The 114,840-nt window shown below is 46.0% G+C and overlaps 2 protein-coding genes and 2 long non-coding RNA genes across 7 annotated transcripts; 3 read left to right on the forward strand and 1 right to left on the reverse strand.

The window, feature by feature from the left end:
• Window positions 1-11,310: 11,310 nt before the first annotated feature.
• On the reverse strand, window positions 11,311-30,216 carry LOC146767413 (uncharacterized). Of its 2 annotated transcripts, XR_014955783.1 has the most exons (6): window positions 30,077-30,216; window positions 29,415-29,462; window positions 28,777-28,984; window positions 21,169-22,566; window positions 20,306-20,438; window positions 11,311-19,607 (listed from the first exon to the last, which is right to left on the reverse strand). It is a non-coding gene; the product is annotated as an uncharacterized LOC146767413 (long non-coding RNA). The 2 variants fall into 2 exon arrangements; XR_014955782.1 differs by having other exon boundaries at window positions 21,169-28,984.
• Window positions 19,603-41,870, forward strand: LOC146767414 (uncharacterized). Of its 2 annotated transcripts, none has more exons than XR_014955780.1 (3): window positions 19,603-30,592; window positions 30,734-32,545; window positions 32,706-41,870. It is a non-coding gene; the product is annotated as an uncharacterized LOC146767414 (long non-coding RNA). The 2 variants fall into 2 exon arrangements; XR_014955781.1 differs by having other exon boundaries at window positions 21,363-30,592; window positions 30,734-31,146; window positions 32,374-41,870.
• A 2,557-nt stretch (window positions 41,871-44,427) lies between these two features.
• On the forward strand, window positions 44,428-67,624 carry EXOC3L4 (exocyst complex component 3 like 4). 2 transcript variants are annotated; one of them, XM_021541350.3, is made up of 12 exons: window positions 44,428-45,496; window positions 47,028-47,418; window positions 50,359-51,010; window positions 53,539-53,656; window positions 54,648-54,773; window positions 56,038-56,138; window positions 57,518-57,613; window positions 59,602-59,716; window positions 61,680-61,802; window positions 62,084-62,236; window positions 63,584-63,705; window positions 65,858-67,624. In XM_021541350.3, exons 2-12 carry the CDS (start codon window positions 47,085-47,087, stop codon window positions 66,018-66,020), a joined length of 2,103 nt encoding a protein of 700 aa, XP_021397025.3. In that variant the 5' UTR covers window positions 44,428-45,496; window positions 47,028-47,084; the 3' UTR covers window positions 66,021-67,624. The 2 variants fall into 2 exon arrangements, with proteins under 2 accessions (XP_021397025.3, XP_077640075.2); XM_077783949.2 differs by lacking the exon at window positions 63,584-63,705 and having other exon boundaries at window positions 44,430-45,496.
• Window positions 67,625-81,462: 13,838 nt separating this feature from the next.
• Window positions 81,463-99,063, forward strand: TNFAIP2 (TNF alpha induced protein 2). Its single transcript, XM_021528930.4, has 12 exons — window positions 81,463-81,620; window positions 87,244-87,595; window positions 89,207-89,834; window positions 91,092-91,206; window positions 92,417-92,542; window positions 93,236-93,336; window positions 93,426-93,524; window positions 93,705-93,828; window positions 94,792-94,914; window positions 95,776-95,931; window positions 97,210-97,331; window positions 97,726-99,063. The coding sequence occupies exons 2-12, from the start codon at window positions 87,256-87,258 to the stop codon at window positions 97,865-97,867; spliced, it is 2,076 nt and encodes a 691-aa protein (XP_021384605.3). The 5' UTR covers window positions 81,463-81,620; window positions 87,244-87,255; the 3' UTR covers window positions 97,868-99,063.
• The last annotated feature ends 15,777 nt before the right edge of the window (window positions 99,064-114,840 follow it).

Consider the following 114,840-nt stretch of genomic DNA (forward strand, 5'->3'; position numbering starts at 1 on the left):
GTTAAAGTGACACCCCTATTATTTTTCCCTTTTCAATCCAAGCTAAAAAGCAGCAATTTATATGCCTAGCATTTCAGAAATGTTAAAAATTACAAAAGACTACCAAATAATGCCCACACAATGTGACACTGTACACTGCTGCTTAGAAAATTGGACAAGAATCATACATGATGTAAGAATATGAGTTTAACAACAGTGTTTTCACTTGCAGCTCCTGGTGACTGTTAACAGTTTACATAAAACATACTGGTGAAGATGGCATGATTTACAGATTACATCTCCAAACTAATGGGTAGAAATATACATATAGTTGCCAGAAACTGTTACTCTTCAGTTCTTGACTCTTCTCCTTTTGACATTTGCTTTTGTGTTGCATTTCTGGTGCTGACACTGAACTTTATACACAAAGAGTGAAATAGCTCAAATATTCTACGTTCCTATCAGCAGTCTCCTGATGTTGCTCCACACCCATCTCTCCTCTCCAGGACACAGCTGCCTCTGTTGGACATGAGCAGCTGAGAGTGCTGAGGAGCCAGACCTGCGGCTGCAGTGATGGTCAGCCAAGCCCTGCTGCTGGCAATAACCTTGCTGCCTGCCCTGAGCAGATACCAGTGCTCAGCCCTCCCTGCATGCCACCAAACCTACACCCCCGAGCTGAATTATTTGCCTTTGTCTGCCCACACGTACCTCACCATGGGCTACAGCTTCCTCACAGGGGAAAGCAGAGAGGCAGGCACAGATCTCTTCTCTCTGGTGAGCAGTGACAGGACCCGAGGGAACAGCCTGAAGCTGTGTCAGGGGAGGTTTGGGTTGGATTTTAGGAAAAGGTTCACCCAAAGGATGGTTGGGCACTGGAACTGGTGGCCCAGGAAAGTGGTCACGGCCCCAAGCCTCACAGTTTGAGAAGATTTTGGGCAACCCTCTGAGGGACATGGTGTGATCCTTGGGCTGCTCTGTGCAGAACCAGGAGCTGGACTCTATGATCCTTATGAGTCCCTTCCAACTCTGGCTGTTCTGAGACTCTGTGCTTAATACTGGGATTTGCATTGTATGGCACTCAGACCCACCACTGCCCAGCATCCTGTGTGGTGCCACCAGCTCCTCAATTCCTCTGCTCAGTGATGACTCTCTGATCTGCAAACTCCAGCAATGTCAGGTTGTTTTCTGAACTTGGATCTCGTTTTAGCAATTTTGTATCTTCTTAAATAATCACTGAGCCATGCAATTTAGCCTGCAGCCTGTAGCATCATGAAAATTAATTTTTATTATCAGTCACTCAAAAAGGAACTTCTTTTGCAGAAGAACATGTTTCAAGACATCTAACAATCTCCACTTTCTTCAACACAATTTTTCCAACTGGAGGGAAAAAAAAGTACCCAGCCCAGCTTCCAGAAACACACTGCTCACCATAGAAACTATAAAGTAAAACAATCCTACTAGTGATTACAGCCCAATGGAGCATTTTGGTTAATAAGTTATTTGAGTAAGAGGAATATTTGCAAAACATCACTGCTAATCCTGCCGCTTGCTGTATGTGGAAGGGCTCCAGCTGATTGCAGTGGCACTCCACCCATGTGGAGAGGGGAGCAGAGCAAGGGACACAATGAGCTCTTGCCTTTTTCACCAAAATAACCTCTCAGGAGCCATATTTCAATGTAAAATAATCAGGAATATACATGGCACTGTTTCTCAGTAGCAGTTTAATTTTCCCCCCCCTCTCTCCATCCCAGCAGCTGTTCAGGATTTGCTTTCACATCATCTCTACTGGATGCCCATCACTGCCTGTGGGGTACCAAGGCTGGGTGTGAGTCATGAGGTAATGAGCCTCTTGTGCTGCCCAAAATCAATGTATCCTGCTCTTTCCATGAACAGTCCTGGGAAAACCTCTGTCCTTCTTGGCACAGGGAAAATTCTAGGAGTGGTCCAAGGAAGGTTTATGAGCCTGACTCTCCTCTGCAATCTGACTCTGCTCCTACTTGTGTCAGCTCATCTGGCTGGCAGTGCCATCAAACTCATGCCAGAGAGTCTTGTGTGCACAGATGAGTGAAATGGTAACACTGGGCTTGAGCTCAGCTTAACTCTACCACTAAGAGTATGTCCTTTGGATTTCTCTTCCTGAAGTCTTATTAATTCCATTTAGCATAGGTTGATTTATATCTACCCATCCTCTGCTTCCCATGAGAAGTAACCAGCTAGGTTTTAAAGGCAAGCATCTAAATAAATTATTAGGCTACATCAGGATTTTCATCTTGGAAGAAGGAAAGACATTAATTCTCCATACAAGTTCTTTTGAAAATCATGCCCTTTTTTGATTCATTGTTTTTGAAAGCCTTTCTGAGCCAGAAAATGCAGACCTCTTTGGGATATTCATTTTGAAAGTTGAACAAAGCATAGAAGCATCATTTAGGAAGTCCATTCAGCACTCCAAAAGATGAACAACCCAAATATGCAACTGCATATATTATCTTCCTTCTGACTGAGTGACAGCAGCCTCTCCATCACACAGACAAAAAGCACATGAATACCTCAACAGGGACCAGGGCTCAGGAATGTGAATGTTCAAGATAACAAGTGCCTGTGTCAAGAAATTGGAACAACTTTTGCTAAATACATTCCAAATTGAGGACACCTGTATCTGTGCAGATATTTGCAAAAACTGGGTGGTCTAGGCACAAGGACCTCTAAGCTATAGGACTGTCAACTCCAGGTGTTAGAAAGTTCTACAAATTTGGCTTAAAAGTGCAAGATTTAAAACAAGGTGATCTGGGGTCCCTAACTGGTTTTTACAACAGGGGAACAGGAGTGGTACATCATATTCAGCCATTACTGCACAGACAGCTGAGAACCACCTTTAAAAAATTCCCAAACTACAATTCTCTGGTAGTCTCATGACTCCAGTTGCTAGATTTCAGAGAGATAATGTGATCTAGAGAGCAAAAAACCTTAGTTGGTGATATTGCCTTGGAAATTCATGTTCTGTCACCATTTCAGGCTGACTCTGATTCTGGGGCAGTCCCCGAGTGCCTCTGTGCTAAACCAACACAGGGACCAGCCTGTGCATCCTGCAGACTCACCAGAGGGCTCACAGCAGCTCCCCGGGAGGCACAGGGGAAGATGCAGTGCCTGGGAACTTATTGGACTCATTGCAGCCAGCCTCATACACACCAGGAAGCTCAAGTTGTGCTACAGGAAATCCTGAGGAAAGAGGTGGTTCTGCTCCAGCCTCTCCCAATGACTTACACTGGTGTCAAGGGGTGTTTGCTTCTGCTCAGCTCTTGCAGCCAGGAGCCTTCTTGGGGCTGCCTCAGCCTTTCCCACTTACAAGGGGCAGCCCTGCAGGGAAAGGAATGCCAGGGCCTCCCCTCCACCAGGTCAGCTAGAAAACAAAGCTCAGGGGCTGGCGTCTGGAGACATTTGGGGACAAGGGGAAGTGAGACTCCAGGATTTCAACCCTTGCTCTAGTGAGTCCTCACTGCAAAACATATTTTAATTCACATTTGCCTGCCAGCTGGCTGCCCTGAGCAGCAGCATACGGGCCTTTCTTTTCTTTTTGCAGATGAGCAGTTGTTTGTTGTTGCGTGCAAAGTGAGGCAGTTTTTTGCTTTTTAAGGTATAGAAAATAAACTGCAGCCTTGCAACTCCCTAGTGCTTTACAGAGCAATCAGAGGCAGGAAATGTGGCCAAATCCCTCAGGCAGACAAGAAAACTCCTGAGGCTTCCTCACATTCCAGTGTGTGCACCAAGCAGCTGAGCCCCTAGGTCTGAAAGCGATGGCTTTATCCTGATGCTGCCTCCTGGGGACAACACTGAGCCACTCAGGCAGGATGAGGAGTATGCCAGTGACCTTTTTCAACTCAGAAAAACTGCAGAATAATTTAGATTGGGAGGCATCTATAGACTACTTGGTCCAACCTAGCTCCAAGCATGGCTACCTTTGGTGGTAGAGCAGGCTGCTCATGGCTGTGTCCCATTGAATCTTGAACACCTTAAAGGACAGAATTATCACATGAATATGTCTTTTTTTTCCTTATGCCCCATCCCTTTCTACAATATGTGATTGTTACCTTGAGCCTTTTCACTGCACACACCTGAGATGAGTTTGCCTCTTCTCCATAACTATCCACTGCTGATTAGACAAGACAAGACAAGACAGAAGGGAGCTTTCTTTAGCCTTCTGTGGGTTGGAAAGGTCAGCTTAACAAAAAGATTAACCATTGCCCCAGCCTGGTGCTTGGAATGTCTTGGCTTACTGACTTATCCAGCACCAACCTCCCTGACACTGTTGGCAGGTAGGCAGAGGAACGTGGCTCCAAAGTGTCCAGCTCTGAGGGCAACCCCTTTGTGTTTCTACAGGAGGTCAGCTTCTCACTGCTGCCATCTGGACTCTTTGAAGTAGATTTTTTCCATGTAGTGATCACCTGCCATGAAGACTGTGCTTGAAAAATGCAGGTGTTTCTTTGATACCTAAATAGAAATTTAAAAAAAATTGTGCTGGATCTGATAAGAACGGAGGACATGGTCTTTGAGGTCTCTGTGCTTAACCTCTCCAGCCATAAACTGGACAATGTAAGACTTTTTGTCTTTCCTTTAGATCTGTCTTCTGTGGGGACATTTTCAAGGTCTTTGTGTATGGGCTGTCTTTCCTGAGTCCATACAATGTTCAGCAAACGGCAACTCTTATTCTATTTGGGTCTTGTGTGACATAAACCATAGAAAGAAAACAGGTGAGACTTTCTCTCCTTGGTTGTTGCTGTAGCTGTGCTGCAAGTGACTCACAAATCAATACACTTCACTTCCACCACAATTTTCATGCGTAAGGGAGGTGTTTCCACAGCACAGATGTGGAGGAAGCCATGGTGACAGAGTGTGTGGGAGGGGGGCTCTACAGGTGCCTCAGCTGCTCCCTGTCACACCAGCCACACTGTGCACTGGCATTACTAAGTGGTGGATGACAATAGCTATTGCTATTTTCTCCTGTTGGGACAAGTACCCCCTTGTTTAAAAAGCCACACCTCTGTGCACACCTACACAATACTCCAAATCATTGCAATATGTGGACTGCGATGATATGAATAACATAAATATTCCTTTGTACTTGTTAAAAGATTTAAGCTCTCCCCTCCACCCACCCTACCCTGTGTGCCTCCATATATCTGATAATATGGAATTATAAAACAGTGCTATTATTCCTGTGGGGTTTGGTTATTTAACATTGTACTGAGCAAAGTTATCAGAGCAATCCCGACGGACCAAAATAACTCTTTGTTTATGATGTGGTGTTTGCAAAATGGGAGCCAAAAATAGCTATTGGCTGGTTGGCTTGAAACATTGCTGACCTTTTAGCACACCCAGCAGAATCCACCAGTGCAGAAATCCCTGCACTCTGGGTGTGCATCAAACCACCCTCTACTCATCTCTCCAGCCTCTGACTCCTGCTAACCTGGGTCACTGGTGTCCAGTCCCGTTTGCTGTCAGTCCCCTTGTGGCATGTGCTGAAGGAAGAGATATCTCACCTCCACCCAGGAGCTGGAACACTCTCCAGGCTTCCAGGTGGGGAGAGGTCTGTAGGAGTGCCCCACCACCTGTCCCACTTCTGTGACAGCTTTAGGGAACCCAGAGCCAATCACAACCCTAAATGTGTTCTGAACAGTTTCCCCCTCTGCACATCTGGACCTGGATTCCAGATGGAAGTCAGGAGACCATTCCTGATTGTTCTCAGTAAGGGTGTCCAGCTTTCTGCCCTGTATGCCACCTTTTCCTCCCTAGTTTCCACTTGTCCATCCAGCTCTAGACTTTGCTGGCCAATGCACTGATAAACACTTAACACCCCTGAAAAGGCAAACTGTGTTCATTAAAGGTGTCAGTCAAAGTCTCATGAAACCCTGATCTCTGCAAATCTTTTATTCCTGTATAACCATCTCTCCTACTATTCTGTCTTCCCTATAGTTGAAGACCCTCCTGTAATTGTCCTAGGGTGACTCAAAATTTGCCCTAAACCAGGACAATGAACAAAGGCCATTTTATCCTCTGTCTCACTCTGAATCTACAGTCCCACACCAAAAGGCAAGGAATCAATCTGGAAATTCCTGCACAGATCTGACGCCCTCTTCTCAGCCACGCAGATGACAGTGACAGAGTTGCCTCCTGCTTGTCTCTATTCCTTCTCACAGTGCCTTCTGTCCATTATTACTCCTTCTCACCATTCTCCCCCTTCTTAGCTGAGAGAAAAATCCCAGGGCACACAGGAATGAAGGCACCTTATAAATCAGGGACCCAACTGAATGTGCAGAGACATCAGGAGCAAGTAAAGGCATTACCCAGGGGTAAAGGGAGATGTGCTCTTTTTCCAGGGGTCTGTTCCTGCCTTGACCCATGGAACCACCAGTGGGAAAGTCCAAGAGACAGGGAAGGCTCTGTTGGGCTGAGAGAGTCACACACAGAAGAGAAGCCTTGCAGCTCCAGTTTTTCTCTAACCACTCCTCCTTGACTTGACACAAGGCACAGCACTTGGTTTGCAGGATACAAAGCAATGTAAGACATCATCACAAGGCGTGAAGCGAAAAATCTCTTTGCTGGCTCTGTTTGAAGAAACATCTGCTCCTGCTGGCTCCTGAGGGAAGCTCCAGACTGGACCCAGAGCTCTGGTGATGTGCAGAAATGATTGTGAGGAACTGAGACTACAACACTGCTTTGAGGCAGCCTTCCCTGCAGTGCACAGAGCTTGTGGAATGGAGAGGCTTGAAGAAATCACCTGTGAAATACATGAAAGCTTTTCCTGTGCAAACAGTGAATATTTGAAAGGTCACTCACTTGGCTTCATTTAGGGGTATTTTTTACAGAGTAATACCATCTTGATACAAGACACCCAGCAAATTTCAAATTACTTCTGCCATTCTTTCACAAAATGGGCAAAACTTTATGCTTTCTTCTGCTTTATTCTCAGAAACTTCTACTTTAGCCTAAATATTTTCAGGCATGCTGTAAATATATTTTGACCTGTGTTAGTCAGAATGCTCTTAATGTTATATTTTAGCCCAAACAGGAAAAGACTGCAAACTAAACAAGAAGGAAAAAAAGGGTCTTAGAAGCATCAGGCAAGCAGCTTGAATGAAGCATACCCTTAGCAGGACAGCCCAGAGCAGAAGGTAGGTGGGCCTTTCCAAAGACAATGCTCTCAGCAAACATATTGCTTAACCTCCTGTAGGAGTGTAACAGCAAGAAGGAGGAACCTGAAGTTATTAATAAATTCTACATATTTGGCTATTATATACTTTTCTTGTATTCTGCAAGAAATGCATAGGTATTGGTAAGACACTGAAAAATATCTTACTGTGTACCTGCTGGGAAGGACTAGTCCTACTTTTAAATAATTTTCCAGTGGGGCTGGGATCAGACTGGTTGTATAAGGGATGCTATATGTCAGCACCAACCCCACCAGCCTACCTCAAATTTATTTTTATATAAAATAGACAAAACCCTTGGAAAGAGAAGATGAAAGCAGAAATAGATCAGCATCTAACCTGTGAAACTCAATCAGTTTCAAACCTGGTTTGATCTACATTTCTGCTCTGGATCACTGTGCAAAGTTATTACTCCCCACTTGACCATCCTGATGATATCAGCTGGGGTTTCACTTGTAGAATATAAGCAGTAATGGGCAGCAGACAGATATTCAATAAGGACTGGGTCTTCTATTAACCCTTTCAGAGGTTATGACAAAGTCTTGCTTTGCTGCTTGATCACAAGATGTTTTCAGGAATTGTCTGCAAGGAAATCTGGCTCAGGCAACATTGATCTCAGATTTGACCTGCTTGCCTTTTGTTACTTCAGAGCCTTATTTTACCATTCTTTGAAGACAAGTGTATTTTCCCTGTAACAATTCCATCTTGGAGAGGGTTAGCACACAAAGGCCAGATTATTGGAGAATCAGGAGCAAAGCCCCTTGAGACACCTGTGCAAATTGCAGCTGAGGCAGATGGTATTTAAACAGAACGTGTGGGCACAATTAGGGGGAGAGGAGAAGCCACAGAGGACCTGGAAGGCAGACTGACAATATCTTGTAGCCTTGACAACACCTTCTCCTGATTGCCCACATCAAATTCAGAGGATGGGGCATGGAGAGGATGGGGCAAAGATGGCACTAATCAAGTGCCATCTTTGACGACCTTCTTAATTTCTGCCATTCTGCTCTGAAGGGCTCCTGCCTTTCTCCCAGATGATGGAGAAATGTTGTGTACTCACCCAAAGGAGCACTGAGCAGGTTAATTACCACAACAAATAACTCTGAACCTCCAAGTTGCTCCATTAGATATACAGGACACACAAAATAAAGTTTTCAGATGTACCTGTGGGCAGGGAGGACTTTCTTCCACCTTGTTTGCTCACTGCCTGATCCATGGTGATATGCCAGGTGACATGAGGCTATTCTTTTTGAAGTCAGTGGAAAAAACAGAGGTTTCTAGAGGAAAAACTATTTAATTTTTTGAGATTCTGAATATTTAAAATTAAGATAAAGCATCTCACTGCATAAGATATGAAGAAAACTACATGGAAAACTTGTGGCATTAGGGTAATGAGGGATTTCCACAAAAATGAAAAGAACATAGAAATATTTTCTCTCTACCCTCTCTGGAATAATCACATTGGGTATTGCATGGAAAAGCATTCATTTAGATGACAGAGAGATGATGTTTCTAATTTGATGTCACTACATTTCAGAATAAAACTTTCTGTGACATCTGCCAACTTACCTAAAATGTAATGCTTCAGTATTTTACCTATGAAAGTGTTTCTAAGGTTTGTCAGCTAAAGAAAGCTGACAAAAAGTGAAAAAAACAACCTGAACTCTAATGTAAGCAATTCTTATTACCCTGGTATTGTCGGAGGAGTAAATAAAAAGGAATATCTACTGCAAGGGTAATAACCATTTGAGCGGAAAATGAGTAAATATGGAGCTGAAAAATCTGAAAAAAAAAAAAATCCAGTTATTTTCAAAATCCTCCTCAACTTGCACAAATCAATTGTAGAGGATATGAACTCAGCTCCCTTTTGCAGGCTGTAGTCCCTGCAGGACCAAGCAGCCACTGCTCTTTACCTCTGCTCTGGTACTTCTGGTCCAGAACCTTCTGGCCAGCACAAGGATAAACCTCTTGCATGAGATTTCCCCAGACATTTGTCTGTCTTCCTTCAGTGACATTTGCCCATATCTGCTCCTTTTCCTCCATAAGCAGCACTTTCTCAGCAGCATGGATGAGCATTTTGCATTTCACAAGTCTGGAAATCTTGGTTGGACATCTGAGCTCGGATCTTCATTGACACTTTGGCCTCACCTGCAGCTCAGTTTTACATGTGCCTTGCAGTGGCTGGGGGATGCTCTGAGCACACCTGTACTCTTCACCCCCTCAATACTTTAATGTTGCACAGCCAGCTTCAAACAAAGCCTGTGAACATTCTCTAAGAGCCAATATGGCTGTTAACAATTCTTTTTCTCTCCCATTATGGACTATTGACACAGCTGTTCTCTTTCATCACTCAGACTATGGAGAAGAAGCATAATTTCCACATGAAAAGAAGGTTAATAAAATTTTCACTTCTCCTCACAAAACTGCTCTCCCATGTTAATAATTTGCAGGAACAGATTTAAACAAGTGTCAGTGCTTGTAACATCTGGGCCTTGGGAAACAGAGGGATGCCTCCACAGGCAGCTGGCAAGGTGATGGGCAGGACAGCATGGGAGCGGGGCAGGGGAGGAAAGTCTGGGAATATCTGCTCAGGGCCTGGCAGTGCACAGCTTTTTGTGGCTTAAAATGCAGAGGTGAACTAAGGGGTCATGCTCAGTCCCTGTGTCCAGCTTCACTTGACATGGGAGATCAGCTTCTCCCTGGCAGGAGTGCCCTGGGGCAGTCTCAGGGGACAGGGTGAGGATGTGAGCCATGCCAGAAGTGGATGCTTGGCAGGCAGGAGAAGCTGCCCAGACCCACCAGGCAGCTCAGGATCACTGCAGTGAGGCCAGGCCACAGCTCTGTTCCTGCAGGAGGACGATCCAAGAGCCTCCATGCATCCCACTCTGCCTTCACCCTCACAGCAGCTCCCTGGCACAGAGCATCCCTTCAGTTCCAGAACCTGCCCTGCCACACTCAGTGCAACATCTGTGTCTCTGTCCCCAGACTGGGGTAACGCGCTGGATCCCCCGGCAGCGGGAGCAGGGCCAAATTCACACCACTTTCTTGATATATTATCAGACTTTGTATTTTTAAAATATGAGAATAATATTTCTTTTTGCCTGTGTCGTGAGCGTTCTGGGTGGGTTTGCAGCACTGCTTCTGGGAGAGCATCCAACGTCCTCTGCCGTGTTTGGAAAGGGTGGCTCCCGCCAGCCCTGCCGTTGATGACATTGGCAGCTGCTGCAGATTTGGCCCACGGACCTTGTTCTCCTCGCTGATTTTCATCCCATCTCTCATGGTTTTTTCCACCCGACCTCCTCCCTCCAGGACAAAGATAATCGTCTCCCTGGCTGCTCCTTGCAGTTGCCCTCGCTGTCCCCAGCAGCTGGTGCCACGTGTCCCCAGCACAGCCACCACGGCCCTGCTTTCCAGCGCTGCCACCAGCCGAGGGACGCAGGCAGCTCGCTCCTGCTGCCATCCCTCCCCAGCCGGGAGTCTCCTGCTTTTAGCGGCTTTTTGCACGGCTGTGAAGGCAAAGCACAGCCCCTCCCCAGCCCAGGACTGGCTCGGGAATGCCACATCCCTCTGGCTACAACGGTGTGGAGATGCCCATGGGCTGGAGGCTCACAGCAACCAGAGCAGTCCCTCGAGCAGCGGCTCGGCAGGGACACACCGTCCCCGAGGCCCTGGGACACACCATTCCTGAGTCTCTGGGACACACCGTCCCCGAGGCCCTGGGACACACCATCCCTGAGGCTCTGGGACACACCATCCCTGAGGCCCTGGGACACAGCATCCCTGAGGCTCTGGGACACACCATCCCTGAGGCTTGGGCACACACCATCCCTGAGGCTCTGGGACACATCATCCCTGTGCCCTGGGACACACCATCCCTGAGGCTCTGGGACACACCATCTCTGTGCCCTGGGACACACCATCCCTGAGGCTCTGGGACACACCATCTCTGTGCCCTGGGACACACCATCCCTGAGTCCCTGGGACACATCGTCCCTGAGGCTCTGGGACACACCATCTCTGTGCCCTGGGACACACCATCCCTGAGTCCCTGGGACACATCGTCCCTGAGGCTCTGGGACACCATCCCTGAGGCTCTGGGATGAGGCAGAGTGCAAACTCTGGTGGAGAACCTGCAGCCTGCCCCGTAGCAGCAGGGAAGGATGGAGATGTGCTCCCTGCAGGTACAGTGCAGGGAGGAAAACCAGGAAAAGCTGGTTAGCTCCTACACCAATGGCTCTGCAAGCCCCCTGTGAGAGCATGAACATGCTGCCTTCCCAAGGGGCTGGAGTTGTGTCCAGGCAAGCACACACAGGGTGTCCAGGCCAGCTCTGACCATGTCCATGCTGAAGTGGCAGAAGTGTCCTTGCAGCCTGGTTGCTCACGGGGCTCGCAGCCATCCCTGTCAGACCTGTCTCCACTGAGTCAGACAGATCTTGAAGGGACCCACCCAGCCCTTCTCCCCACCCTGAGCTCTACCAATACACAAAATTTGAGAGCCAGGTTTTGTGAGCAGGAGAGACGAGAAGAGAAGCCCCTTCACTGTAGAAATAAAATCCAAATTAGTCAGCATAGAAGTAAATTATTTTTTCAGTTCAGACTGCTGCTGCGAAGATGGTTTTTCTCCCTGTTTCTCCAGCCCAGATGTGTCTTCCTGCATGGAGACCAGTGCTTTCTGGGAATCAGCCCTCTCCATCACCTCTAAGGCTGTGCTGTGTGCTATCCCTGTCAGTATCAAGCAAACAGAAAATTCTCTGTCCTGTGTTCTCCCTTATAAAATTGATAGGAGTATAACAGAGGAACAGACAATTCCCTATGAAAAGACCATAAATCTCCTGTCATATCTTTGCTGCACCTCAGCACAGATTTAGCCTGATACCTCCTGGTGACTGAGTCTCCTCATCAGTGTAAGCAGTTTCCTGCATTTGCTGCTGCTGTGAAAGCATTTAATTCTCAGATGTTTGTATTTCCCATTACATCAAACCCAGCTGCTTTCTTTCCCCACTTTGGCACCCACAGCTGAACCAATCTATTGTCCAAGCAGCTGAAGTCAGCATTGCTGTCCCCCTGTTTAAGGGGTAGCCACTTCTTGCCAACTGCTTAGAGCAGCTCAGCACCTCCAGGCTCATTCCCATTTGATGTGCAACAGCTGCAATACTGAAAATCCCAAATCTGTCCTTCAGAATTGTGGAGGAGTCTTGGAAAAGCCAAGATACACTATACTGGGTGTGATTCTAATATGCATTTAAATTTAATTTAAAAATAAATGAAGCTTCTGCATCTAAGATCTGAGATTTTAAGAAAACAGGGAATATTAAAATCACAAAACCTAGCAACGCTGTCATTATTAACAGCCACTTGCTGAGTACACCAAATGGCTGGGCAGCCAAAGGCCAGGTTATGAGATCTGTGTAGCAAAGACATCTCCCTACTCACAAAAACATGTCTTTCATAATTCCTTTTGGTGTGCCAGTTGGAAGAATGCTCTTGTAAGGAAGATACCTGGATTGCTCTACAGCTCAGGATCTGATTTCCAGCTCTGCTGTGGTTTTTATCCTTGGGCTCAAAGAACTGATGTTCAAACTCTCTCTGCTTCAGTTTCCCCATTTGAAAACTAAGGAAGCCACTGATCTCTCAAAATGGCCAATCTGGAACTTTTTTTTATTCAAGTTTCCAAAGAACTTAGAAAAGTCACATAGACAGAACTGTAAATTACAAAGCATTATTTTTTAGATCAACTTTGTCTTGAACCAAACTCTCCTCTTTGACTCATAGTCCTTAATTGACACTGGCACGTTCTTGCCTTCATGCCTTTAATTGCTTCAACATAAATGAATTAAAATGTAAATTAAATGATAGCTTCCGGGGAGATTGCAATTACCATGATTTCATCTTTCATTGCTACATCCCGTGGTACCAACAGGTCTGTGCAACAGGTATTCCAGTTAATAGCAGACAATAAAGATATCTGCAATCACTTACTTCTGTGCTGCAGGTTATTCAGTAAATGTTGTCTTGCACAATTAGTATGTGAATATCTATCCCAAATCTCCAGCTCCATCAGATTGAGATGTGAGAGGGGGAGGTCTTCCTTCAGTAAGAAAAAAAGAGAAAGATGCCCAAAACTTCAGGCAAACCTTTAAGAAACCTTACAAAATGTTTTTCATGCAATAAACAGATGGTTGTTGAGATAGTTAAATGAAACAGAATATTTAAAGTATTCATTTTTAACTGTGCCTTCACCAGGGTCTGCATGAGAATGGATCAGCCTCTCCACTATCCCTGTGTGCTCAGAGCCTTCAAGTTCAGAATGTCTTTAGGCTGAAATTACCAAGTGTTATAAAGAATGTCAGTAATTAACCTGATTATTCCAAATCTGAAGACAGAGATGGGAGAGTCATGTTTGTGCTTGCTTACCTAGAAAAGGAAAACAAATTATTTCTAACAGAGACATGAAGAAAAAATCACCAGAGCATTTCTAACAACTCTGAAATAAGTGCAGTTTATCAACAGCCATCATAAAATCCGTTTGTTTGAAAAGGTAGTGGAAACTCAAGTTGTTTATTGTGAGAAAAGCCCAGAGCTTTTGAGCTTCACTGTCTGATAAGCCCTAGGAAAAGCCACAGCCAGGGCACTGAAAGTGTGTTACTCAGGATCACTCAGGTCCTGAATATCTCCAAGGATAGAGACACCATCATCTCCCTGAGCAAACTCTTCTGGTTTTCAGTCACAGTCAAGGCTGAACTCATGGGAGAGTGGGAAGAAACAGCTGCCTTGTGTTCAAGACATGAAGAATCATAGAATCACAGAACAGTTTGGGTTGGAAGAGATCTTAGAGATCATCTTGTTTCAACCCCTGCCATATCTAGGGACACCTTCCAGTAGGCCAGGTTGCTCCAAGGCCCATCCAGGTTGAACATTTCCAGGGATGGGACATGACAGCTTCTCTGGTTAAACTGTTCCAGGGCCTCACCCCGCTCACTGTAATGAATTTCTTCCTGTTGCAATGTGGCAAGAGGGGTCTTGAAATCTTGCCACCCCCTACAAACATCCTTGCAGCCAGGGAAGTGTGGGGAGTTTTCCCTGTGGGATGTGGGCTGTAGGCACTAAATGCAGGGCATGCAGGCAGCTCCAGCCATGTCCCCAGTGGCTCACTCAGAATAAGCCCTCAGTGTCTCTGGGTGCATGTGGAAAATCAGTACTTGTGCCATGGTGCTACCTACATGTGCTCCAATTTGTCCAGTTCCTGCAATCCGACAAGCTTATTTTTGTAGGGTGCTGAAAACATGGCCCTTGATTACTGCCTTCAGCAGGGAGGGGGATTATCCAGCAGATGAGAGAAGCAGCCTTGCTGCTCTCAGGGATGACACATTGGCCAGCTGAACTCCAGTCAACAGTCCTGCTCTGAGTCACATCTTGTGCCCTCTCCAAAAGCAATAGTGCTGTTTTTTAAATTTATGGAGGAGTTTATACCTTGTACTTTTGTAATCAGTTCTTTTTTTGCTCTTCCCGTGAAATGTTAAGGGAAAAAAAAAAAAAAATGGACTGGCTTTCATCCTGCGGCACGGTCACTGAAAATTCTTACTGCTGCTATGGTATGAAAATGATGTACCTAGTCCTACAAAGATGGGAAAGAAAGCTGCCACAGGGCCTCAGACCTGTCTGTGTCACAGGCACCCCCATGAGAAGCAGAACCAGACTGAGGAGATACAGCCCATCAGAAAAACCTGCCCAGGGCAAAGGAAGGCAGGAAGAAGGGAGATTATCAACCCTTTTCAGATGCCAACTCAGAGCAGAACACCTCCTCTTTCCGGCCTTTGAATGCATTTTGCTTTTCAAGTGTTTTCCCTTCTTCACTGTTGCTTGCTCTTGGCCACTGAGTGACATTAATGTTAGTTTTTCTTAACTCGGACTCTCCTACTTGTGTCCCTGCACAAGAGTGGCTCCACACATGTCCTAGAAAAGTCAGCAATTTTTGTTTACACAGGTTTTTTTTTCCATTCTTTAACTTTTTCAAATTGAAGTCTTGAAAGGTTAGACAGTGGAAAAAGGAAGATTTGGAAAAAATATCTGAACATTGTACTTTCCCTGGCAAGCATATGGAGGAAAAGTTGAGAGGAGGTGGTGATGAGGGTAGGGAGTGGAAAAGAAAAACTTGACTGAAAGAAAAAATAAGAATTTTTTTTATTTTGCAAATTGACAAGTGGAGACAAAATAAATAGTTTCACATTTTCCTGAAACTTCTCATGAAATTGCTATTTCACCAAAAATGAAACTTTCCAGTGAGTCCTCTCCCTTTTGTCACAGTTAAGTATATTTCCATTGGAAAATATATGTGTATCAAATCCAGGATGAAGAACAAACTAATGCTGGAGTACCATGTCCAGGGCACAGGGTGGTAGTACTGGGGAACTGGGATAGAAAAGATGCTTATTATATTTGCAAATAGCTCCAGCATGGAACAGGCAAATCCGTGCTGAATCATAAGTTGGTGTTAAGTAACCCCCTGAAAATCATTAGAAAGTGAAATATTCTGAAAAAAAGTAGATGAAATTCAATTAGGACAAATTTGAACTCTCAGCTACAGGAAGGAACAGGCTTTCCTGCTTATGTGAGATAAGAAGCTACTTTGGTATCAGCTGGGCAGGAAAGGACCTGAAGGTTCCAGTGGGTCACACCTTGACTGCAAATCAACATTGCTGTTGTAAAATGTCAGATAGTGACCTACAGACAGGATTGAAGCTGATAAGCCACATAAAGTAATTCAAGTCTGTTTAACATCAGTAAAATTTTAGCTTCAACTACTGCATTCAGCTGGGAGGCATTTTAAGCTCTTTAATTCACTGGAAGGAGTTCAGAGGAGACAACAGCTGGGGTGAGCAAGGACCCAAAACCACAACTTGACCTTGGGAAGGTCAGAAGAGGTGGATATATTCTTCCTGGAGAAGAGAGGAAGAATTCAAAGGATGTGAAGAAAAAGAATTACATTTTTCCCCATTACAGCTGTGGGTAGGACAAAAATAATGTGCTCAAGTTACAACAGGGGAGATTCAGACAAAACCCAGCAGAGCTTTGGGTTGGTGCAGCTGGAGCTGCTGACCAGAGGCATGTGGGGTCTCTGGATATTTAACAAGAGATTGAACAAGTACTTTAAGAAATAGCACAGCTATGGCACCCAAGATGGCACCTTGTCAGTGCCCTTCCACCCAGTTTTCTGTGGTTTTTAACAGTTCAGCAAGTAATGATTTTTAAAACAGCTCCCAAAAGACTTGGAGCTTCCTGAAGACGCCCAAGCCTTCTCTCTTTCTGCAACCTTTTCCCACTGCTTTGTATTTCCACTGGCTTCAGTGAAATGAGGATTTGCTGGCTGCAACTCTTGGACCACATCAATGACTGCTCACAGTCAAACATTTAATTTACCTCCCAGCCATGCTCAGAGCCTTGGGAGTGAACAGCTATTTTTAAAGCCACCAGTCTGCCACACTGGAACATTTGGTCATCTGTAGAGAGTGTGCTCGAAGAAATAATGACTGCCTTTTTATCCAGAGACTATTACAACTTATGTTTAAAGCACACTAAAAAGCATGTTTCTGTGTATTTCTATGGAAGGTATATTTAAGGCAAATGTCCCTCCAATTCTACTCAATAAGCAAAGAGCAAACAGCAATACTCCACTCCTGACATTTTAAAAGCTCTCTGATCTTCTTTTCTTCCTTTAACAATGGGGCCAATTTTCCTTTCCTGGCTGCCAGCCTGCCCTTACTTTTTATTTCAGCATCTCTTGAAATTACCTTGACCTCACCTTTAAGCACTCCCTTCTCCAGGACACTGAGCTCAGTTGGTGTGGGAGGTGTTGCTGATGGAGGAATGAAAGAGCAGACATCACCATAAGGATGAGAATATTATCAGCACTTGCTCTAATGAGGACCCAGCAACCCCCTGGGGCCACCATTAATATAGATCCTGGGTTTCTCCTCTGCTCTGCCCCTTCCCAGGACTGCAAATCTGTCATGCTTTCTGGCCATGCAATGGACTGGCTGACTGCCCCTGTGTTTGGGAGGGGACAGAGTACAGACCTCATCCACTCTAAGCACCTTTCCAGCCATCATCTTCATGGCACAGCTCAGTCTTTGGATGTTTTGCTGCTGACCTGACAGAGAGAGACACTGATTGCTGCTGCCACACACATCCTCACCAAGGAGAAGGTACCCCGTTTTTCACAGCTGAAAAATAAGCAGTCTTCTCCTCCCACCTAGAGGTTTAAACACACCCACAAAAAAAGAATTAAGAGCCTCCCTTTGATAAAAAATAGAAAAGTCATCTACCAGCCCCAAACCGTGGGTGTGTCTGTGCCAGGGGAATTGTATTCCCAGTTTGTAGGTACAAGTCCAGAGTAGCTCTCCAGGTGCATCAGTTTAATTTCAAGCCAGGTCTAACACAAGTTTGTCACTGCCCAGGACACCTGGGTGATGGACTTTGAGAGCAACCAGCCATGCTCTACCCATAATTGCTTCAGTAAATCACTGCACTGAGCTCATCTCATCAGTAAGCCCTGATAGAGCTAAAAAAAAATAATTGACTTCTGAAAAAAAATGGCATAGCCCTGAAGCTGGTGAAAGACTTCTCCTTTACCATCACTGTGAATGAAAACCTCTGTTTCTCCCTCTGACAGCAAACACCACCGATCCAACCCCACCAGCACAGCTCAGTCCTGCTACAGCAAAAGCTTCCCTCTGAGGCTACCATCCCCACTGGCTCACAGCCTGATTTTTGGGCCATGCCTCTATACTTGAAAGACAAATCAGATTCAAGTAGGCTGCTACTTGCAAGTGCAATCCCCATTCTTAAATACCTCAACTCATCTCAAGTGTCTTATGTTAAAACAAAATAGGACATTCAACACAGAATAAAATGTCTCATGCTAAAAACAGGTAACTGCTATGGAAAAAGCTATTCCTGGTAATTCCAGACCAGCTCTGAGCATACCAGTGGCCTTAGAAAATGGCACATTTGTGAGGTGTCAGGAGACCAGCCCATATCCATGAAACTGAAGAAACTTTGTAGGCCTGGAGGAAAAAGGTTCTGCACCCTGTTAACTCACAGCCAGCGCACTCCTGAAGGCACTCTCCTCAGAGTAATTAGCAATTCCCACCTTGTCAAGGCTCAGACAAGTCAGGTATTCAATTATTGTAACATCCTGGCTCTTCTGAATTACAGCCTAGGGACATTGTCTACTGGCAACTCCTACAGCTGGCTCACCTTCCAGCTGGCTCTAAGGAAGGAGAGCTGGAAAAGCAGCAAAGCCACCTTGCTTCAGCTGGTTCTGCAGCTGTGGTGTGCCAGCAGTGGGAGCAGGAGTAACTGCCTCCTTTCTAGTGGGAAATCCCTGCAGGTGTGGCTGCCACTGATTCGGGGCAACTTTTGGAGCCAAGTCGGCTGCAGAGGGTCTGTATCTGTGCTCCTGTGAGATGTGTGCCAGCAGCCAGCACAGCCATGAAACTACAGACCATGGTGGAAGGGGAGAGAGGATGGAGCCAGAGACCCAGACAGGACTTTCCCAGCTCCACAGTCACTTTGCCATGCCCTCAGCTCTCACGAGGTGCTCAAGGTGCAAACACAAACATTGCCCAACATGCACAGGGGCAGTAGTGCCACAGATAGGAAGAAGGCAGACAACCTTGAGAGACTGGCAGATCCACATAGGATGTGTGGTGTGGGGTAATGTTACACCGTGGGTGACAGCAGAGACATGTTTTGAGGAGATTTGAGCAATGAGACTTCTGTAGGTTGATGAATCATTTCTCTTTCCAGTAGACAGAGGCAACACCCCACTCCTGAGAGCTCAAATTAGGGCTGTGAAAATAGCTGAGGGTTTTTGGCTTTAATCCCAAATCAAAATATTTTAAGAAATCAGAACAACCTGAAAAAAATTGTTATTCTTTTGGGCTAAGTAGGCTGGTTCGAGCCACCCATTCCTCTCCTTCTGTATGGTGATACTGCAGAAATATTTGTGTATAGAAGCACTTATTTTGGTTCACATGAAGAAAAAGAAAAAAAAAAATTAAATAAATAAAGAAAAGAAAGGGCTGTCTTGCCTCTTGCTACAAATAACTTCAGGACACTTCCCTCCCTGAGCTCTTCACAGCAAGTGGTTGGTGTCCTGGAGCTCTTGGCCCGATCAAGATGTTACCACAGTGCAGATCAGTGTCAGGAGCACTCGAGGCAGGGCTCAACTCACAAGTCCACAGAAGGTAATGCAAACCTTGTAGGGCATCCAGAGAGGGGGAGAAATCAAGACTGAGCCCATGCCTTAAAGGAGGCTCTTGCTCACTCATCTGGAGACCAACAGGGTTTGTACTACCGTGACCAGGAGCCATCACAAGGTGATTATACAGGGGCACTGCTGTGAAGAAGTCAGAATTGGGGCACCTGAGGAGGAGAGCTTGTCAGTACTGGGCAGGAAAACAAAATTCTGCTTTACAGAAAACATCCTATTTAAAAATATCAAAAACAGACCAGATTTCAATCAAAAATGTGAGTCAAATTCTCAAGAAAGAATTTTAGGGCATCTGTTTTGATATAAAAGCCAAATTTGAGAACAAAGCCTTTCTGACCTCTTCTCTATCCTCAGGAAGTTCACTCAAGTAATAACAGTAAGATTATCAAAATATAGTCATTAAAAAAAAAACTGTTTCTGCAAAGAAATTATTTTTTCTAGTGGAAAATCATCTATTAGCACTTTTTCCAACTTGGTCTAGAGCTAGGAGTTATTTGGTGTTCTCTGTGATGAACTGGGAACCCATGACAAATGCATACAAATGATCAAGTCCACAGGAAAATATTACATATTACTAGGAAGAGGGAAAAACAGTTACAATTTTAATTTTTTTTATCAGGAGTTCTGGTTATTTTTATGGAGTAATAGGATGCTGGCAACATCAATTTTTTTTTTTTTTTTTACATTATTAAAGCAAAATTCAGAAAACAGTCTTTAACTGGTATTTATTAAAAGTTGCTTTAACCTTCTCCTTTAAAATATAATTGAGTTTTCAAATTGAGGTCTCTCAAAGAGGAAAAAAGCTCTTTAAAAGCTATTTACATTGTTTTCAGAGAAGTGTGATTTCTACCTTGTCAGCAGGCCCTTATGCTCTCAGGCAAGGCTTGCTCCAGTTGGAACTTTGCAGTCCTGTCACTTCAAGATGGAAAAAAGGCAGTTTCTTCCCTTCTCACCATTCCAGTTGTGGCAATGGATGGTTAAAACTAAGGGAACAAAATAATTTTTCTTCTAAAACCCATTAATCTCTGGTGCAGGAGAATGGTGTGAGGAACACAAACAGCTTCATACCTTCCCCTAAAGCAGTGTCCCTCTGCTTTGGTTAAATTTATTGACTTCTCTGGCCATTTTTAACTGCATATCCATCACCTCCTCTTCTCCCAAGCACTGCTGTTCCCCTTAAATACCTTGAATGGTCCCTGCACCTCCTCCCTGGGCACCAAAAGTCCTTCCTGGCCCTTAATTTCCTCACCTGGAACCCACATCCACACTCTGACCTGGCCTCCTTGGTGTTGCTGTGTTTGGGATTGCCCATGGATGCCATAACCATCTGTCCCTCTTTTTAGTCCTTGGGGGACCACTCTGGGGAGGGTGCATCCCACCTGGAGCCATCTCAGCTCCTGGCTCCTCTCCCCTCTCAGGCAGCCTGGCCCTGGCTGCTCCCTAACACAGGGAACACATTAGGAATGCCTTTCTGTCAGGAGACTGCCATATACAGCACCAATACAGTCTGAGCTACAGATAATTTTGAATTGGAGGAGAAAGGAAAAATATTTAGCAAAATTATGTAACTGAAGTTCAAAAATAGCTTATTGCCATCTGGTTGAGCTATTTTGACAACCAAAAAACCCTCAAGTCTTTATAGAGCTAGATATACTGTTTGCAAACTCAGCCAAATTTTTTTACAAAATCTCAAATTTCACATGCTTGATTTACCTCTGGAGCTTTTTTGAACCAGCTTTGCCTGTGCACGAGCCATACCCAGTCATATATCTCCATTCCAAATCTGCCATTAATATTTAAATGCTCTGTTATATTCCTGTAAAAGCAAGTATACAATGTCAGGAGACTGCAGAAAAAAACTTAAAATAGAGTAAAGTACAAAACAAAATAATAATAAAAAAAAAAAAATTAAATGCAACTCTCTCAAACACTGGGGATTAATCCCCAACCTGCTGCCCTGCCTCCATTGGCCATCAGGAGACAGCTATTTTAGCAGCCCAAGCTGTAATGGAAACATCATTCCCAAGCTGTTCCATTTGCTAAAGACAACTGGGAATTGCAGAGAGCCTGAAACAGTGCCCAGACATGACCTTCCTGATGAAACAGAGGACAACTTCGTGCCACCTGCACCCAGCTGAAATGTCAGCATGGAAGGGAGCGTCACCCTTCAATCCCCAGGCCCAGGTGGGGATGGAGTGGTGTGACAGTGTGACAGGAGGTGTGGCTACCCAGCCTGTCCCAGCTCAGCCACACAGCAGCACTGCTGGGGTCTGCTATCCCAGTGCCTGCTGCCCCTACCAGCAAATCCCCAAACTGCCTTCCTACAACTGCAGCTGGATCTCAAAAGTTGTGCCTTGGTGAGAGTGACTTGTGTGGAAACCTTTAGAATTCAACAACAGTTTTGTATTCTCGAGTCGATGGAAGGAAATAAAAATGCTTTCATATGGGTTCCCCTGTCATCTCGCCTGAACCTGGCCCCTGCAGCAGGGATGAGGGGCAGCAGCTTACCTGCTCAGCTCTCAGACTTGCCCCACAGCACAGATAAAATGATTTCCCCAACCCATACACCAGGGAAAGACTCTTTCCCTTCAGCAGTTTTATTTGCATTGCCTTTCAGCCTCATTGCATAAAGTTAATTATCCCTAAGTTGCTGCCTCTGTACCACCTGGCATCACACACCTACTGCCTGCCCTGGTGCTTTGCAGTCCTGAGCTTTCTCACACTTGCCTTTGCTAGGGCCATGGGGTGGTCTCAGCATACACCTCTGTCACCTCTGGAGACATCATCCACCTCCACTGATGCTCACAGGTTCCCAAACCTGGCCTGAGGCGAAGCCTGGGACCCACCCATTTGACTCCAGGAGCCTGACTGAGGTAGCAAGGTCAAGATGACAATTCCAGCTGACAAGAAGTTTTAAAAAAGAACAAGGTTTTATAATGGTATTTCTGACTACAAGCACTAAGCAGCATTTTTTCTTTTATAGGGAATTTTTTATTGAAAAGAGAAAGTCAAGAGGTGAAGAACGACACAGAAGACAGAAGTACATGGTCAGACAGAAGTTCCCCTCCCTCCATCTGTCTCCACATCATGCAGCCTTCACAGTACATCACCCTAAAGGGAGAAGAGAGGAGAATCTGAGTTTCTCAATAACATGTTAAAATTAAACAACCAAGAACTGACAAAGCACATAATGTACTCATTGAACACCACCTTCCCAGCAAATGCTCCACTGCCAGTGGAGATTATTAAAATTCTCGATGAAGTTTCTCCTTTGGTCCAGGACAAAGTTGTCTGTCAAAGGCAGATAGCTTGGTTATCTCTAACTCTCAGAGCTTTCTAGTCCCCTCTGCTTTTAAAGGGCTTGATTTTGTTTCAGGAGAGTTTCCCTCTGGTTTCAGGCCAGATGGAGTGCACATCAGCCCTGTGCTCTATCACCACTGTGTACAGTTCTGTAAGGCACCATCATCTCCTGTGTGTGTAATTAAGACAAAGGAGCAGCAGTTAGCAGGGCAGAGGTTAATGGCAATTCGATTCACAGCACACCACGGGCAGTGCAGTGGAGAAAGGCAGTCACAAACTCATCCATCACCTCCAGCCTGCTCCCAGGGAAGGTGGATGTGCAGAGATGCTGTCTTCCCTCAATTGCTTCAGGATGGGTGCTGAGCAGGGCACCACTGCCACAGTCATGCCTTAGGCTGAGCAGAAGGGGTTCCTTCTCTCATAACCAACTATACAAGGAACCCTGCTCCTACTTTTGAAACCACAGTTTAGTGACTAATAGTAGGCAGGATGATCTCAAGCCATGCTCAAGGCTCAGTGTCCTGTCTCTCCCTCTATTTCCCAGCAGGGAGGATAGATCAGGAAACCCAACATTTAACTTGCAAACTGTCTAGTTTTACTCTACAAGCTGCTCAGAAAGGACAGGTCTCCAGGACTGTCATTCTAATGTAGTTACCAAGGTGATTTCCAGAGAACAATCAACTCAGGAAGGCAGCAGACACCACCTCCAGCCTGCAAACTCATGGAAAGCATTTCTGGAGAGGGGCCCTTTGTACAGCCTTTGTGATGGGGAAGAAAAGTCCTACCACTGGTAAGCTATCAGTGATGAGGGGGGTTTCACCTACGCTTCCCAAAGTAATGACATTTCTGTCACACACAGATTTGTGTGTTTAGCCTGGAGGCATTAGAGTGGCATCTGAGTTGTTCTGGGACATCCCCAGATGTGGGATGTTTGTCAGGTTGCACTATTGGTTCTGGAGAGGTGGCAAAAGAAGTCAAGCTTGAAGCAGGTTTCACATAGTGGGATCAAAGGGTATTTGAGGAGAAATTAGAAGAGCAGGGGGTGCTGACATTTCATTTTCCAGTAAATTGGACATGTGCTGAATTCAGAGATGCACCAGGTCTCTGCATTCCCCTGTTCATCAGATACTGAATATTTCATTTTACTTTGCAGCACCTGATAAGTGTCTCATGAGAGACTGATGAATTCACAACAATTTGTTAAAAGGTAACTGGAAATATTGGTATTACTGAACCATCAGTCAAACTATGGTTGCAGCTTCCCTGTGAGACAACAGTAGCAAGATAATGAGCATGTAAAGCAAATTTATAGGAGTTAATCAAAGATTTCTCATGCAAGAAGGCATCCTATGACATGCTTCAGGATGTCTAGAGACGGGAAACAAGGTAGGGGTGAGCTCACCTCCCAGGCAAATCTGCTTTGAGTTGTCCCAGACTACCTGCAGCTTTGGCTGAGCAGAAACAAGTTGTGGAATGTGAGTGAGACACCAGAGTTGTTCACTTGTGGCAGGTAGTCTGGAAAGAGGCAACAGCCTTCCTGGAAGCTGTGGTCTTATAGGTAAGGAAACTTGTGGACTGAAAAAAAAAAAATTTAGAAGGTGTTCTTGGAGCTAACACTGCCTACATGTCAATGGGAACAGACTTGGCTAACTTCTCATGTGTGGTAGGAAAATAAGACAGCTTGGCTGTTGTTAGGGGTTAGGAGCTGCAGTGGAGTTTCCCAGCTGATCAGCAGGTTTTAGGGGAAAGAGTTTCTAGACAGGGAAAAGAACCTATTTAAGAAAAGATGACTATTCCAGTTTCCTGCTGCAGGCTGCTGCCCTGCACACTGCCCAGTGACCCTGGCACAGGCATGGCCCCACAGCAGGCAGGGACATGACACAGGGCTCACTCAGTTGTCCCAGCTGGGACCTCACCCACAGGCTGCCCAGGAGCCTGGGCTGGGAGCCTCTTCCATTTCCTTCCCACAGGGGAACAGGAGGCCTGCTCCCAAGCCCTGGGCACAGCCCATTTCACTCCAGCACAGCCTCTCCCTGATCCTGTCAGGAGACTGTGGGCAGATGCTCCCTGCCTGCCACCTCCTGGGAAAGCCTTGGGAAGCCTGTCCATGCTCTACTTCAAAGAAACCCTCTACACCCACAAATTGCACGAGAAATGGTCAGTGCCTGTAGAAAAAATGCCTACAAGGAAGGACCTGAGTCTTTGCTGTAGGCTGGTGTCCTCACTGAAGAGTTTATCTCAGGCTCACAAAGACAGTACCTCCTTTGGGCCAAACATTCAGAAGCATGGGAAAGTCCCAGTTTTGATGCCCACCTTAAAGAATAGGGTCACATTGGGGATAGCTTGATACAGAGAGCTGCAGCAAGGCTGGTGGATAGAGCTGTCACAGAGAGCCTTGGTTGCCTCTGGGAGAGAACACATTCAAGAAATATAGGAACGGAAACAAGCTGGACTCATGCCCTGTTCTGATTCTTTGTGTATGAGAAGCTGGAAGTATTTTGTTTTCTGCTTTTCATACTTAAAAAAAAAAAAAGAAATCCAACATCAAGATGTGTTTTGGCAAAGGTCTCCTCAGAAGATCTAGAGAAGTAGAGTGGGAGGTTTTGCAGCTTCTAGTGAAATAGGGAGAGGAGGAGGTGTTGAACTGCAAAGAATTTTTTTCTTCCAACTGTTGGTTGGGAGTGGAGTTAGATAAATGTTAGCTAAATACAGATTGCTTAAAACATTTTGTAGGAGAAGCAATTCAAGTTGAAATTCATCAGCTTTTACTTGCACTGTCATAATACTATTAATTCTCTAGTGAACAAAAAACAAACAGGGGCAGGCAAGACCTAAATTGCTAACATAAAAACAAGAAACAAAACAATTTTTGTACCATCTTCACACAAAGAAGATGACTGAGTGCCTATTTCTCCTTAACTTTGCACATCCTTTGCTACTTCTCTTACCATAAGCATAGGAGAAAGGAGCACATGGGACTTAAACTTCAGCTTGTTGCAGTACAAGATGCCTCACCCTCTTCTCAGTGTACTCACAGTGCACAGGAGCAGGGGGATTGCTGACCTGACAGTGGCAGGGATTTAGGAAGTATAAGTTACAGGCTGGACAAAACTGATTTCTCAGGCCTAGAAATGCAGATGAGGACTTGGGGGCTCTAGGTGGAGAACAAAGCTGACAACTCAGCCTGTCAGAAGGTATATCTTAGATGGAGAAAAAAGTATTCTGATGGCTGTTTATGATCCTTGAACCAGTTAGTGGTACCCTACTGACTGATCCTAAACAGAAATCAGTATGATAAGGAGCAAGCCTGGAGAAACACACTGATTGCAGATTGGTTTCCACTGCAAACCTTCACGAACACCAGCTGGAAACCCAGCTTGAGTCACCAGCAAGGTAGAGAGAGCAGTGACCTGCTCAGCACCAGGGAGCACTGCCAGGAAGAGGTTGCACCACACTGAGGAGCAAGGATGTGATGAACCTCTGGGGCACCCCAGCCAGAGGAAGAGGGGGCACTGCCCTTCCTCCGAGTGACGCCGAGACACAAAGACCAGCAATAGGTGCAAGACCCTTGACATGGACAGTGTTGTTGGAATCATGCAGCAGTACCCAGAAACACAAAGGGTGCAGAGAGAAAATGGAGACAAGTGCTGTCATGTCATCAAAGGCTTTGCTGCAGCGAGGTTCCAATACCAAACCTTCCACAGACAACGTGACTGCATGAGTAAAGACAGATAGCAATGAACTGAACAACAGCAATGGGCATCATCAACAGCAATGGGAATCACTGGCAACTTTTCACTTTTCTCCTCAAGAAAAATTAAAAGTGAAATATGCATTGCCAATAAAACTTTATCATTGTTACAAAGAGCTTGCATAAGTGCACAAGGCAGCTCTGGACAGTACAGCCAGGAACCCAAATGCTTCTCCTGCCCCACAAGTAATTGTGCAAAAAGCAAATAAATAAAATTTCTAAGATGCACAAGAAAACTTGAATTTCAGCCCTCAGACAACTTGTCCACAAGGGATCCAGTCCTCAATAATGTATGCCAGGCACAAGCATGTGAATATTGCAGAGTTTTGTGATTTCCCAAGGAGAGGAGATAAAAAGGCAAAAATTATGTCAAAATACCGTAGGAGAAATCCTCATGAAAATAAACAGACTGCTATGAATTCCATCATTATTAATAGAGAGAAGAAAAAGACTGATGAAAAGTATGTTCCAGATTGAAGCTGCAAAAGATTACCAGAGGAAAAGCTGAACGTTATTGACAGCTTTGCCCAGGAACATGAGATGTCAAGCACAAAGGAGGGTGTGATATCCCTCCCAAACCTCAAGTTGCAACCACAGCAACTCAATCACCACTGACATGGAAATACTCTATCTATGAAGGACAAATAATACTTTAAGTAGACCTTTTAATTCATTATATTGAATAGATATTACTTGAATCAAAATTCATTTTTATCATCATAAAGGTAGAATTGTATATTAATCAAGAACATGTATCACCTTAGAGGATTTCAAAGTGATTGCCAACAAAGTACAGACTTGGAGAGCAACACACCATTATACTCCTGCCATTTTCTCTCAGCAGCTTTGTAAAGAAATCTTTGAAAAAAAGATATATCTCCTCAGCTGAACCTGGGGAATGAATCTACCCCAAGGATGGGGAAATTCAAATTTTTCCACTGATTGTTTTATCTATAGCAACAATCAGAATGAAAGCATGCTGTTGCCTGTTCCAAGGCAATCCTTCTGGCAAGCCAGCACTAAGCAAAGCCCACAACACTGTCAAGAACAGGCTTCCAGTGCAACTTGGGTTTTGTCTTATACTTTCATTGGCCATATTTTCCACACCCTCTAAACAAATGGAAGAACAGCAGCTGTCATGTGACCATTTCATATTGGCTGTCAAAAAGTCTTTGACAGGACAGACAGAGACTCCACATGGCAGATGCTGTCTGACACCAGAGCAGTCACGTGGAAGGCCCATCCAGCCCAATGTCCTGGCCCCAACAGCAGCCAACAAGAGAAGTTTTGGGAAAGAACACAGGTATGGAGCATGCATAGAGTGATTTATTTTCCCCCTCAGGGTGTCCCACTCTTGTTTCCCACCCCAAACACCTATGATTTAAAGTTTCACTGAGCCAGAAAACCACCCTCTCATTTAATTGCCTTCAGTGGATTTTAATTTCCCTTGACTACCTACTCACTTTGTGAGTCCTTGTAAAATTCTGTTATCTACATCCCTTGGCAACGCAATTCACAGATCAACTGTGTGGAAAAATATTAACCTCTTTTACATTTTGAGGCAACCTCCTGTTAATTACACTTGATGGTCTTCAGTTCTCACACTGACAAGAGAAAGGGTATGACCCTCACACATTCAACTCTCCCATTGCCTCCTGTGATTTCATAGATTTCTCCTTTATTCTCCTTTATTCCCCATTTCTCTCTTTCAGGCTGAAGATTTGTGATAAGCTAGAACTACTTAGTTATCTAAATCCAGAGCAACCATCCAGACACCTAGACATATTCAGTGCTACTATTGTGCAACAAGACCAAATCCTTCTCCTTCCCTGTGCTGGAACCAATACTCCCTCCTTGGAAGGAGTTTCTCATGGAAACTGCAGTTCCAGGTTTTGAACAGTGATCTGGGCTTATCTAACAACATTTATGTCCTGAGTGATAAACAGGATGCAACAGCATACCAATAGTCGAGTTTGAAACCAGCCAGCAGCAAGAAAAATCTTAAAATCAGAGGGGAAAAAAAGTCAGTTTGTCCTCAAAGGACCTCCTAGAAACAGGATTCTTGAGATTTTCTGATACATTTACTTAGCTTTGCAGCAGTTTTCCTAAATCTGGTAGCTTCATCCACTGCAGATAGCACTTTTGAGGTTTTTTTCCCCCACTATCAGTAGTGAAATTCCAGTACTAAGCTGCAGCTTTTTAGTAGTAATGCAGTAAGCAGAGGTCAGAGGAAAGGTAAATCCAGCCAACAGCAGTGAAATAGCTTTTACCATGAATGCCTGCTGCTGATGTTCAAAATGAAGTGGTCAGGCACAACAAAAACTGCTCAGATCTTACAGTGCACCGGTCCACATCCAGCTGTACCAGCAGCAGGGGAGCGAAGAATCTTGGGTGTGTCCTACAAAGCTTGGGCAAAAGGGTCTCTGAAGAAACCCTGTTATAGGCAAACCCCACGTGAAAACCAGCCTAGTGTCATCCCTGCAATATAAAAGCAAAGACATCAATAATTTTATAGTGGAACAGGTTGGGAAAATGAAAAACATCTGTCCATTTTAGGACTGCCTGGTAGGGAGAAGCTCTACACCCTACATCTGGCAGGTGAGACTTGTGTCAGGATGACAAGGGGGGTGGGCTGGAGCTCAGCAGGAGCATCAGAACAAAACTGATGTCAAGCAAGATGATCCCTTCAGTATCAGCAAGGCTCCTACATGCTGCCTGAACTTTCTGGGTTCAAGAGCCTTCTTATTACAGCTTTTGGGTTTTGAGATGCCTCAATTCTGTGTCCAATCTCATAACACTCAAGTGTTAGTGATATAGTAATAAAAGGGTCTCAGCTGTTCATATGGCCCAAGAAAAGGCCTAATTTTATCTATCTGTAAAGTGTTAAATATAATCCTAAAACACCCACCTTTTTGCCTTTGAATTGGAGCATTGATGCTACTTTGACTTCTGTCTCCTGGTATAGCAAAGAGAGCCAATTTTTAAAACATTTTCTATTGCAAACTTATATAACTTCACAAAATAATATTGCTAGACAACTTTGTGCAATAGTTTACAGATCTGTAAGCTTTTTAGTAGCAGTCCAAAATTATTGTGTCCCAATATTGCCTGACTTTGGGGGAACCTTGCCAGCTTCTATCAGCCAGGAAATCTGTTCCTCGGTCTCATTCACAGAACATTCTGAGCATCTTTGGCAAAACATTTGGCTTGAGGAAAAGAAGAAGTAGTCACTCTGAAATGAACTCCAAAATAAGTATATAGGCAGCAGTAAGCAAAATTCTACAGCCAATTCATTTTCATGAGGATGAACTGGCACCAAAATGTTCTCAACCTGACATTTCAACATCCTCATGCCTCTAACGCAAAGCAAAATAAAAAGTCTTGTTTTCTCACCCCAAGGTCCTCTGTTCCAGCTGCCCTTTCACACCAGAGCTTTCAGCATCTTTATGCACACCCCTACCCCCAGCATTTAGCTTCAGTTCTCCCTCCCTCTGGCTCCTCTTGCCCTTACAGAAGGTTAGAGAAGGTGCAAGGAGCATCACCCATAAGAAAAGAAGCATCACAACTCACTTCACTCTAACACTATCACAAAGCACAAAATAAAGTCATCAGAGATGCTTCTCTGTTGGCCTCTGTTGCTTTACAAATTCCTGCACACAGCTGTGGTGAAAACAGCAGTGCCACCATCCCCCATAGTTAAGGAGTTTTGTTGGCTCACATATTTCAGCTGTAAACCATCAGCTGATCAGGAGTATTTACTTATCATCAGCACCAGTGAAATAATAACCTTAAGGAGCTTTTAGTGACACACACACACAAAAATTGTGAAGGGATTTCACCTGCTCTATATCACTTCTCACCTTCCAGAAACAATGTGGCTTTAATGACTCCTGCTCAGTGGGGCTGTTTGATGCCCACTGCCAGTTACACTGTTTTTTTTACAGGTGCCCCATGTAAAGTGAAGGATGATTTCTTGCTCAGACAAAATGAGATGTAAAACGTCTTGGCAGAGCTGTTTCACAGGTTACCTGCACAGCAGAAGTGCCTGACAGAACACCCCATCAGCAGCCTGTCTCCATCCCCAAGGTGTGTCACCTCCCTCACCCCCTCCCTCGGCAGTGGTGCAGCCTCGTTACCTGTGGCCTCTTTCTTGCCTTGTGGAAGGAAAAAAAAAAAAAAAAAAAATCACGGAACAGAGTCGAGCTTCCTTTTGTTTGCCTCCCCCAGCATCCCTGAGTCACCGGTGGAGGGTGCGTGGTGCCTGCGGTGACACAGCGAGCCCAGCAGGGCAGCGGGAGCACGGATTGCACACGAACGCGGGGGGAGGCCCCATACAAACAAGGCACGATTGTTTACCTTGCATTACAACGTGATCCTCACAAAAGTGACATAAAGCACGCTCTCCACTCCTCTGTTCCAAGCCCATGTTGTTCTCCAGGTTACCGAATCCGTGCCAGTCTGCCAGCTGTGTCCCATAGCTGGCTGGGACAGAAGTGTCTGCACTTCTGCTGCTGGACCCTTGCTCTGCTGGCCGTGTGTCAGTGCTGCCCAGCAGGTGATGCTGGGGATCACAGGACCGGACCTCCTCACAGAGCCTCTGCTGAGGAGACAGGTACCCGAGGGTTTGCCACCCACTCAAGGTATGAACACAGCCTCATCATCCTGCATTTACAAAGCTTGTCTGGAAACCTTGAAACATGTCTCACGCTTGTTTTAGATACTATCAAAAATAAGTAAAATGTTTATGCGGTATCTACTTTTGGCTTTTGATAGCCTGTTTCTCCAGCACAGATAGAAAAAATAAAGGGAGCTCTATAGGGAAGAGATTGCATTGAGGAATATTTCTAAATCACTCATCAGTGAAGGAAATAAAGGGCCTTAGAGCTTGTCGCTCACTTAAAACAAACAAACAAACAAGATAATTGACTTTACTGGTACTCCTCTAGGCAAAGCATTTATCTAAAATACAATATATTTTTATTGTGCCACTGGGAGCTGGATGCAAATATTTATAAATCTTCCTTTGAGGAGGTTAGAACTCAGCCATTTTAAACAGCTACAAAAGTCTTTAAGCTAGACATCCCTCACATTTAAAAGATGCCTGCAGAGAAGCATAGGACCGCATTGGGAAAACACCACATGTACTCATGGATGAAGCCACCCTCCCCAACAGGAGGCTGAGGCTGAATTACCCTGCAGCAGACCCTCAGTGATGGTATGTGGACGAGGACCCACTGGGTCTGGACCAGCCCTGAAAGGGCAGAGCAGAGCTGGGCATCAGTGGAATCCCCATGGGCAGGCTGGGGGAAGCAGCTCCCCAACCCAGGTGCACTGGATGCTGTGCCAGGCAGGAACACAGGGGCTCAAGGACACTGCAGCCTGGTGGGCTTAGCTGCTGGCCACTGCTAACAGGAACAGAGTTCACTCATTTAAAACTCATTCAGGTGTCTCTGTACTCACCATGCTCTCTTTGGGACTACAAAGCCAGCACACTGTTGGTAACATGCAGGTATGCTAAGGCAGTGGCAGACCCAGGCTGTAAGTGAGGTAAGAAGTGCAAGAAAGTGTTATCTTATATTTTAACAGCTGATATATTGGAAGAACTGGGCAAACTCTGGCCCAGAAAGGGTTTGGATACCCTACGACTTATCTTTTTTGCAATTGTGTTAATTTATCACCAAGGATGGAGCCTGCAGAGGCTGTGGAGAGCACACAGGGCTGGCATGTGACCTGCTTGGTGCTGCTTAGCTGCACTGAACTGAAATCAGTGTCACTGGGGCAGTACAGCTCACTGTTCAGGCCACACAGTAATTAATAGGTGTCTTTTGAAACCATTTTCTCCTGTACATATTCTCTATCTCTTCCAGTACAGGAATTAGAGGCAGAAATTGAAGCCTGCTTCATAGTAAACCCCAGCTTCAAACCAAGCAAAAGCAAGTTGTTCTTCAGAGAGCAGATGGCCTTATGGGACCTCTTATGGGACCTCTTGCTGATGATGTTTTGCGTGCTAAAAGTCTGCATGCATTCAGGAGGAAGCAGGTAAATTCCTGGGAAAGGAACCTACAGAATATTGCTACATGCACACTGTAAACCATGTTTAGGAAACCCTGAGCTGATAATGGTTAGAGGCTGGAGGAGTATTGGATGTATCTATTTTCTTTTTGCTTTTCTCTGCACACTCATTTATGATGCCCTTCAGATACAGGGTGCTGGGCTGGATGGACCTATGGCAGGACCAGTATTGCCAGATTTGTGATCTTTTAAAGCAAGACACCCTGATCCAAGTCATCTTTACACCAGTATGACAGTGTCTGTACATTGGGACAAAAATAAATTACGTGGGACCCATGAAAAGGAAGAGCTGAAGGATGTAGGAATCTAAAACAAGAAGTGAGAAGAGAAGCCAGCTCCCAGGAGCAGCCATGCCATAGAATGCAAAGTTTTCTCTAGATGATAACCTGGCCCTTACCTTTCTTCCCTGGGCCCTGATGAGGAAACTGCAGTTCACCAGCTCCTGGATCAAGATGGTGACAGTCCCCTCACCAGCCCAGAAGGAAAGCCATCTTCAGGGACATAAAAATACAGAAAGAAAAGGAGCAATTCCATTTTGGCCCAGAGTCTCACTACTCTCACTCATCACAGGCAACCGTTTTTCTTTGCACTGGGCATTTTGTACATGTTTGTTTGGAGAACCTGCCCTGGGTGAAGGAGCAGAGGGGCACAGGTGTGTGGAGTCCACCCATACAGCTGATCCTCAGCCATAAACATGAGCAAAATAAAGTATCAGGCTGCTTTCTCTTTTTCTTTTTTTTCCCATCTTTTGAAACTGGCAACAATAAGTATTTTCCAGTTCTTCTGTTCCCTGTGTTGCTGCTGCTTCCACTGAGCTCTCCATACCTCAGCTCTCCAGGGTAGCAGTGCACATGCCCCATTTGGAGGCACTAAAGGAAGAATTGCTTGGCCAGCATCGCTCTGAGGATGTCTGTCCTGCCCAGGGAGGCTCAGCAGGAGCACTGGAACTTCCTGGCCTGTTTCCACGGGCAGGAAAGGCTCAGAAACAGGAGTTTTACTGGGAGTTACTGGTGGGCATGTTCAGCAGCAGCCCAGTGGTCCCACCATGGGCACATTTGAAACACTTTGACCTTTCAGGAAAGTCTAAGAATAACAGTGATTAAGTGTAAACTGGCATGTGGATATGTCCAAATACTGCTGGCCTGAAGGGTGTAATGTAGGAAGCCAGCAAACGTATGTCTTGGTGTCAGAGTAGCACAAGTCTGTCCCTGCACCACAGTGAGTCTCACCAAGGGCACCGAGCATGAGTGAAGCATGAAATCTAGGTGACAATAGGCATTCACAAGGAAGCATCTTCCTGGGGGCTGTTGACATTATTATTCTAGATCAAGAAGCAAATCCTACATGTTAGTTACTTAGCAGATGAAGTTACCATGCCAACTCATATGCTACCTTTTTTTTTTTAATTATTATTATTGCAAGAGTAGGCAGCGCTCCCTTGAGATTTCACAAAAGGGGAGGAAAAATGTCAAAGTGCCAAGAATATAATGGAATTTCTAGCCTCAACTCTATTTTCCATAGATCTGTTTTTCAGCTTACATCCTGTTTCTTCTCATGGCAGCAGCGAGGCTAAGCCAAGAGACTCTGAATGGTAATTTAGTGGCCAGCCCACGATATTGTGGTGCTACACTCCAGTAATCCACAGTTCTCTACCCCCGCTTCACACAATATTCAGGGAACTAATGCAAAGAGCTGGTGCCAAATGATTGCACAGCCTTCCCCCAACCTCTCCTTGACTTCTCTGCATTTCTTTCTTTGTTCACTGTTTCTCTTTGCCTTCCCATCTGTCTTCATTCCTCTGCTGAAAGGATTTTTATTTCTGACAGCTATTTTCCTTTTTTTCCTCTGTTGTCTTTACTTGTTTTCCTTCACAACATGAATTATATTCTTGTCTCTTCCCCCTCCCTCAGTGCTCTCCATCATTTCTAGTGACCCCTAGCAGAGTGTGGTCCCTCCAGGGGAGCAGGTGTGGGCACCAACAGAGGGATGCTGGGAAGCAGAGAATTAGGTGTCCATACCAGTAACAATTTCAAATATGCCCTAGTTCAGCCTGAACATGAGAAAGCCTTTGCCTAACAGACCTGGTGTGTTAAATATTCCTGGAGGCAGAGCAAAAAGTCTCCCTAAATTTAGTGCACTTTTCTATCTGTCTTGGGATCAAAAGCCACTCAATTCCAAGAAGCATGGGTGCTGTAGCCTCTCCCAGGGAAAATCCAGTGATGGAGGATGTATGAAAGGAGAGGGGCTGCAGGGAGGAGGTTGGGGGCAGGATGTGACTGCCAGCTTCCTACATCTCTTTGGGAACCTGCGTAGGATTGGTGTGTTGAGGCACAACAAGACTCCTGAGTGTCTACAAAAAGAAGTGGCTTCAGCTGAGTGCAGCCTCTGCTGGCAGTGCCTGCTGGCACACCCGGAGTCCTTGGCAGCGCGCTCCGCTGGATCAGCGCGGGAGCCACTCGTGCCCGGCGGCTGCTTGTGTCAACATTGCCGGGTGTTTGCTCGACACGCGGCGGCGATGGGGAAGGATTCCTGGCAGGGGCTGTGCAGCTGCTGGGGGAACGTGGGAGGGGTCTGGGAATTTGCCCCTCTTGCAGCAGACGTGGGCAGGGTCACACCAATCAGCACCGTCAGGTCTTGGTCCAGATCTTACATCCCTTATAAAAAGATGTTGAATCCAGGGTTCGCCTTCGCCAAGAGTCAGCTCCAGCCCCAAAGAAGCAGAAGCACTGTACCTGCACTAGTTTCACACCCTATTTTCTTAAGGACCTCTATGTGAAGCAGAAAAACGAGGCACAGACCTTTGTCCCAAGTAATGGTTCTTTCACGACTGGCCTTGCATGGCTTTATCCTGTTTATCTGTCCACAGTCCAGGTCAGTAAAGCTCAAGGATGTGATATAGGTTGTGACTCAGCAGCTGGCTTGTGACCAGAACCAAACAGGATGCATTAATTTGTCCTGGTCTACATCCATGGCCAAGTCCTGCTTTTTATCTTACTGAGAGACCTCGGCCATTGACCATTGTATTCAAATGCTGTCAGGTGCACCGGCCATCCAGAGGTGCTCCTCAGTTGTTGATAGACAACACAGCAGGTAAACATGAATAATTACTGAAGTTCTAACTTTCTACAATGTATTCTGATGCTTGGATTTTCAAGGTCAGGTTTTACACATCTATTTGACTTTTTCTGTTGCCACTGGACTCCACAACATGTGGAAGCCTGACTCAGTGATCTGTAAAAGGACTTTCCAAAAGTGCCCAGTGTCTGGCAGCTGTGCTCCCACCAAAGCTGCTGGGCATGAGGAAAATCCATACTAATTTCATGCCACCTGCTCCTTAAAGATATAAAAAAATTTGGAAATATCAAGCTGAAGCAGAAGCAGTCCTTAGACTTTGGAGAGGCTTTGGATGAGGACTATCCCCATGTATCAGTGCTGCTGAAGGCATGGAGAGACTGGAGGCTGTGATTCAATAAATTACCAGTGCAATTACTGGTTTGCACATAATGACCTGAGTCATGGCTTGTGGGGGAGATCTTTTCCATCTCAGTGCAGTGCCACAGCACCGTGGGTTGTACAAGGTGATGCAGTGTGTAGTAAATCTGAAGCCAAACTGCACTTGCACTGAGTAACTCAGAGCCCACAGCTGCAGCTTGAGTGGAGTGTGAATTGAGTGACAGAATATGATGGTGAAAAAAACAACAAAAGCCTAATAGGGAAGGAACAGAGAAACTAAGTAAGGAAATTAAAAAAGGCTCATTGGTTATATTCTTTTAATCTGATAAAAATCAATAAGATATTAGAGACAAGTGTTTAATAGGTCAAAGAAGAGGAGATGACTGACTTTTCTCTGCAACGTGGTACAAAGATAATCACCACAAAGCCAAGTTTTCTAAACATCAGTCTAACAGGTGAGGCCAGAGAGGCAATTAAAAAGCAGGACACAAAATGTGCCATAGCCACAGAAGCAATACAAATTTGGCTTTGTCGTTTATCCTTTGATGTTTTAGCAGGTTGGGCAAGATATTTGTGCTAGGATTTAAAATGTGATTTACTGTTCCCATTGCTATGTTGCAATAATAGAGAGGGAGGATTTACACACCTTAGTGTCATCATCTCTCATCTTCATTCACACCTTCCAAGAAAATGTGTCTCAGATGGCTGATTAGAAAACAATGCAGAAGAGTCAATGCCCTTGGAATCTGGTTAATTCAAACACATCTATGTTTGCTGTTCTGGAGAACTGCTAGATATGGACAAAAATCCAAATTCTTGCATGACAGAGGACTGAAGCCTAACTCTGAGCAAAGCTCTGTGGTTCCAGCATGCCTGCCAGTCACTGCCCTGAGAGGATGGTGCCAGTATCCCTTTTGGAGCCAACAAAATAGTCCCTGCCTGCAAGACCAGGCAGCCACCTCTGGCTGGGCAACTTTGTACGTATCTGGGTGAGGGTATGGCTGCCAAGGTGTGCTTGCATAATGGGGGACACCAAAGAGGACACCAGGCATCACCGGCCACCTCCTGCTGGCCAGTTCTAACCATAGAATGAAAATAAAAAGTGGAGAGGAGCAGGAAAGATCATGCAAGATTTCATGTCAAACACTTAAAAAGAACCAAAACAAAACAATAAAACAAAACATTGAAAAACTTAAAATTTAGTTGAATCATAAATTGATTTCTCCCTTTCACCCATCAGATTCTTCAGTGTGGCTGCTGGTCTGGGAAATCAAGCAAGAGGGATGTCCCTGGGCATGGTACCAGGCTGGCACAGGCGCTGCAGCTCCCTCTGGGTCTGCCCAGCTCCAAGGTGTCCATCTGCATGGCCAAGGCAGAGCTCTGCAGTGCTGCTCAGTGCGTGGGACGAGTGTTTGAAGCAGCTGGGTGCTCAGGAAGGAGCTGCTGCTTCCCTGCAGGGAGAAAGGAAAAAGTCTCCCTCTGGGAAGGGATGTTGCTGACAGCCACCAGGAGCCAGGAACTCATGTGGGGCTCCATCAAAACAGACAGAGAGCTCAACTCACTCCCCTCTGATGAGCTCAAAATTATTTTTTAAATTATTCTTTCTTTTCTGTGGTGGCAGTGGAAAAGCCATGTGCCACTGGCAGCATTGAGAAGCAGCCAAGAGTCCCAGGCTCTGGGGTGGGGACTCCACCCCTGGGGTGGTATGGGTGCTGTGCCCATAGCACTGTGCTCAGCAGGGACACAGGCAAACTGCAGGGCTGGCTCCAGGACACTGCCCAGGCAGTGGGAACAGAGCTCCCTGGAGAGCCCAGTGGTGGCACAGCTGTGGGGGATGCACTGACACAGCACAGAGAGCTCCGTCCATCTTCCAGCTTTCCAGCTCACACCAGGCTTTCCAGCACACCCTTGGCTCTGCAGAGGAGAGTTTGGCTCAGTCCTAGGAGGGATGGGAACCTGAGTTTTCTGCATACCAAGGCTGTGCTGTGACTTGTAGGGCATGTCATGTCCTCAAAACAGTGTTAGTAGCATTAGGTCAAATTAAACTACATCTGCTGGTGAAAGAGGAGAGAAGTTGGCAGGGTTTGCCCAGCTAAGAGGTGGTGCTGATGATGCCAATGGCTCAATCTCATCTGTGCCACAGTGTGTTTGATGCCGCAGGAACCTCACAAACATTGCCTGGAAGTATTTTCTCTGGGCTTGGGGATAAAGTCATGGCTGCATTGCCTTGAAGTTTGACCCCACCTCAGCAGATGGGTACAGAGTGGTCCGAGGCACTGCTGGGCATGAGGACTAGGAGAGCAGTAGTGTTTGGGCTGTCAGGTCCCTGAGGAATGTGGGTCTCTGCAACCTCTATCTTTTACTCTCGTGCCTCTGCAAGCGCTGGATTTCATCCCTTTTCCACTGAGAAAAGTTGAATCTTAAGTTTGTATTGTGGTTTGCTTCCATTCCTGCAAGATTTGTTAGGCAAAGCCAGACTGACTTTCAGTGACTTTCAGATGCAGAAGCAGAAGATGTCTCATGAACACTATACAGAGAGTAAAAGAAAAAATTATTTTGTGCTTTAATCCTCACCCTGCTGGCACTTGAGCATTGCAGAAGGAAACAAGGAGAGAGAAATGCTACAGGAGGGTGAAATGTTCACCACAAGAGTTGAAATGAAGGGAGATGGGATATCTTGGGGTCTTTTCCTGTGCCCTGAATAGACACACATGTGTGAACACAGCCCTCTCTCTGCAAGCACATGCAGACAGGTTGCAACTACAGCATGCATTTGTGTGATGTAGTGGCACATGGAGGTAGGGAAACACTAAATCTGAGGCTTTTGTTTCCCAAGTTGGAAGAAAGTCGGTTTTGTCTCCCCAGGTCCAACACTGCCTCACTGATTTTTGATGCTGGAGCAGATAGAGGCAATTGAGCAGATAGAGGCAATTAAGCAGATCTTCTGGCTTCAGTGATGCGAGGTTTTTGCAAGAGCACCCTGGGAGCCGGGACACCCACACATCGCGGTGGGAGCTGTGCCCTCCCAGAGGCACGAACCCCGTGCGGAGGGAAGCGCACGCCCGGCAGCTTCTCCTTGTTTCACCCTGGATAAAGCCCAACTTCCCGCTGACATACTCGCAGTCAGCCCAGCACTGCGGAATTACATCTGCTCCACTTGCCTTCTTGTGTTCTCCCCTGGGGAAACGGGATGTATAGGCTTTCTTAAAGGGCCACGCGGCGCAGGCAAACCCATCGGGAGGTGCCGGGTTTGGTGCGGCAGCCTGCGCCACCTGCGGGGCTCCGCGGCGGGGCCGTGGCTGCCGCCGGCTCCCGGAGCCGCTGCGGGGGGAAGGCAGGCACGGCCGGGATGCGGAGGCACGGCCGGCTGCGCGGTCTGCAGCGTGTTTGCCACGGCAGCGATGCCGGAGGAGCCGGGCTGCTGCTGCCCAGCGAGAACAGACGTGTGGGAGCCCGCGGGCGAAGGGTGGCCGTGCAGCGCGGCAAGGGAGGGCAGTGCTGGTGGCCGCGCTCCCCGCAAGCAGCCAGCCCCTGTTTGGCAGCAGGGTGGCCCATGGCCCCAAAAAATCCAGTCCTCACGGGGGTGCCTGCACACGAGTGGGCTTCCCCTGTGCCCCTGCAGCTGGAACTCGATGGAGTGTGGCTGGCACTGGCAGCCTCTCCAGCGGCACGTGTGCTGCCATACGCTGCCCTTGCACCACTTCTGCGGGAGCCACAAGGACGGGGGACACAGTCTGCCAGCACATGCGAGCAATGCTCAGTGTTCCTGTCACTGCTCTAAACCAAACAAGACCCTGCAAAAAAGAAGATCTTGTTTTTTGCAGCAGCACCTGCTATGCTGCTGCAGTTAGGGCTCCATTATAGACCCCCACACCAAAATGTTTTAAAACATAGCTATATAAATCCCCTTGGACTGGGAAAGAAAAACACTGCCAGTGAGTTGGCCCACTTGAAAGGACAAGCAGGATTGACACCTGTCAGGGCCGAGTGCTTTTGGGCTACTCAAATTATACAACTGCATCACTTGACTGCCACGAGGACATGCAGTTTCCCACCTATCTCCTTGGCAGCAGCCCACAGTCCTGCTGTTCCAGGGGATTCTGGCACTGTTTTCTACTGGTCTCCAGTTTTCCATACAGATTATGCATTTATTAAAATAAAGGACAAGTTCCTAGGACTGGTTTACAATAGCGTCGTTAGACAGATTCCAGCCAGCCAGAAGAGGCGCTCAGTGTTTTGCAGCAGCAGGAGCAAGGGTTTGCAAACACTCTAATAACTGGTTAGGAGCTACTGCCTTTGTTGGTTTAATAACCAGCTATGGCTTAACCAGTTCACTCTGAACAAAATGACATCATGATTTCTGCACCAACTGGTTCCACCCACCCCACCATCACACAGAAATGATACTCAGCTCTCTCCATATGATGGGAAAGATTCTGAGGGTCAGACTGATGGACTGCACATGAAATAGTCTGGAGAAAATCAACCAAAAAGAGCGTCTGGACTCTAATGCTCATCCTGAGTGTGGCTGGGTTATAAAAAGCTTCAGCTGCCTCACAGAGATGAGGCCCCTCTGCCATCACTGACCACCCACTCTCATAGGGGCAGCTCCTTAAGTGAATTATCTCTGCAATGATGAGCCCCTGCAAGCATTCATTAGCACAATAGATTTGAGCAGTTTCAGGAGATTTATGAGTTTCGGGTTTATGGAGTCATTGATATGTGAATTAAGCACTGACTGACTGAGAGTAACTCTTCAAAAAGAGTCATTATAATCTCTATAGAAATATAGTGATTACAGTGACAACGTCTTCAATGCAACTTCAAAAACACTCATCTTAAAAAAAATGGTACAGAAGTATATGTTTAAATAAAGCACTAGTTCTCAGTTTTTCCCATCCACCAAAGGTAAAGAAAATTCAGATTTCCAGAGATCAGGCTTCATCCGGTGAGATGTTCAGTAGAAGCTGCTTCTCCCTTCCCTGGGGCATTGCTATGGACACCAAAGCTCACACTGGTGTGGGCAGTAAAAAGGTGTGATACAAGAACCCTTCAGCACTGGAAGAAAGCCAGGGATTCAAAGTGTTATTCAGATAAGAACCAACTTGCACCTTTCCTCCCTCTATCAAACCAAGCCTGGGGTTAATCTGGAGAAAGTTCAGCCAGGAAAAGGCCAAAGAGGTTTCTCCCAAGGCTCCATTGATTTCTCTCAAGGTCCTTGTGCTTTAGAATGTCCTGCAGCAATGTGGCAAACAAATGCTAACTTGGCTTTGATAAAATTTTTGAGCACTGTAGAGTGGAAATTTTGGTGCAGTAAAGCAAAACCCCACAAAGGAGAAGCACAAGCTCCTACTTTATGCAACAATCTCCCCGTCATCTGCAGCAGAGGCAGTGCTGAGCTCTCAGCTCAGTCCTTGGCCTCAATGACACATTTTCAACAGACAGCTAGCTGTGGTGACAGGCACAGCAGGCAGGTGCCTTGGCTCCAGAAGTGGTCTGCTCTTAGTCACCTCATTTAAATGACAGAGTAGTCTAACTTTTCTTGAATTGCTCAGCAGGGCTTTATTCCTGCTCAAAGGCTGCTATCCACTGGGAACATTCAGCCCTAGCCAGCTCCAAGGGGAAATTCTCACTGTTAAGTTCAATGCCCCATCTCCAGGAGATGGGGCTGGTTACCCCTGCTCTTTTGGACATCAAGACTCCATTACCCTGAAGCCAGTGGAGTCACAGCACAGTGAAAAGCTGTGGCAGCAGGCTGGGGTTTTGGCAAAGCATAGGGTGAAGTAAGAGCAGAAGCACAATCACAGATAATCCACTGTCAGTGTCATGCACAAAGAGCTTCTGCTCTTTGAGTTCTGGTTTGGCAGCTCCTGTGATGAGAGGGGTGAGGGCACCCTGCTCAGTAGGACACACTGCTGAAGCCAATGAGCTGTGACATTTCAGTCTCGAGGCTGGGCTGATGGACTCCACCCCGGCCTTGCTGATGCCCACTGCAAACCAATGGGCTACAGAGTGCACAACCTGCACCATCTATTAGCCATTGCCATCCATCTGCTCAGCAGCTCACAGCAATCACAAACAAGCAGAAAGAAATGCTCAACCAGCTGAGCATCCCTAGGAGCAGAGCTGCTGCCAGGCTGGGGGAGCACACAGGTGCCTGCTGGCAAAATGCGCTTGTAGGGCTGTTGCAGCAAGAATCAGGAGAGTGGTGAAGCCTGTCTCCCAGCCCTGCTAGTCCTGTTGGGCTCACATGAGTCCTGGCATGCTTCAGACAGCTGGCATAGCACATGGGGCTGGTGGCTTGCTGAAGGTGTTAAAACAATTTCACTTCAAAAGAAGAAAACCAGTGTGAGAGATCCTGCTTGAACAGGCCTTTTCTAGGAGGAGAGAAAGGAAAACTTTGATGTCTATCCTTCAAAAGCACCTAGGATGGACATCCACAGCAGTGGCAGCCCTCATGGAAAATCCTCCTGGGCTACCTTTCTGCAACAAAATGAGCACTTGTGAGTTTGTTCCCTGGTGTGATATATACTAGTTCAAGTGGTCTCCTCCCATGGCTACACAGGAACAGTGTAGGGAACTATCCTTAGGTCTGGACCACATCCTCCCCCAGATGTGGTAACACTCCTATGTTTTGCAGAAATGCACCTTCCAAGTTCTCCCACTCAAACCTGGGGGCCAGCATCCCTTCTGTAAAAGCCAGCCTCTAAATCACAACCTGCTTTTTTCCTGCAAATGGACTTTTCAGCTTAAGGCTCAAAGCTCCCTCAACCTAAAAGCAGAAATAAAAATATTTCAGGTGAAACAATATCTCTCATTTCCCTGCAAACCACCCCTCAGGAGGAAATGCTGCACAGGCATGTGCAGCCTCTGAGCATGTCTTTGCCTCATCCATCATTGCCAATGCTGTTAAAAATATCAAGCCTCACTGCTGCAATAAATCTCTGCAGCTCTGGGGTCCCCTCCACCCACACAGGGTGAGATTTCAAGTGAAACCTGCAGGAAAGGAGTGGGTCACAGCATGCCTCACCAGGGCTGTGCCATTTGGGTTGCTGAGGCTGTGACAGGGCATGTGGTGCAGCTTTCTGAATATGCACTGAAACAGTATTCTCCTGGAGCAGTATGTTTTTCTCCTGGTCTTTGGAGCTGATGAAAACCTCGGTGCTGTGGAGGGAATTGCAGGACTCCCCCAAACACTCTCTGTGCCCCTCACCTCTGCCAAGGAGCACTGCACCTCTGGAGTCCTACACGGTTCCACAGGTGTTATTGCAGGAAAAGAAATAAGAAAGAGGAAAACAAATATGAGCAAAAGACACAGAGAAGAGATGAGGGATCAGATAAACCCTAAACCAAATATTCCAAAGGGTCAGGAGGCAAAGCAGCAGTTGAAAGCCTCACAGAGGTTTGTGGGTGCAGGTCATTAGGGAGCCCAGTAGGGAGCTGTTAGACAGCAACACCCCTACAGATTTTAACGCATCTACAATTTAACAGAACACATTGCAAAAGCAATAATTGAAGAAAAATGGAAACCAACAGTAAAACCTAGCACATTTTTCATTTCCTATGATCTTCTGTGGATGGACACCTAGAAACAGCATTTCCAGGAACAGGAGCATTCCTTGAGAGATGCTGCTAGGAGAGAGCACCAGAAAGGCTTGTAGGTAAAGAGGTGAGCTAGACTGTGAGATTCAGAGCTCCCTCGGGATTCTGTTTGACCTCCCAGCAGGTCCTGGTGCTAAGCTGTGTCTTGGGGTAGTTGACAGCCCCCAGAGAGGCCCAGATCAGACCCCATCCATGCTGGACCTGCTGCCTGCTCTGGCAGCATGCCAGTCACAGTGTGCCTGTCTGTACAAAACAACACTACGTAAATATTTTGTGGATGAGGCAATTAAAACCTAGCTGGAAAGAGGTTTAATGTGACTTTGTGTCCAAAGGGGCTTTCCACCCCTCAACCTGTGTCTGAATAAATAGCTCATTCCTTTGTTCACACTGTCAGCCTGCCAGGTGGCAGAAGCATTGCCAGGAATGGTTTTCCCCAGTAGAGGAGGGCAGTGTCTGGCTTACACACGACTTTGAAGAACCCAAGGACAGAAAGCTCAGCACTGCACTGCCTGGCTGAGGGAGGCTTCAGGCAGGACTCCCCCTGCACCAAGGGAAAGCCACAAACAATGCTCTGCCCAGCCCCATCTCACCATCACAGCAATTTCACACCAAGCCCATGCTGCCACGCTTCTCTGTTTAATATGAACATAATTATTCCCATCCTACACATTTTCCATCTCCTGGACACACAGTCTCTCCCAGAGGTAGAGGAGGCTGTTAGCCTCCGTTATCTCCCTCTATTCTCCTCGGCACAGCACAAAGTCCAAATGTCATTTATTGCCTCTATCCATCACTAACCCATTTGATGTCCCTTATCACACTGACAGGTGACATGCTGGCAGGCTCCTAAAGCAAAGAAATGCACAGTGCCCATGGCATGGTGGCACCTCCTGATTTACCCCTCTTGCTTTACATCAGGACCTTGGACACCTGGCAGCCCGACTTGTTTCTATCTGGCACTGAAGGAGCCCCAGGGTAAAATCATTTTACACAACAAATCAAGTGACTGTGTTTAATGTTATTTAAACCTTCAAGGCCCCTTTTTTCATGCTCTTTTGCTTTGAGTTCCCTCCGTGGTTCCAATTGCTCTGAGAATGCAGGGATCCAGGACTAACAACCCCATGGAAATAAGTGCCCACAGGGCAAAGTGAGGATGTGAATATATATAAATATTTAACAAGGGGACACATTACTTGCTGTCCCTCACCCACGTCTGGCAATCATTACTGGGACCAAGCCACCCGTGACCTGCAGATACAGGGCAGAAGGAGGTGAAATGCAGCTCTGGGGCTTCTTTTGAACACCCCTACCCAAATAATGTGGGGCTTTAGCCTATCAGGACAGAACTTCATCCTGAAATCCTCCTTCCTTTCATTGCCCCATGCCATCTCAAGGCAACTGCTCCTCCCACCATAGTACTTCTGGTTCGAGGCCTCATCTCCATTTGCAGGGTAATAATTAACCTAGATTTTTTTCCCCCCACCTCTTCTTTTAAATGCTCAGACGTAGTGAAAGTGAAAGAGTGCTGAGTCTTTTCCAGAGATCAAACAAGTGAAGGTGCTGGAGCTCTTGGGCAGGAGCAGACAGGCCTTTTTTTCCACTTTTAACAGCCTTTTTCAGAGGGTAAAGGAGGATGGAGAGCAGCACCATTCCCAGAGGGAGCCCCTTGGCCAGCGCATGGTGAGGGGTGGTGCCCTACTCACTGAGGTGGGTGAGCTGGCCCGGAGCTCCATCCTGCAGAGCTGCTCACCTCCACTGCACCCACGCTGGATTTCCTGCAGCACGGAGCTGCTCTCAGCTTCTGTGGGTCACACCTGTGCTATCCCAGCTTGCTGTGGAGGGATCACTTCTGTCAGTACTGGGGTATGTATTCCTTTCCTTCCTCATGGGCTCACACCTTTTATTCCTTTTCCCCTGGCTCTCTCCTCCATGTCGGTCACACCTTTGGCATTGCTGCCGCTCTGCTCTGTCTGCAGAACCCCCATGCTGAGTCTGAGCTGAGATCTCAGCCTCCTTTCACTGAAATCCCTGGGCAGTGGGGATTTCACTCCTCTCCCTCCCACCCTCTGTCTGGGCTGGGATGGGTGAGCTCCTAAGCAAGGCAATGAATGGTTAAATACTCCCTCCCATGAGAGTGTGTGAGGCAGGATCTGAGCAGCTCAGCAAACCCATTGGAAGATGTCATGCCTGCACTTCACAGCCTGTGAAATAACCATGCCCAAGGGAGCAAAACTCTGACTGAGGAAGGATGAGATCTATCTCCAGAGTCCCAACATGTCTATTGACTGCAATTATTTTTCAATCCCTGGCTTCTGCAGGCTGGACAGACCCAAGACAGGCAGTTCCTGTGTCACCTCAAGCAATAGCTGTTTCTATTCATTTGAACTGTTCACTCGGCTGCCTTAAGCCTGCTCTGGAGAAATGTGGCATTTTCCATCCTCAGGGCACTGCAATGTACAATAGCTCTGTGAATAGGCTGTATCAGCTGGTGGTCTCATGGGAGCCCTTTGCAAGGAAGGGATGGCAAAACCTCTCTCTTCCCTCTTCCCAAACATCTGGGCAGCCCTCAGGATGGGCAGAGGGGAATTTGTCTGCAGCAGGGCAGGAGCTGAGCAAATTCAGAGGCTGTGACTGCAGCCCAGCAGCACTGACAGGAGCACTTCTGCCAAAACCTGGAATCTCCTGCAGCATCCCCTGTGGTTTGTGCAGAGTTTGTTTGACCCTGGAGATACCCATCCTTGGCATACTGGAATGCAGTGCTCTGAGGCAGGATGAGTGTTGTGAACCCTTCCTGCCTTGTACTGCCTCCTGTGCTGTAACCATGACGATTCAGAGTGCAGAGACAGCTGTGGTTTGGTGGAAGGGGCTAGAGCAGAGTTCAGCCACCTGCTGGGAACCACTCACCCCTGGCCCACCTCCAGCAGCAGCAGCTCAGGGTTTGAGCAGGGCAGAAGTAGCAACAAAACCCAAAGATGCCATATTCACATCAGAAAGTGGAAACAACCCAGTGTGATTCAGGAAGATTATTATTCCTGCCTGGCTGGAAATCCACTTAGAAGAATGAAAAGTAAAACCATATCTGCTTACCCACTGAAATGGTATGTTTACACAGGTTTCAACATCTCTGATATCTCATGATTCCTCAGTGCTGGAGAAATAGTTGCCACTGTTTTATGGAGTTAAGTGGAGCTTTCCAGAGCACCAGGTGCAGGCCAGCATCTGCTGTCTGTGGGTAGAGAAATTGTTTCAGCAGCTACAGGCTGCAACATCTTGCTCTGTGCTTTTATTTAGGCACAGGAAAGAATGGGTCAGATTTTCAGTCCAGGACCGACATTGGAGACACAGTAATACCTTGTTAATGACATCTCTAATTCTGCTGTTTTATGCATTTCAGTGATTGCCATCAACCAGTTTGGTAAACCTCCTGTTGAAAGACCAGATAAATAGATATATGGAGTTAGACACCAGGAGTGTGACCTCAGAACCAGCCTCTCCACTGAACAGCCCAGGGGAAGAAAAGATGGAGGTTACTTCTGAACTGAGCAGCTCAGATGTGCAGAGCAGGGACAGTGGGTTCTTTGAAAGAGGTATTAAAACAATGTTAAGCATCCGGAAATCAAAACGAAGTCTGAAAAAAGAGAGAGGGAAGGAAGATACAGGCACTTGGAATGCAAAAAGAATTCTGCAAACACTCAGGAGCTATGAGGAGAACAAACCCACGATCTGCAATAGCGTGGAGAAGGCTGGTGAAATATGTGAGCCTATTGAAGCAAAGCCTCTTTCAGGTAAGACACAAAACCAGCAGCCCCATGTTCCTGGCAGGATAAATGTGACATTAATTTACAGTGTGCAAGGCTTGGGCCCAAGAGAGGTCCTAAAGAACTGGGCACCCCTTGCATGGACTGGCTGGGTGTTACCTGGCCCAGCCTGGGCAAGGCTCTGTCACTGAACATGCTGCTCTGTGGCCTTCTCTGTTAGTTTAGCCATATCAGCAGCCAACCTATCAACCTGTCAGTGTGATATTGCCCATCACACAAATCAGTCATGAAGCTGCTGAGCACAGTTTGGGAACTGCTGGCCTGACAATACTTACAAGGGCAGTGTCCTATTGCCTTCATTGCTGTCCTGGACAATTTCTGCTCCTCAGTTCTCAGACTGATGGTCCTCCAACTGTGCTCTGTAGGGTGCTGCAAGGCCTAGAGGGAAAGAAAGATGGCTTGACTATGATTTGGCTTGGAAGCTCCACTTTGCTTCCTAATCTTAGAGACTGCCTTGCAAAGAGACTTCCACAGATATTTTGCTTTCTTGCATGGACTTTCCACCTGTCCTCACAACAGCAGTGTTGCAAATATTTGATTTTTATCTTCCTCAGGCTGGTTACTCTCATATGTTTTGTCAGAATTTTATAGACAGGTCTCAGAAAAATTATAACAATTCCCTTTAGCACAGCTCTCACCTTCCCCCAGGTGTGAGCAGACTGCAATGAATTTGCTAATGGTTTGAGCACTGCTGTCCTCCACCCTCTCAAGGCAGAGGTGCTACAATGCATTTACCTGGAGATAGACTGAGGTGAAACATGACTTGGCCTTTCCTCAGCCTAAATTTCTAGAAATAAATTCTCGGTGTACTGCATAGGGTGCCACAGTACCCTAGGGATCAGATACATGGGCTGACACTGCCTCACTGCTGTAATGCTCTACTGTGCTGGGAAGTGATTTACTGCTTTACATTTACACATTGTGGGTCTGAGCCAATCTTATAAACTTTGCTAGTCAGATCTCCAAGGGTCAGAGATGAGGAGTGGCAGAAAATGTTACCACAAGCTTTCTGATCTCCTGAAATAAATGAGCTGAGAAATGGCACGAGTAAGGCCCATTCTCTGCCCAGTAGCTTGTGTTTGGCCTGGACTAGAGCAGCTCTGCCAGAAACACGTCCCACCCTGAGATAATATGGCAAGTGGTGGAGATTCCACCATGTGCACTATTAAGCTGCATAATAGTTAATTGCCTTTCAATTGTCTTCCTTCAACCACCAGCTGGCTGATCTTGTATTGCTGAATTAAAGTTCCATTTAGCACCAACATCACCTCCCTGAACAATTAGCCTAGATGGTGATTAAACAGTGTTTCCTCACTTTGATAAACAGAACAGAATGTATTTCTCTAGTCTCTCACTGCAAGCATTTGTGTAAACACAGGTTTTATATTAATTTATCTAGAAGAGACTAAGTTAATTGGTAGAATTTCCCTCCTTTCTGAGTGCAGAAGCAACTGTAGCACCATATAGGCACTCAAAGATCTACGTTTTCTGTGATGCATCAATAGTTCGGCTATTTGGCATATTTCTGTCTTCATGTAGATACTCTTGTGCTACAAAGATTACTTGGTACATATGGCATAAAGCCTGTGTGCAGACAAGCCTAAGGGCAGAAATGATGTGCTATGAACCAGTCCTTCTTTGAGTGCTCTCCAATTTTTCTGTATCATTTTGTATGTGTATGTCGCAGAAGCAGTGGCCACACATGCCCAAGGGATACTCTTTCCCTTCTCTTTAGTTTTTTTCTTTTGCCCAGTGTCAGAGTGGGATCAAAGCATCTGTTAGGGAGATGGAGAGGGTGAGAGCTTCCTGGGGTCTCTCAAAAGCTAACAGTGCTCTTGGATCTTCTCAGCACATGGCAAATACTTCTTATCTTACTGGCAAGTAAGCAGTGGTTCTTGCATGAGAAAGACTTTGCAAAACAAGTGGGAAACTCAGTAGACCTCAGCCACTTTGGGAGGAACAGTATTGTGTGACTTCCCCTCAGCCAACACCAGCCTGTTCTGGCAGTGGGTGCCAAAAGAAAAGGACATGGAGAAACCCATGTGAGACTTGAGTACCAGGAGCACCACAAATCCACAGGTTTAGATGCCCCTACAATGCTCACAACCTCCCCAGACCACTGAGGGACAGCAGTGCTCAGCACTTGGGAAAAAAACATCACTGGTGTGAGGCTGTGCTTGGCACCTGACTGTGGGCTTACAGACAGGAGGCTCTCAGGCCCTGGTATCTCTGAGGACATGCTTGTGAGTAGGCTGGGACACACATAACCACTGAGAGAGATCTGACCCAAGAGTTCAGGACACCCAAAGGGGTTTGTCCTCCCACTGCCTCTGCCAGAACCCTGTGCACCCTTCCCTGCCCTCTTGGGCAGCACACTGAAATGCCCTTTCAGCCAGACATGCCTGAGCTGGGCTACACCACCATGGCAAACACAGCAGCAGAGCTGTGCTGAGCACAGTGGTCTGCAGGGAAACAAGGACACCCATGCTAAAGGAAATCCTGCTGGTAAGGTATATCCTGAACCATTGCTGCTGCCAGTTCCACCTCATCTCCACACCAGCAGAGGGGCAGAGCCAGAGAGGCAGGGTTTTATGCAGCCTCCAGCCATTGCTTGAGGCCTTCCTGCAGAGCCATCAGCAGGTTTTTTGAAATTTCCTGTCTCTGTAACCAGCTGTTTAGGGATGTGGCTCAATTTGCAGCAATTGCTTTCCCACTGTTTTCCTCTCCTGTGTCAAATAGGAGCTGGAGAGATCAGGGAGGCCCAGTGGCAGTCTCAGAGGCACTGCTGATACCTGACTACACTGAACTGCCCCCTGCAAGCCTCCCTGTCAGGCATCTTGTCCTGTTACCAACCTGTCAATAGCCTAATGCCTGCTTTGTCCTAACCCCTTTCCCCTGTTTCTGCAGTAATGGAAATCAATGAACTTATTCAAAAAAGACAACTTTTGGAAGCATTTGCAAGTATCAAGTTAATGGAAGATGAGACTATCTCTGAACGGGATTCTGAGAAATACAGCGATAACCCCCAGGAGCTCGTACGGAAATCCAAGGATGTGGATTTGCTTTACAGCTCCATCACAAATGCAATCAAGTCCATAGTGGAGGGAACACTGGAGGATCCCACTTTACAGCATACCATGCTCACCTCCATGGTGACTTTAATTGCCCTTGAAGAAGCAGCTCATTCCAGCACAGACAGTGCTGCTCGTCCTGGGTCAGATTTGCTTGGGAGGCCCAGAAAGTGGAGGGAGCAATGGAGGGAAGCTATCAATGAGAGTGCAAGAAAAAGAGTCCTGAAGGTACCCATGGCATCAAGGGAAGAAGCAACTTCTTGGCTTGATCTCCACTTACATTTCCTCCAGGAACACCTGAGGGAAGATTTACTGAAAATCAAGTCATCAGTAAAAAAATGCTATCCAGAGGAGTATCAGGTGTGTGACACATATGTGGAAGCTTTTCACAATGCCATTGCCTCACATTTGCAAGAACTCTCTCAAGGACCACTGGATTTCCATGAGCTCTACACTTTGCTTGACTGGGTGGCCAACACCTACCAGAGGTGAGCTGCTGTGTTTGCCACAATGCCTCTGCCTCCTCCAGGGAGCCATGGGGCTGTGAGGTACTCCAAAAACACCAGGCTATTCTCAGTTTTCCAAGCAAGTAAGCAAGATGCAATGACTACAGTGGAACCAGATAGCAAATCTGTTAATAGGTGGGGACAAAGGTCTGTGGATAAAGCACTTGCTGCTTTTTACAGATCTACATCGACCCATTTTCCCCTCCCTCTCTCACTTGTTGCTTCTACATGCCAGGAAGCTCCTCCCTGCATTTGATAAACCTGCTCCTTTCTGCATTTATTTTGCAAGATCCAACAGCTGTTCAGTGACTTTTCCAGGCACAGGCAGGGGCCTGTGGGGGAGATCTTCCTGCTTAATTAAAAATGTGATGCATTTGGAAATGGGCCATGTTAACCCCCATGCATGAGGTCAGAGTCCTCTAAAAGAGGAGTCAAGACATCATTAGGTGTAATTAGACACATGAAAACAAAGGCTCTGTCTCAGATGTGTCTGCTGGTTGAATGGGAGAGGTTTAAGACATAGCTCCTTGCAGTTCAGAGGTCTGGAAAATAAGCATGTGAAAACAGTTCTGTCAAAGCAAAATTGTGTCTGTCCTGGTAGCTGGCCTTCAGGTATAGCCTGAACCAGATGTTCAAGGAAGGGAGAAACACAAACCCATTGGCAGCCCTCAAATAAAACAAGGAAGAAGGCAGGAGCATCAGCATTGAGCCAAACAGTGGGTCAAAATTCTAAGAAAGGAGGCAGTGACAGAGCAGGGCAAGCAGCAGCACACTGTTGCCCAGAACATCTCTAGCCTGGGGCAGCTTTTGGGTAAGAAACATTTCGATTGCAGGTGGTCTTTGTTTTGAACAGCCCTCAAGAGGTTTCTTCTGTGAACTTAATCCAGTTGCTCTTAAAACCCCACCTAGAATTTGGTGATCATAATGATGTATGTAACCCCCTCAGCATCACAAATCCCTGCAGATCTCATCTGAAGGGAAATTCCTGCATGGCCCCACCCTGGCAGGAGAGCAAGGAAAGAAATGAGCTTCAGCAGCCAGATTCTGTACCAAAGAAAAGTGCCCCTGTCATATTTCTCTAAATTGCTGTTGAAAGGGTTTATTGAGAGTTTGCAGTTGTTTTGGGTACTGCTTGCAATCACCTGGCTGTTCTGGGCCGTTTCTATTTGATTTTCCTAGTCAAAAAAACTTAATTGTCTCTTGGAATAAATAATCAAAAAGGAAGAGATTGACTGACACAAACTCATGATTGATGTTACAATTCAAATAAAAAAAAATTAAAAAAAAAAGAGGTGGGAATAATCCCCTTGAATACACAATTGTCCTTTCAGTGGTGGAGAGTTCGTATTTAAATCTGTGTTCTCCTTTAGAATGAGCAGCAGGTTCTGGCAGCAGCTGGGTTGTGCAATGCTCCACGTGTGGAGATGTTCCTTTCTGGGAAATCTGAACCATGACCATGGAAGTATTGACTCCAGGACATCAGCAGGCTGAACTTATTTAATGCTGAGCAGCCACTCTGCAGCAGCCTGACCTTGTACACTACAGTCCTCACTTGTATCTGAACCTAACTGTGGGTGCAGTGCTGGTGTGGCAATGGGAACCCTTTTTGGTGGCTGAGCAAATACTCAGGCTGTGTGTAGGACATTGCAGCCGTGTTCCTCGATTAACAAGAAGACAGCTCAAAACTTAGGCCCCACTTTCATCAAGGGCGTGAATTTTCTTCTTTCTCTTTTCCACTTTCACTGCCCTGCAAAATGCAGTGCCTCAGTCTGTGGCAGGTCGCAGGAGTAGCACGTTCAATTGTGCAGGCTAATAACATTTTTCCTGCCCCAGAGAGAGGAACACAGGCACTCCCTCCCTTCCCCTGCTTCTGTGCTAATCAGCTGGCCTGATTACATGTCAGTCCAGAGGAAAGACAGCAGCAAAGTCTTGTGTCAGCTGAGCCCTTTTGGAGTCAGACTCTGTAGCTGCACATCCACCCACCACTTCCATCTGCAGGGGAACATGGCTCGTGTCCCAGGCATGGGAGTGCCTTCCAGGTCCTGCTCTGCCACCTCCCCTGGATCAGAATAATGCAGTGACAAATCACAGGCCGACATGAGCTGTGATATGACACTGCAGAGGAGGCAGGGAGATGGGCTAACTCCAAAGCAACACGCTACTACAGGAATTACCCTGAAAGGCATTTTGCAAGCCTCTAGTCGAATGAATCAGCTTCACGTTGTTTATTTTAAAAAGTAAATTCTCATAGCACTTTTCATGTCCAAACAACTCAGAAGTCTCATGATTTCTGAAGTGGGCTGGAACCTTAGATCATTTTGGGTTTGAATAATTAGGATTTTGAATAGAAAGGAAAGATTTTCTTGTTAAACCTTGAAAACAAGCAGCACAATTTAAGCTTTAAGTATATTTCTCATGGCTTAGTAATTATGTAGCTCATGCTGCATGAATATTCCATCAGTTTATTCACACTCTGAGGCATTATAATTTTTTCATTTGATTCTTTCCAGTGAACTCTTTCTGGGCCATCCTCAGCTCAAACCAGAGGTTAAGACAGAAAATCTGTCCTTGCTGTTAACACCAGCTGATTGGGATAAACTGAAAAATGACTACATCGCTTCTGCAAAGGTGAGAGTTTTGACTTAGTCCCCACATGCCCCCCAGGGAAGGAACAGGAGCCCCAGCCTCCCAGACAGAGGTCTTGGATGACTACATTGTGGTTTCCAGCCCCACCACGTGCTGAGTCCTACTGGCCCAACACAGTAGCCTCTACTTGAAAGCAAAAAATTCCTGAATACCACCGTGGGGACCCAAGCAGAGCCAACAGGAATGCACCAGTTCCACTCAGTATGGCAGAATCAAGTAATCAATCAAGTATCATTTACTGAAAGGTCCTCACTGGGCTTCAGCAGACTGTACACATTGCAAAGTCAGGGGCAAAGGCATTTTAGCAGCAACTGTCCCTGTGTGGGATCTCCTCCAGCCCAGCTGAGGTGTGCTACTGGCAGACTTTGGGCATCCCCACCAGAGGACACACTCATGGTTTGTGTCTGCTGATGAAGCCAGTTCCCTGTTGTCTTTCTGCAGTCCTTGTCTGGCACTCTGTGTAAGACTTTCCTGGCTCTTTGCTGGGCTCAGACATTTTCTTGCAAATCAATTCTGAATCAGGGCACAGCTCAAGGTGAGCTCAAGGTACTCAGCTGAATGAAATCAGTATTGCTCCACCGTGCTGGGGAAAGATCACTTTGTTTCACCAGCAACAAGATTGATTTATCAGCCAGGACTGAGCAGTGCTGCTGCTTACCTGACTGGCTGTACCCTGGAAAGGACTGGTTTGATCATTAATCCTGACCTGGTGCATTCCATGTGCTGGAGGATTTTGCAATCAAACAAACAGCTGACCCACCGTTTCCCTGCCAGGAAAGCAACTCCCCTTTGATTTGGGAGTACCTTGCACACACAGAGCACAGCTCCCCATTTCTCCTGAGGTCTGGAGCAAGGTCTGTGACTCTGCTCCCCTTTCCACGCCGTGCTGATGGAGCAAAAAGCAGCGAGTGCTGCACTTGTGTTTGCTTCGTTATCCTGAGCTGCATGTTTCCTTTCTATGTTTAACATTTAGGGGAAAATCAAAAGTTATTTTGGAAACATCCTGAAACTAGAGGTCACGGAAAAGTGGGAGAAGGAAGTGCATTTAGAAGAGAAGGAAAACCTCTACCACGCCTCACTCTCTTTAGATATTCAAACGGTATTTAATTAGCTGGGGGAAAGTTGGGGGGGGGGGGGGGGGTGTCTGTGTGGCTCCAGGGAAACTGGATCTTTTCCTTCTGGGGTGGAGGTACCGCCTCCTGCGATAATTTATGTAAGTCACACACTGGCAGAATACATTAGAGCAGAAAATGCCGTTTATTACAACTTTTAGCTCTGCCGCTTGCCTTCTAGCTGCAAATTAAACCTGCTGTCAATTGTGTCAGCAACATAATAGGCAACTGATTTTAAAGTCCCTAAACCTCTTTGATTAGGAAGAAGAAAGAGAATTGGAAAAAAGGTGGAAAGAAAAGGTTTCTTTGAAAAAAACCTTTGGCTTAAAGAGCAACTTTGTCCCAGGGCTATGGAAGCTAGGGAAAGGCTGTAGGCAGTGACAGCCACTCCAATTTAAACAGTACAAAAAACAAAAGCTCCTACTAGCTTTAGGGACTACAGGGTAATAAAGGCAGGAGGGGTTTGGATTAATTCTCATCACTCAATTGGTTGAGTCACTTAATTAAATAATACTAACAGAAAAAGAAAGTGAGAGAGAAAGAAAGAAAATCAAAGAGTTTTGCCTGCTGGTGTGACTTTTTTTTTTTTTCCATAGAGGAATATGACACATTATGTGATCACAGGGAAGGCAGGTCTGAACTGATTTAGCAGATGGATAGGAAGCCATGGGAAGTACCAGAGTAGGACTGCAATACACCTCAGTCCAGAAGTGCAGCTGAGGTTGTGGGAATGGGAATTTTGGAGGAGTTCCATTGCAAACAAGAGTTCAGGGTGATGCCTGACCCTCTGTGCTGCCCTGGTATCACTCCTGAGAAAGGGGCTTGTGTGGGCCCTCAGGGATGGGGCTTATAGTCATCCTTATCATGGGGGTCATACACGGGGACAGCTCAGCTCTCCTTGGGCTTTGGCTTAGGGGAATTCCAGCAATTTCCCCCAAAAGAGATGGATTTCACCAGGACACCCCAGAGTTCCAGTCAACACTGCCTCTAACTCACACTCAGACAGTAGAAGGGCATGAGGCCATTGGGGTAGATAATTACATCACAAATCATTTGGTGCTTCTTGGCCCATTCTGCATTATAATTTTTCAAACTGCCAGAGATTAATGAAAACCTCCTGGCAACAAGTTGGCTGTTTGCCCCTTTGCTAAATGAACTGTTCTTACCAGCCAAAGCTGCATGAGATCCTTGTGAAGGATGTTTCACCAGTGCTTGTCCCACTCACTGGAGTTTCTTCATTCCCTTTACTAGATCATCGGGGAGCACGTGAAGTTATCTGGAGCTATCAGCAGAAGCCTGGAAACAAAAATGCTTGAGTTGTGCATGGCAGAGCTCCTTGAATTCATACCAAGGTCATCACTTATCTGGGCAACACTTTCTTTCTAAATGAGTCCCACACTGGTAACAAAACAGGGGAAAGGTCCAAGCACTGGACCAGACACTGGCACTGAGCAAGCACAAGGCTGCTCCTGGGAGAATTAGAGATCACAATGAGCCCAGTAAATAGCAAGCTGCAAAACAACTTGGAGGGAGGCATAAACAGGCCCAGATAGGACTCTGAAATCAAAAATCTAATGTCAGAGGTCTGGGAAGTAGCTGCTATCTGGAAAGGGATAGGATCACTGCAGTGATCCCATCCACCCAGGACTTTTGACATTGGATACTGGTCACTTGCAGTTCAGTCATAAACAAGCAGTATTTATGGATCCCTCAGACCAAAAGCCTGTTTGCCCAAAACATAATTTAGGTATCCTGTGATGAGTCCTGCTGAGTGGTTTGCTCTGGCATCCCATGGCTATGGGCATAAAAAATGGCTGATGAGACCCTCTCTGCTATACCCTGGCAAAACACACAGCTGGGCTGCCTCCTGAGTCCCTTAAAATTTACCCAGTGCCCAAAGGAAATGGCTGAAATTATGTTTTTGTTTTTTTCTTTGTTCTCCTTTTCTTTTTCTCTGTTCTCTTTTCTATTTTTTTAATTAATTTTTTTCTTTCTTTTTTAATTGTTTAAAAAAAATTCCCCAAAACTGTGTAAAATGAAAGCTGGAGCAGATAGGGCTCTCAGAATAAGGCAACACTGACACTTAAGCTTTTTCTTAAACAATCCTGAGATGCAAGTGGCTGGTGCCAGCTCAAGCAGGTTCCTTTACCCTGACAAAGAATGGGACTAGCAGGCAAAGCCTGCCTGAGCACACAGCCTCCTCCCTTCAGCATGGATGGGGCTGTGAAACAGCTGTCAACCCCATGAAATTGGTGCTACACTAAAAATAACTACCTAACAACCACACTGAGGTTTTGGAGGGGAGGGAAGGTAGGTGTGCTGCCCTATTCCTATACATTTTATCTTACAAAATCAGCCCTGTGTTCTCAAAAGGCACATAATATATTGCCCCAAAAGCCAGTAAAATGAAAGCTCAGACTTATAAACCTGTGTACCACACCTGCAATTAATCCCTCAGCATGATGAAAAGTCAGAGATTTGGCTTCCCAACATCCCTGGCATCTCTCCAAAAGTGCTGTGTACCTGCTCAGGCGAGCACACCCTAAACCCAAAATTATCTGCCATCTACTCCCTCCACTGCACACACTTGTTATGACAACTGGAGAAAACTTGTCTGCATACAGAGGAGACAGGTTGGGCCAGCCACGGGTATCTCCTGACACCACCATGTACACAAATGAGGCATCCTCAGTGCCCCACCATTAGTGTTACCTGGTGTATTTTCCTACAGGTTTGAGCAGGAGTTCATGGCGTGGAGCACTGCCCAGGACAGCCCCATCTTTGTGCCCTATCTTGTTGCCTACATCAACAACTTCCATGACCTGGTGTAAGTCTGCTCCTACCAAGCCAAACTGCTGTGTTTCTGGGGTATGGGGAGTAGCAGGACCTGGAAAGACTAAGCTCTCCTTAAGGTGCCCTGGTGTGTGCTCAGCCTCCAGCCCTTCTAATCTCACGGGAGGATTTCCCCCAAGGGATGCAAATAAAAGCCACAAGGGTGAAGAGACAGAAATATGGATGGAGTCAGTGCTTGCGTGAGAGTTTTGAACTCATTTTCAGAGCATCTTTTTCATCCTCAGGGGTTTTTTTTTCCTTTTGTTGTTGTTGTTGTGGAGGTTAGCAGAATAAACTCAGAAACATGGCCTCAAGGGTGCCTCTGGCACTGGGCTTGAGGAAACTCCATGAAAGCACTCAACCCAAAAATAAATGCTTGCCCTTGCTGCTGGCATCTGGAACTTCCAGGGCTTTGCATGAATTAATTACCTCAAGCCACATATTGGAAAGTGCCTCTGATGAACAGGTATCCTCAAGCTGTCAAAATCTACCACTCACCCCATAAGTAGGATGGTGCCAGTGGGTGCATGTCCCAGGGTCTGGTCCATCAGCCCCGTGCTGAGGTCCAGGGACTCATCAGCATCTGGGGACATACCTGCCATACAGATGTGGTGCTTTTGTTCGTCAACCCGGCAAAACACCACAGGATTAGTGCGTGGGCTCTGCTACCAGAAAGATTGGGGTGTGATTTCCAGCCCCTGCTGCTGCACCGCTCCGGCAGGGATGCATATGCCAAATATTATTGGGGGGATGGAGGGGATTTCGTGCTGTGTCTCGCAGGAGCCGGCGGCTCCAGCCGCAGCGAGCACTACCGCCAGGGAGGCTCTAGATGGCACGGTCTCTCCAGCAATGCTCAGCTCGCCGAGGAAAGGCTTTCCCTGCCTCCTGCCGCCCCTGCGGGACATTGCTGCCCCTTCCCTGCTGGGCAATGGAGAGGGGGTGAAGGGAGACGCCAGCCCCGGGCAGGGAGCTGGAAGTGTTTGGGTGATGGGTTTATTCCTGAGTCAAATTAAACATTCAGCACCCTGGGCTGATGAGCTGTGGAGCAGAGGTAGGTGTCCTAACAGCACGATTTTTTGGGATGCTGGACCCAGTTTTCAGGTGTTCAACTGGAGTTACAGTCCTGAGCTCCAGCCTGGGATGACAGGGATGGTGTTGGGTGTCTTATAGTCCTGCCAGGGCAGCCTCAGACATACAAATCTGGGCAGTGACAGGAACCTGCTGTTCTCTGTGTTTACAGCAGCGGATGTGGCACATCCAAGGATGCTCAGGTATCACTGGTGATGCTTGTCTTTGTGATGGTGCTGCCTCAGTTCCCCTCCTCACCAACGCTGAGCATGTTACAGGGATGGAAAGGGATGGCATGGGACAGGGATGGAAAGTGAAAAGAAATCTAGAAGGTCACAATGCCCCTAAAGCGCACGTACACACACTGGGAATTTCATTAGCCTCTCAGAAGTTTTCTTTCTCATAAGGTGAAATGTTGCAGAAGTATGCACTGTCCTTAGGAAATTCCACAGGTTTCCATCCCCGTAGTTACCATCTCAGTTGCTGCTGATAGACATTGTGTGGAGTGAATCAGACAGGCTCTGAGGGACACAGGATCAGCAGCTTTCCCTTCTCTGGCTTTAATATTTACTTTTCCCCCACAGCCCTCAGTTCTCTCCCAGGTACCTGGAAATAATTCTGCAGAGATGCTGCTTGAGTGAAAAAGAACTGGCCTATGCATGGCTGCACTAGCCCACCTGATGAGGAAATCTGAGGGGGTTTTTAACCACAGTTATTCATCTATGATTAATATTCAGTGTACAGGATTGTGCAAAAAGAGCCATTACTTTGGCTCAGTGTTTCCAAGAGGAAGTAGTAGAAACTCAAGTTTATTTAAAAATAATGTCCAACATGCCAATCCAGATAACATGCTTAGGGCCATGTAATAGTTTACATTTTAACATTAACTCATTGGTGATCTCTGTCTCTCTGTAGGTCAGGGTTGGAAACAGCGTTTAAAGTCAATACTGAGGAACTGCAGAAGATTTTGGCAGCTCTGACAAGGAACTTCACAAATATTTTTTTAACAAAATTAAGAACAAAAACACAGGTAAGAGGATCTTGGCCACATTATTTCCTCATTGTAAGGGTTATGTGCAGCAGCTGAGGGTCATTGCTCTTCCCTTGTCTCACCAACTGAACCTCATTTTGCAGCACATGACATTATTGTCCCTCCAAAATGCATTCAACACCTGTGGAAATCCCCCTTAAAAAGCAACACTTCCAGCATCCTGGGAATTTTTTGCTATGAGCAATGATACTTTTCAAGTTTTAATAGCAATCAAAAGAAAAGGATACTTAGCAGCTTCCAGTCTCTCAGGCAAAGCAGTGGGGAAAATTTTATCTGAAGTGAAGAACTGGAGAAGCCAGCTGAACACCACCAATGGGACACTTTTCCTTCTATCAAATAATTTGGATTTTTCAAAACTTTGACTTACTGATTCATAGACCTGCCATCACAGTCTGTCAGAAACCTCTTCAGATAGGACAGAATTCATTCTGGTAGGGGTAGTTTTTCCAGGCTGTTCCCATGGTGACAAAAGACTGATTGTTCTAGAATGAGAAGGCTAAAGTCTTGTATCAATTGATAAAATTCTGATAAAATTTGACTTCTGTTAAGAGGTCTAAAAGGCAATGTGCTGCAATGAAGTTTGTACTTCTCAGGTGCTGTAGATGAGCCTTTCTGCTCTCAGCCAGTTGGGGTCTACTAGCTACAGCTGGTATTATAGAAAAGATGGGGGAAATCAAGCCTTTGGTCCCACCCCTTTTCACTTATCCTAATTCACTTTCTAAATCCCCAAACATAACTTCCAGAAACCAGGAGAGTCATGGAATTTCTCCAACCTAAGCCAAGCCCTCCTGGCCAAAGGGACTTTCCAATGACTGCAGAACTTGTCTTGGAGCCTAAGCATTAGATGAGGAAAGGCCCTGAGCCAACATATTGAGCAAGGGAGCTGAAATGGCGTGAGAACTGAGAGAGGCCAAGTCAGAGCATTTCTAAACAGCTCTCCAGCAGGCTGGGAGCACAGCAAGGGAGGAGATAATTGGGAAGGAGATTGCCAGGAGTCTAAAGACAGAGATCATGAGAGTGAGGAAGAGAAAAGGGGACATGCCAGAGGAAGGATATTTTGCATTTGACCTGTAGGGTAGGGTCTTCCAGGTGCCAGAAGTCTTTAGCAGATATTGCTGTTTCTATATGAAGATACATTAGCTCTAGGGACCCAACAAAAGAAAATAACCTGTTAAGGATACTTGTTCAGAGTACCTTATGCCCAGGACAGATGGATAACAGTACCATCACTCACATGTCATCCCTAACCATGAGGCATAAAGCTGGAGATTGCTCCCAGCTGCCATTCCCCCACCACCACATCTAAGCCAAGAGCAGAAGAAAAATCCCAGCAAGACTTCATGCAGATGTGCAGAAATACAGACAGCCTACTGGAAGGACTGTGAACACAAAAAGCTTGATTTCCTTATGGAGAAGGCTGTAGAGTGATGGATTACTGGGCTAATTTCCAAGAGATTCAATACCAAGTGAATTTTTGTTTCCATGTAACACTGGCATACATTGTTGCCCACCACCAACTGTTCTAGTCATGCCTGAGAGTTGCTTGTGAATAACAATCTCATCTCTACCTTCCCCAATGCATTGGAGAAACAAATTTATTTACCTAAAGAAATAAAGTTGGTGGATCAGAAGGTGGCACAGAGTAAGGAAATTAGGTATCCCAAATGAGCCTTTAATGCCAAAACATCTCCTGCTCAGGGCATGATGCTCCTCCTCTCTGCACTGGGACACCTACCCAGGAAGGGGAGACATGGGTGTGAATTCCCTGGGGTGGAGAGAGAAACCCAGCCCCAGCCTGCTCCTCGTGTGTCTTCATGCAGAGGGGGTGCACTGTGCTTTCAGTTCAAGCCTGAGATCAGGTGTATAGCTGGGTGCCTTCAGCTAGGGCACCATCAGCTACTCTGAATATACCTGTGACATCAGTGAGTTTGTCTTTTTTCAGCCACTCCTTAAGAAAATCCTGACCAAGAACTGGATTTTGGCAGTGGAAAGGCCGGACTCTCTGGCATCAGCAGTCTCGCAGTTCTCCGCGCACCTGCAGCACATGAGGGAACCCCTGGGACAGGTAGGCAGCCAGTCCCACACCTGGGCACAGGAATGCTGAGGGGCCACACCATCATTTTCAGGCTGTGGTAAGATCTGCAGACTCCTCTGCAACAGTGGTTGCTCTTTATAACTGTGGGGGCTGCAGATATGAGTGAGTGTGTGCTGATGGTGTGCTGCCTTCCTGTACCTCCTCTGTGCCCTCAGGTGCTGCCAAACACCTGGGGGCTTTCCCTAACCTCTCTCACTGCCTTGGCCTTGAACAGACAAAAAACTCCATGAGGTTTGCATCTTTTTAAACAGGAGCTTCTACATGAAGTTCATAAATATGTGGTGAAGGAATATGTCACACAGATCATCAAACCCAGATGGAAAATGAACAGGGAGACACGTCAGCAAGTGAGCAGAAAGATGAGCCTGGAAGCTGCAATCATTCACAGTTCACTCATTGATCAGGTACAGGAGTTATCTCATGGCATCCCCTGGCTGCCCCACTCCCAGAGGTGCAATTTTCCCACTTGGCTTCACAGAGAGCAGGCAGCAGGCTCTTGAGGAGGACAAGCCTCAAGAAATATAGAAGTGCTGAAAAGAGAGTGAGCAGGGTGGTTACTGCAGGTTCATGGTGTGGGTTTCCAGCTGGTGGCCTCTCTGCATTGGAAGCTTGTGCATGTTCAGCCAGCAGCTCTCTGATGGCAGCACCTGGTGTTTTAATGTGTTCCCAGGGAGCTTTGCATAGAGTGGTTCATGTGCTGTAGGATCACACTCATCCTGTGGCAGCTTCTTCCTGGGCCTGCTCCCTCAGGCCATGAGATGCAATTTGTCACCAAAAGATCCCTGCTGTGGATACAGCTCATGGAGTTGAGTCCCAGGAGAAGTTCCATCTGGGTACACAGCCTGTGTACAGCAGGGTGTGAGGAGAAAGTGGTGGCAGTTTGAGTGTTTTGTGACTGGACAGCTGTTACAACCCAACCCTGAAGGTGGGGTAACTGAGGTTCCTGTTAATAGATCCCTTGGGCCAGATGAGAGTGGCACCAACACTGAATGAATGGTGTGAGATATATAGATGTAGAGAGAGAGACAGATGTGTGTGTGTATATATATATGGCTGGTTTATTTAAAAACAATTTGATTACAATGGAAAGGAGGTATGTAGCCATTTTGGTTATTACCTACAGTAATACAGCAATATAAAAGTAAAAAAATATAACTTAAGAAAATAGATAAGGAAAAGGAAGAAAGGATAAAAGCAGATAGCAGAGAGGAAAGGTATCATTACCTGTAGGTCCAGCAACAAGACTTGATTGTTGTAGTTTAGGGGTGTGTTGGTCAAAAACAATGATTGCAGTTGGCTGAGTCATTAACCTTTAACATTTCCATCTCTCACAGCAACAGCCTGGGATTTTCAGGGAAGTCAAAGTTGAATTAATTGGATTTTGTGGAAAGTCAGGCATCCAGGGCACTAAATCCCATCTTAGAATGAGGCACATGAAACTATCAGGCAGTAGGAGGTGAAGTCTCTGGCATCTGCTACTATGCTGGACCACAGCCACAATGCCCTGCTCAGGGTCTGGCTTGCTTGGGTCTCGTGGGCATCGAGAAGTGCAGAATCAGGCCTGACAGAACTCCCAGGGGTGTCTTGCCATTGCCACCCAGCACCCTGCTGCCTGCCTGAGGCAGTCTGTCCTGCTTGCACCAGTCCTGGCTCACTCCAGTACATCCCACTGCCCTGCTCTCCCCGCAGGGAAAAAGGCATTTAGCAGGTGCTGCTGTTCCTGATGTCCCCATGTGATTCTTTGTCCACAGGGCTCCCATGCTGACTGGCTCCTCCCCGTCATAGATCACATTGCCAGTATCATTGGGGAGAAGAAAAAAGACAAAATCAAGGCATATGTCAAGGAGCTATGCCTGGACTATCCAGATATCAGGTACATGAAGTAGCAGATGCCAGAACTGCTGGCTCCATCCCATACAGCACCAGCTCTTCCTGTGCCTGGCCAAGCTCTTCAGCTTCTCTTTGTTGGTGGCCACACATTAGGGATCAGAATGCCAGCAACAGTGGGAATCTTAGGTCATTTTTCTCTCTTTATGGCTGCATTCCTTTTCTTTTTCCCCCCCTGTGTGCTGTATCATATAATGCACACAACTTACCTTCAAAGCCTTTTTATTTTGGAATGGAATGGAATGGAATGGAATGGAATGGAATGGAATGGAACTATTTCAGGCTATTAGGAAGGGATTTACAGTGATAATCCAGTCCAACTTCCTGATCACTTCAGGCCTGACCAAAAGTTAATGTAAATTATTAAAGGTCTGTTAATGTAAATTATCCAAATGCCTCTTGAGCACTAACAGGCTTGGGACATGAACTACCTCTCTAGGAAGCCTGCTTCAGCATCTCATTAAAAAATGCTTTATAACGTGAAGTCTAGAGCTCCCCTGACAGAGTTTTGAACCATTCCCATGCATCCTATCACTGAATTCTATTTTATTGGTCTAAATGAACCTTATTTCACAGTGAAGCTCCAGTTTGCATCTCACTGCATCACCAGTATCAGCCCTGTTTGCCAATTTGCAGGCTCCAGATTTGGAGCAAATAGTTTTTCCTCTGTTCCCAGGCCCAGAGCTCAAAGTCTGGCAGCCATTGACACAGTTCAGCTGCAATTTCTGAAATGGCCTCAACACAACCATTAAATTTTGGAATAAATTACAAATTCTTTCTTTTGTACTTTCCATTTTCTGTTCCAAGGCTGCATCTGGAAAATTTAAAACTCCTGGAAAAGTAAAGAAAGTGACTAGCTCCATGCATAGCTCAGCAGCTGCAAATCAGAAGTTACCTTCTCTTCTGCAGCTCTTCTTTCAACCACTGAGAATGAATATCAGTAGTGTAGATTGCAATAAATTCCATTTCATGAGAGTAATTTCAGAAAAAAAGCCCCAAAGAACACGAAAAGTTTTAGCACTGGATGACATTTATACAATCAAAATAATCTGTAAGATTTAACTAATTGCTAATACTAAAGTGGACCCTCAAACTTTGAGAAAAAAAGATTAAATATATTCACCTCTCCCCAAAACTGAGGTTCAAAATTTTTCATAACTAGATTTAACTTGGGTGGTTCAGATATTCTGCAGGTTTATCTGTGTGGGGGAATTCAAGACGGGGACATACAAAGGAACAATTGTTCCTGAGTAATCTCCTAGGTGAACATACCTATTTTACAAAAAAAAAAAAAAATCCCTACAAACAAAAAAACAAATAAAACCAAACAAATAAATAAACCCCAATAAAGGTTTAATCCCAGTGACCAGATTAAGATGAAAAAGAGGCAGTGCCTGTTCTGGGAAGGATGTGGAAGGTAAATGATGGCTAGTCATCAATGACGGTCATTTGAAAACCATTTTCCAGTCAGAAAAGCCATTTACAAGGCTGTGATTTGTGGTACTTTTTCATCATTAGCCTCAGACCCAAGCCAGGTTTTAAGGCTTGTCCTCTTGGTTTATTTAATTTCTGCTTTTCCATTATTGAGTAACATTATTTTAACAATGAAGTTCGGAAAATGAGGTGGAACCTGCTGGACCTGCATTGTTTCCTGTTCAGATCCCTGTTAATTTTTCCCCTGAGCTCTCAGGGATGTTGCTGAATTTGTATACACTGAGATTACTGGAACAGGGTATGTTTTCAAGTTGGCTTTCCAGCTTTAATCTAATTAGTGCCTATCAGCTTCCTAAATATTAGCACTTCCATTACTCATCTCAAAATAATCATTAGACAAAAGGCCCACAGCCTCTCTGGAAAACACGCAAAGGGCAGCACGGGTGTGGAGAGGAGGAAATTCCCTGCAGCACCAGCAGCAGGAGGCTGTCCTACCAGTGTGGTGTGGCAGGAGCTGCTGCTCTCTGGTTTGGTACCTCCAGAGGCTGCAGACTTCCATCCTGGTGGCTCCTCCAGTGTGGTGAGGGATCAAACCCTGGAACTTTGCTGTAGCCTTGCTCTGTCTCCAGCACAGCTGTTGGTTGCTCACCTCTGGGCTGGTTTTGCTGGCCAGATCTGAGCCAGGTCTTGTTTGGTTTCTGCAGGAAGGAGCACGTCCTGGCCATCCTGGCGCTCCGGGGGCTGGGCCGCGCCAGGAGAGCGGCGATTTTTCGGCAAGTGCACCATACACAGGAGAGCTCTGATGGAGGGAAGGGTGGCACACTCTTCACTGAAATTGATGTTCCAGTAATCTGCAGCTGCTTCTAACACAGGACCAAAGTCAGCATCCTGCCTCCTCCTACACTGCCTCTACACATGATCCAAAATCTGCTAACTCACCTTGCTCCAATGCAAATGCAAATTTTTGACTGCTGTAGAGAAAGGAGTAGTTTCTTGAACCCAAAGCTCAGAACCCAAAGACAAGAAATGCATGAAGACACCAACATCCTGTAAGAACTTCTGGGCAGCAGCTCCAGCCAGGCATGCCGTCCTCTTCATGTTCCATATGGATTCTGTTGCTAGGAGGCTGCTCCACTGTTTGGTACAAGATTAAATATATTTTCAAAGAACAGCAGACAACCAAAAGCAATTCACTCAGAGCTATATTAAGGCCTCAGCCTTATATTAAGCCTTGGATTATGCTCTGCATAATTATACAGCAGCAGAGCAAGAGCCTCCCTCATAATTAGTGTCCATGAGCAACCAAGGGGCAGAGCTTGGGCAGGGATGTGGATAAAACCCAAGTTTTATTTCCTCCCCCACAAACCAGCTGGCTGAGCTGGCATGACACAAGGTCATGACGTTGTGACCCAAGGCCAGAAACCACAACCTGCTTGGGGAGGAAAACACTGGGTAACCAAACCCCATGGCCAGGACACACAGCACATGGAATGCTCTCCCCTCCAGGTGGCCCCCATGGCCCCTGTGGCCTTTCAGCAGATTTTCCTCAGTCAAGGACTGCCTTGCAAAACTCCTGTTGGACTGAAGATGTTCATGCCATCACATCTCCACATGTACAGACACATCTGGATTGGATATGCCATGTGCAGGGAGGTTCCAAGTTCTCCTTGACTTGGGGAAAGTGCCACCATGCTCTAGTCCATTTTATTGTGTTTAAATGCATTTTAAGAAATCTGTTACAGTCTGACTGCAGCATGAAACCAAATGTGAAGTGGACAGACAGAGCTATAGATGAGATCCTCATCTGGTGTTAACCAGCATCATCCCATTGATGGGCATGGATCACCACAGAGTTAACTCCACGAAGGATCCAAAGCGTTACATCCAGCACCTGCAGGGGAGACTGAGAGAAGCATTCAGCAACCTAAAGCTGTAGAAATCTGATTTTATTTAATTCAATTTATCCTTTAAGTTGCCCTTCACAGGATTTAATCTAAACTTTACAGAGATGTGTTTATGACCTACTAAAATGATAAATGTGGACATGGCATAGCCTTGAACATTATTTTTTTCTGGCAGCAGAGCTTATGACATCAGAAGTGAGTCTCTTTTGTTTCCTTTGCTTTGGGTTGCACCAGTATAAATTTCAGCCTGGGTAAGCAGCAAGTGCATGTGACAGGTCAAGGGAAAAGTTCTAATGGATAAAGAAGCACAGAGTGCACCTTTAATTCACAATCATCAAATGAAAATTTTTCTAAGGAAGACCTCCACAGTCAAGATAAGGTGTTTTTCTAAAAAGGGCTTTGAAATATCAGGTATAAATTGAGAGCCTGAAGCAGGAAATCCTGAGCAAAATTTCTATCCTGCATCATTCTTCCATACATCTCATGACAATTCCCACAAACCTTCAGCTTGGTGACTCCCTGTATTTTCTATGGAGAAGGAGAAGTAAAATATCATCTGAGTTCTCATTAGGTTTGCAGAACACATGAACACTTTGGAGCTCCCCTCCCATGTCCTGGGGACATGGTGCAAGCAGGGAGCTCTGTAATGATACCCCCCACCCATGGGTCTGTGAGCTACATTCCCCCTCCCAGCAGCACGGAAGGGCATCAGTGCTGAGGGACTTACATTATTAGAAGGATTGACTGAGTGGGAGAGATACAAAGAGGATTTCAACTTTTGCAAGCTAGGTCTGAGACTTCTAAAACTGCACTCCTGGAGTGCAGGATTTGAGGCACTAAAGCCTCAGCAAGAGATTTTGTGCATCATAAATTTCCCTCTACCGCATATACGTCTCTCATCCAAGCACCTCATGCAAGGCAGCTGTGGTGTTTTCCCAAGTACATTATCTAAATGTATACGGAGGTTTTCAATCTCATTATTTAATGCCTTTCCTCAGGCCCCAGCAACTGCCTTTCCTTGGGCCCCAGCTGCCTGTCCCTGGGTTTAGATAAGGTGCTTGGTTTCCGTTTTCTAATAAAAGCAAACTTGCTTGAAGTCATGGAGGAAAGCTGGGCACAATGGTCTGCCTTTTGTCACAGCCTCTCCTGGGACACTCAGATCCTGCAGCCTGGCATCCTGTGAGTGAGTGGCAGGCGCACAGCCAGCTTCCTCTCCAGCTGCTGGCTCTTGAGCAAACCAGTTTAGGGTTAACCCCGTTATGGCAAGGCCATGGTTCAACCCTGCCCCAACAGCTGTGCAAGTGGAGAGGTGGCTCCAGGGTAGGTAAGGAGCAGGGGTGCCTCTGGGCAGGGGGATGCTCTCTCTGGGCTGAAAAGCAGACCCTGGAGCCAGCTGAGCAAGGAAAAAGGAAGGGATGTGCTTTCCAAAATGAGCTGCTGCTGTCCAGCTGTTTTCTGTGGAAGACTCAGTGTTCATTACAGCCACATTTCACATTCAAAAAAAACCAACCAAACAAACAAACAAACAAACAAAACAAACCAGAAGAAAGGCCTCCCAGGGCTTTTAAATGTGGAATATGTGACTCTTGTAGGAAAGTGCCAAGAAAGTCAATTATTACCCTGTTCATTCCTTCTCATTGTTGTTTCTCTGTGAAGAAAACCACCATCACCCCTATTCCTATCCCAGCACAGAGTTACATTCCCTCCAGGACACACTTCTCACTTTTACCCCAAATGGCCCAAGTTATTATGTGCAGATGCATCTCTGGTAAATAATGCTGTCTCAAAAGCATCAAACTAAATGAAAAAGCCAAACTCTCTCCAGACTTAGATTCTCAGGAATGTTGCATTTGTGGGGAGGGAGGCAGATCTGGTACAGAAGACAGTGCTGTGTGTGTGGTGAAAGATGTTTCCTTTGTTTCAAAGGTCCCTGATGTTTCACAATACTGTTTGTTTCTGGTTTGGGCCAAAAAGCAAAGGCCAGTGACAGCAGTCAGGGTGCATGAGCTGGCATTTGCCATCTGAGACCAGCCATCGGGTGCCACCATTTCACCAATTTTGTTCTGTGAAGTTGTTCTTTCCTGGAAGGAAGATATGGAAAAGAGACTCACTTGAAGTAAGAAAGGAAGAGTAACAAGACATTTCCCAGGAGGCTGTCCCTCAGCTGGGGATCATAATCAATCAGTCAAAATATTCCTGAAAAGAGCCTTTTAGTGCAGCGGCACTATAACATTTAGCTCCCTGTCATATGGTATCTTTCAGAAATTATAGTTGGCTTAAAATATTAAGGATGATCAGTAAGAAGAGGAATTATGTATTGCATCCACTTTACAGGCTGGATGACATGGTCTGACACCACCCCAGCACACACAGCTGGGATGACAAGAGGTGCCAGGGCATTATCATCTCAGGGATGACTGAAAAGCAAAGTTATATTAGTTTTAGGCTTCACTGCTTTAGTAGTTATATATCACTGTTCTCCCAAGCATCAGTGTTTAGCAAACATTTATCTTCTGTATTTTTCATCTTTCTCCATGAAATCTTGTTTTGGTTGGATTTACTGGCCCAAAGCCAGTCATTTTTGTTCTTTGGTACTGGGCAGATAGAGGAATGCTCTGCTCAGCATCACTGTGCATTTCCATTCCTTGAGGACAATTTTATGTAATACTGCTAAAGACACCATGACATTACTACTGGGATTGGCCCACCTTCCCCATAAAACCTGAGCAAGAGAGCAGTCAGGTTGCTGGAGCATTGATTTAAACTATTTGCTGTCACTGTTAAAGCAAAAAGTATTGGGAAAAGGTGAAGGCTAATGTACATTAATGGGTAGAAAAAGAGGGTTAACTTTTAAAAAACTACTAGAACATTCTCTAGTCCCACCCTGAGGACACTGAGCACATGAACTTTGCCTTCCTGCCTTCATCCCTATCATACAGAGCACTGCAAATAGCCTCTAACAGTCTTCCAGTGTAGTGCTCTCAATTTGTATTTGTAATGTATGTGTCATATGACACCATTAGAATACATTTTCCCAGAAAAGAATATGTACGGCAGAGAAAACTGTGGGAAAAGGCTGTTGTAGTATTTTTGCCATCTTCATACTACCTGAAAATCTGGAATTGTCAGTGTAAGGCTTTCCTGCAAGCTGCACAGAGATTGTAGCTCTTTCTAAACAAGGCAGAAAGAGTGAATGGCAGATTAAAGGTGAGCATCTAAGTCCCAAGACATTTGACCAGGCATAGTTTATGTTTGGCCAGGCATGAAATTGTGCTTGGCAGCACAAGTAGGCCCATTGCCCGAGCTCCCTAATGAGTGTAGGACTGGGGACATGCCATGGCTTCACTAGGGGATGCAGGATTATGCCTCAGTTCCCAGGACTGTGGGGAGACTGGCATCAGGAGAGACAGAACTGCTTTTGTGTAAACAGTGCAGAAGTGCAGAAAAAAGCAAATCAAGCCAGAAGGCAGAAAGGAGGCTGCACTCAGCCCCAGGGAAGGGGATGGCAAACTGCAGCTGGGAAAGAGAGGCTGAGACTCAGAAGAAAGCCCAGAAAACAGGAATGATTTCACAAACTGCATTCACAGAGAATGAGAGCTTTGCTTAATATTGGTTAGTGCAGAGCAGTGGCCTTCAACTTTTTTCTGTCTATGGACTAAGGAAGTACTTCCAGGGGAGGTACAGAAAACAGATGTGATAATTGTCTTCCAGTTGGTTAAAAAGTGGCTGCAAAAGGGAAGGAATGTGCTCCTCACAATTTTCTGTGGGGGTCAGGCATAGAAAAACTTTTACTGAAGTAAGTAAATCCAAGTTAGCAGCAAAACCACCACTACTGCTGGCAGGGCTGGACTGCTAAGGACAGCATGTCATCCCTACCACCAGGGGCTTTTACAGAATCACAGAATGGTTAGAATTGGAAGGGATGCCAAAGAACAGCCCATTGCAACCCACTTGCCATGAATGGGGACACTTTCCACAAGACCAGGTGGCTCATATCCAACAGCACTTCCTGGTGAAGCACATCATGGGTAATCTCAGAACTGAAATGAAGGGAAAATCAAACGAATCACATAAGTCCAGCACCCTGAGCAAAGCACAAAGTGCTGGTGATCACTTCCTGAGTGAGGGAGCTCAGAACTTTTCAATACTTTTTGCCAAAATTTGGGGGGCAAATATTTCCTGAAAGAACTGTGCTATGAATAGAAGCTCATTGAGTGGGTAAGAGGCAATCATGGAATTAATCATCAGGGATTCATGAGGCAGCACAAGGCCAAAAGTCTGGTGGCTTTTGTCTCCAAAAGCACGTCATGCACTCGTGGACCGTCATCTTCCTCTCACAGCCCCAGCTAGAGCGCAGGAATGAATTGCTCATGCTTTCATCTTGAGAGCTCTTGAAACAAAAGGGCCTTGAGCCTCCAAAGCACCAGCAAAAGCGCTCGGTGCCTCTTTCCCTCAGTGATCTCAAGGCTGAATCCACCCTGTGCCTTGCTAAGCAGCTGTTAGTCACCTTCTGAAACAAAGACTCTTCCGGGAATGATGGGAGCGCTGTCTTCGAGCAGATGTGGAGAGAAACAACAGCCCAAAGGCCAGGCTGGGTTTGCCTGTGGTAAGATGTTCTCCCAGCAAGCTCAGGAAGGAGCTGTTATTTGGAAGCACCACATGGAATTCCACATGTGATATTTCAGCACTGCCTGCAGGGAGGAGGCTGAACCTGAACGCACATTTTCTTCTGCTTTTGGCCCTGACCCTTGGGTCTGGGATTTCTCATTTCCATCAAAATGCCTTTTGCAAGTGATTAAATACTAAGACACCTCAAGGTTGTGTCTCCTAAGTTAATTAATTTTTTAAAAATAGGATTTCTTTGCCTTGCAAAAGGGTGGGAATACATTCATGGATGTCTAATTTTGTTCTATTAAACATCCAAAGCAGAAGAAAATATTGAGTTAAAAAAACTGCCTGGAGGCAGGCATGACAACTCACAGCAATATTATTCCATTTCCCAAAGTTATTGCAAACAAGAACTGCTATGTCTCCACAATCAGTTGACCTTCAGCCTTGGTGTGTGGATTTAAATGCCATTGTTTTAGTCACAGCAAGAAAAATGAATTGTATTGTTGCCATTCCAGCTGTAATTCTGGGAAAATGCTTGCATGGGGTGTACCAAACAGAACCCTCAAAGGAATATTATTTTCCTCAGTTAAAAAATATATATAATTTGCCCCTTCAACCTCTGATGATCGAAGCAGCTTCTTTCTGATGAAGGTAGAGAGAAGCCTGGAGGAGTTAAGAACACACACACACAGAGCTTATCTTTACATCCTGCTTCCAAATTATTGTGTTTACATCACAGCATTTGACTTCATATCCATTTATTTACTTAAGATATTTTTCTCATTTCTTTGAAGGTGATGTTCAAAATAATTATGACAACCTCATCCATTTAGGAAGTGGTTTAGGAAGAAATCATTTCTGGCCAATGTGTTATTGGGAAAAATCCTAGGAGCAAAGCACCTTACCCAGCCCTATGGTGCAGATTGTGCAATGCAGGGAAGGCAAAAGAAAAGGTTATTGCCCTGAAGATCCAACAAGATTCCTCAGATGTTTTTTTGAGAAAAGGAATATTTAATTGCATGATCAGTGGGAATTTCAGTCACCAGGAGAACTGTAAATCTCATTCAGAAATATGTCCCAATTTATAAAGAAAGAATGAAGAGAAAGGCTGTTCTCTACTGTCAGTAAACTTGGCAGCAACAACTCTGTTGATTTCAACAGTGAAATATAAGCAATAAGCTCTTTGCTGAGTCAGAGGGCTTGAAAAACAGACTGTCCTCATGGCTACTTGGATTTCCCCTGAAAACTTCCCGCTGCACCACTTATCAAGCAAGTTTGCTTGGGCACATGAGAATAATGCCATAGGAGAGAGGCCAGGAACAGGAAGGGGCAAACCTTGAGGACTCACAGGGAAGTTCAAAACAGAAGAACTTCTTGGTGTTTCACTGTCAAGACCTCAAACAGAAATACTGTTTTTGCAGTTTCCTGGGTGCTTCCCCCAGTACTTTCCACCATCCTATGATGGAGAGTTCATAGACAGCCTTTTCTGCTGGGCAAAAGGAGAAGCCCCAAGGGAGAGAGCCTTGGGGCAGGGGAGGTACCTGGGTTGGGGTAAAAGAACTGCAGTGAAAAGAGCTCATGATTAGTTCCACTAGGCCTAAACACGATGCTGCTGCCATTATGAGGACCAGTTGGGATTTGGTCCCATCCAATGACCTTTCCAGTGCTGCATTCCCTGGTCTGAAATTAGGCCTCTCATCCCTTGCACACAAGCCCTGAGCCAGTCTGGATACAGCAGTGGGTGACCGGACAGGATCCACCAGCTGAGCACTAGTGAGGACAGGCATGGGCCAGCCCCAGCTCTTAAATATGGATGAGCACATTCCTCTCCCACCACGGGAGCTGCTGGCACCTGCTGACACAGCTGGGTGTCAGGAAACCACATAGGGTAGTTTTGGCAGCTCCTGGGCTCAGCTGACAGAGCAGCTCTGTCAGGACACCCAGCCTTGTGCTGTGCAGCACAGCTGTGCTATCACATCTGGAGCACTGAGCCACATTGCAGACAGCACAGGTGTCTGATGCTGCTCTGGATATGGCTCTTTGCACCACTTCTTGTAGCTTAACTGATGAGGCAGTTCCCATTTGCCTTCCCTCAGCCCATGGCTATGTTAGCCTCTGAGGACATACAAGTAAAAAGCATCCCCAACTTGGAGATCCCTATTTAATGCAGGGGCACTGTAAGAAAAGCAACTTGCACCTGGGAAGCACACATACAAATTTTTCTGGCTTCACAGAGCCAGCCCCTTGTGTCTTCATGCTGAACCACAAAGGCATTAGAAAGCTGTAAACAGATAAGCAGTGTTTATAGAAAGAAACAAGAGTAAGCTGGTTTAAATAAAAGACTACGGGACACTGGAGTACCTTTAAAATGGGATGCTAAAAATAATGCTGCTTTTCAGTCAGAGGATCCCCGAACCATCTCCAAAGCAGCCATGTTTTTCAGAACATCTGTGCTACAGGTGAATCCCCCACAATGGCCACTGCCAAGAGCCCTGCCAGATCTGCTCTGGACCCCAAGCCTGGTGCTGTGACCCCACAACATGCCCTCCATTTCCCAACAGGAGTGGGACAGAAGGAAGCATGAGTTCCCACACTTCTGGGTTGAATTGTGCTTAGATGACTGAATTTTCACACAAGAAGAACACTTCTGGTTTCCCTCAGGTGAAAAGGAAAAAACTGCACCCGTCCCTCAGCACCTGTTGTTCCTCCTCAAGTCATCACATGCCAGATGTGGAGGATGCCCATCAGACTGCAAGCAGCACCAAACACAGGGACAATATCACTCCTTCTGACCATGGGGGAGGGTGACTTTTCCCAGGCTATGAAGATGCCTGGCTGAAGGTCAGGGATAGCAAACTGGGAACAGCCAGGGCTGCCAGGTCTAGGGGACTTCCCTTCCAGCACGTGATGTCTCCTGCCCACTGTGAACATGTCAGGGACAGCTGCCCCCAGCCAGAAATATCTGACATGAATCCTTCCTCTCTCTCCATGTCAGAGCAACCACAGAAATGCACACCTCCCTTGCTCAAATGCCAGGGGAGGGTGCCAGGGCAGCCTCAGGGATGGATGCCTTCTTCACCAAAATATCACAGCAAAGATGTTAGCAGCCTCAGCTAAGACCACTCCTCAAGCAAAAATACCAGGATGGGAAAGCAGACCCATGCTTGAATACAAGCCCATCCTTTGATGAAGATTTAGGACATTCCTGTCAGGTTTGAACTCCCAGCTCATTACTCAGTCATGTAGTATCTCTAATGCCAGAAGAAACCAAAATCATCAAAGTTCTCTAGAGTTAGCTTGGTGCAGATATGACCAGAGAGGACAAAACTATCATCAAGTGAGGCTAGTACCACTAGTAGAAAAGTTCATTAGAGGGGTTCACACTGTTGAAGTCAACAAATCACAGTTTTACTGCAGGTCAGATCTCTAACACCAACCTCCTTTCAAGAAGACCTACGAAAAAAATGGGGTTTCACCACTTGGAGAGGAAGACAACAGAGGCAAAACTATGACAAAAGGATGAAGATAAACTGCTGCCATGTATGTTTCTGCTGAACATGGTTCTGCTTGGCTTTCATACCTGGATTTGAAAAAATCATGAGCAGATCAATCTTCTCAGCACAAGGACAGGATTCTACCTGCAGCAATAGGGTCCATGCTGGAAAGTATGTCATTTTGCAGGAGGAAGGAATCTTTTTGGATCTAAGAACGTTAGGCTAGGTTAGTGCTTTACGACTTAAAAAATATTCCATATTGCTTGGCTTCAAGATCTTGGGTTTACATGTTGCTTTCAAGTAGCAAGATAACACTAGAATTGGCCAACTTGATGGTTCCCTTTAACCTCAGACTGAGCTTCCATAGGTGTGAGTGAAAATTCTGCTCCCCACCTACCAGAAAACATAGCCTGCACATGGAATTCTTTGGAGAAGGCCAAAAGCAGGCTTCAGAGAGAGCAGAGATCCATCCCTTGGTGTGCTTCTGTGATAATTTTGAAAGACAAAGAATGCTGTACTTAAAAGCATATAGCTTAGCACATGCATAATTATCAAGGGTTGTGAAGCACAAATGAAAACAAAGCTGGAGCAGGGAAGTAGTTCACTAAATAAAGAGGAAAAATGAGAGGTTGTATCCTGTGGTCTCCCAAGGTGTCTCAGATTGGCTAAAAACAACAGTCTCCTCAGACTGAAAGGTTTCAGACTTGGACCCAGGAGGTGCTCTCCACTAACCTGCCTTCCTCTAGGGCACCTAGAGAAGTCCAGTTAGCTGCAGTCTAGAAGGTTCTGTCGTCACTGACACATACAGAAACTGGAAGAGAAAGTGAAACTTCATCCTAGTGATTTCTGCTATTGTCTGGAAAGTCCTGGGTATCCAATCTTTGCCCACTACTCCTTGGTTATGTCTCTTACACAAAGCATGACCTGTCATGGGAACTTTTCCCTCAATGGTAAGCACTGTGTGACACAATCTGCTGCTGAACTCAGAGCCCCATTGCCCAGGCTCTGCTCCTGTCCCTATGCTGTAAGGACAGCATTTGGGTATATACACATAGCTCTTCTCAGACTGGTTGCTAATGGAGAAAAATAAATCTTTTTTATTACTTGTTGTCATCATAAACAGGGGAGAGGAAGACACCTCAATCAGTGGAAATATGTTGTAAGCTGACCCAAGTCATCAGAGTTAAAATGCACAAAAGTCTTGAAAGCTGGATCCAGACCTCCAATCACTTACTGTCTGCTCTGCCCCAGCTGCTGAGCAGTGACAGTGCCTTTGGAGCCAGCAAGTTCCTCCATGGCTTACTGACCTGTCATGTCCCTGTACTCAGGGAGAAGAACTGGGCCCCTTCATGACCTAGCTGACATTGCTCTGGTCTGCAGAGCTGAGCCAGACTTCAGAGCTCAAACTTTCATTCTTTCGCTGACCTCAAACTTTATGAAGTTTTGGAAAAAGCCAGAGAAATGTGGCAGGTGTGATTTCTTGGTCTTTTACCTCACATTCTAATGAGGACCCCAAATCCTCTTCTGCTACCCCTTTTTGCATGTGACACCACTTCTATAAAATTATCCCACTCTATAAAATTATCCCACAGTGCACAGAAATAAAAGAGCTATTTCCCAGCACAGGAGGATGAAAAGCAATCACCTACAAGCAGCTCATGTCACAGCACATGCAACCCTCACCACATGCTGCTTCACATGCCTCCCCCAGCACTGCAGGAAGGTCAGCCACCCTAGGGACATCCTTCCCTATTTCCCTCCCCAAGCTGCTGCACACCCCATCCCACATGGAAAAGCTGCTGGATCCTGACCCTGATTTTCCAGTCCAACCCCACACTGAGAGGATTTACTGACTCTTCCAAGCAGCAACTCAGGCCCCTCCACTTGGGCTTTGTATACCCCACCAGCTCCAGGAGATAGCCACCAGCAGAAGGTGGCGAGGAGTGCCTGCTTGCTCAGAAAGCTGCTACCAGCCATCTGCACCCAGACCTGCTGCTTTTCTACTTTGAAACATGCACAGCTGGAATTGCTCAGTGCAAATGAGTTAAACTCATAGAAAATTGCACAGGAAAATTACTGTCTTCCCTGTCTGGTAATAAACGTAATGAAAACAAGTTTGAACAAAAATCTCAAATACCATTCAATGAATAATATTGAATTCATGGACTCCAGGAAGAACATCTTTACCCTCATGACAATCTGCTTCTTGACACACCTTTAGCTAACAATGAGGATAACAGCTTTTCAGCACCCTGAAAGAAGAAATTAAAACCACACTTCAAAAATAATCTCCTTATAAATGCTTCTTGTTGATAATATATTCATTTTTACAGGTACATCTTTCATTGTTTAATGCAAAGAATTCACAACTTTTTTTAGTAGAGACACACCACATTTGCAGACTTCTGCTTATCTAAATTTGGATATTAGGCCTAGCAATAACATTGACTTTGATGCTCAGCTGAGAAGTCAGAAACAATCCCATGCAAGTCACTGTTCAAATTTAAGGAAGCAGCTGCAAAATAAAGTTACAAATCTCGGAAGCATGTCTTGCTTTTAAGTGTAAGTTTCAGGTGAGAAATATATCCTGTGTATTAGAGAAGTCAGGCATAAACCCTTGGATTCCAGGGATTGCAGACTTCGGTTAACTTCTAAGACAGCATAAACTATAAACACAGCATATCAATGTAGTCCTGTGCTGTACACTGAGTAGTTACAGAGCACAGAAAAGTTCCTGTGCAGCACTGGAATATGTGCAGCCTGGTTTAACATGGTTACCCACTACCCAATGTTATTTAAGTAAGTACAAGACACCTGTTTCAGGAATCAGGTAACATAGATAAGCAACGTCATGCTGGTGTAACAGCAGGAGGTCAAAGTGCTGTGATACATTTGGTTTGGGTAAACAAGGGCAGCTAGGGGATGACACCCAAACTCTACGGTTTTAATTTAAAAACTAATTACAAGATGCTTCTTCTTCTGCTCTCTGCTGGCAGAAGTGCCCTGACCCCCTTGAAATTAATGTAAAACAGATACAGATGAGGCCCAGCAACAGATCCCATTACATGAACCTAATTTGGATCCCGCATAAATCATTCTATACAAACATTTATTCAAGAAAACAACCTAGGATGCCCACAAATCTGCAGCTACATTTGCTGCAGATGTACACCACTGAGCATCAGACTCCCTTGGACTTCCTCCATCCCTAACTGCAAGAGTCTCCTACAGTCAGGGCCTCCAGTGGCTAAGCTGGGGATGAGACATTTGTCTGAGCCAAGTCCAAACACCCTCTGAATATTTAAAGAGAGGTTTCAGTGGGTCTGAGATGTGTCACTGAGCCACTTCCCAGATTCCCAGCACATCTGTGACAGACACCCCTGCATCCTTCAGGGATCACATAATTGAGGATGTGAGGAACCAGCCCCAGGTTCCTCCCCTGCATCCAGAACAGCATCCTCTGCTTTCAGTCAGTCACAAACACTGCCTTCCCAGCCATGCCCAGAGCTCTGTGTGAGTGTGTCTCTGTCTGTCTGTCTGTCTGTCTGCATAACCCTTGGACCACACCACTCACCCTGGTTCCTCCCAGGAGCCATATCCCTTCACCTCCTGCATGAAAGGGTCATTGGATGCACCATCAAGCTCACTTCCAGCTGTGCTTAAACTAGCTCTAACTGCAGATTTCAAACTTTGCCTCCTCTCCCTCTCCCACTGGCATTGGAGGAGGTGATGAAATACAGAGGAAGTTTCAGCACTCCAGGGCAAAATCTTGCACTGTTTCCAATGATATTCAGGCTCATGTGGCACCCAGAATTTCCAGCCCATGACCATGGGTATTTCTGATCACTGGTTGTCAAGGGGCAATCCCAGAGGGGAACCCTCCACCCAGCACAGCCAAAGGCTGGCATGACATGAATCAGTGTTTTCAAGATCATGGGTTTGCCCATCAGGGCGTCCCCTCTGCTTCTGCTTCCTGTCTTGGCAGGCATTGCTGAGGGTGAGGTTTTTCCCTGCTGCAATGGACTTCTTGGAAAAAGAGTGCCAGAGAGGAAAGTGGCAGTGCCAGCAGATAGGATGCCTGCCAAAAAGCACAGACCAGGAGAGGCATCTGTTCTCCAGCACTGTGCCAGCTCAACTGGGCACCTTCTTCCGGCACAAACTATGGCCCCAGACCATATCTGCTGCTGGGAGGTGTCCCCACACAGGACCTGAATAGCCCCTCCAAAAGCTGTGTGGCCAGGTGCTGAGTGTGGGCATTAGGAGCACCAGGTAAGCTCATCATTAATACTCAGCTTTAAATCCTTGGACCCCTTTTTTACATTCTGCATTCGACCAAAGCTATCAGATGTAAAACAGAAATTGCCCCAAGTGCAGTAACCAGACACTTGGAGTTTCTACCTGCCTCACTCCCCACCCCACAGCAGCTTCCCAGGAAAGGGGGAAGAGGTAGGCTCTGCAGGATCACAATATTTTGACTTTCTGCCTGCAGGGCAACTGCTTCCACCCAGATCTCATCCAGATGTGTGCAGAAGATGCTTCCCATTGAAGCTATCAAAGCAAGGGACAGCACAGCTCTCACAGCCTTCACAGACCCTCTGCAAAGGCCCCCCACAGCCATTGCTGTCACCCAGGCATCCCCTGGCTGCCCTCCAGCCAGCTCCTGCTGTGGCAGCATGCTTCTCCAGGTAGCAGACTCACCACACTCCATGGCCAGGGATGCCAGTGACTAGAAATCAGGAACAGAAATAAGGAAAACAAGTCATAGAATCATGGAATAGTTTGGGTTACAAGAGACCTTTAAAGGTCATCTAGTCCAACCTCCCTGCAATGAGCAGGGACATCTTCAGCTACATCAGGTTGCTCAGAGTCCTGTCCAACTTGACCTTGAATGTATTCAGTGAAGGAGAAACTCTCACCTGTCTGGGAACCTGTTCCAGTGTTTTACCACCTTCATCATAAAATGTCTTCCTTTCCTAAGATCTAAATCGACCATTCTTCAGCTCCAAACCATTACCCTTTGTCCTATGGCAACAGGCCCTGCTAAAACCTTTGTCCCCATTTTTCTTATAGGTCCGCTTCAAGTACTGAAAGGCTTAAGAAGGTCTTCCACCACAAGTGGAATACAGATTTTCAGAGGCATTGGGGTAAGGAAGGAAGCCTGTCTTTTTCAGTTTCTGGGCAGGGAGTCAATCCCCACTCTGAAGGTGCTGGAGAGTTTTCATATCTCCTGGGAGTTCCGTGAGCCCTGCTCTGGGGAAGGCACGATGCAGGACCCAGATACAGGTGGCTGTGCTTTCAGGTATGCACCTCATCCCCAGAAGCCTGCTGGTGGCAGTGCCCTGCTCAGAAAGAATAATGGAATTGGAAAGGATCTACAGGGATTATGAAGTCCAACACCCATTTCTACACTGGACAATCTTAAAAGCCACACCATGTGTCTGAGAGCATTGTTCAAATGCTTCTTGAACTCTGGCAGGCTTGATGGCATGACCACTTCCCTGGGGAGCCTGTTTCAGTGCCCAACCACCCTCTGGGTGAAGAACCTTTTCCTGATATCCAACCTAAACCTCTCCTGACACAGCTTCAGGCCATTCCCTTTGGTCCTGTCACTGGTGACCACTGGGAAGAGATCAGTGCCTGCCTTATGTCTTTCCCTTTGTGAGGAGGCTGTAGGCTGTGATGAGGTCTCCCTAAGTCTTGTCTCCTCCAGGATGAACAAGTCTAGTGACCTCAATTGCTCTTTGTATGGTTTCCCCTCTAGACCTTCACCATCTTTGTTGCTCTCCTTCTGACACTCTCTAACAGCTTTATGCCTTTCTTATATTTCTAATAGCTTTATGCCTTTCTTTCTTTCACCCCCAGCACTCGAGGTGAGGCCACCCCAGTCCAGAGCAAAGCAGGACAATCCACTCTTTTGCCCGGCTGGTGATGCTGTGCCTGATCCCCCCAGGACACGGGTGCCCCTCCTGGCTGCCAGCGCACTGCTGGCTCATGTCCGGCTTGCTGTCGACCAAGAGCCTCAGGTCCCTTTCCTCATTTCCCAGGCTGTTTGCACACTCCGAGGTGATCACCCCAGGTGCAGAACATGGCATTTGTGGAGGCACCTGTTCTCTCCCTGACGGCGCGTTTCCAAACTCGCAATGGGACACATCACAGAGCCAAGCCCTGGGGCAGTGAGCCCAGGGGCAGGGGCAGGGCGCCTGGGCTCAGCTCCTGCGCAGGGACCGACCCTTGGGACCGGCACTCCGCTGCCGGCTGCCTTCCCCCCGGAGGGGATTTCTCGGTTCCCCGCTCTCGGGGGGAGGTGCAATTGGAGTTTCCCAGCAGCCGGGTCCCGCCCCCGCTTTCCTCCCCTTATAGCCGGGCAGCCCCCGCCCCGGGCACAGAGCCTTTGACAGTGCGGTGACAGTGACAGTGCCGCTGGCCGGTCCAGCCCCGCCGCCCGGAGCCGCCGCACAGTAAGTCCGTCAGTCTCGGCTCCTGCCCCTTCCCCTCGGGCCGGCGTCTCCCGCTTCTCCCGAGCCGCTGCCCCGCTCCGGGCTCGCTTGCTGGGGAGCTGGGGGGCTCTCTGCTGGGTCCGAGAGGGGGGAACGAGGGGCGTGTGCTGAAGGGTGGCTTGCCGGGCACGGGGACAGGTTTCAGCTCCACCTTGAAATTATCAGAATGGGGAATAAATCGGACCGCTGGCCGGATAGCAGCTCCAGGCACATCCCAGGGCTGGGCACTGCAAGGATAGATATATGCCTGGTAATTCCATTGTGACAGCTGGGTGTGATTTGTGCTGCTTTTCATCTAAATTTCAGGGCACAGGCTTATGCAGTGACTACTGTAAACCATTCACCTCCTTCCTACCCCTCCACCTTCCAACACCTTTCCCAAAATCCAGATGTAGGTTTTGGGCACCAGAGCATCCTAAACCCAGATCTAGCACTGGATTCTGGTCCACCATTGCACTTCTGCCCTCTCCTCTTTGTCTCTGTTTAAAGGAAGTGGTTTTCTCCCAAACCACAGCAAAGTAATTGGATTATGATTCACTCAATGTTTTTTCAATGTTTGGCTTCGCAGAACAAACACCATTTCAGAGCCTGGACCCGGTATGGCCCCGGACAGCCCCTGTGACTTACACCCTGCCAGGGTCACTGTGCCAAGCTGGCACATTTCTGCATTGCCATGCTTGCCCTTTTGTGACTGCTTTTTCCTAGCCAGGGATGTCCCACAGCTCTTAGGATTTGCCTTTTCCCAGAGCACTGAAAAAAATCCTCTAGAAATTCCCTTCTGTCTTTGTACAGCAGCCCCATATCCACTGCATCAGCTGTTCAGCACAAATTGAAAATTCAGCCCTGGGGTTAGGATCCTTGGTGTGTTCAAAGCAGAATTTCTTATTGAGGTTGCTGCAAAGTGAGGAAGAGACTTTCTGTGACTGGAGCATATGGCTGATCTAGAAGCCACGGTGCCTCGCTTTGACACCCAAGTTCAGAGCAGAAAACCTGAAGAAACACTCACTCTCCAAAGTGTCAGCTGCTTGCCCCTACCAAGGGACCTTGAGGCTTTCCAGCTCTGATAAAGCAAATCACAAGGGAGCAGAGAGCTCAGGTTTGGGTTTGCTTCATTCACCTTCTCTATGAAAAGATGCTGGGAAAGCCAAAGAATTTGAAAGTGCCGAGAGAAGCTCCCAGGGACTTTGTTTATCTTCTCAGTTGCTGTTAGCTGTAGCAGAGAACTTTGCAAACTCCAGGCCTTAAAGAAGGATTTGGCTTTGGAACTGTATTATGAAAACAAAACTCTAGACAGCAGCAGCTGGTTGCTCTTTCAGCAGCAACAGTTCAAGATTATGCTGCTCAGATTTGAAGCAAGAAGAAAAAAATGAGGGTATTACAGTCCATTCTCACTGTTTTTTCCCAATATATATATATATAATTTTCTCCTTCTCTGTTTGAAAGATTCTCACTAACAATAGGAAATGATGATTTACTAGATAGTTTTCAGGTGTCAGTAATTTAGGGAAATCAGATTCTCATTTGGAAATGACTGCACAGCTGTATCTACATATGGTTTTATGCTTGCTTAAAGCATCTCTCTCATGCCAGGTGAGATATCCTGAGGTCTTCTGCCTGCTCTGTCACTGCCATTCCCCTGAGTCTCTTGGGTTCCTAATCACTCCCTGTCCTATAGGGATGCCTGATGATGCTGAGGCACATGGATTGAGTCCTCTGGGGAGGTTCTGCTCCTGCCTTGGCTATTTTACTGGAGACAAATTTTGTTCTCCCTCAGCTCCTCATTAGGAGCAGAATTTGACCACCATCAGGATGCTGCAGGAGCACATATTGGGTGGTGGGTGTCTCACAGAGGTCTGCAGATAGGACTATGGATGTGAGCAGCAAAGTAAAGCCTCAAGGTGAGGCTCTGGGTGGCCCAGCTCTTCTGTGGGCTGTGATTTCCCACGCAAGCCAAGTGGGAGCCCTCAGATTCATGGTGTCTCCATTCAGTACTTAACCCAGATAGCAAAAATGGTAGGAAAAAAGCCTCACCTCATAGGAGGTCTCCCAGCGTGTAGAGATTGGGTCTGGCATCTCTGTGGACTCTTTGCTTTGATGAATTAGCAGTTTGTTTAGGTGTTAGCACACGGTCTGAGGTACACTAAACTCAAACTGCCTGCATTGCTCTACTGCTTCAAACATGGCTTGGCCCATTGCAATTCCCTTGTGTGGGCAGATAGAGAACTTTGCTAGATAACTCTGGATTTCTGAGAGGCTGTGGGAGAGTGGGAGATATACACTAAAATGAGATATAAATCCTCATGACCTAGGATATCAGGAGGCTGGAGAGGACAAAAAATCCAAACAAATGCTTATTAATAATGGCAGCAACTCAGAAAAAAGAAGCCAAGAAAAAGTTCAGCAAAAAAATTGAGAATAGGAATAATTAACAAATCTCTTCCCCTGAGTGCTCTCTGGCACACCATGAGCTACCCCTGACCAATGAGAGCATTCTGCATGAAAGCCAACTTCTTTGATGAAGAAAAGGAGAAAATGGGAAGCCACTGTGCCCAGAGTCTGGGCTCGGTCCTTCTGTGTCTTGATTCTGCTCCCAGTGTTTCCCTTGCCCTTGCTGGCCACCCCAGAAAAGCTCTAACTCAGAGGTAGGTGCTGTGCTCAGCAGAGAGCTTGCTATATCCCACTACAGCTACACCAGCAGTCACAGCACCACAGTCCCAGTGCTGCAGGGCGTCTGGACTGTGGCAGAGGGTGCTCTGTGATCTGTGCTGCTCTTCTGGTTCAAAATCAGAAGCTGAATATGCTGTGTCCAGAATAATTGGAGCTAAAGGCTCCCTTGGCACAAACCATGTTGCCACATAACAATAATGAGTATTACAAAGAACATTAAATTAGTAATAATACTGAGTTGGGAACAATGTCAACTCTTGACCTCAAATCATTACATTTCCCAAGACTTGACTTTGGGTTCTGGGAAATGATTTAGCATTTCTCCTGAAAAAAAAAAAAAAAATGGAAGCCTGCTGGAGTTTTAGCAGGCTTTGATTTGTGAGAAGAGCACAGACACAGAGGAGCAGCTTGCAGCCTCCAAGCCAAAGCCAAGCTCCTGGCATGTTCTGTCTTCTGCGTTGAGCAGGAGCACATGCTGACAGAGGCAGGAGGTGCAGTGCTAGCACAGCATCTCCTTCCTGTGTCCCCCAGTTGTAATCAGGACCACCTCCTTTTAACTGAGTATTTCTTGTAGAAAGTGTTGGCATTTTTCTTTTCTGTAAGTTTCTGAAAAGCATTTCTTACAGTAAGATTTTGGTTATCTAACAATAATGAGAAGAGATGAACAGGGAGTGTTTGGTACCATTTGGCATTAAGACTGCGGCTGCATTTCAAGGCAGAAGTGGGAATGGGGTTTACTGGGTTTTTGCTGCAGGTACAAACACAAGCCAACCAGCAGTGGCATATGATAATCACTGGGCAAGAGTTCAGGCTGGCCAAATGTGAAAGCATGGCAGCTTTTGCATCGACAACCTTACCTAGGTGCTTGAGGCTGGCTTTTTTTGACCACTACCATGACAAAGTTCTGATGGATATTAAAAACTCAGCTTTTAACCAGACTAATCATTCCCTTATGGACTTTTATATGTGTAGTGTCACTTCAATGCTTTTCAAAGATCTATTGCATTTATCTTGGCATTGAGGAAGAACTGAAACTTCAAAGTCCACCTTTGTGATCATCATTCATCAAAATTAAAGACCTTAGCCTTTTGGAAGGGGAGAGATTTCTAACTTTCTTTAGTTAGAAAACAAACAAAAAGAAACCAAATAATGCTTTGTTGGAAATTACAGGAAAAAGAGAGAGGACTCAGATGAGTCTGAGTCTGTGCTTGAACAAACAGGAAGGAAGGGATTTGTCAGAATTAATCTAAACACAGTGTTGTTGGGAAATGCAGGTTATGAAAAGAGCCCTACAAAAAATAGGACAGAGCATGCCTGTTGCCATGATTTTTTTGGGTTGGTTGGTTCTTTTTCTTGGTATTTTTGCAGAGGAAATGTAACAAAAGGGAGCTCTTTTCCACTGCTTTTCGGATTCTAGTGGGGTATCCTGACTAGCATAGCTGGAGTGAACTGCAGGGAGTTTCCTTCCCTCCTCAGTACATGTGCTAGGGAGATGTAGGTGCAGAGATTCTGCCATGGCACAGCTGCTGGCTAACCTGGGATTAGCTCACTTAGTTAAGAGTGTGGTGCTAATAATGCCTTTGGTTGTGGCTTCAGTCCCTGTCTGGGCCGTTTACTTCAGAGTTGGAATTGGTGATTCTTCTGGCTCCTTTCCATCTCAGACTATTCTGTAACTCCTGTCAGCTGGGCTCTGGTGCTTGCTCATGCAAGGAACACTCCTTCCCAAATGAATTTTCATATTTGTTGTGTTGAGAAGGAAATAGCATTACTAATCCTGAACATGGCCTGGCATCCAAAGCAGGGAGAAAGGAAGCTTCAGCAAAGCCAGGCTATCACTGCTCTGTATAACTCAGCTGCTACCATTAACTTGACACTTCAAAGCTCTCCAAGCTGCCAGAAGCCAGCAGGAGGAAACATAATTAGAATGAAAAGCCAGTCTTCCAACCAGTTTTCCCAGAAATAAGTATCAAATTTTGTATCAGCACGACACATATCAACATTATAAACTTAACAAAGGTATTTGAAGATCACCACATTCTGGCTGTATAACTAAAGCCAAATTCTTCATTTGTTTGAAGTCTAATTTTTCTGCTATTACTCAGTACAAGTAAACCAAAACTTGCCTGAGAGTTCTTCATACAGATGTGCTTCAGTCGCCTGGAAAGTCATTTTAAATAAAGCATAATTAGAATAAGGATTGGAAACTATGAGTGACTTTATTTATTTACAATAATTGCACAATTATAATCATTGTACAAATGGTTATAATTATGTGAATAAATATTTTGCTATCTATTGAATTATAGAGGAACATAATTCTAAATATGAATTCTGAGAAGAAGTTGTAATAATAACAAATTTCTGTTGTTAATTATTTGTGGTGTAAGTGTTGGTGGTAATGCAGAACTCTGGCAGGATAATGTCTGTTTAAACAAGGCTAAACTACCCTGATCATTGTGCCTTGTTCCCACTTACCTTGAGCACAGATCAGGAAGAAAAGGCCCTGAGTAAGGGGGTAATCGATCCCAATGCTATGTACGAGTATGAGAGTTTTGTGATTACTTTGAAGACACAGGACACTTATCCCACCCACATCACTCATGTGCCCATCCATGCTCATGTCCAGTCACACAGCATCCCATGGGAGAGCCTGACAAGCTCAAGGTCTCAAATCAGGACATCTGAATCACCCTCAAAATGGCTTTTTGATTTTTCTCTCATTTAGACCAGAGAGCTGCTTCCCTTCTCTGCATTAGCTGGGATGGTTTTCTCAGGAATTCTCCTGTGCTCACACCAAATGTGTAACATTCTCCATGTTGCCCACACATACGCCTTGCCACACTTGCTACCTTCTCTGTGGTATTTTTTTTCCTAACTGTTGTAATCTGATCCTTTTTTTTTCCTCTGAAATTTACAGGCTAGAAGGAAAATGATGAAAATGTTACCTTTTTTCCAAAGTGGTCCTTTTGGAATACGCAGTGGATCACAGGGATGCATTGATGCAAACAGACCATTTGAAAACACTTCACCATCAGTAGCTGAGCAAGTCCCTGTCTGTCCTGAGCCTTCTGCAGATGAGATCTGGTCCAGGGACCAGGAGAAGATGAGAGAAAGGCCAGAGGCAGCCTGCAGAGCTTCACGTGCCTCTTCCATCACAAGCAATGAGAGTTGCATCTCTGCCGGGGACAGCCCTGAGAAGGGGAGTAAAGGAATAAAGGGAATGCTGAAAAGTGCATTTAAAATAGTTAAAAAGACCAAGCCACCCAGTGGTAAGTGCTCCTCCATCCTCCTTGCACCACTTCATGGGCCATATTAACCTCTAGAGGGGCTGTATGAGGGAGGAATTGTCCCCTAGGGAAGAAAAGATACTGATAGATTGAAGTGACTTTTCCAAGAAGCCTGGGGAAAATTGGGCTGAGGGAAACATAACATCAAGTCCTAGTCTTTTAGTACCAAGGGCACAGTCCTTGAGGAGCTGTCCATTTGCAGGCTTTCTGTCCAAAACAAAACTTATTTCTACTTCCCATGGGGTGACAGAGAACTGTGGGTGGATGAGAAACCAAGGTGTAACTCTCAGCTCTGTTCCTCCATCTCCTCCTACAAAGTCTCGTTGTTTTAGTACAAATTATTTCATTTCCAGACAATTGGCATTTCTTTCTCCATGTGTCAAATGCTTTCCCTAACTGGTGGTTTTCCTTCTTGGCCTTGAATTTGCTGCTGAAAACAGGCCTTTTGTACTTTTGTTCTTACTGCTTCATTGCCCCATCCCCAATGTCTTTTTTTTTTTAAGCAACCAGAATTGCAGAAAACATTCCAGATGAGACACCACCAATGTGTGGTACAATATATTTCTATTTTGCCATCTCAGCTGGATATTTCTCACTGAATACATCCTGGGGTCATAACTGACATGTTCACTACCACCTCCCTGTAAGGCTTTACTAATTCTCTAGGCATCTCTCTTCCTCCTCCATCTCAAGCTGATTCACATCTAGCTTGCAGCAGAAAATCCTATTTGTTGCTAAGTAACTTTTGTTCTATTGCATTTGTATCTTGTGTTTTGTGCCATTAAATTTCAGCCCATTTACTGTTCAAGTTATCCCATTGTTCCTGTAAAATACACCAAGCCCTCGGTTTTGATAATGTCTCTGAACTTTGTGCAATCAGCAGATGCCAAAAGGGCACTCCCAGCTTTTGTGCCGTAATCTTTAAGGACAAATGAAGTAAGATGAGTTTCATGAATAATGTGAGCTTTCTCCACCCAGAGTCCTCCATGCAAACATTACACACTTAACAGATCTTACTTTGGGATATAGCTTTGCCGTTTTAACTAATAACTTCCTAGGTTTCCCTGTTTCAAGTAACTGGCTGTAGTTCAGATAAGATAGTTCAATTGTATTCGTCTTGCTTGCTAAATGTGTCCTCCCAAACAATTTCACAGGTCAGGTTGTGCCAAATCTATTTCTGGAAAACCCATGTGGTATTTCCTTCAGCAAATCTTTAGTTACATCTTTCTGTCTACCTTATTTCTAATGCCATGCTTCTGACTTGAGGTCATATTAATGGGAAGGGGGATGAGCAATAACTAACTAACTGCACAAGGCTAAATTTTGGAAACAATTATAGGTGGCTTGTGAATAGCTGTCCATATGCAACACACTGGTGATGGCTATTCAAGTTTCCATTGCCCCAGTTAAAGGCAAGCTAGAAATAATCTGATCTTGAATTAAACATACTTTCTATATGGTGTAGAAGCCCAAGAGCTAGCATTTTGGAAATATAAGCATTTTTTAAAGAATATTCCAGAGCCATCATTTTTTACAAAACAGAAGTCTAAATATTTACTCTTGGTTAAAGAAAGGCTGTTCTGTTTTCACCAGTCAAACAAGTCATGGATCTCCTTGGAGAGCAAAAGCTTTGTGATGCCATTCAACATCTGTTTGTCCTGGAGAAAAGCCTGTCTAGCAAAAGCGAGGAGGGACTGAACACCAGTCAGAAAGACATCGAGTCTGTCTATGAAATTCTGAAGCACAAAGTCTTCAGCACCTTGAAGGATTCTGTGCTGCTTGCAAAAACAAACCCAGATCTGCTACAGCAGGCAGTGGAAGCTCTGAAAGAACAGGAGAAGGAAGATCAGAACTACATGTCAGAGAACCCACCTGACCAAAATATGCAATTTAGACCTAGAAAATGGAAAGAGCTTTGGATGGCTACAGTAAAGGAGTCGGTGGAGGCTCGAATGAAAGACACAAGCCGTACTCCTAGAACTGAGAACCTCTCTCCAGTTGGCCAGAACCTCCTGCATATGGGAAAGACAATGAAAGAAGATTTGACAGTGGTTGCCAAGTATATTAACAAGCTTTATCCTCCTGAGTTTAATGTGTTCAGCACATATGCAGAGCTCTACCACAATTATTTTGCCACCCAGGCAAAGAAAAATGCTGAGTCTCATCTGGAAGACAAGGATATTTACCTTCTTCTCTCATGGGTGCACAACTTTTATCCAAAGTAAGTGGGATTTTATACATGTTTACCCCTGGAAATCAAAACAGGCTCATTGGCTGCAAACCCAGGCATTTGCTTGATTTATGAGTTAGTATTACTGCGGTGCAGTCCACCACCTGGCTAAGTTACTGGTGTTACTGATGATGTGCTGATTTACAGTCCTGGCCAGAACAGCCAGAAGGGACTCAAGGCTGCTAGTCTGTAAATGAAGGGTTATTTCACCATTCTGGCTTCTGAGCAACAGACACACAAAGGTTTAGGACTTCATTTGTGGGATAAATTGGTCAGGTTCATTGCCTTGATATCTATTCCAGTTGCAGACCTATAATAATTCTTAGAAAATTTGGAAATTTCAGCCCTTTGTACCAGAGGGCAGACAATAAATAGAACAACCTGAGATACAATTATCCTGGGGATGGAGGATGTTGTTTAAATGTTACCCACAGTCTATGTTTTCCTCACCTTTAGGAGAGTTAGGGGTGCACCCCTGTGAGAGGACACCATCAGCCAAGGGTCCCCATAAATTCTGTATGTTGTTGAACTGAAAATATTGCTTGTTGTGGCTAATAGTACTGGGTGGAGAATTGAGGGCTTTCAGTTCTTAGGTGGAAACCAGTAAAGACACCAGCAATGTTTCTTCTGTTCCAAAGTCGTTCAGCTCCACTTCTTCCTTTTTGTGTTTCACTGATGAGTGCAGTGATTCATTGTTGATCCCCGAAGTTTTCCACAGCCAGTGTTGTGCTCTAGATCGGGATATTCAGATTTGAACCAGCTTGTGTTTGGAAGTGAGCAATTGTGAGGAGCAGGGCTCAGCCCAGCTCTGGGGACAGTTTTGGCCAGGGTAGCATCTGCTTTCGGAGTGTTGCCAGAGGCCACATCTGGGTGTCTGCTGAGGGACCACCTCCCAGCCATCAAACACCAGCTTTTCATCTGCTTGCCTCTCTATATGGATGGAGAGAGGTCATGTCCAGAGGCTAGATTCCCCCTCTTGCTTCAGGTCCCCATCCCCACCAGAGCACAGTGGCTGGTACACAGGACAGACCATGACTTCATTCACAGGGTTGCTTGTGGTCCCACCCTCACAGGTCTCACCCCTGGCACATACTCAGCTTCTCCAAGTCCTGCCTGGACTAAGGACAATGTACATTTCCATCTGTTTTTTCACTGATATCCTCAAAAAGTGTTAGTGATTTGCATCAACAACTGTCTTGAATTACACTACCCTTGGAAAATACAATTGTTTGGCTTTTTTCATTCCAGAGACATGAGAAAAGATCATGCTTTAGCCATGGAGTTGGATAAAATTAAGCTTGGAAGCCTTCTGCCTTCAAGTCTGAGCAAAGAGCTTGAAAATAAATACCTTGACAGTGAAGAGGTAAGAAAGGTTCAGACACTCCTCTTCTTCCCTTCGCTGCTCCCATATGACTCCTCAGAGAAGCTGTGACTTGTCCTGCACACACACTTCTTCACCAGTGAACCACACACCCTACACACCCTTCCAGGGAAAAGCAAAAAGCTCTTGTTTGTTTTTGGGGAACAGGTCACCTTTCTGCTAGGTGGGACTTGCAGAGCAAACTTCTGCTTAGCACCGGGAGCCATGAGAAAATAACTGCTCTGTTCTTGTAAATCATGTGGCAGCAAGAGGGGGAAAATCCAACAACTAATCTTTATGGGCAACTTTCTAATTGCCTGATAAATCTCCAGAGGGATTTATGGTCCCTCTCACAGGAATCTCTGAAGGATCTTGGATTACTCCTGATCTCTGCAGAGGTGCCAGACCTTGGGTGAGCACCAAGCATCAAGATCTGGTCTTGACAAATCTGCTTGTTTGATGGAGAATTGACTGGTCTGCAGAAAATAAAAGTTGCTCTGGTTTTTGTATCACCCTTCCCTTAATGGAAAAAAGCCACTTTTCCAGTACTCCCATAGCTTAGTGCTTTTGGCATTTGGGGCTGGAATTCCTGGAAAATGAGAAGATGAGTTCCAAGTTTAGATGCAGTCCGTGATGGTTTGCATATGGGAGAGGTGGTGTGAGGTCTGCAAAGCACATGAACAGGGCACTGGGGGATCAGCAATACTGCACAGATCATTTTCCAAAGCCTCACTGCAGCACAGAGGGATCAGAGCAGAGAAAGCCTGAGAGCACTTTGTTTCCCTCTCCTGCACTTGTGTGGCGTCAGAAGAGCTCATGAAAAAGGATTGCAAAAGCAGGTAGCTCTGAGTGTGACACACACAGAGTGCGTGGCTGGGGGAATTTGGGCTTTGGTACATGTAGCTGCTGCAACCTTCCTACCCACTGCTCCCCTCCCTGCCCTCCTGATCCAACTGATGTGGAGGTGTCATGGGATCTTCACTTCTACCTGAAAATACTCAGTATTGTGTAGGTGGGTATCATGAGAGGGTTGTCCTTGCTGTTGTGAAGTCATGGGTCAAGCATGTCCTAACAAGGAGCCTTCATATCCCAGCCAGGGCTGAGGAAAATGTGCTGAGCCAGGCAAAAGGTGGGCGGGTGAGTAAAACCTGCATAAGGTAGGCGCTGTTGCATCCATGTTGTAGTAAATGCCATTGTTCTTCCTTCCCTAAAGGTTACTGTCAAAAATTCACTGAGCAGATGTTTAGATAAAGAAATCCAAAGATGGAAAGAAGACAAGGAACCAGAGAAGCTAAATGGGCATTTTCAGAGTGAACTTCTAGGAATATTTGTTATCCAGGTAATACAGAGCTATATTAAAAATAAACAATTGCATCCTTTACCTATTTAGGATTTGAGACCAACTATGGTCAATGCAGAAGAGGAGAAGGCCAAGTCACTTCTGTAGAGTGGTAGCAGAAGTGAGTGGTACAGGGAAACTCAAAACCATGGTCTGTCTTGGGCCTGGTGTACCATGGGATAGAGGCAAGTGCCTCTATAAGCAAAACAAAAAGAAAAACTGCCTTCATTCTCCTGTGCAATTTCTTATGCATCCCCAGCAGCAGAGAGACAGGCTCAGTTAACTGAGAAATTAGGTGTCTGTTTCTTCCTCCCAGGGAAAGTGCCACAGGCAGAACTGCCTCTTTCTCTCCTCTGGCCGCAGTTGAGTTTATTTTTAAAAAAATAAACCTCTCATATGTTGATGTTGTTGTGATTAAATTGTTTATTTAAATGCAATCGAACAACATTCAAAAAAAGAAAAAAAAAAAGAAAAAAAAAAGAAACTAAACCAATTGTCAAATTCCCCACTTTCTCAACTGTTTACTAGATTTTTTTTTCATGCTCTTTTTGAACTCTCAGCTAACTATAGCTGCTCTGTGTGGTCCGTTGCAGCAGGGGGATGCAGGAGAGCTGGGTGCAGCTTCTTTTACCCAGCAAACCTGGCCTTTTTGGAGCAGGCAACATTTAAAATTGATCTTGCTTGTTTTGTTAGAGTATTTATAGCAGCCAGAAGCGAGCTGAGGACATCAGCAAGGCTGTGGGTGAGGAGCTGTCCCGTCGGCTGCTGAAGGAGCTGCCAGCCTTCCTGAGGAGGTGAGCTGGGGAGGGGCTGTGGGCAGCAGGGCTGGCACAGCACCTGGGCAGCCACTCACCCACCTCTCCTCTCCCCATCTCCCCTCCAGCTACAGGGATGCCTTTGAAGACTTCAAGGAGAAAAGCAAGAAGCACAGATACTACAAGCCTATACTGATTGCAAATATTAACAACTGCTGGAATTTTAGGTAAGAATCCAAAAGAAAAGGTTTTGCTCCTTCCTCTGCAGGTAATGTTTAGAGGGGAGGTACTCCAGAGTGAGAAGAGGTAGAAAAATCTGCCTGCAGGAGGTTTGGACATCTCTGAATTTTTTTTTCTCTCTCTCTCCTGAGGAAGATTGTTCTGACCTGGCTGGTATTTTCTTGCAGAGAATACACAGAGGAATACGTGCCAGAAAAGGACGACAGTAAAGCTGATATCCTCAGCACTCTTGCTGATATTGAAAACAGTGGCTTTGATGTGCTGCTTCAACAGCTCTTTGCCCAGCTGAAGGTACCATATCTGTGCCCCACGTCATCCTGCCTCATGGCTCAGCTGATACCAGGGCAGGGCAGGGTCTCCTGCCGTGCTATCTGTTGCTCAAATCTCTGATTCAAATCAGCCACATTCAGAAGGGATAGGATCGGATCAGCACTAACCCACACTGCTGCTGAAACGCCCACAAAGCTCTCCTTGAGCTGGTCCTCAAGCCTGCAGGCAAAATGGGTGCAGTGACATAGGCACAAATGTGCAGGTGAACATAAAACTTGCTGATGGCATCCGAGACAACGGCTGCAGTAGGAGAGTCTTGACCTGTAGTTGTTTGTTCTCTACACTGCAGGAAGCCATCACTAATGGCATAAACTGCAATTATGCAGCTTTTGGCTTCCCCATAAAGGTGACCTGAAGGGCATTTCTGTACTTTTGGCTTCTATTTTTTTTCCTTTTGTTTGTTTATATATATATAACACAATCTTTTCAAGTTAAGCAATTTTGGTGGAGGAAAAGGAAGCGTAGGAGGCAGGAATGTTCAGCCACAATCTCTCCTGCTTTCTCTGTAGAGCCTTTTGGAAGGCACAAGAGAACAGGGGTGCAATTTTTTTTTTTTCATTTTCCTATTTATTGACTGTGGCTGAGAAAAATTATGATTGAAAACATTTCATAAAGATTCCTTTTTTTCCCCTGATGGTTCCATAATTCTTTAATCAGACAAGATGGTGAGGGGGAAAAAAAAAGCAGAAATAATAAAAACACCTCCAATATGAACCTTTCAAGCCCTTGGTCTTCTTCACCATGAGGAACCAAGAAGGTGACACAGCCCCTTGTTCCCCTGTCCCTGTAAAGCATCATCACACACCCCTACACAGACTACACACCATGCTCTCACTACATGAGAGACTCTGCATGTAGAAATGACAAATATACATGTGCATAGAATTTGTTTCAGGTAACTTAGCAGGTTTTCCATTTTTTCAGCCAATGTACAAGAAGTTTACAGAGCATAAGTGGGACTCCAGCAGTGAAATTATGAATGAGATCATTAAAACCACCAGCAAACATATTTCAGACTTCCAGACCTTAAAGGACCCGTTTTACCATGTAAGTCTGAGAGAAATATTGGAGGGATTCTGGGGGGCTGGGGCTGCATTTTCAGCTCTGATCCTCTATGGCTTGAGCTGCCTTGACCTCTGGTGAGCTGGCCTGGCATCAGGAAGCCTCTCAGGCAGGGTTTCCACCAGCATGCAGTTTACCCAGATTAGGCACATAAATCTTAACCTCCTGTGACAGAAACAGACTCTTGCAGCTCTGCTGCACTGTTTGCAGAACAAACCACCGCTGATGAAGAGAAAGTGCTTTAGAGACCACCCAACACGTGGTTTTAATTACAGATTCGGTTTAGCAGTCTTGAAACACAGATGCAGCTGCATGGTGCAGTTTCATTGCTCCTTTGATTGCCTTAAGGACTGGAGGAGGTGGATGCAAATGGGACAAATCCCAGAGAACTGAGCCAGAACCACATCCTCACTGGTGCTGGACTATATATGAAATATCATCACATCAGACAATATTTGATTTCCTGTCTTTGTCTTTTTAGTAGCTGAGACAAATTATGATGTTTTATGTGTTAGAGAGAAGAACAGGAAGAGCAGCATGAATTCCTGTTTCTCTGGAATACTGTTACTCCTCTAGCACATGGAAATTTTTTCTGCTCTTTAAACTCTTCCCAGAAGGAAACAACATTTGGAAATCCCCATTTTTACTAGAGCACAAAGAATTTCTCAGCATCTAGGATGTGCTGTAACCAGTCTTGGGAGGCTGGCAACCAGGGCTGTTCCTGCTGGCATTGGTGGGGCATGTCTCACAGCCAGGATGGTTTTGTCCTCCATCCACACACATGCTTTGTTATGTCCCCAAGCAAAAGAGGGATGGATGGTGAGTCCCTCCTCTTCTTCCCAACAGGCTATTGTTGAGAAGATCCATGCCCGTTTGGTTAAAGAGTACATTGTGAGGCTGCTGAAAAGGAAGGTCAGCCTGAAAACTCCAGCACAGCAGCAAACTCTGGCCCAACATATCTCCAAGAATGCTGCTGACCTGGAAGCCTTCTGCACCAGCAATGTACGTGAGTGCTTGTCACGAACACATCACAGGGCACAGACACACTGAAAAACAGGAAAATAATTCTGGGAACTTTTGTTAACCTTTTCAACTCAGTTTAATTTCCTGCAAGGCAGGACCTTAGGCAGAAAGAGGTCTCTTAAAGTGCCTGTAGGCAAAAAAGCTGCCCTGTCAGCAGCCTGCCCCTCCCTGCATGGAGAGACATTATTTCATCCTCCTTTGTCCCATAGGCAGTTCCCTTTTGCAGGTTTATATTAATAGGGTCAAAAGACTTAGATACTCTTTTCCGGTTTCAGTACAGTTTCCTTGGAGGCTGGGTTTCTGTCACCCGATAGCTCGCTGCCAAGCCTCGGGATTGACCGACAAAGGCTTCTCCCGATCAGATCTCGTATGGAGCTGCAGGCATTTCACTGGCCACATCCCGAGGGGGCGTGCAGTTCAGACCAAAGAGAATATCCCGACCAGGTCTTTCAAAAATCTTCTTAAAGGGTAGCGTACAGAATAAATTCCTCTGTTGCCACACGAGCAAGATAACAGGTTTCCTCTCACCCTTGATTTCCTCCATGCTGCAGCTTTTAGGTCAGCCAGGGGCTAAAGCAGACAGTGTGGGTTCTGTGGTATGCAAGGAATTTCTCCACGAGAGCCACAGCTGGAACACTCCTCTCTGTCCTGAGATCATCTCCCTCCTTCCATGCCTATAATTTTGCCTGCAAAAAAAGCTAACAACTAAGCCAAAACCTGTCCTCCATCACCCCATGCATGTTTAACTGGAGAAAGAACAAGTCTGAGTTTCACATAGAGTAGGTAGGAGATCAGGCAGCTGCACCCTGGAAATTCCAGTGGTCAGGAAAAATCTTTAGTTGGGGCTTCTACCCAATTTTGGTGATACCTGGAGATGCAAAAGGCAGTGTTGTGTTTGGAGCTGGGGCAGAGCAGCCTGTGGCAGTGACTTACCTGGCCCATCAGACCTTGGTACACACACCAGGCAGTGCAGAAACCCAAGGAAAAGGAAATGAGCAGATAGAATGTGCTGAGGTGGATGTCTCAGTCTTATGGCAAACCACACACCACTTGTGTGAGAGGATTAAAAACCATCAAAAAACTAATTGAGTTTTTCCAAGGCTGCCTCAAGCAGAAACAGCACTGAAAACAACGAGGCACCTAAAATCACTGATGTGTCCTTTCCACTTGCCAAGAAACAGCTTCAGGAGGCAGCTCCTGGGGTGGAGGGTGGTTTGACCCCTATGATGTCCTGCTAACCACTTTTTCTTCTCACAGGGATCTCAGGCCACATGGCTGAATTCAGCACTCCCCAAACTGGCTGAAATAATCCGACTTCAGGATTTAGGTGCTATTAAAATTGAAGTTGCAACACTCGCCACAACATATCCAGATATCCGGTAAGAGATGCTGAAACAGATCTGCTAATACTCATAAGGAATTTTAATTGAGCCATAAAGCAGTCAAATATGAATATAGGTGAGCCTGTAAACCTTGATGGGGGCTTCCTTCCAGGCTGTGGCAATCCCAATTCTATCAGAAAGCAAAGGAAGATATGAGTAAAAGCCTATTGATATATTCCAAATTCTGCCCTGATTTTCTCCTTTACCTTGGAGATTCCCTTCCCTACCCCAAACATCCACAAGGGTCTTGTGTAGGACTGCCAGATGCTGAGCTGGCACCCACAGGGGATGTCAGCTCATGCCACAGGGTGGGAGCTACATCCTGGTGCAGTGGCCCTGACATGTGAAGGTGTGTGGGAGGAAATAACACCTGCCCATTTCTCTTCCACAGCAAAAGGCACCTGGAAGCATTCCTGCACATCAAAGCCAATTTGTCACGAAGTGAACTCAAGAGCATCCTGGGCTACTTGGCAGACAGCACAGCATCCACACAGCCCAGGGCCCCACTCTTCTCCAACATAAACGTGTCCTAGACCAAGGCATGCCTTGGGACTGCCCTGTGCTGGACTGTGGGGTGAGCTGGGGATGGAGACCATCTCCTGGAGCAATGCATGGCACACACTGCCACCTTTTCCTATGGAAAGTGCTTTGTCCCAGTCTGGTGCTCAGCATCTCTGTGGGAATCATCATCCTCCATGTGGGGCTGGGCACAGGCTGCACACATGGGAGGTGCAGTGCCCACAAAGACCGAGGCTGCTCTTCCCACCAGTCATGGATTCCCTCTGGTCTCCTTGGTGCCACCACATTCTCTGCCTGCACACTGCCCTGGTGCTCTGAAATCCATCTACCTCTCAGGGTGCCAAAAAGGCGACATCACAGACCAAGCAGGCACCACCTATGTAGCTTTTTATCTTCTAAGGAATTGAAGGGAAACAAAAACTGAAACCAACATTGGAAAAGTCCCATGTGAGAATGCTTGCAATCCATCTGCCTTCCTCTGAGCCAGGCAGGGCAGCTTTGTTAGGCTGGTGGGAGAGGCAAGAGGTTCCTGATGAGGAAGAGCTGCAGCTCAGCTGTGGCAGGGCTCCTGCCAGCCCCCTCTGAGCAGCTGCAGGCTCTGACCCTGGGCAGCAGCACTGCCCAGAGCCTGGGGGTTTCCAATGGAGAACTGGCCCTGGAGAGCGTGTGCATCCTCCACCTCTGTGAGGTGGGAGCACCTGGGCTCCGGTCAGTGACCCCATCCAGTGCATCTGCACAGAGGGACTATTGCAAGCTGCCTATTGCAATGGATTGTGTGGGCTAAGGCAGCAACTGGTAAAACACTTCGGATATCACTGAAGTCCTCCTTACCAAGGAGAGGACTTCCAGACCCCATTAACAGCACAGGCTTTGAATGGGGTGTGGATATGATCTCAAATGTCATCAGTACACACTGAGCACCCTGTTTGTTGTCACCGTTCTCTTGCTCGCTCTTTCCCCCTGTGCTGTGAGGTAGATATGATGTGAAAATACAAATGGGTCTCTTGTGAAACTGTGTTTTGTTTCTTACAGCACAATTTTTTTGGGAACTTAATCACCTGCCAAAACAGCACTGTGTATATTTGGAGACCTTTCCCTTCTCCTCTATGTCAACTTTTGCATCAGTCTCTGGAAGGAAGATGCCTGATGACTGTGCAAACTATATAATGTGTTTATATGTATAGTAATATACCACCAGTGTATTTTTGCATCCAATTTTATTTTTTCTCAGTTAGAGATACTAATTTACAATGTTTATAATAAACAGTATTCAAATATGCTAGAAAAGTTACAGTTTACTGTATTGCCACAGCTATGTCATTCTTCAAAGGGCCATTTCTCCCAGCCTGCTCTGGTGAATATTACCCACTGGTTCCAAGTATGGGGTCTTGTGGACTATAGACAGGCTGGAAAAGCATGGCTGATGCCCCTGTAGGACATCACTGAGCACAGTGGGCCACTCACTAGCAGTGGCCAGTGGTACACAGAGGAGTCTTCTGCCAACAGGTCCTGTGGCAAAATTGTGCTCCAAGTGAAAAATAGTGCTTTTAGTCTGCAGCCTGGCCACAGGCAGCACAAATCACCCTGTCCTTCCTTAAGCACACTCACACAAAGCTCATATAGACACATGAGTTAAAAAATTATTATTTAAACACTCGTCTCAGATACAGTTTAAAGGCAAATGCCAAAATGACTTCTGACTGTGCTGAGCATTCATGACAACTGTCACCTATTGGGTAACATTTTCTTTCCCAATTAGTGAAAGGTCATTTTATTGCTATAAAAATATGTATTTTGATTTAGAGATCTGTTTAAGGCCTACAGAAATGCACCATACAAGTGATTGCACTGATCTTTTAAAAAAAAATCCAGCTAAGTAAGTGTCCAAAGGGAAACAATATCTATTTATATATCATAATTAGCATGGGTAGGAGAAAATGGTTTTCATACACATTTTATAGGCCATATGGAAGTGCATTGTGTAATTCTCTTCATCCTGCTATAAAACCTCAGCTTTCATCTCTAATGAGCCCAGGAGACTAATTTATTTATCTTCCTGCATGAGTCGACATTTAAAATGGCATTTATTTATAGGTGGCATATTACACATAGCCAGGTAGCTTCAGGAGGTTGCACAAATGTCTTCTGATAACAGTGTTAGTTTGATATGATAAATAGTACTTCTAAAGCCTAAGTAAATAAAAATTTTCTGAGGTCAGTGTGGCTTGACTTCCTTTATCATGCAACCTCTTCTGATGCTGATGCCTGCCCCTCCTTGGAGGCAGAGCAGATAGCCAAGATTAAAAAAACTAGACAATTTTACAGAACAGTTAGGAAAGCTGGTTCCTAAGCACAGCTGCTGTGGCATAACCAGCTTTCCCTGTTTGCTATCATCTGTGTCCCCAGCACATCAGCACCCAACAGCCACCACACTGGACACAGGCTGAGCCCAGACTCCACTCACACACACTCCTGGCTCCCTACCCATCCATCCCACCTGGCACTTCTATCATTTGACAGAAGGATTGCAATTTGCAGTGCAAAAGATTAAAGGACACAAACCACAGCATAGCAGAGGGGGTACTGAGGCATTACTCCCTCCTCTGCTCCTGCAGGAGCCACCTGCAGTGTGCTGAGTTCCCAGGGGCACCTGAGGAACCCCTGCCCTTTCTGCAGGGAAGCCAAAACCTCCAGAGAGCTCACAGACTCAAGTGTGATGGGGAGAAAAAACCAGCAGAAATGTTTTCTTAGAGCCTGATCAGAAACTTTGGGAACTGCTGACCTGGAAATGAAGGGTTAAGGAGACAATGCCAGCAATTCCTTCCCTTTGAGCCTGGATCCTCTCTCTAAAATCCACTAAAAAATGACAGCACTGGACTAAAGACCACAGGATTTACTGATGTGCTGATTTTGAGAGACTCACTCGAGCAAAGTGGTTTGGTAGGTGGGATTTTCCAGGTGGACAGAGCTGGCTTCAGTGACATGCCTAGGTGACACATTCCTCACCTGCTAATTGCTGTAAAGCAGGAAATGTATGGGCAATTACATCCTTCACCAAGGATGTTGCAACGATTTGCCAACATCCATTTTCAAATCCTGCCTTTAGCATAGCTAATATGAACTTTAATAGAAGAAAACCTGGAAACCCCAATCCAATGGGAATGAAGCCTGGCAATGCATGGAACGTCCCAGATGAAAGGCACACCTGCAGTGAGTGGGATGGCAGAGCTTCCTTCCCAACAGGAATTAGGGCACACAGGCTGCAAGTCCAGCATCTCCCAGGAAGGTTTCACTTGATGCTCCATCACCTGCCTCCTGCTTGGTCAAAAGCCAGTACTGGGGACGAAACAGGCAGGAGCACCAGGAAGGAAGGATGTTTTGGGAGTGGGATAGAGGTGAGTGAGCTGAAATGTGGCTCTAGCAAAATCATGCTTTCCTGTGCTATAGACTGAAACCCATGAGAGTAATTGCTGCTTCCTGCATGACTTAGAAGAGGATGTGGCCACACCACCATGCTGATATCCTCGAAACACAAAATAGCTTTTGTGTAGCCACAATAATAGAGATGGCAGCTCATGCAGGGGATTTCAAGAATTACTCATCAATGCAGGAAACATGGATTTCGATCGTGCAATGGAGCAGAAACACTCATTAGGCTGTTCAGGGGCATGTTACAGAGGAAAAGTTAACTACATTTTTTTAAAGCAGTATGAAGTTTTTAAGGTTACCGTGAAGTGAATGTTCACACCTCCTGGGCACCATTTCTCCTTGCTACCAGGGGCTTTATCCTCCAGAAATCAGGTTTTAAAAAACCCTTTTGAACTGACCAGCTTGGACACTTCCCAACTGTGACATTTTTCATCTCTTCTCTGGGTCTTCTCAGGTATTCACTTCCTTCTTTCACCTCTCCACAAGTCTCCTGATGCCTCCCAGCACTACCCAATGAGGCTTTGGGATCACATTCTCCCAATTCTCTCAAGCTTCCAGTAGATAGGACACACCAGGGCAAATTATATACCAGCACCCAAAAGAACCATCATTTGAGGTTGAGGAATTCAGTGCTATTTATCCAAGTAGTTTTTATCCAACTAGGACAGAGCACTTCCCCTGTGATAAATCTCATAATGGACTAATAAAAGAGGAAAAATTATTTGGCAGAAAAGCTGAGCTCTCAAAAGTACTCCTCTCAAATGGGAGGAGGTTATAACAAGCCCTTAGGTAGAACAATATTGGTCCTGGAGGCTTCAAGAGATTTTGAGCCCTATCCCAAAGGCATGAGGCCAACCCCCAAGTCCCACTGGCAAAAGCAGTGTAGCTGAGAGCTCAACCAAGTGCACAGTTTAGAGAAAATAGCAGGATAAAATTAGCAGTGCTATGCCCTAGTTAACAGAGGGCTGTTTTGGTTTCATTGCAGCCCCCTTACTCTACACCAAGGCTGTAAGAAGAGGTGAAAACCATCTGAGCTGTGGGACAGGGACTCTCATCTTCATGCTGCCGCATAGCAGATCCCTTTTCTCAGGCAAGGTCCCATTCCCAGCTTCAGTCATTGAGACACAGTCCCTTCACAATCTGCATGGGGATATACAGAACCAAAAACCTTGGCTGAAGCTACCCACTCTCCCCATTCAACACATGGGGAGTGCCAGAGGTATTTCCAATGCCCCAAGAGAGGCATTCAGCCCAGCAGGATCCTGGCAGCCACCTGCTTGTGACAATCATGGACAACACCAGCTTTGAGGCAAGTGGGTGTGAAGGGATGTCACCTGAAGAGGTCACACTGCATTCAGAGGCGTCATTGCTGTCCTGCATGGACACAGGCTCTGAGCAGCATTGTGTCCCTCCTCCAGTTTGCAAAAAGACCCCTCCTAAGATTTACTGGAAAAGAGTTACTGGAAAATGGGAGGAAACTCTTGCACATGCTGCATGAGCTAGAGCTGCTGCTGGAGCAGCCTTGGCAGCTTGTGAAGATATCACAGGTGATATGCACAGGTTAGTCCTGGAGCTGGCAAAAAAACACAGCATAAGGAGTAATCCAGATAAACTTAGCTGTATGTCAGTAAGGGAAACACAGGAGGCTGCAGAAGCAGACACTGAGGTGGGAGTGCAGCCTTCAAGTGTCCGCCATGCCTCTGGCCATGTTCAAAAATCTTCTATAAGTCTTTGTTTAACTGTCCAGCTCAGCATCCCATTCAGATCCATTAAAAATATCACTAGGACTAAAGTATTACTGTGGAATGCGTGAACTGCCCAAGCTCCCATTTTTGTTTGATTTGATTTCTCTATGAAGCTTCTCTCAAAGGGCTCAGATTGCATTTACTTGGGGAACATTTTGTCAGATCAGCACGTACAGCATGAAATCAATAGCAGTTTTTGAAGAAAGACCATATTCATGCATTGTCCAGAACAACCTCTTCAGCCAACTTTTCTTGGGTGGAAACCACACTTAAGAAAGGACAAGTTCTACCTTCCACTTACCTCAAAACTCTCCCCTCAGTGTTCCCTGTGGACCACAGGCAGAGCCCCATCGCTTCATGTAATATTATCTTTGTACAAAAGCCTATTTCTGTACAAAATAACACTGCATCTATCCAGATATTATGTTATTCCTTCCACTGTAATTTTCTATCTCATATGAACAATTCTATACTGCAAACTTCAGCTTGTTATTCAAAATTATAAATTGCCCATTTTCATACATTTCAATATAGCTTGAATTGAAAAGCAAATTCTTGCTTTCAGTAGTACATGAGCAATGCTTCTGTGTTAATGTGCAAATTATCATTAAGAGAATCAACACACAGCAGATTTCTGCAATCTGTTTACCTCTCTATACACAGAAATATCCTCTGTAGAGGAGCTTTCCAGGCAGAAATGGAGGCAATAGAATCTATAGGTTTTTGAGAGCAGATGACAGTTGTGATGAATACATAGATTATTTCTTAGTCAAAGGTTCGTGCATCACACGTGCATACAGCGCCTCCACACAGATACCACTGCCATAACAACTGTTTTTCTTACATTCTGGATCCAGCCTTTTGCCCAGTTTCAACCCTTCAAATAACAGTTTTCTAGAAATTCAACACTTTTCCTCCACAGAAAGTGGGCTAATCAGAATATTTTGTTTGGCAACCCAAACTGCGAAGTCTAGGACCCAAGAACTGGTTGTGTTGATGTGTGAAATCCCTTTTCTGTTCCCATGCTCTGCCACAGCATGGTTTTAGACATCTGAGTCCCAGCATGGGTTTTTGTCTTATTCCTTCTGCTAACTTTCTCTGCACAGAAAGTATTGTAAAATTCAGGCCATAAGAGTTCACAGCTCACAGTGTTGTAGGAGCTTTAACATATTATGACAGAAATGCAAACAACATGCAGAAGGCTTTTCTGTCCTGTCCAGGTCCAGGAGACATCAAGAACCTCAGTATTCCTGATGTCCAGCTCCTGCTAATCCAAAAAATTACTCAAAAACCAGACAACATGCTATCATCTTACAATCTCTACTATCACTCCTTCCAGTATTCAGGACTGTCAAATGGGCAGTCTGAAATTCTGAATTCTCTGAAATCTGAAGCTTTTGCTGTACAAATACATGCAGGGTATGCCCAAAAGGACATGGTGGATGTCAATCACTCAGAGGCTGAAGTGGCTGCTCTCTTGAGCCAGTGATGAGCTAAGTGATTGGTTTTTTAGGTATTTCACCTGTGTGTCATCAGGGCAGTCTGTGAAGTCTGGTGCAAGAGATGCTCTTCTTTAGGACAGGCTGAAAAGTCACCAGGGACAGGGGCAATGTCACCTCTCCTAGCAGCAGAACTGTTTTTCAGACAGCACTGCAGGAGGGAAATCTCTGCCTATATGTGTGAGATGGGAAACAACCAGCACTGCAATCAAGTGGTTGTCCATCTCCTTAATAAGGAGGGAACTGGAAGAGTTCCCAGGAGAAAGGTGATACATGTCTGGATGTCCTGGAGGGATGTCAGAGGAGGATGGCTGTGCTGTGGAAGGGAAGGGTGACCTAGCACCAGCAACAGGAAGGGAACCCAGAGCTGGTCTCTGAGCAAAGCTCTTTAAATACTGCCTCTGTCAGAGGTTCCCGATGGGCACAAACCATAGCATAGGAGCAGGAAGAGGCGGGAAGCCTCTCTGGTGGAACATTCATGCAGGTTGTGACTCAGGCAAGCCTTTTGTACCTTCATTTCCATCTCTCATGAGTACAAACCATGGACTTCTCAGGTGCAAGAACAGATTATGAACACCTGGCTGTGCTTGTGCTTTCACCTGGTTTGGGTGACTGAAGCATGAGGTGACTGGGTAGCAATGGGCTATCCCAAACAGACCATGGTATTCTGTCTCCAAAGACACAACAAAACCATACTCAGGGGCTGAAGCACTGTAACACAGTGACACAACTCCCCCAGATGCTCCTAGCCAAGGGTATGGCACATGAGGTCAGCAAAGGGGGGCCTGGGTGTGATCTCCAGTGCACAGCACGAGCTGGGGAAAGTGTCTGGGAGAGCAGAGGCACGGCAGGGACATCAGAACTCTGAGTGAAAGCCAGGGAGACACAGTCATCAAGGTCAGATAATGACCAGCCTAGGACATGTGGGTCTATATTTGGCAGTGATGCAATCAGCTGGAAGCATATATTCACTTTCCCTTGAACCGTAGGCAAGGCAACAGCTGCCAGAGCTCACATGAGCACCGTCAGTGACAGATGATATGTTGTCAGTGTTCAGACCATCTCACTCTCCTGTGTTTCTGCTCTCTTTAATGCTTTTTCGTTTCTCCTGGAAAAACACAAGTGGAGAGTGGGTTATTTCCCTCCCCCTATACAGTACCAAGCATGGCAAGAAATGATGTGGTGTATCCACAATGTTAGGCAGAGGTTTATTTTTTCCAAAAATGATTTCTTCATCAACCTGAAAAGCTTCAATGCTTTCAGCCACAGGTGTGCTATACACAGAAGTCAGTCTGACTTCTGAGGGTGAGGATTCAGGTAACAGTGTGTGACGAGCCAAAATTGAGCTACATAGCAAGAGAACATGGAGCATGGAGTGCCCTACTGTGCCCTTCACTGCCCCTCTGCCACAGGAACCACAGCCCTGCAGATACACCTTCCCTAATCTGTAAGTGATCAGTCCCACAAACAGCACCTTGTCCTAAATTCAGGCCTGCCTTCAGTCACAGCATCCAGAAAACAGAGGCCCTTCTTGAGCTGCTTGGCCAGAGCTCTTTCATTGCACTGATTTTAGCTGCCATCTACCCAGATAAGAGCATTTTCTTTAAAGCAGAGGCATGTATTTCTCATCATAGGACTGCTCTCCCATCTGTCCTTCATGCTATTGAATTAAAATAATGCCACTAATGAAGGTGGCATTATTGTCTCTTGAAGCCAGTGTCAGGGACACACAGTGTTGGTCCCAGAGGGGACTTGGTAGCTCTGGAAAGGAGACTGAGCATTCTCATTTATCACATGGAGGAAACAGATAATTCATCAGTGGTGTGAACTTTTGAAATCCCCAATGTGGCTGCTCAGCTGTGAAGAGGAAGAAACCTCTGCAATTGGAGCCCAGGTAGCAATTGCACATTTGGCTAAAAATTCCTCCCAAGATCTACCTAGAGAAATCATGATGGGCAAACAAAGCTCAGAGGTGCACAGGGAGCTCATGGCAGCTGAACATCCCTCAGTCTAGCAGCTGCACAATTGCTGTCCTCAGCCTCCCTGGCATTGTGGGAGCTGTGTTTATGCTGCAGAGAACCAAGACAGTTGGCAAGTTCATCAGCCCAGGAATGCACATGCCCTCTCAGCCCTTGCTCTCATGTTTCCTCTGCTCTCTCACTTTCCTTTCCTGCCCAACACACTCTCTAGCCTGTATCTCTGTGGAGAAGAGGACATATCTGTGGGGAAGAGGTCATTTTGGTCCCCAAGCCAAGACACCTTTCTTAGCACAAGCAGAGCTGTCCAGTGTCTCTGAGGAGTGCACACATATATCATCATGTCCCAGTCCAGCTGACATCACTATGTGTGTCCACTAGGTCAGCCCACATCGAGCCAGAAATAAGGCCATAAGCATTATTTTTATTGGCTTTCCTCCACACAGTTGAATTGTGTTTGCTTCACTTTGAGTTTGTTTGCTTTAACTTATCCCTCATTACAAGAAAACATTGGCAAGAGAACTTTGAGCAATCTCAAGTCTCCTTAACAATGGCTGAGAGAAATAAGATGCAAACAGCCTGTATAGTTTAATCTAAAACCTGCAACTTAGCTATATATAGATATAATGCAATCCATATTTCTATACCTATACTTGGTTTATCTACACAAGTGATTTTGAGTCATATTTTTCTGCACAGATTTAGCACATAGATAATATGGACAGATTAAAAAAATCTTTGCTACAAAGTGCTGCCTGCTTTATACTTCCAGTGCAAAGCATTTGCCTGGTACCATTGAAACATGCTTCAACTGCCAGTATAAATGGAATCAAGCCAAGCCAAGCCATAAAATTCTTCAAGAAATGGACTACACTTTTTTCAGACCAGATGCACAGCAATAGCCCCTCAGAAATCACACTCTACTCCCACAACTCAAACCTCACTGCTCTTTCAGTGGGAGTAGAGGTTCTTGCCTTCATACCTCCTTGGAACAACCATTTATTTAGATGGTCGCTTGTGCCCAGGATCAGAGCTCAGTGACAAGTGCTTATTCTGTCTGTGCACTGGGAAAAGCATTTTACAGGGCAGGACATGAAAAACAGATGTGGCAAGCCCTAGGACTGGTCATGATCTCGCAGTTGGTTTTTGAGCCCTAGCCCAAAGGTCTCTGAGCACTCTTTGGCCACCAGACCAGCTTAGATTTTCAATCAGGCTAAAGCAACGAGTTTGGAAATAGAGCAAACCCTCCCACCACCATCCCTTCTGATACCTACTGTGCAACACTTGGGGCATTATGATGCAAAAGGTGCCAGCAAGGAGATGCAAGATGTGATTCGGAAAGCCCCAGCATTGCATGTTGCTGGGGTATGGACATGGCAGAGAACATCCCTGCAGGAATTCTAACATTCCTTCCTGACCACCATGAATGGCTGGGTTTTGCTTGCTTTTTTCTTCTTGCAAAACTGATGTGGCAGGGACAGCAGTGCAAATGAGGAACAGACAGCACATGAATAGTGCCAACCACTCTAATCACACTTTGTGGATGGTTTCAGTTGTTCTGGCCCATAGCTATTCCAGGACTCTCATCAGACAATGCTGTTACCATACACTGCCACCATTCTTGTTCATCTCCTCTCCTCCCAGCACCTCTGTCATCATCCCTGACCAGATGCATGATGGGATCTGTGTGAGAAATGAAAAGTCAACCTGGAAGAGCCGTTCCTCCTCCAGCATAATGAAACACACTTCATCACCCTTGCAGAAGGATCTAGAGATAATATTTGCCTTCTGGTCTTGCTGGCCCATATGCCTCTGGTGCCAGTCTTCACCTTTAAAAACAGTCATAATCAGGGTATAACAGAAATGATGGACACAAGAAACAGAGAAGATATAAAGATCCTGCAATATCTTCTTGATGCAGCAAGACCACAGCTCTGGCTCAACAGGTCACTTCCCCTATACGTTCCCTGTTGCTCAGTGAATAACTCTAATTTTTCTCTTGTTTTACACATTTCAGTTTCACTTTTCTATCTGTAAGTTTCCAGCCTCTAATAAAGTCAGTGAATTTTTACCACAGAATTTAACAAAATCTTCCATTCTCCCTGACCATGTCTGTTCATACTGCCAAGCTGAACCTGCATCTCAATCAACACAGGTTAATTGGCCAGAAAATACAGGGCAACTGTTTGTGCTGGGAAAAGACCAGGATATGAAAGGTTATGATGTCTTGAAAGACTGTATTTTCCTACAGAAGTTTAGCTCCAGGAAGTCAATGCTTTGAGGCAGGATTTTGTTTTTTGGTGTATTCCAAAAAGGCATTGGTCTTTCTGAAGGCTGGGTATCACAGCCTTAGAGGATTTTTTACTTAATTAGTAAATTATCTTTTGCAGGCTGGAACAATTAAGTTTTTAATTACCTAACAGAAAGGAAGGGATGTAGAAAGGTCATTGTGTCCTTGGCCAAGGAGAACAACCCAGCCAAGCCAGGCTGGAGGAAATAATCCAAATTCCATCCCATGCCCCAGGGCAGCTGGCCACCTCCACTCCCACTCAGGGCCTCAGGACCCACATACAGAAACTCTACTTCTTTGAAACACTTTTGTTTCTGGCAGCTCCTGGAAATCTGGCAATTTAAATCACTTTCCTATATTCAAAGTTTTCTGCATCTCACTCTGGAAGGCCTCCCTGAAACCCATGGGCTTTGCACTGCTGTAAGCCAAAGCAGGGGTGTCCTAGCGTGACATTATGGTGTTTGTATCTCCAATCGTGTGTTCTGTTTATGTTTGATATTATGTTCTGTGCTTTCAGAACTGACTCTGAAAGTGAAGGTTTGTTTTGCCTTGTTATCAGCCAGTTCACTTCCCCCCATGGTCTGCTGTCTAGAAGAGGCTGGTGCTGGCTGGCTTGCTTTTACTTGCTTGCTTGGCTTGCTTGCTTTGGTTGCTTCTGCTTTTGCCTTTGCTTCCTAGTTAGTTTAGCTAAGCAGTCCAGTTCTTTCCCTGGACTGTTTCTTTTCCTTTCCTTTTCCTGAATACCATCCAACCTGCTCTGGACTGGGATCTGGGAAACACCAAGGAACACCAGGAGCCTGCATTTTGTGATCTGCAGCAGCCATCCCCAGTGCCCAGAGCAATCCCCAGCGTCCAGACCCAGGCGACCACTCCCAGGAAAGACTTTCTGGATTTGTTCATCTCTTCAGAGTGGTGAAAGAGTTTTGTTGTCATCTGGTGTGCATCTGGGGAGTGCTTTGTTTGTTAAATAAACAGGTTCTTTTCCACTTCTCTCAGAGAAAATTTTTTCCCGAACCAGGTGGGTGGGGAGGGGCCGTGGGGGTTTGTTTTCTGGGGGATCCTTCCAGAGGGTTTTCCTCAAATTTACCCTAAACTAGGACAAGGGGTCAGCCCCACATGGGACACACCAAGAGAGGGTGACTGTCACATGAACAGCAGCCCCAAATGGGTCATTTCCCCACCACAACAAAAATTACTGTTTTTACTATTCAATAAGCCCAGAAAATCATGTTTTCCTCAGCTATCGTCCATGTGTCATTTCCACAGACACATTTACTCTCTGACACAATGTTGCCCTCACATATTGATTTCTGAGTTTGAAAAAAAGCATCCACAGGATCTAAAGGTGAGGACCTTCTCTGTACTCACAGCTTTAGCTTTAAAGCCTATCTGTTTGAAACTGAGTGAACAAGCTTCAGGATCATCAGAAGGAAGGAGGAATTGTTATGGATGCTGTGGGTTCTCCCCATGGGCTGTCCTCCAGACTACATCTGGGACATCCCTGGTGTAAGGCAGCAGCCTCACCAGCAAGTCCCTATTTGCTGCTCTGTTATTCTCATGAAAAAAATTCAAAACACTGGGCATGACAAGGAGGGAACCATCTACCCTGAGATGCAAAGCTCAAATGGAATGTGTGGAAGAAGAAAGAGTGGGTCTGTGATTTGCTTGGACAGATGAGTGTCAAAGGCTTAGGAAACCTGGCAGATCTGTCTCCTTTTGGAGCAGATTCAAGTGGGAAGGGCCTAAATCTGTTGGTGAGCCTTGGAGGAGCACAAAGCATCATTATCCCCATTGCAGTGTGGCTCCATGCACAGGAACTGTCCTCCACTGGAGCAGGGACCAGCAAGCTTCCCCCAGATCAGGGTCTGCAGGGTGGCAGGCACAGACCCTGCAGCAAGGGCAGCTCTTGGATGCCTTCAAATAACCTGAAAGACACCACAGAGTCTGAGCCCCTGTGTCAGGTGTCACCAGCACCTGGCAGGCACCTTTCTGGCCTGTCTCATGGTGATTCACCAGGGAAGAGCCAGCCCAGCTTGGCACCTCAGGGGTTCTGTGGGGGGAGAAAGGGAGCACAGGGGAGAGGCTGTAGCCTACACAGGTTTCCAAAAGGTATTTGGAAAGTTCTTGCCATAGGCTCAGAGAGAAACTGGGGAGCAACAGGTGAGTGAGAGAGTTTCACAAGGACAAGTAACAGAGCAAAGATGGGAAATAAGGTGCAATTTTCATACTGGAGGGCTGCTCTTCTATGTAGGGTTGTGCTGGGATGTCTGCAGAAACCTGGGCAAGTTGGACAGGCAGGTGGCAGTTGTTACAGATGACACCAAATGGTTCATGGCAGTAAAGGTGACCTTATGATGCTTAGCAAACAGGTGTTCAAGTTGTAGAGGAGATTATGTAAAGGGAAGCAAATTCTTGTTTTACATGCAAAACAGGGGAGCCAAATGAGACCTTGGGCATTAGGTAACATTTCTAGCTCTGTAGAAGTGTTACCTAATGCAACGAAGAGAGAAGAAACCTCAAATTAAATGTGAGGAGTTACTAAGTGAGGGGGGAAAAGCAAACAAATCTGGAGTAGAAAATCATGTCATAACAAAAACTCATGGCAGCCCCAGCTCAAAAATTGTGCCATTTGGGTCCCTCACCTTGAAGAGGTGATAACAGAGGAGAAAGTCCAGAGCAGAGACATGGTAGAGCTTCTGGATGAGCAAGACCAGGCTCCTCAGGCTGGAAATGGGCCAGCTGAGGATAGGAGGCTGCAGAATAGTGGAATACTAAAGAGAATGAAAAGAGGAAAACTCTTCCCACACAAGAGGTTTCAGATGAAGAGAGTAGGTGCATAACCCAAAAACAGAAAACTGAAGCTTTTTTTTGCACAAGGTGTAATTAGGCTGCAGCATCTCCTGATTCAGGATGCCGTGGTTACTAAAAGCTCAGCTGAAAGCAGGAAACAATCAGGGATGAAGAAGGGACAGAAGGAACAAAACATCATTGAGGGCTCTCAAATACAGATACTGCTCTGGCTAAGGAAATGTGTAAGCTGAAAAGTGTTGAGGTGTGGGAGAGTATAAGAGGGTGGATTGTGCCTCTCCCACCACTCCAGCTATCTCTATTTTTGACACTGGAATGGAGAGGGTGCTGGGCTGGTTGGCTTGAGCCATGCTGCCATCCTGCATCTGCTCCCAGATGCCCCAGATGTTTGAGATTTGCAGATTGGATCATTTGGCTCCATACTACCTGAAATATGTGTTTATTTTAATAATTTTGGTGTAGTGCCCAGAGATTCAAGAGAAACAGTGAGTGACACTGTGAAAGGTCACCCTCAGACATTGCCAAACCTCATTTTCAATTCCAAAAGCAGTGTAAGAAGTCACATTGGTAAATCAGTCTTCCCACATTTCTTCACAAAAATTGTCTTCTGTTCTCTTTCCTCTTGTCACCCAGTAGAAAAACAAAACAAAGATGATGCTATGTTAAATATAGAAATTGTCTTTACAAGAGACCCTTTATAAATTCCATAAATTGCATTTATTAATTCCAGTCAACATTACTTCATAAAAAACTCCCAAATCTTTTTGCTCTGGTCTTAATGGGAGCCTGGAGCTCTGCCTCATGTCCTTGTGTGCAGCTGGGACATGTGTTTATTCTTCAGTCATGTCAACAAGAACAAACATTCCAAGCAAGCACCACTTCTTGGTTCAATGACTTGAGAAAGCAGGGCCTTGTGGGAAATTCCAGCCTTGCCACAGCCTCTTGGGAGGCCTTTCTTCCCAGGAAGCAATGCAAAAATGTAGGTCCTTGATGGCAGCATGCTTCAGTCTGGGAAGGACCATTCAGTGACACAAGAAAATTCCTATCCTTCTATTCTGCTCTTATCTGGTCTCTGGTAGGGACTTTGTCTGCCCCACATGGTGTGGGGTGATGAAAAAGACTCCTGCCTTTCAGGAGATGCAAACTCCTCTAGTCTATTATGTTTTCCCCTCTCTTTGTTTGCCCTTTCTCTTAGTACATCAGGTCAATGTTGCAAAATTACAGACGTGTCCTTCAGCCCAGCCCTCTGCTCCATCCACCTCCCTGTTGCACCGTGCTTGGGAAGAAACTTGCCAAAAACCCCACAGAGCCCTCAACTCCTGCTTATTTTCAGTCAGATTAAAAGTGATTCTCCATTACACATAAATACTCACACAAGCTGTAAGTCAGTTTGGCCTGGCCATAGGGCTCACAGGATGACACCACTGCTGGAAGGGGGCTCTGGAGGCTCCACTCCACCTTCCCATTCAAAACAGGACCCCTGCCAACACTAGCTCAGGTCATCCTGTGTCTTTGCCTAGAGAAGTCTGGAACAACCTTTAGGGAGCAAGTCTGCCACCTCTCTGGGCTGAATCCTCTCCTAGAGAGGAAGGTTTTCCTTGGTGTTGAACCTGAACTTTCTGAACTACAACCTGTTCCCATTTTCTCTTGGTGTATCACCTGCTGATACTGAGAAAAATTTGACTCTGTCACCATCATAACCACCTTTCATGTAGGTTGCTGTCAAATTATCCTTTATCTTCCTTTTTGCCAAGTTAAGTAAGTCCAGCTTCTGCAACCTCTGTTCATGGTCTGGACCCATCCACTGCACCCTTTACTGACCACACATTCATTACTGGGACATGTCTCTCCTGCACACAGGCATGGAGTGGAGACTTCAGTGGAGATCCTTCTGGCCAACAACAGTGCTTTCCCCAAGCCAGTGGTTGTTAGAGGCTGGTGGCCTTGTGTCCAAGCCCCCCAACATCAGCTCTGAGCACAGCCCTGGGAGAGACGCTGGAGGTGTCAGCCCTGGCTGGGGAAAGCCTTTGCTCTTTATATCAAAGTCTCAGCACCTCAGTGGCACAGCAGTGCTGCCCTGCCTGTGCTGGCAGAGCCTTGCACTCCCAGGAGAACCTGGCCAGCACAGGAATTGTCCCCAGTCCTCACTTAGGGCCAGGAGAGAGGCACCCATCTGCATCCTATCTGAGGTGAAAGGGAAATTTCATCAGTGCTGAAGCCATAGCAGCCCAGCATTGTGCAAAGCATTTGAGGCTAACATAAACATCTCTGCTTTCATGAAAATAGAAATCAGATGGCATCTAAATGAACCCAGAGTGCTGCTCCTCCAGTGCAGTGTCATAAACACTGATGCTGTTCCTCCAGGGTAGTGTTCTGTCATTTGTCCACAAATGGAAGGGCTGGGATATGGATTTTCCAAGCAAATTACTCAGGCCACACTCTGCCTTTGTTGGTAGCTACAGCCTTGTTTTGACACGGTGCTTAAAGCACATTGAAATCTGAGCTTGTGTCATGTCTGGCAGTCTGGACAGTTTCACAATCCTTGAGACACGTGGTTTACCAGAATCGCTTCTTTTCCTGCATCCTTACAGCCCTTCACTAAAGCCCCAGTATTCCACTGGTATTGGAGAGGGACAGCCCTAAACAAACAGCTTAGCCCCAGGGATTTGGCAGCTCAGAATCTGCTGAAGACCAGGACACAAATGAGCCAGAAACCAGCTTAGGTTTGCCTGCAGGGCCTTGCAATGAGACAGGACAGACAAACACCTGCACCTTCCCACAGCGGGGACACACCTGACAAAACACGGCAGGACGTGCAGCACCAGCACTGCAGATTTAGAATGAAACTAAGGCACAGCATTGATATGTGACAGCTGTGCCCAGGGCCGTGTGCTTTAGTGTCCCCAGGGGTCCTGCAGATTTTTCAGCCTGAAGCTCAGCTGCAGGAGTGGTTTATCTGGAGTCCACCCATTCAGGATAGTTCCCATTCCCAAAACAGCCCTGTGCTGGGAAGAGCCTGTCAGCATTGGAAACACCCATGTGGGTGAGGCATGGCTGCCCTCAGCCTCTGTGCTATCCTCCTCCTCAGACCTCTTATATCTGCCAGTCTGACGTTTTGGAGAGACCACACTTACCTTCCAGGGTTCCCTGCTCTGCTACTGTGCCACTCACTCCTTCCAGAGAAGCTCAATTTAGATGTACCTGGGGGCTGCCCTGCTTCAACTCTAAGGATGCCCCTTG

Source organism: Lonchura striata, chromosome 5 (genome assembly GCF_050655825.1).
Source record: "Lonchura striata isolate lonStrDom1 chromosome 5, ASM5065582v1, whole genome shotgun sequence".
Lineage (NCBI taxonomy): Eukaryota > Metazoa > Chordata > Aves > Passeriformes > Estrildidae > Lonchura > Lonchura striata.

Excerpts from the sequence above, each read along its gene's own strand:
- TNFAIP2 (XM_021528930.4), top strand. The coding sequence starts at position 87,256 with ATGATGAAAATGTTACCTTTTTTCCAAAGTGGTCCTTTTGGAATACGC. Across the intron at positions 89,835-91,091 it reads GTGCACAACTTTTATCCAAA|AGACATGAGAAAAGATCATG; the intron begins GTAAGTGGGATT and ends TTTTCATTCCAG. Across the intron at positions 91,207-92,416 it reads AATACCTTGACAGTGAAGAG|GTTACTGTCAAAAATTCACT; the intron begins GTAAGAAAGGTT and ends CCTTCCCTAAAG.
- EXOC3L4 (XM_021541350.3), top strand. The coding sequence starts at position 47,085 with ATGGAGTTAGACACCAGGAGTGTGACCTCAGAACCAGCCTCTCCACTG. Across the intron at positions 54,774-56,037 it reads TCTCTTTAGATATTCAAACG|ATCATCGGGGAGCACGTGAA; the intron begins GTATTTAATTAG and ends TCCCTTTACTAG. Across the intron at positions 63,706-65,857 it reads CTGGACTATCCAGATATCAG|GAAGGAGCACGTCCTGGCCA; the intron begins GTACATGAAGTA and ends TGGTTTCTGCAG.